The following is a 142,857-nucleotide window of genomic DNA, read 5'->3' as shown; positions in this document are numbered from 1 at the left end:
GCGTTAACACAGCCCCTGCTCCGGGCAGCCACTGCAGGATGGCCACTGGGAGCTGCTGCAGCCCACGATCCAGGAGCCAGGCACCCCCACACACACACACTCCATAGGTTGGCATCCTGGAAGCTGCCCGGCTAGCCCATGCCTTAATCCGGCCCTGCCCGGCAGAGACAAAGGAGAAGGGAGAGAGAGTGAGAGGCAGGAGGGGGAGAAGAGAAAGAGAGAGTCAGAGAGATAGGCAGAAGGTGGAGGAGAGCTGAGAGAGAGGGGGAGGCAGTAGCAGGAGGAGAGAGAGAGAAAGAGACACGGAATGAGAGACCGGAGGCTCAGGAGAGAATACCAACGTGGAGGAGAGGCCTGAAAATCCCATCTTATGATGGGCTAATTGGCTAGTCTTTAAATAGTAGACTAGGCTTACTCAAGATAAGGCAATTGTAGTCTTAACTAAAGTTAACAGGTGGCTTGGTCTACACTGAAAAGTTATATTGGCACAGCTACATCGGTCAAGGGTGTGAAAAACCATACTTCCGACCAACATACTTACACTGGCAAAACCCCCAGTGTAAACACAGCCATGCTGATGGAAAAGCGTTTCCGTCTGTCAAGGCAGGTTGCATCTGTACTAGGTAGCTATGCCAACATAGCTATGTCACTATAATCTCCATAGTGCAGACATACCCTTAAACACCAAGGTTCCCTATAGTCTTTGACTCAAAATTGTTAACTTGTGTTAAAACTGCACTGGCCTTGTCTTCTCAGGTTTTAACCTGAGTTAAGAACACACCTTTTTTTGGCAGTGGAGATGTGCCCCAAAAGTCCTAGATTTTTACCCACCCACCATCAAGCTTCCTGGAGAATCAAAAAACCCAGCAGAAAAACATGCCAAATTGACCATCAACTCCTGCTGGACTTTCTCATTGTGGGAGGCACAGCCTAGAGGCACTATATAGACCTACATCCCTAAGAGCTTGGTGGAACCCACCTTTCCAGGCACATGGTTTGTCACCTTGGGATCTTAGTGTGGATTCTTGCCATGTCCGCCATGATCTGGCATTAATCACCTTCCTGCTCAGCTGATATGAGGCCTTCCATCATACAATTCTCCCACCTTGGCAGTGGTTGAAAGGTCATGGTGCCATTTACCCCAGACCATACATTTATGATCTTCCCTCACCCAGCATGGACTTATGTAGCTCTGTTTACACATTCACAGCTTCCCTCCAGCCCCAACGCACTCAGCTAGGAATTTCACCAACGCATCGCAGGCCACCCGAAGATGGTCGGTGGAATCAACACTCATCATGGGCTAAAGGTCGTCTATTGCTGTGCAAATGCCAAAGCCAAGCCAGGTCAGTGGATAAGACATACAGGGCAAACCAAGATAGAGAAGTGGGAGAAATTTATCTGGTGAGGACCTTTAGTTGCACAGACTTTTGTCCCTCCATTACACTGCTGCTGAGGCATTGGTAGAATGAAGTGAGGAATATTCTCTCTGCAGTATTACTGGAAAAGCTATCTTCTCACTGACTCATTAACACTCACTGTTCTCGTTATGTGCTCTGTCTAATCAGAACCTAGCCTATTCTTCAAAGTGTGATTTAATGTATACATATAAGCTAGTTTCCGATTAGCTAAAATAGCTAGTTCTAAAACTTAATGGGTAAAATGTCAACTTCCTCGTAGCTTGACATAAACTGCCTTTGGCAGAAAGCCAAAAGAGTCACTGTCGCACATCCGTTTTTCGGTATTTTTCATTGCATAGGTGAGCAATTGCAAACTGTTTTAAACCAGTTCTTGCCACTGGCTGACACTTAAAGTCCTTAATAAGAGAGTAATTTTATCTTGGTTTAGGATTTTTTCTTTATATTTAGTTACTTTCTGGAATTGTGGCTGTTGGCTTTCAGACATCTTTGTTTCCACACTAGAAAAACTGGGTTGTAACAGTATCCACAGATGGGGGGGAATGTGTAATGGTCAGGATTTAAGAAAACTGAGAGCCGAAAGAACCACTTGGTCTGTGAACGACTGGTTTTTGGAACACTAGTGCTGTCTGGATCACCTTTGTGTGATGGTTTAAATAATATCTAAGCCAGATTCATTTTCTATGTGGAAAAATGGAGCAGTTAGTTTAGGCACAATGAACTGGGATAGGATTGTCTTCCAGTTGTGGGGTGGAGAGGAAATCAGGATGAGACGCAGTGCAACATTGCTAAGCCCTGATGTGCAGAAACCATGAGATTGGCTTCAAGATCATGAGACTTAAAATAATCATACCATACTTGGGGTTCTTTGGCATGGGCTTCCTCACTTCTGAGAGGTTAGGTTACCTTTGGGCTCACATTTCCGAACACTCACGAGGGCTAGAAACTTATTTTTTTTAAATGACAGCCATAATCATACGGTTTCAGGAACGGGGGTTATGCGAGGAACATCAGATAGTGCAGCCTTTGCACATTTTCGTGCAAGAGTTGGTGAAACATGCCATGTTGACTCAAGGGGAGTGACGCTGAGTGACAGCAGCAGAGTTACGTGACTATAGAAAACGAGCATCAGCACGTTGGCCAAGAATGGTCTGCAGGAAAAGTAAAGCTCATAGAAGCCGAATAGTTTGCCCTCAGATCTGTAACACCTCACTGGTTATCAACAGCATGAAGATGAACCTGAAGAAGAAAATATGCTGCTTTATCTTCCTGCGAAGGGAAGGTCATGTCATGAGTGTTCTCACCTTATTTTTTTTCTTGTTTATATTCCGTTTTTCTCAGCGCTCCCCTCAGAGACCTCTTGGCAGTGAATCCATCTCTACCGAAATGGCCAGAGGACAGTTTAGTCAATACCCTTCTACTGGGGTTGCATACAGATCTGATCTGTGTCTACGCCACACTGTACTTCTGTTATGCACCCCCCAGGAGGCGGTTTTAATGCCAGGTGAATATGTAATCATTTGGCTGGGGGGCCTTTTGTTTATCTGAAAACTAAATGAGGATCCAATGTACAATTCCTGAGCTTTGCATTGGCAATGGAGTAGTGCTTTGCAGGACTGTCCAGTGGGCAGGCGAGCGCTGTTCTGTTCCTGGCTTTGCTCCTAACCTGCTGGGTGACCTTGAGCAGGTCACTTCATCTTGACTGCTTACAGGGAGAGCTCTTTTGGGACTGCCTCTCACTGTGTATTCATACAGTGCCTAGCAAGGAAGGGCTGCTGTGTCCTACCATAAAATGTATAGAAGAACTCCAGTGGTTTGCAGCTAATAGCCGTAATGCCTGGCACAGTAGAGCCCAAAGGCCTGTACCAAGGAAGTCAGTGTGAAGTCAGTGGGCATGGCAATGAGTCCAGAGTGACGTCCTCAAGTCCTGCTACTCCATCTTTTCCAATAGTGGGCCACAGTCACCGGTGGAGTACACTATCCATAAGAACATAATATAAGAACGGCCGTACTGGGTCAGACCAAAGGTCCTTCTAGCCCAGTATCCTGTCTGCCAACAGTGGCCAGCACCAGGTGCCCCAGAGGGGGTGGACCGAAGACAATGATCAAGCGATTTGTCTCCTGCCATCCCTCTCCAGCCACTGACAAACGGAGGCCAAGGACACCATTTTATCCCCTGGCTAATAGCCTTTTATGGACCTAACCTCCATGAAATTATCTAGCTTCTCTTTAAACTCCACCTGCCTTTCCACCTGTCTCCACACTCGCGCCTCCATTTCTCTAGCCAGCCGGCCAGCAAAACTACTTGTAGCACAAGGTGCTACTCGGGGGATAGGAGCCTGGCCTCGAACACCCAGCAAGACTCCGTAATGCACCACTGAATGGCCCAGAACTTCAGCTTGTTCCTCCACCAGCCCCCCCGTTGGGAAGCAACGAAACCAGTGTGATGCTGCTTAGTGGGCAGGGGAATTGATCTGTTTGCCCAACAGATCAGCAGCACAGAGAATAAGGCCAGGCCTTCCCTGCACCCGGGTGTGCGAAGGCATCTCCCAGCCCCCAGCCAATATCTGTCCATTGACTTGGAATGGACATGGGATCTGGCCTTAGGGTCCCATCTGGAGGAGGCTGAGCGGTGCAGAGAGCCCTGGAGTCAACAGAAGAATGCCAGCCCAGGAATAATTCCAGCCCACTTAATTAGTCTCATTAGCCCCAGCGCTACAATTGGCGGGTGCTTTTTTCCTCTCCCTTCTTTTTCTGTTATAAATTCTGGGTACCCGGGTTTTTTTCCACGTCAGCTCATCGGAAGAAGAGGGGCTTGCCCGCAAAAGCTCATGATGCCATTTATATTTCTGTTACCTGTAAAGTGCCACAGGGCTACTCGTGGTTTTTAATCCAGGGACTCTGTCGTTTGGACTAGTGTAAAATGACAGGCATCTAAACGTACCCTCCGTGCCAAACTGCAGCAGAATTCCTTACAACCTGCCTCCCAGCCCCAGCGTGTCAGGGGCCTGGTTTTGTTACTCGTTGTTGTAGGCTAGACTCCCCACAGCCCAGCAGCCTGCTGCAGGTTTCTGCCGGGGGATGAGTGCTGGGGGGTTCGCTCGTTTGCATGCTCTCTCGCGTTCTCTCTTATGTAACATTTCTATTTAAGTACCAGTTTCAAGGTTGCTTTAAAGTCAAGCCGGGAAGGAGATCATGTGACAGCGTCTTCCCTGCGTCCCCAAATCTGTTCTGCCTTGCAGGCAGCAGACTGCGGCTGCAGGAAAGGCAGAACCCACGTTCGCTTAGCCCGGGGTTATGATTTACATTGTGATGTGATGCCATCAGGATTAGCTCCCTGGAAGACCCTGGGATAAAGCAGCTACCTAGACAGAGAGCAGTGAAGTGATCCACAGGGTGGGGAGTCTGTAATCTTGTGGTGGATTCCCAGGAGTGATTCCGCCTGCTGAAATAATGCCCCGCGCTTGCCCCCAGCAGCAGGGCCGAGAGGCAAGGAACACTCGCCAGAAACTCCTGCTCTCCAGGAGGACACAAACTGCTTCCCAAACCACAGGGCACATTCATTCCCTGTGCAGTAGTTACCAGAAAGGTGTCGGGGGAACCTCTCCCCTGACATGGACACAGCTCCCATCCATGTGTTTGGCGGGACAGCAGTGGAGTGGCTAGAGCCGCCGTTAGCCACAGAGCGGAGGAGAGACCCCTCTGGCTGCAATCTCCATGCTGAGCCAGCGCACTCCTCGCGGGAGCTCGACTGGCTGCAGGCACCGGCTCCGTCGCTGCTTCGTCCCAGCCAATTCTGTACTTCTGGGTGCTGCTTAGTTTCAGAAAGCAGCATGTTCGGGAGCTGTTCCTCTCCCCACCCTGAGAGCCCGGCAGGTTTGGCATCAGGCCCATACGCAGTAAAGTCTGGACTACCCCAAACTCCTCTCAGAGGGCGCGTCTTGCCGGGAAAGCTGCTCCCAGCTGCAGGAGAAAGGGCAGAAATATCTGCCTCTGCCCCTCCATGTGTCTGCACTGAGCTCGGCTTCCACGCAGGCCCGGCATGTACGAGCATGGGCCTGTTCCTAAGGAAGCCCTGCTAGCTTCAATGGGAGCAGAATCAGGCCCTCGTGTTCCCGAGCTGGCGAGATGCTGCTTTGCTGAATGACTGAACGGCCCAAATTGCAGAGAGCTGGATCCCAAAGAGACTCTGCCCTCCGTGGCTTGCAGAGAGCAAGAGAGAAATCGCGTCCCTTTCATTTGACAAACAAGCAAACTGAGGGCCAGCTGCTGTTCCCAGTAACGCTGTTTGGCAGCACATCAGGAGCTCTGGGAGTTCTGCCTGAGCAAGGACTGAATGACCAGGCCCAGAGTTTCTAAAGCCTTTGGCCTGGATATCAAAGGTATTTAGGTGCCTCCCTCCCGAAGTAGGCTTCTGAGATCTGTTGCCATGAAGGCACTCGATGAGCCCGCCAGACAGGGTCGGGATGAATTATGCATGAGGTTTACAACAACAACAACAATTCTCCCAAGGAAGGCTGCGCTGAACACATTCGCTAACACTGCAAACCTAAACCCCATCTGAACAGCTACACGCAGCCTAGAGGACTTGCTACCAGCTGCCCCCATCCTTTAGAAGCAAAACAGTGGGGGAATAAATTATCAGACAGAGAGAGAAAACATGTCCTGTCCCAGTTCTAGTGATGATGGAAGGGTAAATAAAGAAGGCCTTGAAGGATAACGGTACAGAAGTCACAGCTAAAGACTTCGCTGTAGACGCACTCCTCCACCAAAACAGTGCATTAATTATTGGCACGGTAATACCTCGCAGCATTGGGTTAGGACTCTACCTAGATCAGGTGAGTCTGCCTTGGACTCAGAGGTGTGATTGCAGATTGGGCAGCCATATCCCTACTCGCTTTAATCAAGCATGCTAAAAATAGCAGTGAAACCTCAGGCTAGGTCTATACTAGGCCTAGAAGGTCGGGTTAAGATACACAGCTCTAATCACGTAAAATACATGTCTAGAGATGGCTTACCTGCCATCTTTACAGAGGGAAGCTGACAGGAGCAAACATTCCCATCGGCTTACTGCCAGGAGTACCGGCACCAGTCAGAGCTGCCCTCAGTGTTTGATTTAGTGGGTCTCAACTAGACCCACTGAATCAAAAGCCAGAAGATCAATCTCCAGTGTGGCAAGTGGAGATGTGGCCTCAGTACCTTGGGCTTCCACACATCCAGCAATGTGAGTTCCTGCCCAGGGGCCCCAGGAAGGCATGCCCAGCCCTGTGCTCCATCCCGGGTCACTACAGCCTCACTGCCGTTTTCAGCCAAGCGGGCTGGATTAAAGCTAGAGTCCTAGATTCCAAGGCCGGAAGGGGCCATTGTGAGCATCTAGTCTGACCTCCTATGTGACGTAGACCAGAGACCTGCCCCCAAATAAAGCCCAGAGTGGCTCTGTGAGATGCACATCCCATTGCCAGGGAGAGAGCGTCGCCAGCACGCCTGGTAAATTGTTCCAGTGGTTAGTGACCCTCCCTGGTAGGTGTGAGCCCTATTTCCAATTTGAATCTGACTAGCTTCAGCATCCAGGCACTGAGTTGTGTTCTACTTTCCTCTGCTAGACGGAAGAGCCCATTATTCAGGGGAGCTTAGCCAAAGCGTGGGGCAGGGACTGCATTCCCCTGGAGCTCCTGGAGGGCTGGGCCCATGCTGTGCACAACAGGCCACAGTCCGTCTCAGCTGTGCCCCCTTGGTGCCAATCCACTGGCAGAGAGGGGCTGAGCAAACCTGGTGCACTAGATAATACTCTGCAGGAAGGTGCGCCTGTTGTAAGGGGTATGGCCATGAAAAAGGGGGTGTGGCCAGAGCTCCTCTGTGCTTTAACAACCCCCAGCTGCCAGAGCCATGGCCAGCTGGGTACAGAATGGTTTGGCATATGCTGGACTCAGAATTCAGGTATAACCCCCTTTTGCTGGGTCCTGCCCTGAGCACAGCTCAGCAAGGATGGGGCATCTTAGTTCACATGTCTCTGTGCCAGATTCTGCATCTGCAATGTCCTATGGAGGCTCACAGGCCAGCTTCCCAATGGCCACCAATGAACATGGCTCCTTTAGCTTCAGAAGAACTGTGCTCATTTATACAGCCCTGTGTGATGCCACATTTATATCCATCTGTATCCAAAAATGAGCCAATAGAAAGCAGCTCTCCGGGAATTAGCAGCAATGATTAAAGGTCTAGAAAACGTGACCTCTGAGAGAAGATTATTTAGCATGGAGAAGAGAACATGAGAAGAGACATCGTGGTTTGCGAGCACCTAAAGGTTGGTACAAAGAGGAGGCAGAAAAATTGTTCTAGTTAATCTCTGATGATAGGGTAAGAAGCAATGGGCTTACATTGCAGCAAGGGTGGTTTATGTTGGACATTAGGGAAAATTTCCTACCTGTCAGGGTGGTTACACACTGGAATAAATTGCCTAGGGGGGTTGTGGAATCTCCATCAGTGGAGATATTTAAGAGTAAGTTAGACAGACACTTGTCAAGGATGATCTAGATGGTGCTTGGTCCTGCCTTGAGTGCAGAGAATGGGACTAGCTGGCCTACATTTCTTTGTATCTGAGACCTACAATAGTGTTGAAGAGACAATAATACTGTACAATCTCATTTTAGTGTGTAGACGTATCGTCTTACTCTTCCGGATGTTTGACAAACAGAAACAAGTGATCCACTTGTTTTACTGCTTCTTAACGCCCTCTCCTTAGTGAGCGGGCCATTAGCAGATCTTGTACTTCCACAACAGACCACGTCATCAACTCTTTCAGACTCTTCGCCATCAATCACACAACCACTGGTGTTGGCAGCACTCGCTTCTGTCTCCATGATCTTGGTCTCCCGTGTATTAACACGCAGTCCCACATCAGCAGCTGCCTTGTTTATGTTCTCTTCGTTCCATCCAAGCTGCTAGCCAGTCTGAATGTATCATTGGCAAAAACCTAACTCTTGCTGCTTATCCCTTGCCTACACACTACCAGTATCCTTAGCAGCAGCTGTCGCCCCTCTCATCGGAAAGTCTCTGATGATGCGTAAGTCAAGTGGGGATAACATGACATCTTGCCTTGTGCCAATAACAACTGTAAACCATTCCCTGGCGCTTCTTTCCATGCTGCCCGCTCAGGGGAATCAGTGTGGGATATGAGTGAATTTGGAGCTTGGGACGAGCTTCCCCAAATACACTTACAATGTGTTCTCTTGTGATATTTGTCGGCATTCCCAGGACAGAGCTGACAATGGCTTTCTGCACCCCGATTGCGACTGATTATGTACATCAATCCAGGGGAGGACACAGGAACACTTTCAGTTGTGTTAGCTCCCTAACCCTTTCCACCCTCACTGGCAGATGTGGGGCCAGGAGCCGAGAGCAAAGACTATGTTCCCTCTAATCTTTTCCATCTATATGTGGATTTTTTCCCCATCTATGTGCAGAATACATTTTTATGTGCACTACCAGATGAAACTCAAACCTAACTGTGGGCACTCTGCTACTCAGCTGGGTGGCATTTGAATCTCTTGTGAATGGCCGCACAAGTGCGCAGCTTGCAGGGGACACTGGCTGGGACCCAAGTGCACCGACATGGGGAGGCTGGCTAAACCTGAGGGTGCTTCACACCCCCACACACCTACCTGCCATGCCTAGGTATTTCATGGCACAAACACTGGGCTGCAGACAGGCATGGCTTCCCTGTGAGCGCAGTGTGACCGCAGCATGCACTACTGCCCCGGAAAGCATTTACAGGCTGCTTTTCCACCTCTAGGATGAACTCTCACCCTAGACTCGCAGGCAGGTGTGTGCCATAAAATAACGTCATGCCCAGGGCCTGTGGTTTCCACAAAAGAATTACCTTGCTATGCCCATGTCTCATTAAAGATAGTCTCCTAATTCGTTTCCATAGAGACACATTACTCAAATTGTGGTTCTTTTTTAAGCATCTTAATCTTTCAATCTGTTCCGTTGTTTGCTCGTGGAATTAATGGTACATTTGCTAGCACTATCTGTTCCTCTGATGCGGGCCCCATCCAGGTCTGGGGCCCATTGCCCTGGCTGTGAACTGACAATGGCTACTCTACTTCATGCAAATACAGTACAGGCCAGTTAAACTCTTCCCTGTGTAAATGTTACACTCTTTATACCCCGGGACCGGGGGCCGCTCTTCCCCTGAGACCCGTGTGTGGTCAGGATCAGGATCAGGATCATGGCCATTCTGATTGGACAGGTTGTTGCACCCACGTAGTGCTGACACATGAAGTAAGGCCTCAAACTAGAGCTGGTCAAGACTCTTTGCATGAAACACGTTTCCTTCAGAGCGCAGTCTGCTAACACCCGAATTGGTCCTGGTGACACCACGGTTTAGACTAAATTCTCAAGTCCAGGATGTACTCTCCGGTCAAAACCAGAGCGAGAGAGGAAAAAAACCCTGCCCCCGTTAGCAGAGCACAAACCATTGGGCTATCGCCGGGGGAGTCTGCACTCACTGTTCCCACACAAATATTCCAAAGAGTTCAGTTTCATTCCCATGCAGAATGGAAGCAGATTTTGATACCTGAACTCATTTTCCAGCCAGCCAGCCCCACCCAGAATCTGTCTGCTAGAGCCCACGCCGCTAATTCCTTCCTCCCCATCCACCTGAAGGTCTTGAGCCAAGCTCCGTCCTTAGAAATCAGTCCCGTCTGCTTCCCAGCTCCCTCTCACACTGGAGATGGGAGGTGAAACAAAGTCCCTTCTGCCCTTTGCTCTCAAACAGCAACATTTTCCCAATCCAAAGGAGGAAACGCTTCTTACTCCAGCTTGACGTTCCATCTTCATCGTCCTCCACACCGCATAGGCTGTCAGATTGGGGATGGGACTGCTCTACTTTGTCCTGGAAAGTCTCATCTCCGTACCTCTCTGTCTCCCGTAGCTCCTCCGGTTCAGTCACTCCCCCCTTGGGAGTCTGCATTCAGTCTGTGCGGCTTGCATGAAATGCACAGTACGCCGCTAGCCCACAAGCAGGCCACCCTATCTACTGCATTCAGGACAGTACACTAGATATCCCCCATTCTGCTGCTCGACTCCTGCCTTGCGGGGGGGAGGGGAGAGGGAAGGTTTTTTTGGGTGGTTTTTTTTGCCTAAATGTAGAGAATGTTTGTTAGGTGGACCTGCCTTTCATGCTCACACTGCCTCACAAAACTCCCCTTTTTGCAGCTCCTGTGCACTAGGTCCTCTGGTCACTTGCAAGCTGACTTTTTAATCCCCTGTTCCCCCTACGTTAGCCCTGTCCCCTTGACAAAGGACTAAGGGTCAACAGAGGACAGGCTAGAGTTTTCAGCCTTGCTTAGTCTCAGCACAATAGACCCTTATAAACTTCAAAGACACAGCAGGGCCCTCTTTTTATTGATGGCCTTCCCCCAACATTTAAATGCCTCTTTCTGGACAGGAAAGGGATTGGATCCACCAACCAGGGCCCAAACCCTGACTCAGATTTCAGGGCCCCTCACATCATTTTATTAGCATTGCCACAGGGTTGCCAGTTGTCATGATTGTGTTGTGAGTCTTGGGACATTTGGTGGTAGTTTGAAAGTCCGGGCTCCTGGAGTGAGAATCTCAACTTTCATTGGCAAGAGGGGAAAGGACAGTTTCTAGACCATGTGGTTGTGGCGAGAAGCTGGAAAACTTGAGCCCTGAAGGCTGAGAACCCACATTTATTTTCTAAAACCTCATGATTTTGTGGAGGGCTGCTGCATGGCTTTTGGACTGCTGGGACTTCGCTATGTATTTTTCTTGCGGGAGCATGTCGTTAAAGGGGTTTCACGGCATCAAGCCCCAAGTGTGAGAGGGTTGTGATGCCCCCTCGTAGCCAGTGTTCAGTGGATAAGGCTGCTGACTCAGAACTTTGATTGGGTGCCAGGAGAAAGAATCAGGACAGGACTAGGGCGAGGTGGCCAAATGCTCCATGTAACCGCAGCGTCAGGCAGGTCAGGCAGTGATGTAGTGAATGTGTGGGTTTCCCAAGGCAGAAACCTGCATTGCAAAATGTTTGTGCCACATTTACCCTAGACAGGTAGAGATCCTGCTGCCGGCAGGCAGGCCCTTCCGGGGAAGCGTGGCTCAGCGTGGACATGAGCTGCCTCCAGCTGATCCTACCTAGCTGGGGAGCAGGGCCCCTCAGGTAACAGCTGGGCCCAGCTGAGGGCTTGGTTGCACTCTGGGTCTGGCTCTGATGGAAGCAGGCAGCAGGGTTGAAGGAGGCTGGGACAGACCAGCCCATGGGCAGACAGTCTTGGGGGCAGACTAGTTAGGAGCCGGACTAAGGGAAGAGACCCAAGGGAGGAGGTGTCTAGGGTGCCCCTTTGCTGGCGAGAGGCTCCACCTCCAGGCCTCGCTACTGCCCCATACTGCCCAGCCCACTCGTGGGCGGTACAGACTCCATTGTGACTTTAACAGAAACAACATGCACATCACTAACCACCCAAGTGGTGCTTCCTGGACATGTCAATCCTAACGCGCTGCATGCGGTGAAGCAAGGTGGCTAACTACACAGAGATTCCATGTGAGTACAAGGAAGGCGGCATCAGAGTCAGAAATAGTTACAAGAAAAACCAGGATAAAACCCAGCTGGTGCCTCGCATAACATGGGAAGCAATAAACCTCCCTGCAGCAGGGATCTGTTGAAGGGGTCAGGGGTTTATTATACTCAAGCAAGAATGAGGCCGGCCAGTTCACACCCATAGGATTTACCCGGGGCCAGGGCCGCACTGCCCATCTCTGCAGAACTGCAAAATGAAAGCCCCCGGCAGAAACCTTACAGCCTGCTCAGCTACACCCCCTTGGCCTGTCTTGGGAACTAACTTCCAATTCCAGTTTCTGCTCCAGGAGCACTTGCGTTTTCAAAGCCGCTGCAGCACCAGCAGCCAGGTGAAATCAGAGTTCTGACACCAGTCCATCGGCAGTTACTGCGGTGGGAGGCCAAAGCCCTGCAGCTTTATTGGCTTGGGATAGCCTGCTACGTACAGGAGGCAAATGCTCTTTGCTTTCCAAGGCACAGAATACTTGCTACAGATGCACGATGAACAGAGTCACTGGAATAAAACAGCATTGAACCTTACGTAAAATCCAGGCCCTATATTACTCCAGTTTGCAACAGCGTTACACTATGTGGAGGGAACCCATTAGACTGTAAAGAGAAAACCCCATTAGTCAATTACACCTGAGTGCAGTCTTTGCAACTGGCAAACAGTCCTGCCCCAGTATGTGGATTTTTCTGGTAGGATAGTTTTCAAATGGATGCAAACCCCAGAGCAGACTTTTCCCTGGTCAATTAACTAGATCATGCTTTCTCTCATTCCCCTACCCAGGAAGATTCACCCCATTTTATTTTATTGCCTCAACTCCCAGCTCCTTGATCCTAACTCTTAATAAAACACTGCACTTCCCTCTAGTGACCAAATTCTTCATTGCATCTCTGGATTAACTGAAGATGGGTTCTTCAGGCATTTTGCTGTCCTGCAGCTCAGGCGAGTATGTGGGAAGGGGGTGCAAACACACCCTCGCAATGTGCCCCTCCAAGTAAGCGCAAGGCAGGATCAGCGCATCGCCCCAGCCTCCCTCCTGGGTGCTCTGGCCACCTGGGGGAAGGTAGGGGCTGATACCCTGTCCCAGGAGCAAGGATGGGGCTAGGTCATGGAGGTGGGGCAGCCACCAGCCCCTCCCAAAGCTTGTACCCCTCCCCGCCCACACACAGAGAAATTCCTGTGTACCAGCCTGAGCTCATCCGACAAGAAGAGGCTCAAGGTATCTAGCAGGTTTAAGATGTTATTGTTTATAAGGAGACAGGTGCTTCTAGTCTCTGAGTGACAGAATGGCTGCTTCACTCTGAATCCACAGGATTAGTGCTCCCGCACGCACATGCACAAACAACAAAGACAGCTGTTTCATCAGCTGCAGCTGTGGTGCTTTGGCACAGTGCTATCTTGTGGTCACTTGTGAACACAACTCTTAGATTTTCTTTACCCTGCGAATTCAGTGGCACGTACACAAAGGGCTTGTCTACACTGGCAAGTTACTGGGTGGCAACTTTCTCACTCATGGGTATGAAAAAACACCCCCCACCCCAGCACAGCACCAGGGTGGGCAGCGCTAAAGCTACTCACCTCATCAAGGTGCTTTTCCTAGAGCAGCGGGAGCACTTTACCAGTGCTTCTGCCACAACCACGCTGTCGCATTCAAGCACTGATGTGGCTGCACTTTAATCTCAGAAGAAAGCCTAAGAGTTTGATATTTGCCACATAGCCTAGCTTCATGGGATTGATGACTGAGCCAAATGTACCCGAACGTGAAGTTTCTTCCTAATCTGCTCGGGTTCACGGTGACGTTTGGCCGGAAGCGTTAGGGTTTATAGCCCCTCCAGGTTTTTCGGGGTGGGGGGAATTGTTTCTCAGTCCTTACAACTTCAGGCTGGGTATTTTCATCCCTATGAATCAATAGTCTTTTCTGCAGCTTACTCGGCTCTTGGCCTGGGCGGGATGTTGTGGCGGAGTTCCACAGACTGTCCCTGCTTTGCCTAAAAAAGGCCGGCCTTTTATCCACTTTATATTTGCCACCTTTCAATCTCATTGCCCGTCCCCTTGGCTTTGTGTTGCTAGAGAGGCAACTAGGGATGCTCAGTCAGCCTGTTCTGTGCTATTTTCTCTTTCCTAGACTTGGGTCATGGCCCCTTATTCACCTCCTCCCTACCACCAACAGCACCAGTCCCTCCACTTCCTCTTCCTCTGAAAGTCTGCCCAGGGTTCGGAACACTCTTGTGGCCCATCTCTGAAGCCCCAACCTCCTCCAGCGTGCTCTTTTTCCAGAAAAGTGTGGCCAGACAGGAGCAAACAGTTCTCTCAGACATGGCACCTGGCCACCCCAAAGCCCTCCGCGAATGGCTGGCTTCAGGAGCATGCAAAGGAGGTCAAAAGGGATTGCTCATTGGTAATTTAAAGAATTAGTGACAAAACAGTTGGCTGAGAGAAAGAAACGACAAGACTAGTTTTCCTGTGGAACTCGCTGCTGTAGGATGTTGGTACAGCCCAGAGCTCTAATCAGAGGGGTTAGAAAGATTTTTCTCCTTCTTGGCCGGGTGTACCATTCCTGCCATCACAGGACTTTTTGCCCCTTCTTTAGAAACAACTGGTGCAGCATGTTGTCAGAGATACTGGATACTGAACAAGATGGACTCCACGTCTGGTCCAGGCTGGCAAATCCATTTTTCTTAAATAATAGCCACTTCACACTAGTTCTCCGCTTTGCTGCTGCATTCAGCTACCACTCCAGCTAGCCTGGCAACAATCAGTGCACTAAGGAAGCCATAAACTTGGCTGGAAATATGCCACCCAGCTGGCGACTCCCACTGAAAAGGACAAGCGTCCTTTTGAGCGTCTGCCTTCTTCTGCGACGTGACAGTTCACCATGCTGGAAAGTGCTGGGCCAGGTTTTCTACATTACACATGCAGCGTTATCCTGTGTATGTGAACTACGCAGTGTAACCCTGCAAACAAGCTGCCTGAGTGTACATGTGACTAACCGCAAATTCCCGCGTGCCCAGGGGTGCACCGAAATGGATCTCCACCCAAAGAGTACAATGCACAGAGCAGTGTCTCATTAGGGTGCCTTCAGTGGGAGGAGCTTGTTTTGTGGGCAGGGCTTGACCCCTGATTTACGTGCATAAATTACATGCATGCAAAGCATTGGGCAAACCTAACTTTGAGAATCTGGCTCATTCGGGCAGCAGGAAAACAGCTAGGGAGCGGGAATGGAAACAACTGGGCAGCATGAAGATGAGTTAACATCAGGAAGTTTTCTTAAAGGAACAGTTAAAGACCTTTTCTCGCCCTCATCCTTTGTTCATCCTTCTTGAAAGCTCAGCTTTGATGCGGTTTCTTCCCCTCGTTTGTTTCAGTTCCTCCATTCCCTCTGGCTGAAAAAAATGACAACTAAGTAATAATTGCTCATTTAAATATGGTGAATCGCTTCTCCTCGCTGCATAGTAAATAGGCAGGACTCGAGAAAATATGTCCTTTGTCTGGCAAAGGAAGCATAGGGCACGGAGCTAAAATGACTCACGGTGTCAAAGGGAAATTAAACCTACCACAGTGATCTTAATCTTACTGCAGCAGCGACGCTGGCGGCACCCAGCACAAAGAGAACTCCAGCTCTCAACTGCTGCATTGCCAGGCTCATAGGGACACAGAAAGGCAGCTCGGGGTCCGGTCTGCTGCCTGTGCGCCATGGCACGGTTTTGTTTTCATAGCTCCGGTCCTTCCAAGGAGACAGATCGTGGCATAGACCATGCACCCACGCAAGGCAGTGAATCTTCCTGTGCACCTCTGCAAGGACACCCAACCGAAGTTTGGAGAAGGCCTGGCTTCTCATTGGTTAACCCGTCAGAAAGGGATCCTAGAAGCTCCAGTCAGCACTACTGACCAGGCCGTGAAAAGTCCAGCTGACACTTCAGCAAAGCTAAGGCAAGCCCCTGCCTGCTCTGGTCCCATGCAGCTCCTGGAAACGGCCGGCATTTCCCTTTGGCTCCTTGCAAGAGGCACAGCCACGAGGGCTCTTGCATGCTGCCCCTACCCCAAGGGCCAACTCTGTAGCTCCCATTGGCTGGGAACCATGGCCAATGGGAGCTGCATTGCCAGTGCCTGTGGATGGGTCAGCACATAGAGCGGCCTGGCCGTGCCTCTGCCAAAGAGGGAAATGCTGGCTGGTTCCAGGAACCTCCTGAGGCAAGTGCTGCCTGGAGCTCACACCCCTCTCTCCCTCCTGCACCCCAACCCTCTGCCCTGCCCTAAGCCTCCTCGCACAGCCAAACTCCCAGAGTCCTTATTCCAAATCCCCTCCCTCATCCCAGCCTGGAGCTGCTGTCCACACCCTGAACCCCTCAATTCTGGTCCCACTCCAGAGCCTGCACTTACAGCTTGGAGCCTATACCCCCTCCCGCAGCCTACTGCCATTTGGAGAGCAGCGTCAGCAGTAATTTACGGCTGAAATTCCTGTGGCCTGTGACTGACCTCCATCCTCCGGAGCTAGAATGTAATCAAGGAGGAACTGGGTTTTAAGGAGTGTCTATGTTAGGGTTGCCCGAGACAGCTTCTTGTGGCAGTCCTCCCCCAGAATTGCAATCTAAAGCCAGATCTTCTGGTGAATGGAAGTGCTACTCAGCCCAAAATATTTTTAAACTATCCTAGAGATAGGTCTGAACTATGCCTCCTGGCATCCCTAGACTACAACTCTTCCAGCCCAACACATCTATGCAGGGCCATCTTTACCTATGTGCGGGTGGGTAGGGCACCTGAAAATTTGGGGCACCACTGGGTCTTAATGTCCACCCACTGACCACTTGCTATCCCTGTTCTGTGGCTCTGCTTCCTCCAGAAAAGTTTCTAGACAAAGCCTGCTAGAGTGACCGTAAAATCTCAAGAATAATGTGCACTTTTTTTCCAGGTTATTTAGCGTCAAAGTCAGGGAGCGCATTATCCATGGGAGCTATATTTTAAAGTTTTATTTTGGCAGAAGTTGACGAGCCGGGGAACTCCTCCTCACTTCCGCACAGAAACTTTCCCACTGCAGCATGGTGTGGGGGCCGCTGCTCCGCCAAGCTCCTGGACAAGGCAAGGAGCCAGCGGTGTCACCAGGCTGCAGCACCCTGGCTCGCTGCCTGCCCAGTGCTCCTTCAGGCTACACCCAGGGGTCCCTGCGGCAGGCGCGAGCTCGGTGCGGCACACGGGCAGCTGTCCGAGGGGGCGGCGGGCAGGTTTCAAACTCCGCCTCCAGCTCCCCAGGCTGCGTGTGTGTTTCCTGGGTGAGCCTGCAGGTGGGAGCAGTGCATCCCTCCCTCCCGCTCTCCTGCAGCCCGGGGCCGCCTCTGGGAAGGAGAGGCCGGGCTTGGTGCTGGCAGGTCGGCTCCTGGCCTTTTTAAAGAAAAATGTCTGAGGTAAGCTCAATGTACAATGGGGTGCATATTATATATAGGAGTTCAGTTTTTTTCATTATGCTAAGATTCAAAAGTCAGGGTGCACATTATACATCGGTGCGCATTATACTCGAGATTTTACGGTATTAGCCAAACAGTGACAGAGCCGTGCAAGTGGTAATGAAACCATTTCACAGGCATTTGCCAACCCCTGGTCTATCCTGTCAGTTTCTGAATTTCCTGTGCCAGTCGACAGGACCTGAGTTAAAAATTTGCTTTGAAAATATTTCACTAGAGCGCTGTATATTTCACATCTCTAAAAAATCATCCGTCTGCCCTGCCGCCTGCTGTCAAGCACAGGGGCACCGGTTTAACAGTACTGGGTAGGGCCCCATAAATCCTAAGGATGGCCCTGCATCAACGACAGGCAGTTACAAAACAAGACGTGCAGCCCTGCAGTAATGAGCCACTCGGCAGACACGGAAGCAGCATTCCAACCCAGCACAAGCAGCAAGCGGAAACCAGTGACGCGCACTTTCCCTAAGCAGGGAATCATTTCTAGCTTTCCAGACTGGTTAGTGGTTTCAAGGCAATTTCATGTACTTTGAGAACAGAAATACTCTTCTTCGTTTTTTTCACAACAATTTAAGCGACTTCAATAGGAAGAGAGTGATATAAAAGAACCACTGGCTTCAGTCAGTAATTTAAACTGCATTAATGCGACAAGGGAGATTAAGTAATTATCCCGTTAGCCTTAAAAACAGATATTTAAAGAGTATTATTTATGGCTTTAAATAGGTATTTATTTTTAATCACCACTAAGCCCCACGTTGATTTCTGTTTGAAAGCATTTCTGATTTCACTTTCTTCCAGCTCATTCACAGGCTAGTGACAGGAGAGCAAAGAGAGACATGACCAGATGGTCCACGTGGCTGCATCGGTATCTAGTCCAGGTAGGATTCCCCCAGCCTGGGCTATTACTCATGTCGGTGGTCTTAAACCACACTCTTTCCCAGCTGCCAATGTAGCACGGCAAAGGGCCTGGATGTGCTTGCCCCGTGCTAATCCCTGGGTGTGATTTCAGCCGCATGCAGCTGGAATAATTTAGAGCCGCTGTTGCATGGCTCTAACGTAACATCAGGGGAAGTTGCGCTGTGCAGAGACAATGTTGGGATGGGGAGCCAGTGTTAAGCCAGCTTTGCATACACATGCACCGGGGAGAACTTCAGTGCTGGGCACATGGCCAGCATGAGGCTCCTGTGTTGCTTCAGCTCTCAAAAAAGGGCTTACCTGGGGCATCCGTGATGCCTGAGGATGTCAGCACCCAGGAATCATAGAATCATAGAATAATAGGACTGGAAGGGACCTCGAGAGGTCATCGAGGAGGTGCCGCTCTGCAGATTTTAGGTGCCTAAATACCTTTACCAATCTAGTCCTAAGTGTCTTCTGAAAATGGGCCACTGAGCACTTTGGAAAATGTTACCCCTAAGTGTACAGCCAGGAGTTTGCTTATATTATAAACGGGCAGGATGACAGGCCCATATGCAGGAATTTCTGGGGGAGGGGGGTGCAAGCTGTGGGAGGGGCTGGTGGCTGCCCTGCTCCCCAGCCCTGCTCCCCAGCCCCGCCACCACAGCCCAGCCCCATCCTGCTCACAGCCTCTCTCTTGTGGGAGGAAGCGGGGAATCAGCCCCAGGCTTCCCCCAGCCAGCCAACCAGAGCACTGCCTCTACTTTCCCAGACCTGCTGGAATCGGCCTCATGGTGGACCATGAAAACCATGGGGGGGGTCACACCCTTCACGCACCCCCCTGCCTACAGCCCGGTGAATAAGACAACAAAAGGCTCGTCATTAAGGATTGTTAGGTGATCCCAAAAGCATCCCCAGGCACTCCCGTTCAAAGAAAGGAATAGGTGCTCTATTTTGAGACTGGAGAGCGGTAAACATGGTGTCCCCCAAGGGTGTGCATTGGGGTCTGTCATGATCTACAAAAAAGGGGTAAACAGTAAGGCGGTAAAGTTTGCAGGTGATATAAAATTACTCAAGATAATTAAGTCCAAAACAGACTGCAAAGAGTTACAGAGGGGACCTCAGAAGCTGGCAGCACAACAGCAGATGAAATTCAATGTTAAACAAAATTTCATGCATGTGGGAAAATATAATCCCAACAGTATATACAAAATGATGGCGTGTAAATTAGTTACCTCTCAAGAAAGAGATCTTGGAGAAATTTGCATTGAGAATCCTTCTCATTGTGCCTGTATCATCCGGACTCTCCAACTTCAAAAAACTTAAAAATTATCCCTAGTGATCAATGGGACAGATGCAATTGCATAGTGTTCCTGTCCTTAACGTGCATCAAAACAACAGCAGGGAACTAGATGTATAGACGATTGCTGATGGTTTCATCCAGAAAGCTACAGTGAAATGTGACGCCTTTAAACGGGGATGTTAGGGAAAACAGCTTGTTGCAATTATTTTAATACATTGTAATTCGTAACAGTGTAAATTATGGAGTTAATAACAATTGAATCATTATTCTAATAGTAAAGATATCAAATATAGACACAGTCAATAACTAGAATATGAAAGAAATGTATAAATATGCTACAAATAGCCTTTCCCCAAAGTGGCAGTGTGCTGCCTCCAAAAAATCCCTCTTCAAAAGCACCCACTGGCAAAAACAAAAGTCAGTGCCTGTGAAAACAGCCACCTCACCATGCGATCTGACTGTCCGAAATGCAACAGCCCTTATGTCTACCTGAAGCAACACTGCCTCTAGGTTCCACGTTTGACAATAGGCCAGATAGACTTCAATGGCATCAGTGACATAAACACAAGCATAGAGAAACTATTGCAAATATTAGATGCCAGTTCTCTGCACAGACAGTGCTTTCTAGCCAAGAACCTCAAAACACTTTGCAAATGTAACCTGCACTCACACCCTGTGTCTGTGTGAGCCCCCCTAGGGCATGTCTACACTAGGCAATTATTTTGAAATAGTTATTTTGGGAGTCATTATTTCAAAAAAGCCTGTCCACACTACAAGGAAACTTCAAAATTAGTCCAGTCAGGCTCCCTTAATGTGGACGCATTACCTTGTCTTAGAGCCCCAGGAAACCCTGGGGAGTAATTCCTCTGAATGACTCTGGGGAGTAGCTATTTCAAAATAGCAGCACTGGTACATTCACACTACTATTCAGAAATAAACATTATTCCTCAAGGAAAGCAGGAGCTATTATTTCTAAATAACCAGCCCCTTTTTTGAAATTACGGGCTTGGAACTGTGGATGCTCCAGTTGTTGTTTTGAAATAAGGGGAGTTATTTTGCTTCCTCTGCTTTTTCTTGGCTCCCAACAGCAGTGGTTAAGGTTTCACATCCAAAGGTTCCACATTAAAACCCTGTGGAGGAGCCAAAAAGGGGGGTCATGACACAAAGGCGTATTAATTAATCCTCAGGGCCCCACCATAAATACTAGTCTCCCCATTTTACAGCTGGCAAGTCACTAGCACAGCATCACACAAACGCACAGCAGAGCAAGCACCCGGGTCCTGCTCTCCAGCCCCGACTTGCAGCTTGTGTTTGAATAATCCTGCTAGTTCTGTTTCTCATCCACTGCTCTCTCCACTTGCTCTTCAAGCTTGGCGCTTTGCAGAGCTAGTCCTGGAAATGGCTCTCGGGAGCTATTTGTACAAAACCCTTTATTTCCTTTGCAATGTTTTGAAATTTTCCCTCTTTCTCTTTTGATTCTGCCCTTTAAAGGCATTCATTAAATAGCATGAGTAGACTCCCCGGCTCCTTTGTTGGCAGGCTAAATGAAAATGTTCCCTCTCTTCCCAATGATCCTCGTCAGCACAAAATGTCTCTGTGCACTAGCTGCAGCTCCAGCTCTGTCAGCCGGCTTTGATCAGAACCAGGTTCAGAAGGGGCTGGGTTTAAAATAAAATCAAGAGAACTGGAAGTCCAGGGAGAGATGTGCAATGGGGATGAAAGTCGCCTCTTTCTTCTGTTCACCAATTCTGTGCGCCCTGCATGTGGCCCGAGGTCCCTTCTTTTCCAACCAGCACGCCCCACTATGCAGCTGGCTTTAATGGAGCTGGGACGATTTAGATCAGCTGACGTTCTGCTGTTGGTTCATCAAGGTTCCATGGAACACAGCAAAGGTGGCCAAAGAGGAAAGAGTCTGGCCTGGATTTTCAGAAGTGACTGGCCCGTTCAGATGCTGCAGTTCTCCGGGGCCCGACTCAGAACGTTGCAAAGGGAGCCAATGTTCAGAAAGAACTGAGCACCTGCCATCCTAAAAGCAGCCACCTTGGAGGTGTTTCAAGGTGGGCACTGTAGACTCAAGGTACTTGCTTCAGGGACAATGGGTCGCCAACCCTCTTTCAGGGGATTGAGCCAAGCAGCCCAACCTGCCATCTAGTGGCCTGCTGACAGCTGCGAGAATAGCAGATGAACTCCAGTGGAGGACTCTAGTCATGCAATCTGATTGGTAGAACCCCATGGGCCCTGATTGGCCCCCAGCTTCTATTTAACCCAAGCACAGGAACAGGAAGTTGTCCATGCAACTGGACTTCTCTTGTGTTGCTCCTGCCTCAAACTCTGTCCTCCTGGTACCAGACCAAGCCTGACTCCAGATTTTGCCACGAGGTCAGATCACCCACATCCTGGTCCTGGCAACTTGAAATCGATGGTCACGTTTGAAATCTTCAGCTGATTCTCTTGCTTCTGGGTAAATCAGAAGTAGCTCAGAGGAGTTACGCCAATGCAATGAACATTGGAATCTGCCCTTTTAGGTGTGGAATAACAGAGTCAGAGCTAGGAAGCCTCGATGGGACTGTTGTGATCATCTAGCCTGACCTATGCCACAACACTTTGATTTCACCCAGCTAGACCTGCTTCCAGCACCTACCTTCTGGTGGAGCTAGAGCAGATCTTCAAGAGAGGTGTCCAGTCCTGATCTGAAGACTTCCAGTCCTGGGGAATCCACTGTATCCCAAGGGTTCCTCCAGTGGTTAATTATCCTCAGTGCGAAAAATCTGCACCGTGTTGATAAAGTGCAATTACTTTTGATCATTTCCAGGTCACTATTAATGCTGGATCTGCACATGGCTATGTAAAAATGACACACCTGTTGGTGCATAGCAGCCCTGTGACCCCGGGTTATCAGGTACTCAAAGTATGAGATGGTTTTGAGGGTCACCATCTGGGTGTCCTTGGGCCCTCCTTCCATGCAGCAGTTGGGGAGAGGATGTTGGTCTCTGCATGAAGAAAAACTCCCTCCAATTGCTCCAAAGTGTATTTTTTCTCAATCTTTTATAGCTAACTTAAATGAAGCATAAAAATCATAGTGACTCCTACTGGGTCACCAATTCTCCTAGCTTCAGCAAATTACTCATTAGCTCTTATCAGCAAAGCATGTCTAATATTCCTTGTCATCATGTAACCCTTTTGCCAGCGAGAGTTGGCAACAACAAGGGACAGGTTCAGTATCTAGGGGCTCCTTTTCAACAACACAACACAGCACCGGCTTGAGCCTCCACCCAGTGACCTGGGAAATTCACACCTCACCCTTGGCTGCCACTGGGAGGCAATACTTCCCCGCACACACTAAGCACAGAGACCGAGTGTAGCAAAAAACTTAATAAAAAGAGGGAAGGAACTTGCCATTCATTTGGGAAAACACCACAAACAGGGTTCATACACATAAACCATCAGCAAAAGAGCCGAACCAAGTAGGTTGGGCAGTGACCTTTTCTTCTCAGGTTCATAAGTCTAACCCAAAAGTCCCTTTCTAGTGTTAGTAAATAGTAAGGAAAAAACATGCATCAAGCTATTTAGAGACTCTGGAACACACAGGAGAAAATGAGGGCAAGGACAAAGGAGATAAAAATAAGATGGAAGAGTGGGAAAGTGTGCTCATTCTAAAGTCCAAATCTGATTGCCTCTATGGGGCACCAGTAATCCAACTCAGATATCAGCTAGCTGCATTACGTTTCCAGGAAATATTTTGTTTCCAGCTTAAATTACCCAGTAAGGAGGCTGTAAACTGGAAGATAAAATCGTAAGTTGGGTTTGGTGTGTTTTCTTAAAGCCCCAAACCCTGGAGTCATGTGATTAGATGGAAATTTCAGCTTTCTTTTGAAAAATATAGTCTAGCACTCACAATTGCAGAAAAGACTTTGAATATATAACACGAGCACTCCAGGATGTCTCAAAAAAACCCAAATGGGAATGAAAAAGAACCTAAGTGTTTGGGAGCAAATTCTCCATTTAGTGTTGCAAGCAAATTTGATTCTCTTGCTTTTGGCTGTGGGAAATCTCTTGTAATACATTTCTGCAGCTTTGCTGCTCCAGTTTATTAAAGAGGATCAGTAATTCCTGGCAACAAAAGAGCAGCCTTTGTTACATAAAGAAAGAACAACATTAACAGTTATGAAATGCCCATGCAGCCTGAATTCTGCCTCTGTCAGCATTATGGCACAGTCTTTATGACATGATTACAAACTAGTTTTTTCAGAGGACGCCTGCCTCCTGCAGCGATAACGTCTCTGGTGAGGATTTCCTGCTCTGGAACAGTGCAATCTGGCAGAGTGGAGGAAGAAAGGATGGAGACACACCGTGTGCTTCTAAGAAAGAGATCCTAGGTTAGGGCTACTCAACTCTGGAAGCCCCGGGGACTCACAGCACATGCCAAGGGCCGCAACTTAAGTGAGGTCGAATAGTCGTGCAAATCTAAATGCAAATATATGCAACTAGTTTCTTTCATACAAAGATGAAGGCAAGACTATACAACACGCAGGCCCCATTTAAGTCAGTTCTGCAGATATTAATAACATGCAATCGTTACCCGATTTCCACCCGTATGACAGCACTTTCAATGAGCAGTGACAGTCCAGGAATTGAACTACTAAAACGCATCTCAACAGAAGACCATTCTATTGACTGGTCGTTGTGGAGCGTGTTCCCAGTGGAGGCCATGTTCAAAGGATCCTACCCATGAGCCCCGCGTAAAACCAAACTGCACTGAGGGCTGCAAACAAACAGGCAGCGGGCTGCATGTTCAGTAGCCCTGTCCTCGGTGAATGCCACCAAGTTCCCCCCACACAACACATGATCCTGTCCCAGGGAGCAGACCACTAGGAATTCATGGAGCTTCATTCTCACTTACACTTCAGCCACTTAACATCTCTCTGGTAGTCCCAGTGAGGCCAGACAGGAATTCATCCTCATGTAAGGTCGCTGCCCAAAGAGGAGTGGGGGTGTCGAAGGGCAGTGGTCACCAACCAGTCGATCAGAATCTTGGAGCCTCTGACAGGGGATCCTCACTGGTTTGGCCAAGAGGCTGTGAAGTGCTACCACTTCAGCTGCCCTTCCCCACACTGCTGCACACCTCCTGCCCTTTGCCAGGAACTTCCTGCTGGCTGTGTAAGGCAGGGGAGAGGGGTGCTGATGTCAAGATGCCCCCTCTTCCACCCTGTGTCCTATCCCCACAGAGCAGAAAGGGGGCACAATAGAACTTGGGATGGAGTTTGCTGGCTGTTTTTGGGACGGGATGGGCCTGCCTTAGCCCCACTGCACCACCCAGGAGCCACCTGAGGTAAGCAGGGCCCAACTGGAGCCCACATCCCAAACCCCTACCTCAGTCATGAATCCCTCCTGCACCCCAAGCCTCTGCCCTAGCCCCATGGACCCTTCCCAGAGCCTGCATCTAGAATCCCCTCCTGCACCTCAACTGCCTGCCCCAAGCCCCCTCACACTCCAAATCCCGTAACCCAAGACCAGATCCTGCACCCCAGCCCTCTGTCCCAGCCACGTTTGTTGCTACCAGACCATTTGTTGTTTTTTAAGTTTCTCCTGTACAGACTCACGTGGCTACCCCCTGAAGCTGTTTAACGAAAGTAAGTATTACCTGAGAGGTGTTGCTTGTGAGTGGAAGGAGGTTAGCCCCATATAATATCAGAATTAGATGGAAAAACTTCAACAACAACAACAAATAGTCTTGCATTGCCTCAGAGACAAACAAAACATGTTGATGGCATCATGAGCTTTTGTGGGCACAACCCATTTCATGAAAGCTCATGATACCATCGACATGTTTTGTTTGTCTTTAAGGTGCTGCAGGACTATTTGTTGTTTTTTAAGTTTTTCCAGTTACAGAATAACTCAGCTACCCCTCTGCAGAATTAGATGGGTTGGATCTGTTGGTATTTCATTGAAAATATCAGAAATCAGAATCACAGCAGGCTTTCAATGCTCTGGATTTATAGTGCTCCCATTCCATTTCAAAACACAATGGCGTGTAATGGTTGTCATAGTAAATTCCCATCACAATTGATATTTGCAAATCCTTGAGAATGAGGATTCAGAAGCTGAAAGATTGTATGCGGGTTTGGAGAGGGCATTTTTAATAGCTTCCCTTTCCCCCGCCCCACTGAGTTATATAAGTTCTTTTTTGTAAGCTGATCCTTCTGATTTACCATGGTGGCTTAAATAACTATACTGAATGCACTATAAGCTGTGATCTGTAAACAATTCTGCCAGCAGATTTCAGTCTCTAGAGGCTTCCAACTTTCTGCAAGATAATTTGCTTCTCTCCTGCTCTATACAACCCTGAGGAAAGACACTAGACATTTCTAGTACTTCTTGAGCATGCAATAAAACTTTCATGCATTGTTCACTCAAAGACTAGTCAAAAATAGCAAATAATGGTTCCCTTTCAGTAGCAGTCAAGAATTACTATCCTTCACAATAGACTGGCAAAGGAGAAGTAAAGATGAATACTTAATCTTGAGAGAAAATACAGACCAGCTGCTCAGCTGATGTAAATTGGCACAGATGTCAATGGAGCGACGATGCTTTGTGCTCGTTGAATAACGACCCACCGCCCCTTGTGGTGTTAAGCTACGTGTATTTGCTGGAAGCATTTGGAAATCTCCCCGGTTTGAGGCCAGGCCATTCCAAAGTGGGAGCCAGCTTCCCAAGGAGCGCTCCGAACAGGAGGCGAGTTTCTGCCACGCAGCGGCTGATAAGAGCTGCACTCAGCAAGTCATTTGCGGTGCATGGCAACGACGATAGTTTTTATAGGGCCTACAAAATCCAGGAATGATGTGACGTGTTCCTGAGTGCCGTCTACTGGCAGGATGTCTATGAGCTGGTTACATATGTACAGACATCACTCTTTTTAGGGAGCACTTCTTACAGTTCAGATTGGCACATGCAATTTGATTGGCTAATGGAGCAAATATGGAGCCAGATAGTGCTGGGCTTTTACGTGGGTGCCCGGGAAGTGGAAGAGCGACCATATATCCCTCACCACTTGCATTCCCCTGCCAAGACCATTTCCAGCCATGCGTCAGGCATTCGGAAAGTCAGTCTAGACCGCTAGCTCTCAGCAATGGTGGGGCCAGCGTAGGCCAGCTGCGATGCAGAAGTTAGCCTTGCAAAGGTCTGATCCAGTAAGGTGCTCTGGATTTCCAGGATTTCATGGTGCTGACCAAAACTCTTCTTCTGCTGACAGCCAGGATTAAACACCCACCTGCTTGAAAAGGGGAGCAGAGCGAGGCCGACGCTGAGCACTTCCACAATGCCCCCGTCACCAGCAGAGGGCTCGTGCGTGCCAATGCATTGTGCTGGGTGCTTCTGCAAATCTGCGACTTACTTAGGGACCGAAACGTGAACTTAGGAGCCTCACTCTCAGACTAAAAATGGCAGTTGCTATTTAGCATCCCGGGGGCCTTGGTTAATCTTCTGGTAGGGTTAGATCCTGCTATGGCTATCTGCTGCTGCTTAGCCTGAATTAACAGAACACGACCCCTCTCTGTGGGGTTTTCTGGAGCGGTCTTTCCATGCTCACACTTCCACTCTTCCCTGCATCAACTTGCATTGCAGCCTGGAACTGTGTCTCACCAGGAGACTCCCGCAAGTGGTGAGTGTGAGACATTTCTCTGGTTTTTTTGTTCCACCTATCCACAATCTGGTGCCTCCTCACATACACACTCCTGATCTTCAGCCTGCTCGTCCCTGGCTTCTTGCCTTCATGCTCTGACCGTTTGGGTCTTGCTTCTTCTGCTTCAGAGCTACAGCTGCTTCCAGAAACTGCTCCTTCCCTAATCCTGAGTCACCCAGCTGGAAGGACCAGTGAAAAGGCAGCCCCTAGGGTCAGCCAACCACTGTTAGCTATCAACTCTACTAGGCCTCCTAAGGTCGTGTTAGTTCATTACCACATCGGTACCTTTTTCATGGTCGACTTGATGGCTCATGCCAAAGAACCATGTCAGCATGGGCCAGTCAGTTTCTGCCAGGACAGCACCCCCGAGAGAACCTTGATTTAATACTGGGGAGGCTCCTCTTTGGGTCTTGCTAGTATACAACATGCTTAAGCACTCTCTGCACTGAGTGTAAGTATTTTAATTTTCTCCCACTAGACTTTAGGGGATCCCTTTTTACTGCCTTCCTCGCTTTTGAAATCAACCATAGTATACCACTTGAAAGTCTCTCTATGTGGCTTCCTTACATAAGTCACCCACTCAGAAAAAAGGCCCACAGGGCTTACCTAGCAAACCAACATGAGTTGTGAATACCAAAGTCAAATCGCTAGCTGAAGAAATTCACAAACCTTTCCTAGTAAATGAGACGGCCTCATTACCTTTCCACACACAGTTCATGAACGAGGGGCAAACAAGGTGAATTTTGTTAAATAAATTATTCATTGCAAATTATTTATTCGTCCCTGGGAGCTGGGACTCAAGCAGAGAGAGCCAGCAGGCAAATGTCAAAGTACTTTAGGAAGGAAGACAACTCCCTCTGTAGCACTGAGTGAATAATTCACAGTGAATAATACAGAAGATGGATCTAGCTTCTTTCTCCTGTTCCATTGAATTTAGGAATGGGGATTCTGCCAGTTCCACTCCTGTAGTACATTTCTACGGCTTGGCCGAAAGTTTCAGGGGAAAGGTCTTTGCATCAGAAAACAAGGCTTCATTGGAAACAAAGTTTTTTATTTCATTTTTCACATTTCAAATTGAACAATTGGGGATGGTAAGAAGTAAGTCTCTCCTCCCCCCCAAAAATGTTTTGAAATACTGGTGGCATCCTCCCACAGTTTCTCCTGCCTTTTATCTGCCTGGCAACAGGGGATGCTGTGAAGTAGTCAGAAAGTGTGAAAAGGAGGGGACAGGGACTTTTGGAGCAAAAACTATTTGGGTGGGAATTTTTTCTATGAAATTTCTCGCAGGGGGGAAAAAGACCTGTTTTCTATCTGCTCTCCTTAGTCTGCAAGCTCTCCGCTTGATTTGAAGGGACTAATTTACAGAGAGGCTTCAATTCAGGCAAACCTCTCTGTCCACTCCAGCAATCCGGCAGATGCTTCGGTTTAAGCACATATTCGAGTTTCACTGAACTCCATGAAACTGAAGCACACACGTGTAAGTGCTTTCCCGAATCAGTGGGGGATGGTCTATATTTCTAAATAATTGCACTGAAAGGTTCTAGGGCCAGATGTGTAATTAGACTGGGAAAGGAAGGTTGGTCTTGTGGCTTAGACATTAGCATGCGGCTCAGCTCCTGGCTCTCCCGCAGACTTCTTGTTTGACTTTAGGCACGATGCTTAGGGCTAAGGTTTTAAAAGTAACTAGTGATTTTGGGTGTCCACTTTGACAGTTTAAAGAGACCTGCTTTCCAGAGTCTAGGGGTGCTCAAAACTTTCTGAGAATCAAGTACCTTTAAGATGTGTCAGCATGGGTGCCCCAACCTCTTATACTCAACATCACTAGATGCTTTGGAAATGCAGACCTCCTCTCCTCTGGGCCTCAGTTTCCCAAAGTGTTCAAACCCACGCTGGCGCTTCTTTGAGGTCTGTATGTGCAGAACCTTTCCCGTCTCTGCTAATAGAAAAGCCAGGAAGGAAGCTAGATCTCTGCAAGACAAGAAAAAGTTCTTGGGATGCAAAAGCTGAGGCTTAATGGCCCCTCACAATCACGGAACGTGCATTTAAAGAAGGGAACGGTACATCTGCTTGCCTTCTCTTTTCCCCACGCCAGAAGCCTAGAGTTGCCTATAGTTAAACACAATTTTTCACAGAAGCACTGGCCCACAGAGTTAAGGCTGAGTTGAATTGTATAAATAACCTAGGAGTTCACATTGGTAGCAAGTAAAGCTGGTGCAAATTCATGCTTTCCTACTGATTGGCTGTAACTATTGAATGGCAAAACCCAGCACACCAAGTTCGAAAAGGCTGCAGTTGGTCCAAATGTGATCAGAGAAGTTACCATGGGCCTGGATATAGTGACTCCCTAAATGGAAATTCACCTGACCAATGCCCCTCTCCGAATAGCGCTCATTGGCCAGAAGTGAATGTGCAGAGCTGAGATGGCAGGGCCAGCAGTCCTGCTGCTCTTAAATCCGCTGTAGCGCCGTGGAAGTCGGTTGTGCTGGCCCTTCGCTTAAGTCAGATGCTCTGCCGAAGTTTATCCTGGGGGTTCTAATCAGAGATGGGTGCTAAATGGTTTTCCCAGCTTGCCAAAATGTGGGAGGTTTCCCATTCCGCACTGGGCACACACCTGGGACATGCTGCGTGAACCCCAGAGCTGGGCCATACATGGAGGGTGAGAGATGTAGGTCCAAGCCTCGCCCCTGCTATTCTCTGGGAAGTGCCCACCCATCAGCCTGTTGACCGTGCAGGAGCGCAATGCTCGCAGCTCTCTGAAGGCGAGAATTTCAGTCCCACACTCCAAGAGGCTGCTGCCCTGAAGGACCGAACATCTCTCGGCTGAAAAACAAGGGCTAGAGCCTTGCAGCTGGGCCCCCGGAACCGCCAGTGCGGCTGGGCCTGAGTTCCATGCAGAGCGTTGCTGCATTCCCCTACCTAGGCCAGAAGCAGGGTTCAAATGCTCCCAAGTGTACCAGGTGTCTGCTGGTGACTCGGCCCCAACCCCTCCCGCGTGGTGTCCGTGTGTTGCATACGGAAGCAAAACCGTCTGTGCACGGAGACAACGTTCAGGATCTCTCAGGCCTACGGACGCCCTATCTCGCTATTTGGAGCAGAAACCTGAACCTTCCCACCGGCAGACTTGGGGCAGCTACAGGTCCCTGGACTAAGGCACCGGGAGGCAAACCCCAGCAAGTTTTCATCTAGCTCGCGTGGGTAACATCTGCCGGGAAGAGTTTGTAGGAGAACGTGTTCCTCGCACAGCTGTTGGCGAGGAGCCCCCTCAAGCACACGGGATGGCACAGGAGAAAGCCCAGCGGCAGGTGTTGGAAAATGGAATCAGAGGGTGATGGGGGCTTGGCATCATGTCTGATCAGCAGCTGGAGCTGACCTCTGGATGGTGAATGGGATGAGAGGAAGGGTGGGGTGACTGGGAACGGCCTGGAAAGTGCAGACAAGTAGCTCCTGTCGGCCTCTCTCCTGGGGCTCCCCTTCCTCTGTTGCGAAGAGAGGCGCATCCGGGGTCAAATGGTATAAGCAGGACAGGAGTGCGTTGGTGGAGGCTGGGAAGAAGGACACTGCAGCAAGTGACAGATGACATACAGAGTACAGGAGCAGCATTTTAGCTACATGGCTGGAGAGGAGAGGTCCTGTCTCGGCTGTTCTGCAGACGGAATTGGAAGGCCTTAGACACAGCTTGGCTAGAGAACCTACAGAGCCGACTAGGCCCACGCTGGGACTTGCACGTGTTTCACCGAGAAATAAGCAGCAGCTGCCACCGCTAATTATGTGACTAACGGTCGCTCTGCCCAGCCAGAAAACACTGAACCGTATTGAGGCAGCAGTAAGCACCGGCCTCCGGCCACTTTCCCCAAAGAGGTTTGCAAAGCAGCCACGATTTACGGCTTTGGCTGCGTCAGTACCAGCAGCTGCTGCTTTAGCATCCTGTCACGTGCTAGGGATTCTAAATACGGCTGGGCATGAATGAGTAGAGCCATTTCCTGCATACGTGCCCTGTTCACATCCTCTGGCCACACCCCCACACTAGCTCTTTTTTGGGTGTCTTTGCCCCGCTGCCACATGATCACCAGGGCTCACGGCCAAGCCCATTTCGCAAAGCTTGACCGGGGGGAGGAGGGGCTAGGGAAGGGCTGAGTGACTGGTTAGTGTGGCTTTGAATGCACCGTTTGCTATATCAGTGTTTTCAAAGCATCTCAAGAGAAATGGGTGGGTCAAATGTATAAGCCGAAAGGGGAAAAAACCAACAACATGCGACTCCTGCAAGTCACGGATGGTATCCTTGCTGGATATTAGGAAATAACCCCTGTAGATTCCACTAGTGGCCATCGGGGGTCAGTGCTGTTCCACAGAAATAGGTACCGGTGCATTAGTCTGGCTGGAAATAAGGTGATTTAAGGGCTGGCAGCTCATGGGGGTGGTCTGGAATATTAAGGCACAAGCAGATGCATGTGCAGCTAGCAGAACTGGAGCATTTTTAATGGTGGCCCCATTGCATTCAGTGCTATACAAAGGAAACACTCTGGTAACGATCCCTGCCCCAAGCAGCTTACAGTCTAATAAACAAGACGGACACCGAGAAGTGACTTATCTGTCTAGAGCCAGAAATAGCACCTAGGGGCTGAGCTCTAGCCCAATGTCCTAGTCACTACTGGACCACATGGCTGCAAGGACTGTAGCTTTACACAAGTGCCTTCTATTGCTAGTTCGCTCTCCCGCGGCTCGAGACAAGCCGTCACTCTGCACGCTTCCTGGTTTTCTTGGGTCTTCTCATGCAGGCCATAGTGGTGTTCGACCACCTCTTGGAGACTTCCCGTAAACAAAATATGGTACCTCCAGAGTCCGCCGCTTTCCCAGATGTTTCCACACAACACACAATCTTGTCCCATCCCCTCCACAAACGCCCTGCAACTTCTCCCAGGGGCTGTGGGAGGCTGAGTTCAGAAAAGACAGACAACGCTTTGTTCCTTTTTAAACTGAGTATCAGTTTCAGGCAGATCTTCAAAACCCAAACCAAGACAAAACTTTCATTTTGGATTTTTAGTTAAAAAAAAGATAAATGGCCATTTGTAATTAAAAAGCCATTGCCACGGCAATAACGTTGGGCTTTTCATCAGCTCCAGTGCAGAGATTTAATTTTGCCACCTCTGAGTTGGTTATGAATCATCAACCCCTCCATCTCAGCTCGCAGCAGACTTTCCTGTAGAACATGGCTGGCGTTTAACTGGATCCACTGCGGCTGTACCAACTGTGCTAGGGATGTGAAAGACCCAGGAGATTATGGAGCCTGGTGCAGGCAGGAGCAGGAGTCACCCTCCACTCCCCCCCCCCCCCCCCCACACACACACACTATGGCAGTCTGTTTCAGAGAGGCCCAGCATCCTGGTCTGGTCTGGCCCCACTGCCCTCTCCTGCACCCTGCTTCTACGTGGCAGCAGGAAGTAGGGCGCTCCGCTTCCTGCCGACGCAGAGAAGCAGGGTGCAGCAGATTAGGAGGGCGGTGGGATGGGGTGGAGCAGGCTGCCGGCCCACTCTGGATCCCTGCCACCGCAGTGAGTGCAGGAAGGGAGGGTAACCCTAGGCCCCAGAATGGGGGTGTTGCCATAGGCCCTGCACCTGGGACAATGGAGGAGATTGACCCCAGACCTTGCATCCCCCTAGGGACAGCTCTGTCTGTAGATGTCAGAGGCTTTCTGTTAACTCACCACTGTCTGCCTTGGCCCCCTTCAATCTGGGCACAGAATTCTCTCTATGACAGCTGGAGCTGTCTGTCCATTTTCACCATCCAATTCAACGTGAACATACTCACCAGCTTCTAAGCCTGGCAGTTCTGTGACATCTGTTGCAAAAGCATTCCTAAGCTATTTTAGCCTATGATCTGATTGGGCTACTCCCTTTGTGTCTGACCAGGCTGGAAATAGGTTATTTTCCAAGGTTGGAACAGTAGGGAATCCATACATAATAGCCTGCTACCTTCCATGGCGTTTCCCATTCCAATCCACAACACTGGATTCTTTTGAATGAAAAAAATAAAACTAGTTTGTTTACAGACAAAGAGAGATGTTGAGTAGAAGTGATGAAGCATTAAGGTCAGAAACAGTTACAAGAAAAATAAAAATAAAAACACTAAGTTTAACGAGCTAGACTTGAAAAAAATTAAAAAGCAGCAAATAGTTCTGCAGCACCTTAGAAACTAATAAAATATGTTGATGGTATCATGAGCTTTCGTGGGCACAACCCACTTCTTCTTCAAGGTGGAATCCTTTTACATGTGTTCCCCAGTAACACGGCTGACCACACTCACAGGCAGGGGTCTGTTCCCAAAGTCCAAATGCTGTTTCTCTCATTGGTGAAAAGGGAGACATGGGAGAATCTGGGATGTTTTTGCCCCTCACTTTTATAGTTCACTCCCTATTTGAGATGCATTGGCCTGTAGGCTACCCCTTAAAACAAAGTTTATTCAAATGGTAGAAACTTCAACCTGGCATCTACTTGTGAAAGAGGCTGCATACTCTTTGCTCATGTGCTTATTTTTCTCCTCTCCTGACTTCCCCTTCCCACTGTCTGGGGACTCTGTTCAATGTAGTCATTCAACATGTCCTATTCAACATATTCATAAATGATCTGGAGAAAGGGGTAAAGAGTCACCCCCTTATTTACCTGCAGAACAAATGCACCGGTGGTGATGGAGGTGGGCTCCCTGCTATGGAGATCTGGCCTTTACAGGACTGACCAGTAACTCATTTTCTGTGGGTCAGTGACTTTCAGCCACTATGGACCCAAAGCCGGTCAGTAACCCGAAAGGCAACTCTGCTGTCTTTCCAATCACGAATCCCGAGTCCTGAAAATTAACCCATTCTAAGAGATATGGAGAGCCCAGGCTGGATTTTGGCGAATAGCTACTACAACAGTGCAGTGACTCATTGTGGGGTTGGAATCTTTTCCAAGTGAGTAAGACGGGCTCATGCTAGGAAAATCAAACAGCCTTTGCGTGAGATTCACCAGATGAGATGATTCAAGCCCTAAATGATGGCTTCCAAAAGTAGATAGAGGCTACTTGCAGGGCTGGCGCACTATACAGATGAGGAACTCCTTTGCAATCAAACCCAGTCAGACCCAGTGCTAAATAGGAATGTGACTGCAGCCAAGATGCTATGGCCCAGGCTGCCAGACTCAGCTGCTCTGGGGCTCTGCTTGCTGCTCTGCTGTCCTGGGGCCACCGAAGCTCATCTGCTCTAGGCCCCCTGGAGCTCCATGACAGGCCGCCAGCGCTCCACAGCCCCACGGCTGCCCCACAGTGCCAGGACTCCGCTGCCCTGAGCAGGGACCCTCTGGTCCAGGAGCCCTCTGGTCCAGCAACATCCATGGTCCTGCCAGACCATGGATGTTGCCGGACCAGAGAGGTTCAGCCTGTATTAAATTGCAGCTGTTCCTATCGCATGGAGGTCGCAGCAACAAGTGCTGAAACGCTTTGGGCTGGCGACAAAAGGGAGCGGTCTCAGAACAAAGCTGCCTTCTGTCTGTTTTCAGCAAGCCACCCCCTCGTGGAGCTCAACAAACAGGTTTTCAGGAGCTTTGTGACACTCGGCCCTGCTGCTAGTGAGAAACCAGGCCCTGGTATGTGACTGGTTGGCCTGAGCTGTTCCTGAGATTGAGTTTTGTAGGATTCCTTCCATACCTGAGATGTCTATCTCAGAACTCCAAAGGGAGAAGGCTGTGCCAGTGAATGGCCAGTGATTTTCACTTTTCAATAGCTCCCACTTACCTTTGGCAAGGACGTGCCATATGGGTTGGAGGATGATGGTCTTTCTCCCCATAGCTCAGCAGGCTGTTAGTCCAGATCTCTAAAACCAGCCCAATTTAGCCACTCAGCTCCTGGGAGCACATGGCAGGGTATTCCTATCCCCTCGCCTCACTTCCCTCCCCCAGAAATATCATCCCAAGCCCGGCCCATGCCAGAACACTGCTCTTTGGCCAGGCGTTTGGGTACTAACTAGATGGGGAATTCTGCTGGCTAGGTTTTCCGCCTAGGCCCTCGGATTACGGAATGCTTGCTGTCTACGCATGTGAGAACTTTTTTTTCTAAATACTATTACACTCCTTTTTCCCAAGAGACTCTAGGGAGGGCACATTATGAATGAGGGGGAGAGAAATAAGAGGAGGAAACTCATTCGCTGGACAAAGAGAGGGGGACTCAGCCTCTGGTGCCTCTGTTGTTTCTCCTGTTTAATCACGCGACTCTCAAGTCCCATGCGGGAACAGCAAGAGTGTTTCTACTGAGTTCACTGGTACCCAGATCCGGCCCCAGCTTTATCAGAAGGTTTCTCTTGTGACTATGTGCTGATGCTCACATGGGGCTAATCCAAGCCCCAGCCAGCAGAGCAGCAATTTAAATGTGAGTTTTAACTTTCCAGAACCCCTGCTGCAATACAGATCTCTCTGCTTGGAAGCAAGGCAGACCAGAACCTGCGGGTCCATCAATATGCATCGCCCTCAGAGGCGAGCTGTTAAGAGCACATTCCTTGTAACTCGTTTTTCTCGTCTGTGATGCTAACCTTGCTCCTCTGTCGTTCTCCCACTCTGGCCCCTCGACAGCCCATTTATTTCCATCCTGGAGGCTGCATTTTAACCCCTTCAAAGCCAGAAATCCGACCCGCTATGTCCGGTTCTTTGGCGACATTGCCACCACTTTTCGTTTTCGTGGCATCATTTGCGGTGCAAGTCACAAAAAAATGCAGCTGTTTTAGCTGCCAAGAAAAAACATCTTTCCTCATTCATAAGGGCCCGCTGCCTCTTTTCCTTTGACAAACACATCCAGACTGTGTCTACACTGGTGCGATCTGGCGCAAAAGCAGCCACTCTTGCGCAAAAACTTGCTGCCTATCTACACTGGACGCGTGTGCTTGAACAAGTAAACTGACGTTCTAATGTATAAAATCAGGGCTTCCTTTGCGAGAACTCTGACGCTTCTACTCAGGAAGAAGCCCTTTTGTGCAAGAGCTCTTCCACAAGAGGCCAATGTAGACAGGCAACATGAATTTCTTGTGCAAGTAAACCCTATGGTTAAAATGTCCATCAGAGCTTTCGTGCGCAAGAGAGCATCTACACTGGCATGGATGCTCTTGCGCAAAAGCACATCTCTTGCACAAAGGCACATGCCAGTGTAGACGCTCTCTTCTGGAAGAGTTTTTGCACAAGAACTCTTCCGCAAAAGAGTTTTTGCGTGAGAACGCGCCAGTGTAGACGGAGCCTCACAGTAAGACCTTTTAAAGCACTTAGTCTGCAGCCAAGACGGTGACAAAAAAGGCTCAGGAATTGTTATTGATAAGTTTAGTAAACTCCAAGCTGAGAGTCGCTCGCACCGTATGACAATTTGCTTAAATGACTTTGACACTTACCTCTGTCAGCTTCATTTGGGACTGTCAATGTGGAATACATTTTAATAGAGGAAAAAACCCCAAGTGTATCCAAGCACTGCTCACATTCTTTGTTCTTAATCTGACTGCTCTGCGGGGTTTAGCCATGCCCGGCTTTATACCCAGTGCAACCCTATTTTTGCCTTGTGTTGGCCTCAAAGAGTTGAAGAAATGCTAGGAGTTTTTGGCCTCAGAATAAATACTTAAAAAACCTCAACGGCTGACAGGGCCAATCAGCCTGGCTAACAAGCATGTGTGTCAAATTGAGAAATTGCCTCAGGTTACATCATGAATAAGATCATTTGGCTAGTGTAACCCAGTAGCTAGCACTCTAGCCTAGGATGGGGCAGGGGAGACTGAAGTTCTGTTCCCAGCTTTGCCGCTGACCTTGACCAAGTTGTTGCCCTGTGCCTCAGTTTCCCCATTGGTAAAATAGAATGACACAAGCCTCCTTTGTAAAGCCTCCTTTGGCTCAAGCCCATAGCAGCCCCCTGTTAACGTGTATACCCAATTATATTTATCAGAGAGATGCATGCTGCTGCTTTACTGCACGAGTTGCCTCATGCCAGAAAGAGGGACTGGCATCTGCGTGGCCAATTTGAAAAGCTTTAAGCCCTACCTGAACCTGTAAGATACCTAGAGCAAGGATGGGCAAATTCCAGCCCCGGGGCCAGATCTGGCCTGCGAGGGTTAGCCGCTGGCAGCCCCCACACCACTGTATTTACTTGCGCCTCCACAGGTCTGGGGGAATCTCTGTTCCTAGCCAAGGGGAGCTGCGATTGCCCAAATCTGCAGAGGTGCAGGTAAATATAACGGCAGCAGCCTGCAGGACTAACCCTTCCATTTTACTGCTCATCCTGGCAGAGGAGTTCCTGAGAAAACTGAGTTCAGGAAGGATTCAGAAGGCTTACACAGCCTGAGCTGGAATGCCGATGTCTTTGCTTTATTAAAAAAAAACATCACTTGTTTATCAAAAAAATATTGCTTTTGAACACAGCATATCTCTGTCTTCAAGACAGACAGTATCTTGCAGCGTGGCTGTTTCTCTGATGCTAGATAAAGGCAAGCAGGAATGAGAAATATGTGGGTAGAGATAAGTGCTTAGCCCAATGAAATTAATGCCAGTGGCAAAGCTCTCAGTGAGCATGTGACTGCACGCAGCAGTCATGAGGTCTGACCAGCCCTGTCCAATCAGGAAATTCATGGTATTAGATACACTTGCAAGTGATCCTTTATACTTTAGAGCATGGGTTCCCAAACTGGGGGCGGCATGAAGAAATTCGGGGGGGGGGGGGAGCGCGAGACGACGCAGCCCCCCTCCCATCTTCCCCACCCCTAATGTTTTGCTGCTATTTTTGTTTTTCAGCCCCAGTCATTTCTTTTCTTTTTTCTTTTTTTTCTGAACAAGTTTTGCTGCTATTAGGGGAGGGGTGGAGGAGGGTTTCTCAAACACCAAAAAGGGGGTGTGATGCAGAAAGTTTGAGAACCCTGCTTTAGAGCCTGCAGAACAGTAAGAATTCTTGTAATTTTCAGTGCAACCATGGAAACTTTAACTGGACCTCAGCCAATTCCAGATTCAGGCCTGGTGCAGGGAAGGAAGGTAATATACAGCCACTGCTGCCCCCCACCCCTCTATAACCAGTGCTGGATGCTGTTCTGCTACAGCAGAGGGCCTAGGTGAGGTCTTACTGCTCATCCAGCCACCACAGATTCCTGACCAAAACAAAGAGCGCCAGAGGGATGTTTTGTGGGAAGGTGGAGCTGATCCCTGCGCATCTCATGATTCTGAGTTCTCCCACAGCTGCTGGGAGCAGCGTCATGATGTAAGTGGCTTTGAAATCTCTGCGTGGTAAGGAACATCAAAGCAGCATAGCTTCCGGCCACTCCCCCTGCAGCAGCAGGCCACTGGGTTCCTAGCAGGGCAGAACAGGAGCAGTCTAATGATTTGCTCTTTGTTTGTTCCTCAACAGAGCAGCTCAGTGGATGAGATGAAGCCCCCATTCTCACATCATCTCTCAGGAGACACTGCGCGGCAGCCTGCCTGACCCCTTCTGCCACACTGCTAGCCTCCCCCAAATCATGCAAAATGGACCCAGAGCTAACTGAACCGCCCCAGCTTAAACACACAAAAAGAGCCCTAAGAGTTCAGTTCCAGGGCCTTTGTCGGGCTTCCCTTGACTTGCTGTCTCCTTGGGGCTCGTGATCTGGGGACTAGATCACTGCTAGTTTGTCTCCTCGCTGTGGTTCCTCTGCCCTTGTGCGCCACTGTAGCCCCTCCGGGGCTGATGGGGGGTGTGCACATCCCTGATCCAACAAGGCACTGAAACACATGGTTAACTTGCAGCAGGTACTTACATCCCATTGAAATCAGTGGGGCTAATGCATGTTACTGCTTTGCTGCATATGAGCCGAATAATGGCTACGCCACAGCCCCGCTCATTCTCCTGCATATTGTTTTATTTTCACAACAGCTTGAGAAAAGGCTGGGGGGTGGTCCCAGTGCTGCATTCTAACCGCCACACTTTCTTCTTCTCCGGGCCTGCATCACTCCCTAAACATTACCGAATGAGAGCCTGTCAGAAAGAAAGTCCAGATGCTTCCGCCTCATGTGTCCATAAAGTGTTATCAGCACTGTGTGTACAAAGGAGGAATGTACTTCTGCGGAATTGCTAACTTGACTGTGTGGCAGTTTCAGTCCAGAGTAAATCATTTCATCCCTGTTACACTCCCAAATTCTTTAACCCTACAGGGCCCAACCCTGCAGCATTTCAACAGGCTCCACTCCCATTGAAGGCATCAGGCCAGAGAATGGTGCAGTCTTCCGGAGCTTTTGTGTTCTGGCGTTTGCAGGATTCGTCTGCCGCTGGTTCAAAAGAGGCAGATAAGAGAAGAACACACGTCTTCCATTGCTTTCTTTGCTCACCTCGTTTCCAGAGCCCCAACCTGGGTTAGCTCCACAGGCATTAACAGTGGACGGCTTTGTTTTCTTCCCCAGTGGAGATCCCATTTTGTCCCACTGTTGTTTTCAGTTAGTTAAATTTATAACAACACCTATAATCCTGTGTTGGGTGTATGGGGGGGAGAGGGAAGGGAGGATTAACTGTTATCTATTACAGTAGCATAATTGCTCCTCCAGCAGCCTTACAGAGGAAACACCTAATGTTCTCTTCTATAGTTCGGGAAGGATTTTCTCTAGGAAAAAAAATCTAGAATTTACCTGTCACACCCCTCCCTCAAAAGTGACAAAATGTAGGGGGTGGACCCCAAAATGAAACAAAGCAGGGCTCTGTACAAGGAGCAGGTGATCCAGGAGCCCCGAGATTCTCTAGATGACCGTTCCCTCCTGAAACAATTGGGTTACCCTGATTGTCACTGTGTAATCTGCCCTGAGCGAGGGGCGGAGCTGCAGAGAGAGCAGGTGGCACTCTGGGGTGTGCTTCCAGCACAGGTCGGCGTACACACTAGCCCTGATTGGCAGCATGGGCGGTGGCTAATGCTTGCTCTCCCTTAGGCTCAGCAGCTGGCCCATGCCACTGCGCCTGCCCTGCTATTTGTAGGCACGAGCCGTACTCGAGCCAGCGCACATATGTCCACCCAGGCCGGGAATTGCATCTCGCAGCTGCTGTGTAGACAGACCCGCATTAATCGTTCCTTTCCTCGGCCCCCCTCTCTAGCACCAAGAGGCCTGTATCCTACACCTGATCTCTACCAAAAGCCAATTACTTCCTCGCTCCGCCATGCAGCCCAGCCCAGTTGTGCTGGCCTGGCTGGGGCGCTAGAGAGGGGCTGAGCCAAGGCTATGCCTTTCCCCCCTGCCCAGCTGCCTGCGCAGAACGGGGAGGAGCTGCCCTACAGAATCTGCTGTCGTCTTTGCACTGGGACCCACTAGGTGGGTTTTCCCTTCTTTGTCCTCTTGGCATTTTCTTCCTGGGACCCCGGGAAGCTCTGATATTTCACCAGGCCAGGAGCCCACTGGGCGCTGAGAGAGATTTTCTCTTTTCCCGGTGGAATGACCCCTTCCGTGCACAAAACATTCCTCCTCAGTGGGCCTGTAGTCCCTGTCTGAGCTGATTTTACAGTCCGCCATGAGTGGCCAGCTACTGACAGCATCCTGAGAGCGACAACCTGCCCTCCCGCACAGACCATTGGTATTAAAAGCACAAGGTGTCCTTGGGACACTGCAGAAATGGGGTTTTCTTAATGAACCTCCCACTGTCTCTTACTGGAAAAGCAGCAGGCATTGCACAGCGATAGGATGCTGGGCTGCTCAGCACGCAGACAATGCGGTTGATAAAGCCTTCTGCTTTTAACCCTCCCGTCTCGAATCCCGCTCGGCTTGCTGGTGGTTATCACGTGTCTCTTCACTGGCCTATGGGAACCGAACTTGTGGCCACGGCCACGTGCACCCCACATGTCCCTTAAACAGCAACACTGATCTAACCGTGGCCTGTGTGATGCTAAGGGAACAAAAACAGAAAAGCATGCACCTAGTGTGTTTACTGAGCACTGCTAGTGGTACCTAGACCACAGCAACAGTTAAGCTCAAGAGACCTCTACAGCAAGGGCTGGGAGCCAGCTGGTTTTTAGCTCAGAGGATAGAGGCTCCTATGCTCTGCTTTAGAGGTCCCAGGTTCAAATCTGCCCGGTGGTGGTTACACAACCACCCAGCTCTTAGACACAGGACTGACCGCTGCTGAGATAGGTAGATCTATGAGATAGGTAGATCTATAAAGATGCGCTGTGCCTCCAACATTTGTAGGCACTTGTCTTTGCATGCAAGGCAGGGGGTGCTGTGTACACAGGTAGCAAAGTGTGTGACTACCCAGTCCAGACGGAGCCTGGGGCAGATGCATGTAACTGTGCCCGCCAGGGAAGTTGTGCAGAAGCATTTTTTTTCATGCCTGTTTGGAACCTAGTTTGACCATTTTGTCAGTGTAAACCTGAGCACACTGAGAAAGAGACTCAGTCCGTGCCCAGTGCCCTGTGAGTGTCCTTTCCTTGATTTTGCTTTGTTTGGATCTCTGCACAGTCATTCTTCTGACCCAGAGAACAATCGGAGGCCTTCCCCAGGTGAGCTCAGGCTAATCTGGCACCTCTCCAAGGATCAAGAGCTGCATTTCTGGAAGACTTACAGGGCAGTGGACTGTAACATTTAAGCAAACATTCAAAGCGGCTGAATGAATTTACATTGGGGCAGTACACTTAGAGTGACGCAAAGTTCCTGTAGGAGATACATCATTGGAATAGCAGGAATTGCAGTCCCCATTAAGTCAGATGAACTCTCAGTGACCTTCGGAGAGTTAATGTCTTAACTCTGAGCCAGAGTGGGAAAGTATTTTGGTAAATTAGAGATAACGGCTTTATTTGTTCCTCTAAGGTTCTGCTGGACAACCTTCACTTCTGGAATCCTAACGTTACTAGACAGATTACATCATCATCCTAACTGCACTGTAAAAGCAATTTTTTTTTACCAAAAATCCACATATTTTAATAACAGTTTGTTATGAGTCTGGGTCTAAATGCAGCTCTAAGTCCATTACAAGCAAAAAGCATTTTTAAATGATATAAACTTCAAAATTCACGTGTGCATGTACATGTGATGGGAGAAAAATAACAAGGGTCCTGTACTTGTAGAATAGTGATAGAAATGTAGCCGTGTTAGTCTGGGGTAGTTGAAGCAAAATGCAGGACAATGTAGCACTTTAAAGACTAACAAGATGGTTTATTAGATGATGAGCTTTCGTGGGCCAGACCCACTTCCTCAGATCAAATAGTGGAAGAAAGTAAGTGACTTACAAGTCTGGGTGTCACAAATCCTCTGTCCTTACCAAATTGCTAAAAAGGAGGGTAATCCCGGATAGATCCAGATAGCAAAAGGGGTTGTGTTAGAGGATAAACTGAGAACCACGAAACCTCCCGCAAACATACGTACTATGAGGAGGGGTGCTGGGGGTGTTCCCATATTCCCTGGCTTGAAGTGGTTTCCATCACATACAGGGTTTCCAGTTTCATAGAATCATAGAGCTGGAAGAGACCTCAGGAGTCATCAAGTCCAGCCCCCTGCTCAAAGCAGGACCAACCCCAACTAAATCATCCCAGCCAGGGCTTTGTCAAGCCGAGACTTAAAAACCTCTAGGGATGGAGATTCCACCCTCTCCCTGGGTAACCTGTTCCAGTGCTTCCCCACCCTCCCAGGGAAATAGTTTTTCCTAATATCCAACCTAGACCTCTCCCACTGTAACTTGAGACCATTGCTCCTTGTTCTGCCATCGGTCACTACTGAGAACAGCCTCTCTCCATCTTCTTTGGAACCTCCCTTCAGGAACGAGGTGTACCGGTAGTTCGGATTAGAGAGCCTAATCCGAACTACCTACTCCGTGACGCGTGTAGCCGTGGGCCCGGAGTCCGAACTACCGGGGCTTTAAAAATGACGGCGCCCGGCAAGATGCAAATGAAGCCCAGGATATTTAAATCCCGGGCTTCATTTGCAACTTTGGTTGCCTACATTAACCACGCTAGTTCGAACTAGGGTGGTAATGTAGACATACCCTCAGCCTCTCCTCATAGGTCATGCGCTCCGGCCCCCTAATAATTTTGGTTGCCCACCGCTGGACCCTCTCCAGTGCGTCCACATCCTTTCTATAGTGGGGGGCCCAGAACTGGACACTATTCCAAATGTGGCCCCACCAGAGCCAAATAAAGGGGAATAATCACTTCTGTGATCTGCTGGCAATGCTCCTTCTAATGTGCCCTAATATGTCATTAGCCTTCTTGGCTACAAGGGCGTCCTGTTGACTCATATCCAGCTTCTCAGCCAGTGGAATCCCCAGGTCCTTTTCTGCAGAACTGCTACTTAGCCATTCAGTCTCCAGCCTGTAACAATGCTTGGGATTCTTCTGCCCAGTTTGAGTCAATAGCTTCCTGTCCCCAAATCATCATCTTACAAATCAGAATCTTTTCTCTCTTTGGGTCAGGGACTGAACTGGTAGGTGCAGTTTTACAATGGCTGTTCTGCTTTGGGCCAAACCAGCTTTCAGACATCTTGGACCCCCATTGAAATAGATGGGATTTTCACCATTGACTTCCACAGAAACAGGATTTCACTCAGTTCCCCATTGCCTGGTTTTTTGGATTTTGTTTTGAGAAACATATTTAAGGATGCTGATATGTCCATTTTTAATATACACAATAGGTTATGATCTGCCATCTTAATCTACATAGTTAGGTGTGAATTAGGAGGCATGGTTCCCACGGGGATGAAATTCACTGGGCAGAGCGCCCATTCATGTACATTTAAAACCTCTTTTTTTAAAGGGCTTTAGGATTTAAATGGTGCACAGTATGCAGCACTCATTGCCTTACTTAACTTTTTATAATATGTAATTGTTCTTATAGGAGCAATGATTCTGTCTGGGTTTTATGAAAATAATTATAAATAACTAACAAGTGAACAAAAGTCAACTTTCTCTGTAGCACTTCTTGTGCATCCAGATCCTTGCTGGAGAAGGGGAACAGGATTTGTGGTGTTGGAGCAAATAATGACACTAGTAAATCTGGGACCGTCCCTGGCCTGATACATTGATACCTCAAAGGAAGAAGATTGAAACGTAATCAGCACAATTCCAACTCTCATCCAGGTGCGTAGTGAGAGACAATGGCTTCTTATTTATTAGCCTAGGCCACAAGCATTTGCCATGATAACAGCTGGAAGGACACCTGGGCTACGTCTAGACTGGCATGATTTTCCGGAAATGCTTTTAACGGAAAAGTTTTCTGTTAAAAGCATTTTCGGAAAAGCGCGTCTAGATTGGCACAGACGCTTTTCCACAAAAGCACTTTTTGCGGAAAAGCATCCATGGCCAATCTAGATGCGCTTTGGCACAAAAAAGCCCCGATCGCCATTTTCGCGATTGGGGCTTTTTTGCGCAAAACAAATCTCAGCTGTCTACACTGGCCCTTTTGCGCAAAAGTTTTACGCAAAAGGGACTTTTGCCCGAACAGGAGCAGCATAGTATTTCCACAAAAAGCACTGATTTCTTACAGTAGGAAGTCAGTGCTTTTGCGGAAATTCAAGCAGCCAGTGTAGACAGCTGGCAAGTTTTTCCGGAAAAGCGGCTGATTTTCTGGAAAAACTTGCCAGTCTAGACACAGCCCTGTAGTTCACATAAGTCCCGGTTATTTCTTATTTGCCACAAGAAAGGAAATCTCTGAGCTCTCCATGGAGGGAATGAGATGTTGAGATAGTCAGATAGTTGAACACTCTATGACCAGAACTGAATCCAGGTTGCCAATGGCCTAGCATAGGTTGCTCCAGTTGAAGACACGTTGAGCCAAGCTAGGCCATGTTGGTATGAATATAATCCAGTGGAGACAGAGAGATTGGTATGTGAACTTGATATTAGTGGATTTTAGAGAAGCCAATGTGCATGACAGCTTGACCTATGCTCAGGAGTATTTGGAAGAAGGCTTATCAAAGCCCAGGGATAGCTAAAGGACTGACAATCCACCACCCATCCAAGGAGTGTTAGCACACATACGGCATTGCAGGGTTGTCCAGTTTGGAAGAGGAAACAACAGCTCAAACAATGGTACCAAAAATACCCACTAGCATCCTTGTGACCCTCCAGCAATTTGAATCCCTTCTAATGAAGGGAAAGAGGAAGCCCTTCCTTATGATCTCACTGTCCAGTCACCTTCTGACACTGGTGACTGCATTGACTTAGACTGGGGTGCATGGAGGAGCTCTTTAAAAAAAAAGTTACTAGCAAGTCAGCAGTACTGGAGCTGGGGCCTGTGGATAACTCCATCGTAGTCTAGGACCTAAGGCCTGGGGGCCAGATCCAGCCCCCAGCTTGCCTGGATCCGGCCCCCAAGGCTTGTGGCTCCCCCCCTTACCCAGAATCAAGGAGCCAGCGCTGGCGCTCCAGCTCTGTGCCCCCCCCCCCAGCCTCTCCTCACAGGGCTGGGGCGCCAGCTCCCCACGGTGGGGGGCAGGGGGAGCCCAGAGGCTTGTGGGCCAGAGTCAGGCAAGCGGGGTCTGGATCCGGCCCGTGGCGCCCCCATCGCTCCGCGCGCAGCCCCGACACCCCCAGCCCCCCTGCCCAGCCCAGAGCCGCGCCCCCCCCCCCGGCTCTCCTAGCCCCCCAGCTGGAGGGGGAGGCGCGCCGCGGGGGAAGGGGCGGGCGAGCCCCCGGCGGGGGGCGGAGCTCGGGCTCCGGGATGGATCCAGGTGCCGCGCTGCAGCTGGCTCCGGAGCGCGGGCGGCGGCGCGGGATGGGGACCACGGCGCCGGCCCGGGGGCAGCCGGGCGCCGGAGGCCCGCACGTGAGTGAGAGCCGGCAGCCGGGGCGGGGGGCGGGGGCGCCCGGGGCCGGGCCGCGTCCGACTCGCTTCCCCCCCCGAGCCCGGCGGGCCCGGGCCGGCTGCAGACAAAGAAGCCGCGGCGAGCTCGCTTTCCGCGCGGCCCCCCGACCGGCCTGGGCTGCGGGGCTTCGTGCCGGCCGCGGGCTCAGCTGAGTGCATCCCAATCGCTGGGAGGCTGGAAACTTGTGGCCGGTTTTGTCACCCGCCCGTTCAGCCGGCCACTGGGCAAGCGGCGAGCCCCGCGGTGCTGGGACGTGAGCCGGCCTTCGGGGGGCACCTCTCGGGCTGTCAGGGTGAGAATACCAGGGGCGGCAGCGCTGGCCCTGTGCCCCAGGGACAGGCCGGGAACGGGAGCGCTGGGTGAAGGATGAGCCCTTCCCGGTGGCTTCCAGTGGGGCAGGATTCCCCTGGCTCCTATCAGACTTCATGTGTCACCATGGACCCGTCACTGGGCTTTCCGGTACCTCGTTGCTATTTTTTCCGTTGGTCAGGGGGCGCGGGCGATATTGGCCATGAAGAACAAGTCATTTTCTTCCAAGCGTTTCCATGTGCAAGTGCAAAGAAGAAGTCTTTCTATACAGCCTCTATTCCCATCTGTTCTAGCCAATAGCCAGACGCTGGGACATCTGGCAAGCTTCCTAAAGCTGACATTTCAGTTCTTACCCAGTGATTTCCCCTCTCCCCCGCTACTCCTTGGGTGGAAAAGATTTCAGAGGATGCTTCTCCGATGGTAGGACTTGGAAGGAAGGAGACTCGGATTCCAAGCATGCTCTTAATACTATTAGGCTACGTCTACACTGGCAGCTTCTTGCGGAAGAACAGCTGTTCTTCCGCAAATACTTGCTGGGTGTCTACACTGCATGAGCATTCTTCCAGAAGTAAATTTACAGCACAGCCTTGTAAAACAGGGCTTCTTCCAGAAGAGTTATTCCTCTCCCCACGAGGAATAAACCCTCTTGCGCAAGAGCTCTTCCACAAGAGGTCAATGTAGACAGGCAACATGAATTTCTTGTGCAAGAAGCCCCTATGGCTATAAGGGCCATTAGAGCTTTCTTGTAGATGAGTGTCCACACTGCCATGGATGCTCTTGTGCAAAAGCACATGGCAGTGTAGACGTTCTCTTGTGGAAGAGTTTTTGCACAAGAACTCTTCCACAAACTCTTTCCACAAAAAAAGAGTTCTTGTGCAAGAAGCTGCCAGTATAGACGTAGCCTTAGTAATAATTGTAATTGTTTATGGGAGTGCCTGAGGCTAGGTGCTGTACAATAGTAAACGGGCCCTGCCTGGAAAGTTTACAGTCAAATTCAACCAGACAGCCTGGATAGCTAGGGGCAGACACTCAAGAGGGGATGTTAACGTCATTGTTTAATTGAGGGAGAGCCATTGGGAGGGGATCAGTTAAATGGGAAGGGATGTGGGAGACAGGGCAGGGAGAAGAAGGTAAGAGGGGCAGGTGTGAAGGGAAGCCGAGTTAGAGACTGTGAAGGAAGGGGAAGGAGAGAGTTGGAGCAAATAGCCAGTCGGAAGCCCTAGGCTGTTCAGGACTCTAGGAGTTGCTGCTGAGCCCGCAGTGGGCAGGAGATGCTAGCACCAGCTCTGCCTCTGTAATACCCAGCTACCCCTGTGAGTCACACCTGAACTGTTCTCTTCTTCTGACATGACACTGACATGCCCACTCTGTGTGCTGAGAGCGACATTCCCGCCATCTGCCTAGAGCCTAGGGGCCCAGATCCCTCAGCTGGTGTAAAGTGGAATAGTTCCCATAGCATCAGTGGGGCTACACCGCTTTACATTAGCTGAGGCCCTGGCCCTATGTGTTCAGGATCTGCATGGGGAGGCCAGCCTGGCCAGGTGCGACCTGAGCTCTTGCATACACTAATTTGATTTAGATATTATATGTCATCCTCTGGCTAGTGCTTGGAGCAATATTTAGGTCCTCCCCTGGGGGAAGGCTGGATCCATCATGTCTTTTCATTTGCAAAAAGGACAACTCAGCCTTTCAGGCCTGGTGCAGGGAGGAACCCAAGGATTTCCCAGCCCTCCAGGAGAAACAAATGCCATCACTTGAAACATGGCCCATGATCTAACATAAGAAAACCCCTGTGTCTATGGCACAGGGTCCCACAGCAAAGCTCGTGCAGCTGTAGATTTCTACTCTATCGCCGAAGGATCAGCACTTACCATAGGGGACACAGTAAGTCGGATGGGGACATGCCCGCTAAAGAGCTGCCCTTGTAATAATTGTTTAAGATCTAAACAAAAGCCACTCTTCCTTTTCAACAACACAACAGACAGGCCTGTTTAACTTGACACAGGCCTTGATGCAAAGGGCTTCAGCATGGTATCTGTTACAAAGGGCTTCGTTTGGTGACAGGACTTGGCCGGTCAGAGCCCTAGCACCTCTAGGCCTGCTGCAGCAGCTGTGAATGGGAAAAAAATGGTTTGAACTATGGTATCTCGTTCGTTACAAATTAAGCACCATGGGCATGGTGTAGCTAACCAGCTAAGTGATCATGCAAAGGGATCTACCAATGTTTTCAGGGTTGGAAAGGGAAATGAAATTGGTTTCCTTCTTAAACAATACTTCGTCAGATGCATGTAGTGGAAATTCCAGAGGCAGGTATAAATATTTATACCTGCCTCTGGAATTTCCACCACATGCATGTGACAAAGTGGGTCTTTGCCCAGGAAAGCTTATGCTCCAATGAATCTGTTAATCTATAAGGTGCCACAGGCCTCCTCGTCACTTTTGCAGATCCAGACTAACACGGCTATCCCTCTGATTCTTAAGCAATGTCATTCTGCAATAATAAACACTGGTGGTGTGTTATGAGGACATTGTTCAGATAGGGGATAAAACACAGCCTACCCTACCAGTGCACTGAGGACCCACTCCAGTCCCCACTGATTTCAATCAGAGCAGGACTGTACTCTACTAGCCAGATTGTGGCAGTACATTCCTGGCCCTTGGTAGAAGCAATCTGAACCCAGCCTGCCCCACAGGGAGTTAGCTCCAAGTTGTACTCGAGAGAGACACAATGTCTCCTCTAGAGCTCTCTGCACTGTGTAGGGGGTGCTTCCCACTGGGCCGAGCCACACAACATGTACTGCTCTTTGCAATCATTGTAGATTGTCTAAGAAGCATATGGACTCAAAAGAGACACATGGGCATAATGAAGCTTTTTGTGGTTTTGTGCATTGTGCTTTAAAAAAGAGGGTGTGTTCTATACCAGTGTTTCTCAACCTTTTTTTTTTATAAAGTACCCCTTTAAAAATAGATAAGTACCCCCAGTACTTACTGTTTTCAGACACACACAATTTTTTTCTACCATTGCAACACATTTGTTTAAACAACATAATCGGAGCCAGGTGGACAATGCAATTTTGGGGTGTAAAAAGTACAAAAATAATAAAGCGCTGTAAAACTTAAAACAAAAAATTCAGTTTTCTCCAAATTTCAGTTGTGTTGACGTGTCCCCTCTCCGCGCCCCCCCCCCCCAACTTCTCTCGAGAATCCCTAAGGGTACTCGTACCACTGGCTGAGAAACACTGCTCTATACCAATCAAAAAGATTCATGCATGTGTGGCATCATTTTGTTAATTGGCATGTTTGGAGCAAATCCTACATCCACAGTACAACTGGCAATATAGTTGCTGAGCTGCAGAAAGAAAATGAATACTCATAACTTTTAAAAAAGAAATGGAGCGAAGTGGACTCCTAATCATGCTCTATCGACTGTGAATATGTAATAAGCAGTGTTTGTTTTAAAATCTTCAGTAAGGAAATACGTTACCTTTAAAACTGGTTTCTAATTGGTCTTATTGCCCACTGATAGTGCCAGGAGGTCCCAAGTCCATTGTGCCAGCTGCTGCACAAACCGAGAAGCTCTTATCCTATTGAGGGGAATGGCCAATGTCCCAATGACTTCAGTGCAGCCAGGATGTCATCACTCTGAGAAACAGACCCTGCCCTCAAGAACTTATACGATGTAAACCAGGGGTGGGGCAAAAGGGCCTCTATGGGCTGGATTCAGACCCCCAAGCAGGTTGATCCGGCCCATGTAGGCCCTGCTGCTCCCCCGCCCCCAGGCTAATTAGGTTCTGGGGGCCAGGGCCAACTCTAGGTTTTTTGCTACCCCAAGCAAAAAAATCCCCCCTCCCCCCAAAAAAAGAAAAACCACTGGGAAAAAAAATCTGTTGAAGGAAAAAAAAGGGGGGGGGAGACCAAAGCTGTTGAGCAAAAAAGACTCCAAGACTTAAGCCAAAAATAAAATAAAATAAAACAGCATTAAAACAGCATGTCCCCTTTAAGAGTGAGTGTAGGGATAGGAACAGGGGAGAGGTTGAGCACTAAGACCAGGGGAGACATTGCTTCCCCTTGGTCTTTTGGCCGGCAGCCATTTTGTGCCAGAAGCCTCGCGGAACCAGGTAAGCCTGGGGGCTAGGCTCGGGGAGGAGGCCGGGCACTGAGTGTTTGTAGGGTTGCCAGGTACCCGGCATTTTCGCCTCCTGGCCGGGGAAAAAACCAGAAAATACCGGACATCTCAGGTGTCCTGTATTCTCTGAATTTTTTTTACTGGACAGTAGGCAAAAATACCAGACTGTCCCTGTGCTTACCTGAAATGCCGCCCCTGGCAAAGTGCCACCCCAAGCACCTGCCTGATTTGCTGGTGCCTAGAGCCGGCCCTGCTGGGAGCAAGGGAGCGCATGAAACTTCCTCCCACCTGGCAAGGAGCATGCGACACTTCGACGTGCTATGTGATCCTCGCAGGGCAGGAGGAGACATCACGCGCTCCACTGCCCTCAAGCCCTGATTTGCCTAGGGCCGGGAGGCACGCGTGAAGTTTCCTCCGCCCTACCCCCTGCCCTGCGAGGACCGTGCGGCACTTCAAAGTGCCATACGCTCACGCAAGGCTGGGGCAGGGCGAAGGAAGCTTCACGCAGCTCCCTTGCCCTGATTGGCCTGGGGGCAGAGGGAACGCGTGAAGTCTCCTCCCGCCCTGTGAGGAGCACGTGGCACTTTGAAGGTCCTTGTGCTCCTTGCAGGGCAGGGGTAGGGTGGGAGGAGGATTCGTACGCTCCCCCACCCCCAGGCCAATCAGTGCCTGGGAGCGGGGGAGCTGCGTGAAGCTTCCTTTGTCCTGCTCCGGCCCTGCGAGGAGCCCGCAGTGCTTCAAAGTGCCACGTGCTCCTTGCAGGGCGGGAGGAGGCTTCCTGGGCTCCCCCTGCCCCCAGGCCCTGATGGGGGAAGCATGCCAAGCCTCTCCAGGGAATGGGTGGATTTTTTTGAAGTGGCCCCCAGGCAAAAACTATTGCCGACCCTTGGTGTAAGCAGACACAGTAGACAAAGAGTGGTTGGGGGAAACTGAGGCAAAGAGAAGGAAAGTGACTTGCCTAAGGTGGGCTCGTGGTAGAGTGAAAAATAGGACACCAGTTTCCTGAGGCCCAATCCAGTGCTCCATCCACTAGATAGGTCAGTTCCAAGAGGCAGTCAATCATTCACCAGGGTCCTTGGATATGGGTTAAAATGTGAAATATAAAGGGGGCAGCAAGAGGCAGTGTGATGCAAGTTCATGAAGAGAAATGCTGAATTGCCCACAAGATAATGTCTCCTTTGTGACTATCTGATGATGTAAACTGGAAAAAAAAAGTCATAAAGAACTATCAGTAGATGATCATTTTCCGTTCTTCCCAGCCCCAAGCAAATAAATGCAGTAATATCTGTCCACATGGCCTACTTTATTTAACAGAGAGCATTTCCTGCCAGAAACATCATCAGCCTCCGTTGTTTTGTTGATATCGAGAAATGTATCATTACTGTTTCGTACGGCAGCTGGGCCTCAGCTGCCCACAATGTCAGATTCCTGCCTGGTTGGCAGCATGCTCAGAAGAGAACACTATGGCCACTAGCATCAGAGAAGATAAATAAAATTCCACAGAAAAAGGCTCTGATGTGGATTTAAGGTCTGTGATGGCTCCTATTGTTTTCAACATCAAGTAAGATTCATTTTTTGAAAAAAGGGTTCTTGTCCTTCTATTTATAAACTTCACTGGGAATATACACATGCTTAAGTGATTTACTGGATTGGCTGGATTGTTTCTTAAACTGTGTTCCCTGGCACACCGGTGTGCCGCAAGGCAGTCGGAGGTGTGCTGCGGAGAACAACAGAATTGAAAATGGCCGCCCTTAAAGGGGCAGGTGACTTTTTTTGACTCCATAACTTTCCCCCCACCTTTTTTTCCTTAATTACTTCTCTCCCCCCCCCCCCCCCGACCTTTTTTTTTCTCTCAACAAAAAATCCATGGTGTTCCTCCTAAAAAAAATTGTTTGGTGTTCCTCGGTCTTAAAAAGTTTAAGAAAGACTGAAGTAAACAATGAAAAGGTGGGCATTGGGATAAAACAAAAAGGATATTATTTATTTATCTGTGCCTAAGATCTCTAATCATGGACATTACACGCACAGAACAGAAACAGTGACATTTCACAGAATCATAATATACTAGAACTGGAAGGGACCTCAAGAGGTCACAAGTCCAGTCCCCTGCCCTTATAACTGCTTCTTATTAATTCATATTAGACACAACTTTTCTTTTTCATTCTCCTTTTATGGCAGAGCAGAACTTTGAACTCAGTGGAACAATCACATCCATAAAGCTACTCAGATGCTTAAGTTTTGGCCAGCTCAAGTCCTTGGGATACAAATAGCTCTTTATAAATCATACTGTAGTGTTTTAATGTGTTCTGAGTGAATTTGATGTTTAAAAGTTCTGCAGACTTTCCCCGTGTTTGCCTATGATCTGGGGCAGAAATTCCATGCATCCTGCGATGGCTGAAATCTGTGGCACCAATAGATGGAAGATTGGGCCCACTGACTATTGTCTTGCTGCTTTAAAAAAATCATACAACTTTCTGCATTTTTAACATGTTGTTTTAACCCAAGTCCAAGGAGCCTGGGTGAGGCCACAGAGTGGTTAAACAGACAGTGTTACTCATTTTGGGAGGCAGTCTGCGTGGTGTAGCAGAATGCTCGTTTCTTTCAGTTGCTGGCACTTGAACGAAAAATACTTCAGTGTTTCAGTTCTCTTTCCATGTTTGAAAGCGCTAAGGACACCTAGTTTCACAGTTTCTCCTGCATTATCAGGTTCCCCTGTTGTGTGACATGCAGCAGCACCCTTGTCTGTAATCTGTTTAAAACAAAACAGAACTGACTAGATCCCAAACGGCTCAGTATTGAAAGCAGCACTCCTTCAAACGGCAGCCGATTCAGCATGAGGTAGAATGAATCACTTCTTTACGGAAATAACATGAAACCCGGCTACTGAGCTCAAGAATTAGAGGTGGGGGGAACACCCTGCTTGGATGTGAGCTGTACCCAAATCTGGAAGTTTGCTCAGGTTTATATTCATACAAAAGTCATCTGAAAAAAGCGGGCTTGGGTGATGGCCGCTGCCTTGAAATGACAGCCAGTCTGCCCAGCTCACTCGCAATGCCTAGCACACATCTCCCAGTCCCTCCCTCCTACTCTGCTTTCCCTGACCTTAGCACGCATGTTCCCACCCACTCCATTCCAAGAACCCGATGAACCCGCTTAGACAGAGTAAGTAGGGGCTACACTGGGACTCCAGACAGAGGTTCTGTTCTCAGCTCTTTTGCAAATCACTTCACATCAGTGCTTCCCTCCATCAGTTGTACATCGGGTGTATTTAGCCTGTCATTTTGGAGGGTGTTGACTGTCTCCCTTCACGTAAAGCCCTTAGCACAATGGGGCTATGAACCCAGTTAGGGCGTCTGGGTGACACGAGAGGGCCCAATTCAGGAAAACATGCAAGTATATGTGTATAGTGGTTTTTGGGGGGTTTTTTTCCTATTTTTTTATCAGCCTGCCCACTGACCCCGAGGGGGAAACACTCCTCCTTGAAGGTTGGTGGGCAGAACCGGACCTGAATGACTCACCTGGGAGGAAGCCAGGGGGTGGGGCCAGGGATGGAAAAGACCTGCCTGCAAGGCCAGTCGGGGCCCAGCCAGCAAGGGAGCCAGAAGCCTTCTCAGCCCAACCCAGTGAGGAACCAGAGCCAGGGGAAGCTGACGACTGGCCTGGGCCACTGGGCCCACTCCTGGAGAACTGGGCTACAAACTGTTTACTGCTGCAACCCTGCCCTGCACTAGGGCTGGGCCGTAGACTGCTAGGCTGCATCTAGACTGGCATGATTTTGCGCAAAAGCATCCGTGGCCAGACTAGACGCGATTTTGCGCAAGAAAGCCCCAATCGCCATTTTAGCCATCGGGGCTTTTTTGCGCAAAACAGTTCTTCCCTGTCTACACTGGCCCTCTTGCGCAAGTATTCTTTTGCTTTTGCGCAAAATCTTGCCAGTCTAGATGCACCCCTAGTGTGGCAGCCCTGCTCTGAACCGGGGCTCAGACTTAGCCTGCGTGTAGTGGGTTGGGGTGGCCACCCACTGGCCCTGAGGGGGACACCTCTCCTACCTTGGGGTGTGCCCCACCAGACTACAATGTGTATGTTCATCTTTGTTCAGCAAAACACAGGCTTTGCTGAACAGAGAGCACTGTAAGTACACACTTATGTGCTTTAAGAATGACATCTTTGTGTTGGATCCCACCACTGAGCAGAAAGGGTTTGATCTTCCCTGGAGACTGTGGTGTGTCCTAAACCAGCTTAGGACTGGTCAGGGCAGATGTGGTTATCTACTGAGTAAGTGAATGTGTTGCCATCTCCACTGTGTGATAGTCCGCAAACTATACATCACATTGTTGCGGAATGCCCCACATGAAAATTCACTGGCTCATTGGAGGATATCCACAATCTAACCAGCGCTGCTGTTCGCTGGTTGGAGAGCTTGAATGTCCAACTTTGATAAAGAAATATAGCGTTGAACACGATATTCAAAAGAGGAGGAGGAATAACATCTGAAACTGGTGCAACAATACCAATTATGATTCTCTTAGCTGGTAGATACTGAGGTCTGATATCTGGAATTCAGTAAAGACGATTATCCTACCTCTACTGCATGGACACGGTCTCTGTCTGTTGGCAGCGGGCAGGGAGGAGGGGGAAAAATTAGTGCCAGGAATCCAGGTTACATCACAGGGTTTGTGCAATGTTTCAGGATGCAATCATCTCAAGCACATCACTGTCTGAGCGTTGAGAACAGAGCTCCTGTTTGGCTTTTGTCCACTGCCCATATGCTTTGAGTAAGGACAAACAGGTTCATTCATTCCCCTGTGGCAATGACTAAAGGTTTATTTTGTGCACATTTATTCTCTGTGCTGCATAAATCATAGGTTGAACAATGCAACCAAGTAGGACGTTTTGCTAAGTCAATTGCAGGCTGACGTTCTTGTGGGAGCTTACCTTGGTTTGTTGGCTGTACCATTGAGCAAGGGTTGTGAATTTTTACTCATATTTACCAAGTTCATTGAAGCAAATGAAAATGGCGGCTCTTCATTACAGAGGAAATTCACAGTGACTGTGCCCGAGGGATAAGACTTTCAAAGGGGACTAGTGATTTGGCTACCCAGCTTCAGAAACCTAGCACGGGCCTGATTCTTGGAGAGTGCTGAGCGGCTGCCGTTTAAAGTTCAAACAGGGCACAGCAGAAAAGCGGCAGCCAAACATTGCTAGTTGCTTTTAAAAACCTTATCCTGAATGTTCACTTCTCTGTAGGCAGGTCGTTCTCAGTTTCAGTATAAATACACATTATGCAAATGAAGAGTTATACAGAGAAACGTGAAGTAGCTCCAGTACAAGCTGACAAATGGCTACTCCTGTGCTCTTTCCACAGGCAAACAAATGGAGCCTCAGAGCCCCACAGTGCAAATAAATGGTATAGAATCATAGAACTGGAAGAGATCTTGAGAGGTGAACGAGTCCAGTCCCCTGCCCTCACAGCAGGACCAAGCACCATCCCTGACAGATTTGTCCCAGATCCCTAAATGGCCCCCTCAAGGGCTGAATTCACAACCCTGGGATTAGCAGGCCAATGCTCAAACCACTGAGCTATCCCACCCCTATGTTAAGATCACTTTTGTAATAGTGTACTTAGCTAGTCCGATTGTCTCCATAGCCATGCATTAGAGTGACTATTATTCTGGTAACACTGTAACTGACCCTACTGCAGGGAGCCACTGCAAGAGGGGTGGTGTATTTCCTTCCCTCATCCATGAGTGTTTGGTAGGTGCTGAGTGCACCATGTGCTCCCCCGCACGAGAGCGGGTGTGGTGGTGGTGGTGGGGGTTAACATATTCCTAGAGGTTTCATCCCACGATATAATCTTTAATTCCTGGAAACTCCATGATAATCCTGGAGAGACTGGGAGGCACATGCCATTGTAGATGCTCCACCTTAAACGCTGGCTCTCAGTGGGTGCCCGCCCTCATGCCCAGAAGCTGACGTTTAGCAAAGGAGGCTTTTCTGGGGTTGTTGGAAATAAATCCTGAAACTTCCCCAGGCATCACTCCTTTGCACTGCAAACAAAAAATGATCCCACCCGTAACAGGCCCCAGCCCCTTAGAGCTCTCCAGTCCAAGAAAAAGGTGGGTATCTGCCAGCCAGCCCCATGGTAGGGAGGCTCCATCCAGGCCACCCCTTGCCCTGGCAATCGTGCGCCAGCCTGCGGCTCCCGTTGGCAGGATCTAGTCCTTTAATCCAGAATCTGTAGCCTCACTCAGACCCAGCTTTACCGCTCTCTGTTGGTAGGCCACTAGGCTCTCCACCTGCTGCACTTAACACTGGCCCCCTTGCCAGCAAAGTGTTGCGTGCCAGGTTGGTTCTCAGCCCTTCAGTCCCAGGTCCTGTCTGTCTCTGTCACTGCTGCACCCTCTGGTGCCAAATCACCCTAACGTCCCTTTCCCAGACTGGCGCAATTACAGTCCCTCTGCTAACTGGAGTTGTATGGGCAGGGGGTGAATGCTGTGCCTGGGGGACGGAGCCATTCACAAAGAAGGTAGCTGAATGTAGGTTAAGCAGAACAAGTGCCACTTGATTAAGCTCTGTGATGAGCTTTGCCACCTCTGAGATACGAATCAACAGGACAGCCAAGATGATCCAGAGTCCCTAAAACTGGGCAGCCGGTTGTGTACACTGAGCATTCATGCAGAGCTCCCAGGATGGCGACCTCAAAGGGATGTTCCTGGGATGACATGGAAAGATGGCAGCTCCACCTCTGGACTGCCTTGTCCATGTGGCTGAATGGCTGCCAAGCTAACACCCCCAGGTTCCCTGTTCCACTCCATGTCCTGTCAATATTATTGATAAACTAGGCAAATATAACTTAGATAGGGCCACGATAGGGTGGGTGCATAATTGGCTGGATAACCATAGTCAGAGAGTTGTTGTTAACGGTGCTAAATCCTGCTGGAAAGGGATAACAAGTGGAGTTCCGCAAGGGTCTGTTTTGGGACCCGTACTGTTCAATATCTTCATCAATGATGTAGATATTGGGATAGAGAGTACGCTTATTAAGTTTGCAGATGATACCAAACTGGGTGGAGTTGCAACTTCTTTGGAGGATAGGGACATAATTCAAAATGACCTTAGCAAGTTAGAGAAATGGTCAGAGGTAAACAGGATGAAGTTTAATAAAGAGAAATGCAAAGTGCTCCACTTAGGAAGGAACAATCAGTTCCATACATACAAGATGGGAAGCGACTGTCTAGGAAGGAGCATGGTGGAAAGGGATCTAGGGGTCATAGTGGACCACAAGTTGAATATGAGTCAACAGTGTGATGCTGTTGCAAAAAAAGCAAATATGATTCTAGGTTGTATCAACAGGTGTGTTGTAAGCAAAACTCGTGAAGTCATTCTGCCGCTCTACTCTGCACTAGTTAGGCCTCAGCTGGAGTACTGTGTCCAGTTCTGGGCGCCACATTTCAAGAAAGATGTGGAGAAATTGGAAAGGGTACAGAGAAGAGCGGCAAGAATGATTAAAGGTCTAGAGAACATGACCTATGAAGCCAGGCTTCATGAACTGGCCTTGTGTAGTTTGGAAAAAAGAAGATTAAGGGGGGACATGATAGCGGTTTTCAAATATCTAAAAGGGTGTCACAAGGAGGAAGGAGAAAATTTGTTCCTCTTGGTTTCTGAGGACAGGACAAGGAGTAATGGGCTTAAAGTGCAGCAAGGGAGGTTTAGATTGGACATTAGGAAAAAATTCCTAACTGTCAGGGTGGTCAAATATTGGAATAAATTGCCAAGGGAGGTGGTGGAATCTCCCTCTCTGGAGATATTTAAGAACAGGTTAGATAGACATCTGTCAGGGATGGTGTAGACGGAGCTTGGTCCTGCCTTGAGGGCGGGGGGCTGGACTCGATGACCTCTCGAGGTCCCTTCCAGTCCTATGATTCTATGATAATAACAGTCCCTCCAGAGAACACTGGCCCTCTGACTCCAGTTCCACTGATCGTGGTACAAGCAGGTTCACTGTGATACTTTTCACGTGATTTTCTGCTAGGGGTTGTGTTAACAAGGTCAGAGAGAGAGAGAGAGAATTCAGTGCAAAAAAAAACGGCTAGGAAAGCTAGCACTTGGTGGACAGGAGCACTCTGCAGGAGAAATGAGCCAGTTCCTTTTATCAGTCATAATGATGTTTTGGGTATTAAACGTATTGAATGACACAAAAATACTATAGTGGTGCTGGCTCTTCAATGCACCGATTGTATTCTTTTCTGAGTACCTTAGTAAACCTCTTGAGTCTGTCTCTCCTATTTTGTGGGCTCTTGATATTTTCTGCTTCACTACCCACAACGTCCATGGGTTACCTGGAGAATGGATCTGCAGTAAATTAAAGAGGACTGCCTCTTCTGTAATAGCAAAACGCCTCTGGGCGACTGGGCCATGCTGAACAAGAACTGGAGACAAGCAGCATGTAAGGGTACAGCTAGATGGCGAGGATCTATCAGATACTTTTGTCGGAAGAGACTTTTCTGAAATTTGGCCCATCTAGACTGGGCCAAATTTCAGAAAAAGCCCCTCTTTTGAAAGCCCCCTTCTTCCTCGTGGGAGGAGGACTACAGGGGCTTCTGAAAGAGGGCGTTTGCTCTTCCACAAAAAAAAGTGGAAAAGCAGACATGTTCCCTGGACACGGCGGAGTTTTTTCGGGATACCTCTGGTATTCCGAAAACCCTCCAGTCTAGCCATACCCTAAATAAGTCCCTGCCTCCTGCATTCTCTTATTCCTCGTCCACAATTTGTCCCTCTTCCTACAACCCCACAGTGGAGCTGCAAGAGTTACTATAGCTTGGCATAGCTACAAGCAGGGGGGACAAGTCCAACTGTCCCATGCCATTTCTGAGGCCACAATCCTGCAGGGAGTCCTGGGACGGCACCACTGCAGTCAACAGGACTCGGGTCAGGAACAGGAGTTCATCTTCACAGAACTCATTGCAGATTGGGAATGACCAGACACTGCTAAAGCAGGGTAGAGTAGACAGTGTTGCCTCTGTCATTCCAAATGCTCCGTGGTAATAGCAGGGGTCAGCAAGGGCCTGCTCTCAAATGGTGCAGAGATGTGGAGAGAGCTCTCTTAGCCACTGTGACCGAAGTAAGAGAGGATACCTTATGCCGTGGGGGGAGAGGCGCCAGAGGGCAAGTGTGTTCGTTCTTATAGGACTCTTTCCTCTTTCTGTTTTAATACAGATTGAGCTGTGGTCTTCTGGAAACATTTTCATTTAATACCTCTGTAGACAATAGATTAAAAGACTAAGGATACTGCGAATATAAAGCCCTGCAAATCCGCAGATATCTGTGGACTATTTTTGCAGAGTGTGGATTGGATGCAGATACAAATGTTGTAACCATGCAGGGCCCTATATGCAAAGGATCATTAATCCCCAACCCTCTAACATCCCGATTTGCTTTGTTTTCTTGTGCAGCCATGAGAAACATTTAAAATATATCTTTTTTAAAAAAGGCTAATTAATTCTGAAAGATAGTTCAGTCTTTGCAAAGTATTTCATTCCATTGAATGCTTTTCACATACTGTTGTAGAACTAGCCAGGACCAAAGAAGTGTGCAAAGAGTGCTAATGTATAGCGACATTTTTAAACATGTCCACCAAGTTTTAAGCAGTGTGCACAAGATACAGAAATAGTCACTGATGCGCAAAAAATTATGGAAACAGCTGACTTCAGTCCAAGGTGCCTCCCAGCTGCTGATTCTACCTCTGCTCAGCATTTCAAGTTATGATGCTCACTGTTGTAATGGCAATCTGAGAAGAAGGAATACTGCAATTACGTACAAGTCTCTAGTGCTTTGAGGGGCCATGACTCTCCATTGTCACACAATCCATTGGGGGGGACTTACTGTAAGTCATCTACAACATTCTTTTACTTTCCACAAAAGGTCAGTCACGTGAGACATAAGAATCTATCTCAAGGCAAAATCTGCAGTCATTATTCAGGACTGACTCAGGCAAAACTCCCTTAAACAAGATCTTTATCTATGGGAAAGTAAACACTTACAATCTGTCCCATTAAGCCTTTATGTTCACAGGTGCTATAAAGTGCACCTGGGAAAGGCCATGCTTTTTTCTACAATTCCAAATAAAAGATAAGAACACGCCAGTTCACATGCTTTCCAGTTACACATGCATTGATCTCCTTCTAATCTAGATACACCAAACAGCAGGAGGAGACATTAGTGTTAATACACCTGTGATGGAAAGAGACAAAAGCGGAGGGACAGAGACTCTCCATTTGCTGTATAGATGAACACACGTGACATTTCACTTCAGAAAATACCACCGAATGCAAGTCCCAGATGCCTACACATTAGATAGGATTGATATTGTTAGGACCAAATGATTCACATGAGAGCAGACTCTCTGTTCACCTATCAAGTGCAGTTGCTAGTGTAACCACCACCAGGTGGATTTGAACCTGGGACCCTCTGGAGGCTTAGTATAGGAGCCTCTACCCTCTGAGCTAAAAACCAGCTGGCTCCCACCCCATGCTGTAGAGGTCTGTTGATCTTAACTGTTGCTGTGGTCTAGGTACAGAAAACGGATGCAAATTAGACACATCGCAATTGCAAATGAAGCAGAGATTTAAATCCCCCCCACTTCATTTGCATAAACATGGCTGCCGCTTTTTTCCGGCTCGGGGCTTTGCTGGAAAAAAGCGCCAGTCTAGACGTGGATCTTTCGGAAAATAAAGCCTTTTCCGAAAGGTCCCTTATTCCTTCTTTTAAGAGGAATAAGGGATCTTTTGGAAAAGGCTTTATTTTCCGAAAGATCCCCGTCTAGACTGGCACTTTTTTCCCGCAAAGCTCCGAGCCGGAAAAAAGCAGCAGCCATGTTTATGCAAATGAAGCGGGGGGGATTTTAATCCCTGCGTCATTTGCAATTGCGATGTGTCTAATTTGCATCCCTTTTACTGAAAAGAGATGCAGTCTGGACACAGCCTAGCGCTATGTCTACACTGGCGAGTTATTGCACAAAAAGGGCCATTCTTCTGCTGAGTGTCCACACTGCTCACCTGCTCTTGCACAAGATTTACAGTACCACGTGGTAAGAGAGGGCTTCTTGCACAAGAACTATGCTCTTTTCTAACAGGTGTAAGCTCTCTTGCGCAGGAGCTCTTCCAAAAGAGGGCAGTGTAGATGCGCAGCAGGGGTTTCTTGCACAAAAAGCCCTATGGGCTAAAATAGCCATCAGAGCTTTCTTGCGCAAGAGAGCGTTCACACTGTCATGGATGCTCTTGCGCAAAAGCACATCTCGCACATGGCAGTGTGGATGTGTTCTTGTGCAAGAGTTCTTGCACAAGAACCCTTGCGCAAGATGTTCTTTCACAAGAACCCGCTAGTGTAGACATAGTCTAGGTGTGTGGGTTACACTAGCCTTTGGTAAAGGCCAACACATGATCTATCAATGGAAGATACATAATCATAAATAAGAATATTAGTCACCTGCACATTATTTATACATGCAACACAGCATCAGAGAAATTTTCATAAAGGTTGTCCCCAAAGCAGAAATTTACAGGATATCTATTATACTAATTTTTATTACAGTTCTGACCCGGAAACTCAAAACCAATGCCCCATTTTTCTAGAAACTACAAACATAGAAGAAACAGTCACCGCCCCCGCCTACTTTATAATCTAAGAAAACAAGGTAGCTGAAGGAAATATTATTTTCACTTTACAAATGAGTAATCGAGGCATAGAAAGATTAAGGACCTGATTCTGCAATTTTCTTCATCGGGCAATGGAGGCTCCTTAAAGTCCATCAGATTTAAACAAATGCTTCAGTGTTTTGCTAACTTGGTGCCCAAAGTTACGCAAGAAATTTGTGGCAGAAACAAAAATTGAACGCTGATTTCTTGAGGGCCAGTCCAGTGCCTTAATTACATGCTGCTCAGCTCAAGCTTTTCCTCCAAGTGCCTACAGCCCCTTCCACTCATTCCTAATTCCGAGACCTTTCTTTTATGCTGGACCTTATGTTTAGGGCAGCCTTCCAGTTAGTATTTGTCAAGCACCCTTCCTCTCCTCCTCCCGACTGACTTGGGTTCACGGAGTTTGGGCTGTAAAGCTAGAAACTGCAGTGTGGACATTGGGTTTGGGCTAGCGTTTGTGCTGCAATTTTTTAACACTGAAGCCCGAGCCATAGTCAGCTGACTTGGGCCGGCCATGGCTGTGTCATGGGTCTTTTATTGCGGTATAGACTTTAGACCTTAGTCCATCCCATGCTTTTCAGCACACTGGACTGGCTACATTCTCCAGTATAGGTATGCCCTTAAATTCCAAGCAGTTTCCATGAAGCATTCTTGCTCTGCTGAGTACGTTCCTGTGTGTACTGATCTGCATTGTAACAGCTAGTTCTTCTTCAAGAGAGATGTCCCTGTGGGTGCTCCCCATTAAGTTAGTGCGCTGCCGCCAAGCCTCAGAGAAGAGATTTTGTAGCAGTGTCCCTGGGGCCGCGCACATCAGCAGCCGCGTGCTGTAAGGTTGCAGGCATCACTCATGCGCGAGCCCCCCTTCCCACGCCTCAGTTCCTTCTCTGCCGCCTCCAGCTACAGCCGGACTCAGCAGTGTCGGTATCCCGATATCGGATGGTCACTCACAATGTGTCTGCTGTCTCGGAGAGCAGCATAATGCTCAGAAATGCCCTCATTGTGCAAAGCTCAAATTGTGGGCACAGAAAGACAGAGACTTCTGGCTTCAGTTTTATTTATTGGAAAACTTGCTTAGACCAGCCTCTGGTCCAGGTCAGCACCCTGAGGAACTTAAGCAGCGGGGATCCAGAAAGCCAGAGCCCCCACAAAAAGCGAGCCTCCTCAGTATCTCAAGAGGCTACTGCACCGAAGCAGCCGTCTCCCTCATGGCCGGTGCTCATAGCAGTGCCAGCACTGCACCACAGCACTTCTGATGCCGCTGGCGTCTTTGGAGCCCCCCACGGAGACGAACAGTGCGCACGCGCTAAATCACGCTCTGAGGCAACAGGCTTCAAGTTGCCTGCCTCATTAGCTGCAGCACCATCCGGCAATGATACAATCTTGCCGACACAGCATGAGAGCGTGGCACCAATCACGTTAACAGGCGCCTTAGCTGCCACTACAGAGGTGCCTGATGCGGCACAACTGTCCTCGGCGCCAAGGCATGATTCTGTGCCTCCCACTACGACACCGACAGCACCTGTTGGGCATTACACTCAACACAGAGACTTATTAGTCTCATCCACTTTTAACACCATTTTTACAAGCGGAGTGCTCTCTGCTGTGTTCACATCACAGAGATCACTCTCAGGGAAAAAATTCATCTGAATCGGATGATGACTTCCCTAGGGGTTTTTTTTTCCACCAGAGAATTCTCCTTACACAGCTCAGAGTATTTACTCTTCCAGATTTAGAAAATACCTTCATATCATGGCAATCCCTGGGTACCTCCACCTGTGCTTTACCCCTACTGCTAATACTAGTATAAATGGCAATATTATCATAAACACCAGCAAGGCCAGAAAAGAGACACAGTGCAATATTCTCCCTCCAAACAAGCAGGGGACCCATTCACACAGGAGGCAGTACCCACTCCTGACCCAAATAACCTCCTTCCAGTGGAGGGAGGGGCTCTGGCCCCAGCTTCAATGACTTCATACCACACTGCAGATTTCCATGACCTTTTTAAATGTGGAACTGCAGAATTAAACATTCCTCTCAGCATGAGCTAACAGACAAACTGCACTCAGTACCACTATCATAAATACCATTGCCAATTAATCCAGCAATAATGCAACTGGCAAAGATGGTGTGGCAAACTCCGGCATCAAGCTCTTCGATGGCTAAGAGAACTGCTAAGAAATATTATGTCCCACCCAAGGGATCTGAATTTCCTTTTCTCACCCACCACCAAATTCCCTCGTGGTGGAAAGGAACAACAATACCAATCTACTCCATTGGACTGCGATAGCAAGAGGCTCTATGCATTCTGGCGCAAGAGATATACTTTACAATTTCGCATTTCAAATTGTGCAGTTTTACTGAGCAAATATGATTACAGAAATCACACAATTGCAAAATCAGCATTACAGGCCACCTTAGATGCTGCTGACACAGTGGTAGTAATGAGTAGGGCATCATGGTTTATCTCCACTCCATTCCCCAGGGAGATTCAATCTACAATAGAAGATCTGTCTTTCGACGGCCAGAAGTTGCTTGCAGCTAACACCAACGAAATTCTCCACTCTGTGAAAGATTCCAGTGATGCTTTGGCCTTTGGGGATCCACAACCAAGTACCTAGAAGAAGGCAATATAGGTTTCAGCCCTACCCAAGACCTCAATACCCCCCATTTGCACAACACTACCATAGATAAGACCAGTAGCAACAGAACAAATTCAGAGGCAGAAACCAACTACGATACCCTTCCTCTACCAACTCCCAACAGCCACAGCAGTCCAACAAGCAAACTTGATCATCAGATCAAGAGCCTGGAGAGTCTCTCACCTATTCCAATGCCATTGATGCAAGCAAAATCTTCCAGTATCAATTGTTGCCCTTCTTCAACAACTGGCAATGTATAACCTATGATAGGTGGCTCCTGCAGATAATTGGAAAATGCTGCACTTTGCACAGAGGCCGTAGCACTTTGGAACTGGTGCCTGAAATACAACACAATTATCATCACAGTGCATCTTTCAGATGCCCTGAATACAACAGCTGATGCACTGAGCAGAGCCCTCCTGGTCCAACACGTGTGGCAAATAAGCCCGCACATATTGATGGACATCTTCTGCCTGTGGAGTCACCCTACCATACACCTGTTTGCCACACAGTCCAATAGCCAATGCCCCCTATTCTGCTCCAGGGTGGGAATAGGCAGGGGATCAATGGGAGATGCCTTCCTCATCACATGGGACATCTCACCTATTCTACGCGTTTCCTCTGATACCCCCATTGAACAGAGTAGTTCACAAGACAAGGAGAGACAGGGCTCATCTCATACTTACAGCACTAGCATGGCCACGACAGCCATGGTTTTTCCCTGCCTCGTGGTGATGTCCTGCGCCCCACCGATCCACTTGCCTTGCGTGAGGGATCTCCTTCTTCACCCAGGCTCCCACGACAGCCATCCGAACCTCCACTCACTACAACAGAAGGCATGGCTCCTGGCTGGTTCTCTGACCTAGAGCTAACCTGCTCACAGCAAGTACGAATGGTCCTTCTACACATCAGGGTGCAGAGCACCTGCAATACTTACCTTCAGAAATGGAAAAGATTCTCAATGTGGTATGCTCATCACAAGCTGGCGGTTTCAATATCCTCCTTACCTACCATCCTCCACTATCTTCTGCACCTTAAATAAGCGGTCCTCACAATAAGCTCCATTGAAGTTCACCTTGCGGCTATTACTACATCTACTTTAGAGTGGGACAACTTGTCCATATTTGCTCATCCACTCACTAAGAGGTTCTTAAAGGGCCTGCAGGCACTTTATCCAGATATCAGTCCACCAATGCAACCAGGAGACCTGCATTTAGTATTGAATGCTCTAACTCATGGGTTTCCAAACTGGGGGGGCGTGAAGAAATTCCTGGGGGGGCACGAGGCTCCTCCCCTGGTTAATCCCCCTCGCTAAGTTTTTCTGATATTTTTGTTTTTCGGCCCCGGTCAGTTCCTTTTTTTTTGCTCAACAAGTTTTGCTGCTCTTTGGGGGCGGGGGAGGGGGTCGTGAGGGTTTCTCAAAAATCGAAAAGGGGGCATGATGCCGAAAAGTTTGGGAACCACTGCTCTAACTTGACCGCCTGTTGAACTAATGGCAACCACCTCATTATTACACTTGCCCATGAAAACTCTTTTTCCTCGTAGCTATTACCTCAGCCAGATGGCTAGGAGAGATCGCAGCCCAAATGGCGGATCCCCCGTTCACAACCTTTTTTAAAGACAAGGTCACATTACGTATCCATCCCAAATTCCTCCCCAAAGTATGCTCATCCTTCCACATCAACCAGAAAATACACTTTCCACCTTCTTCCCCCAACCACACACCACCTCTTTTGTGATGCAAATGCATACTCTTTACCTGCGCAGAGCGCTCTCTCTTTTTACCTGCAGCGAACAAGACCGTTCCGAGCATCCCCTCCAGACTATTTGTTTCAATAGCAAACCGCAGTAAGGGCTGGGCTGTCTCATCACAGAGACTCTCCCACTGCATCTCGGATTGCATCAAGCTTTGCTGCACACAGTCAGACGTGCTGCCTCCAGAGAGCATAAGGGCACACTCAACCAGAGCCCTGGCTACCTCGACAGCATTCCTCCATAAAGTACCCCTAAGAGACACCCGTGCAGTTGCCACGTGGTCCTCTGACCACGTTTGCAAAGCAGCACACACTTATGCAGGGACTTTTTTTTCCTACCCTGAAACTGGCTAAGGCAGTTCTTTCCACCGCTTTTCTGCCAGATCCAAAGTCCCTACCTCCCTAAAGGGAAATTGCTTTGTAGTCACTTAATGTGGAGCACCCATGGGGACATCTCTCTCTCGCAAAGAGGTTACTTAGCTCAATAGTAACTGACATTCTTCGAGATGAGTGCCCCATGGGTGCTCCACAACCCTCCCTTTCTCCCCCCTACTTTGGGATCCTGGCCTTCTCAAGCTATCGATTTAGGGTAGAGAAGGAACTGGGGGACGGGGGGAAGGCTCACACATGTGCAATGCCTGCAGCCTAACAGCACACAGCTGCTGGTGTGCGCGGCCCCAGGGACACTGCTACGAAATCTCCTCTCTGAGGCAGTGCACCGACCTAATGTGGAGCACCCATGGAGACATTAATCTCGAAGAACCTCAGTTACTATTGAGGTAAGTAACCTCCTCTTATTCAGCCTGGAAACTGACAACTATTTGGGGCGCTATTTAGTCTGTACATTTTGCCAATTCAATAGCCATGTGAAATTAGAATAAGGTATCCATAATTATTATTAACAGCCCTACAATTCCAGCCCCTTCCTACACTGAGATCTTTAATACAGTTCCTGTTCTTTTACCTGAGAAAGGTAAGACAGGACTATGCAATATTAGAACCTCTGGAATAGAGTCACGCTGGATACCTCTAGAATGGTTCATAACTGTCGTGTTCGTAACTGTGAACAAAAGTAAACATTATGGTTATTTTCAAAAGTTTACAAGTAAGCATTGACTTAATACGGCTTTGTGACTTTACTATGCAGAAGAAAAATGGCACTTTTAGCTACCTTCATTTAAATATTACAAATACAAAAACAGTTATTTTACCTTGACAATTTTTTTTTTCAAAACTGTCTTTTTTTTAGTAGTTTATGTACTGTACTGTATTTGATTTTGGCTCTGCCGCTGCCTGCTTGCATACTTCCAATTCCACACAAAGTGTTCATTGTAGTAAAATGAGGCCCTGAAACATAAGCCGGTGTGTCACAGGACGGGTGTGAGGCCTGAAGCCAGGGCACAGTGGTCAAGACTTTGCTCATCCAAAGCAAAGTGATGCTGTGAGCTAGAGATGGGCCCTGCTCACCCAACCTGGCACAACGTTAACAGTGTAAAATGTGAAATGGCACCTGGGGTCCCTGCTGCTGGCTGTGGGCCTGGGGTTCTGGCTGTCGACCCCGCAAGCTGGGGGCTCTGCTGTCAGCCCCGTGCCCTGGCTGCTGCATGCCAGAGCTTTGCTCCCGGCCTCACTTGGGGAGCGGGACGGGGGGAGACTGTAATGCGGAAATGAAAGCACCCCCCACTCTTAATTCCCACGCCGCTGGGCTGGCTGGATCCGCCTCTCCCAACAGGGAGGATTTCTCTCAGCCCTGAGGCTTGCTGGGCCTGGGAGAGGAACCGGGGTGCAGGCTGCTGGTGCTGCGACCTCCCAGCCCCATGGCAGGGCCTGGGCAGCTGGGAGCCAGGACTCCAGCAGCAAAGGGGTGTGTGTGTGGGGGGGGGGGTGTGACCACTGCCCCCCCCCGGCAGAGAGATGGGGGGTGCCCCCTGGACTGGGCAGTGGCTGAAGGGCGGGCAGGGGGAGGAGCTAGGAAGAGTTCTCCCCTCCCCTCCCGCAGTGAAAGGAGGGGTCGCGTGCCTAGCGGGGGTGGGCGGAGCCAAGCGCCTTCTCGCGCGCGGGGGGGGGGCTGTGCTCGCTGACGAGCCGATTCCCCCCCGCGCGGGTCGATGGTTCGGCGCTAGCTGCGCGCGTGGCCCGAGCCGGTGCCCAGCGCATCCATCGCGGCCGGAGCGGAGCCGGCGGAGGTGAGGCGCGCGCGCGCGCAGGCGGGAGGGGCTGGGCTCGGCTCGTTCCCGCTCGCGCCGCGGGGCTCTGATACCCCCTCCCACTGCGCCTCATGCCGCGGGGGGGCGGACACGTAGCTCGGGGGAGGTGCCCGGGGAATTACCCCGCCCCGCGTGGGATGGGGGAGGGGCTTAGCCCGCCCCTGCGCGGGGGTGTGTGCGAGGAATGGGCCCCGCACGGGGAGGGGGGGTAACGGTGTCGTCCCCCAGCGTGCGGGGGGGGGGGGGAAGAGCAGAGGCTGCTGCTCTCGCGCCCCGCCTCAGGCCGGCGGTTCCACTTCCAGGCCCCGCGGGCGCGCGTGCAGCGGGCACGAAACGAGCCCGGGGGGGCGGGGCAGCGGCGCCCGGGCCACGCGACTGCAGCGCGCGCCCAGCTGCGGCCGTTGAGCGTTCCGAGGGCATCTCCCCCCTCAGCCCCCCGCCCCCGCCGGAAAGAGACGCGCTTCCTTGTGCCCCGCCCCCCCCCCCCCGAGGGGCTTTCCCCTCATGGGTGCTGCGCCGCCCCCTGCAGTGCGAAGCGAGGGGAGAGCAGCCCCTCCCGCTCCTTGCCTACATCTCGACCGGCCTCTCGCCACCCTCAGAGGCGGCTCCCGTCTGGCCGTGCGCCTCAGCTGCCCCTGCGACGGGTCCGCCCGAGGGCCTGTGCGCACAGACAAGCGGGACACGGGACACGGGGGGGGGGGTCACTTCCTAGAACTGCACCAACAGCCGCCCCCAGGAAGGTTTGTACCGATGGGAGGATGTGGGGTAAGAGAATCGCACTCCTGACTGAAAGAGACACGGGCTTAAAAACCAACCCCAGCCTGTTCTGACCAGTCCTAATGGTGTTTCATTGGTGAATCCAAACATGGGACTCGCCTTGCACTCAAAACTAAACATAATGCCACGCTGGGGTTTTGAAACTTACTAACGCTAAATATAACCCAAACAAAAGACAGGACTGTGCAGCACTTCAAAGACTAACAAGATGGTTTATTAGATGATGAACTTTCGTGGGCCAGACCCACTTCCTCAGATCCTCACTTCCTTAGGAACCTTTTTGATCTGAGGAAGTGGGTCTGGCCCAGGGAAAGCTCATCATCTAAGAAACCATCTTGTTAGTCTTTAAAGTGCTACATAGTTTTTTGTTTCAGCTACACCAGACTAACACGGCTACATTTCTATCACTATTAAATATAACCCAAACACTCTTCTATAGTATGAATTACATACATTTCTAGCCAACTCAGCACGGGTGTCATATAAATCTGTCTTTCATCTCCACTGACACTTTATAAACTATTTTTAAGGGACCATTGTTATAGCAGGAAGTAAATAAGATGAAAATGCATTGCTATGCAGATGTTCAATCTGTCTACTTATTTTTCAACAGCTCTGTAATTATTGTGTGTATCAAGAGATGATTTGATTTCTGACATTCTCAGGCTAAATTATTTTCTCATTTGGACGGTTGACTTTATCTGGTTCCTCCCAGTTGAATGGCCTTAGGAACTTAACATTTGAGCTTTTTGCAGAAGGGCCTGGAAAGACGGAATACTTAACTGAAGCAATACTAAACAGGGCTAGGAGTAGAAAGCACCATCAGCATCTGCAAGACCAAGTCCTAAGTGAATGAAAGTGATGAAAATGAATGTATAATGAATCACCAAATGTTCTTTGTTCCCTTATTTTGTTGACTAGTTGAGTTTGTAAAATGGCAACTCATTACAGTTTTGCTATTAAATATTTGTGAAGAGGTTGAGAGTAGGGATGTAAGCGACTAATCAACTAGTCCAGTGTTTCTCAACCAGTGGTATGAGTACCCTCAGGTACTCAAGAGAAGTCTGGGAGGGTATGTCAACACAATTGAAATTTGGCGAAAACTGAATTTTTGTTTTAAGTTTTACAGCGCTTTATTTTTGTACTTTTTACACCCAAAAATTCCATCACCCACCCGGGTAGGATTAAATTGTGTAAACAAATGTGTTGCAATGGTAGAAAAAAAAATTGTAATTTTTTTTTTGAGAGAGAAAAAGGGGTACTTTATTTTAAAAAAAAAGTGGAGAAACACTGAACTAGTCGACTGTCCAATAAGCAAAAGCTTATCGGACAGTTGACACGCTAGCTGGCTAGTTGCTCCCCCATCCTGCCCACACTGCCTCTATCACCAAGATGCAGCAAGAGAGTTAAGAAGAGGCAGTGCTGGGGGGAGCCAGCTTAAAAGCCGGTTCCCTCGAGCTTTGTAGGAAGGGGCAGGGGTGCAGCAGCGGCGTTCCAACTGTGAAATGTACGAGAGTCCCCACAGGTGCTCTTGTACGTTTCAAAGCTGAAGCGCCACAAAGGCTACGTCTACACTGGCCCCTTTTCCGAAAGGGGCATGCTAATTTTAAACTTCAGAATAGGGAAATCCGCGGGGGATTTAAATAAAGATGTCCGCCACTTTTTTCCGGCTTGTAGATAAGCCGGAAAAAAGTGTCTAGACTGGCCCGATCCTCCGGAATAAAGCCCTATTCCGGAGGATCTCTTATTCCTACTTTGAAGTAGGATTTCCCTATTCTGAAGTTTGAAGTTTAGCATGCCCCTTTTGGAAAAGGGGCCAGTGTAGACGTAGCCAAAGAGTTGGGGCTCTTGTACATTTCAAAGTGGAAGCACCTGCATGGAGTCCAGGGTCAGTGGGGGACTCCTCACTGGCCCTGGGCTCCCCACAGCATTTCAGTCTTTGAAATGTAGTAGTCCTTATCGATTAATCGAATAGTCAACAGAAATCCCATTGACTATTCAATTAATTAATAGAAATTTAACATCCCAAGTTGGGAGATGCTGCTTTTTTCTTATACCAAATAGCGTGAAACAATATCTAACCATTACAAACTGCTCGATTCCTCTCAGTGGAGCAGCATTTCATCAGAAACCTAATGATGATTTAGTATTGGATCTACTTCATTGCTGATCACTTTTGCATAAAGATCTTGTTGATGTGTTTATCACAATCTAAGACAGCCTCCTTCAATTCTGTGGTTGCTAAAATACCCTGCTATTTCTTCTTCATTTTCTCTTGACACTTCTATGATGCAGTTATGTATTGTCAATAGAAATATCTGCAGCACATTTAAACTGTGGGGAAAGCAAAAATTAAAGTGAATTAAGTATCATGATTTATAAAAGGGACTAAAGGTCAGGGCCATAGCAAGGGTGAGGCGAGTGAGGTACTTCCCCCTCAGCTATACATCCGAGGTCACAAAAAAGACAGCTACTACGCTGTCTTCACTCGTGCCTCACACCACGTCAGCACCCCTGCCCATGCCGAGAATGGTCTTGCCTAAGGCGCCAAATTAGCTAGTTACGATGCTGTTAAAGGTTGAACCTATTTTGTCCAGGACTCCATGGTCCGGAAACATCTGTGGTACAGTAGGGGTCCACGGATGTTGCTGGGCTAGAGAGGTTGCCAGAGGCTGGGCACAGTTGGTCTGGCAAGGCAAGCTGGCAGCCCGCAGGGAGCCCAGCCAGCAGCCCAGCAGCTGCAGGGCCAGTGGCCTGGAACGGAGCCCCAACCAATGGAGCTCATACCATGGCGGCCAACAGGGCCAGTGACCATGTGCAGGGTTCAGCCTGGGGAGCCCTGTAGTGGGGTCTGGAAGCCTGGGTCGCAACCCCGCCAGTGTGCCAGGGCAGTGGAGCTTGGGAGGCAGTCTGGGGATAGAAGGTGAGCCCTGGAAGCCTGACCTCCCCATATCCAGCAAACTCCCTTGTTTGGGACCACTCAGGTTCTGAGATTGTTGGACCAGGGAGGTCCAGCCTGTACTTTGCTGTGTCTATTTGTATTTCCTTCCAGTTTTAAAAAGGGGGAATATTTAATAATGGAGTTTCACAAACTTTCCACTCAGCTGCAGAACTTAAGTTCAGTTTGCTACATGTTCAGTGGCCTTTTGGAAGACTAGACAATACTTGTGTGATGAGAGGAGAGAACTAGAGGGCATAGAGAGGCTGAAGAAGGGTTAAGACTGAGGCCATGAAATAGGAGGGGAAGGGGACTCTGGAACAAGGGAATGGACTAGGGAGAAATCTTATGTTGGTGATGAGCAGGGCTCAACAAATACACTCACCCGTGGAGAGTAGATTTTACCAGCTGGCGAGTGCAGGGGCGGACTGGCCCGGTGGGCTGTTGTGACGGGCTTGCTGACGCCCGCACTACGGGCAGCGCGGCCCCATCTGATCTGCCAGCCGGTGGAGGAGCAGAGCGCCGTTGGGAAGGGGGAAGTACAGTGATTCTTGCCACCGGGCTGCCTACATGCTGCTCTGGCATGAGGAGGCGGGGCGCGAGCCAGAGGGTGGGATGCCGGCAGACGCCAGGACTCTGGCGTGACTAGGCCCACCGATTTTTAAAGGGCCACAGCAGCTCGGCTCTGGCCGTGTGTCCCTGGGAGCTGGCTGTGGCGCATGGCATGGCCAGGCCCCACCCCGCCCGCTCCAGTCCTACCACGGCCCCAGCCCCCTCACCAGCGAGAGACCGTTCCCTGTCGACCACCCTGCTCGCTGCGCCCACCCCGTGCCCCTTTGTCTCTACGCTGCCTGTTCCCCACGCCACCCCTACGCCCCGCACCCTGCTCCCCTGCACCCTGGATCCCCTGCTCTCCCTCTTCTCTGCGACTCTCTGGCTCTGCGCCACCCTTGCACCCCGCACCCTGCTACCCCCGATCCCTGCCCCCCCAGCTCTGTGCTGCCCGTTCCCTGCACTGACCCTAGACTCCGATCCCTCTGCCCCTCCTGTTCCCCGTGTCCCATTCCCCATGCCTCCACCGCACCCCACACCCTGCTCCCCCTGATCCCTAAGGCTCTGTGCCTCCCGTTCCCCGCGCCACCCCTGTACCACTCCACTGTTCCCTGTACCCCTCTGGCTCTGTGCTGTCCCTGCACCCTGCTCCCCCTGTGGGTTGGGAGTGAGGGGTGCTAGTCCATAGAGAGGGGCTGGACAGGGCAGAGAAAAGGCTGCTGTGACCCAGCAGTGAGTGAAAGGGGGAGTTCACTTGAAGCGCCTTTGCCTTTATGGAAAAAAATGAATGAAAATGCTATTTGCTATTTATAGGGCTAAAATGCCAGGACAAAAACGAAAACAAAAAAAAAACCCTTTGCAAAATGCAGATGTGTAAAAGACAACAAAAAAAGGGGGCAGCCAAAAAATGTTTTGCTTGGGGCACCAAAAAACCTAGAGCTGTCCCTGGAGAAGGGGCTGGGCTGTGGGGAGGGGAGGGCAAAAATATGGGGAAGGGGCTTGTGCTGAGGGGACGGGAGGGGAAGGGAGGGGGGGAGGAGGTCAGGAGAAGAAGAAGAAAGGGGAAGGCACCAAGGGACAGGGGTGCAGGAGAGACAAATCCCAGGGGGCCAAGTGCAGACAATGAGGAAAAGGGCAGGAGGGGAGGTGTCAGTGGGAGGGGGGAACAGGGTGATGCTGGGAGAGGAGAGGGTAAGAGCACTGGGGGCTAGAGAGGAGAGGCGGAGGTGCTGGGAGAAAGCTTGAAAGAAGGGGTGGGCATGAGGAAGGTGGGGATGGAGCAAGTCATGTGTGAGGGCATGGGCATGAGGGGAACGGGGTGAGGGGGTGGGTATCAGGGAAAAAGAGGGCAAAGGGGGCAGGGGCAGTGAGGGAAGGGGGAGGCACCAAGAGAGTGCAGGTGTCAGGGGATTCTGGGGGTGAAGCAGAAGGGCAGACACCTGCAGGGGAGGGACCAGCACCAGAGGAGAGAGGCAGGGCAGGTGTGTAGAGGGAGGTGTTAGGAGAGGGGATGAGGAGGGGTAGCTCACATGATCAGAGTGGGGCTACTGGAGAAGTGGGCACAGGGGGGAGAGAGGGGCTGGTGGAGGGGGTCAGGTCTCAGGAAGGCTGAGGGCAGTGAGAAGGGCAGGAGTCAGGACAGCAGAGGAGGGTGAGGGGTTGGGGGGCAGCAGGCACCAGGGGAGCTGATGGAGCAAGGGGAGGAGACATGGCAGCAGAGGGAAAAGGTAGAGGTTTAAGATATTTATTAATAACTTGGGTGATATTTATTAATAACTTATTAGTAATTATTGTTCTTATTCTTATTAGGAATTTATGCCATTAAAAACACTTTTTTGGGGAGGGGAGGGTGGCGAGTCCCTTTTTTGTCTGGCGAGTAAGGTTTTCCATATTTTGTCGAGGCCAGGTGATGAGTGTTCTTAGTTGCTGTAGCAGGATTACTAAACTCATCAGCTGTAGAAGGTAGAATTAATGTCCAGCTGAGAAGATAATAGGCTACTGCTGCTTTAGGAATGGTGGAAATGTCTGTAACTGTAAATGGCCATTTTAGTATTGCTTTGCCTGCTCAAAACTTGGGGCAAACTTTCCCATCCCCTCCACTTGGGCTCATCCAATTTACCCTGGAATCCTGCCATTATCAGCTTTTTCAGAGTATAGCTCCAGCAGTAAACTCAGTATTAGCATCCGTTGTAGAGAGGTAAGCACGGGGCCGGGAGTACCAGATGCCAGTTAAGACATTAAAGGCAAAGGCAAGCCATTGTAATGTAATGTAATTTGTCCTGCAGAGTTCTGGAGGCTACCCCCTTATTTGTTTAAGTATTATGCTGTTTTAGCTGAGGAGTTAGAAACCAGTTTGTGCAGTGATTCAAGAGTTAAACATGATTTACTGTTTCTTTTCTTTTTTATTTTAAGAGAGGGTGGTTTGCTATTAGTCAGTGGTAGGTAGCACTGCTTCTTAAAGGTTAATATTTAATCCTCTTTTACATTCCCTGCAGTTTGTATCGAGGAGGCGAAAGGTGGGTGGTATTAGCCAATGAAAGAAAGGATAGCTTTTTATATATATATTAATATTTAATTCTTTCTTACTTTCACTGCAGTTTGCATAAAGGAAAGTGAAAGGTAAGGTTCTAATTGTATACAAGAGAAAATAGATTTGTCATGCTGGAAACATTAATTTCATGGTTAGCAGAGCTTCTGTTTTGAGGTTCAGTTAATCAGATCAGTCTCATACCCAATAACTAGTTTGAACTCTTGAGTTTACAAAGCGCTGAAGTGCCTAAAGGAAACCAGTTCCTGACTGATAGTATCTTGGACCCTGTGTAGCCTACATGTCGTGTGGTTTTTCAGAGGGAATGGGTGCAATTGCTCTACAAAATCTCAGTTTGAGAAATGTTTTTGAGCTTCCCTGTTGTGTTTTGCTTTAGCTTAAAGGGATTGATTTAAAAAGAAATCCTAGATTTTTGTAGCCTGGTGTGTTTAAGCTTTTTCCATTACCCTTTTAATAAAAGGAACTGATTAGATTGCCAAGTAAATAATATAATGTCCCATAGACTAGAGGGAGGGGTGGTCAGTCTGGGAGAAGGGCTGTTGCTTGTGCCCAGAGAGCAGACATATTCAGTTAGGCAGAAGCAAAATGCAGGACAATGTAGCACTTTAAAGACTAACAAGATGGTTTATTAGATGATGAGCTTTCGTGGGCCAGACCCACTTCCTCAGATCAAAAAGTGGTCTCTCAAAGTTAGCATGAACCTCTGGTGTTGTGAGATTAAAGGCTCAGTCCTGCCCAGGAACTCATGGTTTGGCTCTTGAAAGGGCCGTTCCTAGGGGTAATAGGTATGAGACAAACCATAGTAACCCTAAATGTTGCTTGTAAGAACAGTAACTTCAGAAGCTTCTGAACAGAGGAGTGGCTTTTAAATTGCCAGGTTTGCTTTTAAAATACAGCAAACGTTATTCCACTGAATTGCATGACAGTTGATTTAAATAATCTTTTGTCTGATTGATTTCCAAAGGTGATCTAAAAATATCTGATCCAAAAAGAGAATGTATTCAGACTCTTGCTGGGTTACGTTACTGTACCCTTGATACATTTTGAGTTGTAAAGTGGTGTGCATTGGTAGTAGACTACGTGACCACATTTAGGGTATGTCTACACTACCACCCTAGTTCGACCTAGGGTGGCTAATATAGGGAACCGGAGTTGCAAATGAAGCCCGGGATTTGAATTTCCCGGGCTTCATTTGCATATTGCCCGGCGCCGCCATTTTTAAACGTCCGCTAGTTCGGACTCCGTGCCCGCGGCTACACGCGGCAAGAACTAGGTAGTTCGGTGGAACGAGGTGTACCGGTAGTACGGAATAGGAAGCCTAATCCGAACTACCTAGTTCTTGCCGCGTGTAGCCGCGGGCACGGAGTCCGAACTAGCGGACATTTAAAAATGGCGGCGCCCGGCAATATGCAAATGAAGCCCGGGAAATTCAAATCCCGGGCTTCATTTGCAACTCCGGTTGCCTACATTAACCACCCTAGTTCGAACTAGGGTGGTAGTGTAGACATACTGTTTGAGAGCCTCTGCTGCTATTACTGAAAGGTAAAGGCTTCATTCAGAATTTTAAGAAATGAATTGTCAGGGTTGGGTCACCTCAGGACTCAAGTTAACAGAAGTGGGATTTGCTACGGAGCAATGAGGAAAAGAGGTCTGGAATGCCTCGGGAAGGGCTGTATCCGTCTCATAATTGAAGGAAGTATTACCTAATATGTTACTATGAAGCCATAAAAGTGGAGTCACTTTCATAGGAGGATATACCTTTCTTGTTCAAGTATTCATTAACAGGAGACTGAAACAGTGTAAAGTCTCTGGGGAGGGGGGAGGATATTTACTGTGCAGTGTGTACACTGTGAAACTCAGGACACAGATCACTGTTGTGATGTAATGTAAATAGGATGAACTTTGCAATGTTTGTTCTGCAGCTCACCTGCCTGGAATTGATAAGTGACCTTTTCAAAGAGAGACTAAGGGTGCATTGATGGGGGCAGAAAATATTCAGGGCCTGATTCCACATCCCTTTAACTCCACATTAACTTTTCAGAGCCTTGGTAAGCATTTAATTTAAATGTACATGCCTATCACATGTTGATGCCTTTAAAGCACTCATGACTTAGGCACATGCACATTTCTTGTGGTCGCTTTCTACTTTCGTGACTTCTATCATTGTGCCTTCATTTTTCTCCTCCTCTGTGATTCACCTTTGCAACAAATTGTGAGTTGGCATCTTTCTTAGCCCCTGTTCTACAGTCATTCACTTAAGGTTTCCAGTCTCAGGACTGCTCAGCCTTTACCTCTCCCCAGTCCGCAGAGATCACTCCTGTTTCCTTTATATTCAAATTGGGGTAACAAGAGTCTTCAGTGGATTTGACTAACACACTGAACTTTCCCCCAGCAGGCCCAGCACCTGTAAAAGGGTGAGGGATCTTACAAACTTGTGTAGGAGCCTGGAAACTCTCAGATTTCCCTTGCCAAGTTTTCTGTGCTTGGGTTTCTCATGGAATGAGAAGGATGTTCAGTCCCCAAACCTAACAGAGCCCCAAGATCTGACTTATACACTGTCTTTGGAGCCTTCATCCCTCTCCTGTTCACTCCTTCTGTGGAGACTGCAGAGCTCCAATGGAGAACAAAAGGGGAATACTTGTCACCTTTTGCTCACTCTCCTAAATCTTTGAAAACCCTGTATGGAGATCAAGTTCTGCAGACTCCCATAGGATGGGGAGTAAGAGTTTCTTTGCCCCTGTCCAGAAGTTCACTGTTTTCATCCCCTTTGCTAAAAATGGATGATCCTAGGCCTGAGTGTTCTAGTATCAAATTTTCTGGAATCTTTCTGAGGCTATTTCTGTATTGCAGTTTAAAATGTGAGCAAGAATAATACTTAGAAGATTTCGGATATTTGAAGATCTCTGAACTGAACTACAATAAGTGGTCTGATACTTAACTGATCTTTTTCTGCTTTGAAGGAGAGGTTCAGTATCGGAAAATTAGTGGTACAAAAACTTGTTTTGTGAAGCTTGTCATTTAAACTCATAAAATACTTCATTGAAATGCTATACCAATATAAGGAATAATCTGATAATTCTTTTTTTACTTTGTCTTGTTCATGAAGCTTGAACATCTGTTTAAAAAAATGGGTATAAAATAGGTTAATTACACACATCCTGTGTTTGCGTGTGTGTGTTAGAGGAAATAGGAGTAAACTGAGTATCTAATAGTAGCTGAAGATCGATAAGACTTATGATGTTTTAGAGCCTGATTCTGATGTGAATCTGGTTTTACACTGGTGCAATTGCATTGGGTGCAACAGAATTACTCCTAGCTTACATCAGTGCAAGTGAGATCACAATCAGCATCATATTTACACGTTTGATTTAGTGGCAAACAGCTACTCACTTCCATAATGTTTCCACGTTGCTGGTAAAGGAGTTGATGCCTAATACTCAGGAGCTACTTTGTCCTGGTGGTCATACAGTGTCTTTGAAAGGTAGCCCTGTGTATCTCCCAGTAGACCTCTTCATTATGGGATTTTAGGGTCTTGTGGTCATCCAGGAAGATAGTATTAATTTTATACTCAAAAGTATTTTGCAGGCTTTTCATTACAGTTGGATCTCACAATGTGTTTATATCATTCTCTCCATTTTAGTCAGGTAAATGAAGGCTTCAAATATATTAACCTAAATTTTTTCCCAGGTGTCCACAATTTTGGATGCCTCAAGTTTTGAATGCTCAACTTGAAACTTTTGGGGCCTAATATTCAACAGAATTGTGTGTCGTGCTCCCATGTCAAGTCAGGAGAGCGCCACATACTTGAAAACCAGACTTCACATCACTCAACTTAAGCATTTGAAATTAGTGGATATATTTGAAAGTTTAGGCCTTTCCCAAGATTACACAGGAAGTCCGTGTCAGACATAGAAATAGAACCCAGGAGTCCTGAAATTCAGCTCCTTGCTTTGAACACCAAACAACCGTTTCCTTTGTGAAAGCATGCATGCACATATCAGGGATGCAAAATCCTGTTTAATTGGCTGCCTGCAGTGTGCCTGCACTGGGCCTACCACAGACAGGTAAGCCTCACCTGCAAAGTGTGCGGCTTACCGATTAACCATTCACATCTCTAGCACATGTGCACACATTCAATCAGAGATTATACCTGTAACTGAAAGCATGTTTTTTCCCCCAGAAAAGTACTGGTTCTCTTCATGGTAATCTTTTGATCAGTTTGCATATGTCTAAATTTCCACACTGGGGTAGCATAGAATTCTGCTGCATGTCTTTCATCACTTACATATGCAGTTTTATAGCTGTACAGAAAAATATGAATCCTTGCTTTCTGTTGTTTCAGGAACTGTATTTCAAGAATCTTTCAAAACAAAAACAAATCATGGAGAAGAATGGGAACAACCGGAAACTTCGGGTGTGTGTTGCTACCTGCAACCGAGCTGATTATTCAAAATTAGCTCCTATCATGTTTGGCATTAAGTCAGAACCACAGTTCTTCGAGCTTGATGTAGTGGTGCTTGGCTCCCATCTGATTGATGACTATGGGTAAGGTGGAAACTTGCATGTCTGCCATGTTCCTTGTCAAGTTGAGATCCGATATAAAGAATGGTATGTTAGTCATCTCTTAGTGAAGCAGGTTTGGATATTTGGACACTCATATGTTCAGCCAAGTATTGTTTCAGATCTGATTAATTAAATGGTGTTATCCATTAAAGGGGAACATGTCCTTGTTTGGTTGCTCATTCCTCTTTCAAATTATTATTGTGTAACAATACCAAACTTAGTACTTATTTAGCGCCTCCCTGAGTATCTGAATGCTTTGACCAGGCTTTTCAAAGGGGACTGAAAGTCACTAGGAATTGACCCAGCTCTCTCAGGTTACATCTACACTAGAGCACTTATAGCAATGTAGTTGTATCATTGCACTACTTGTGGTAGTGACATGCTAAGCCCGCAGGAGAGAGTTATCCCATTGGCTTAAGTCCTGCCTTCACTGGAGGTGGGAGAACTTCTCTTGCTGACATAGTGCTGTCCATGCTGACAGTGTAACTTATGTGGCTTATTCACACCCTTGAGTGATAGAATGTATACCAGAACAACCTGTTGTGTAGATAAGGTCATAGGCTTCTATGGAAATCCCAGCCGGAATAGACACAAATGAATTGTCTTCCTGGAAATGATTGCCCTTCTATACTCACCAGTCCTAAATCCCATTTTTTAAAGTAATTTAGACATCCTGGATGCTAAATTCCAGTGACTTTCAATTAGACATAGGCTTCCAGGTGCCTCAGCCACATTTGGAACAAAAAGGACTTTGGCTCCCAAAATGCAGGACAATGTAGCACTTTAAAGACTAACAAGATGGTTTATTAGATGATGAGCTTTCGTGGGCCAGACCCACTTGAACGGCCGTACTGGGTCAGACCAACGGTCCATCTAGCCCAGTATCCTGTCTGCCGACAGTGGCCAGCACCAGGTGCCCCAGAGGGGGTGGACTGAAGACAATGATCAAGCGATTTGTCTCCTGCCATCCCTCTCCAGCCACTGACAAACGGAGGCCAAGGACACCATTTTATCCCCTGGCTAATAGCCTTTTATGGACCTAACCTCCATGAAATTATCTAGCTTCTCTTTAAACTCTATTATAGTCCTAGCCTTCACAGCCTCCTCTGGCAAGGAGTTCCACAGGTTGACTACACGCTGCGTGAAGAAGAACTTTCTTTTATTAGTCTGTTAGAAATCAATTATATTGTCTGAGAGAGATAATTTTGCCAAAGAGCACACCTCTGTTTTCAGTGGGAATCCCGTGTTCTTGTATTCATCTTGTGGCAGGCAGGGTTAATCCTATACACTGGGCAGGTGACTCTTTGGTATCAATGGCGCTTGATAGCACACTTACACTTAGGATTATTTCTGGCCCCCTAGGATATATGGTTTGCACAACTGCTTAGGAAGGTTTCTTCCGAATAAAGACAAGCTTGTAGATGGAAATACTAAAAGCTAGGGTTGTTGAATGATTAATATGATTTTTTTTTTTTTAAAAAAAGACAACAATCATAGTTATCACGCTGTTAATAACAGAATGCCAGTTTATTTTATTACAAATATTTTGGATGTTTCTCTATATTTTCAAACTTACTGATTTCAGTTACAACACAGAATACAAGTGCTCACTTTAAAGTACTATTTCTGGGTATAAATATTTGCACTGTAGAAAAAAATACACAAAAATGGCATTTTTCAATTCACCTCATACAAATACTGTAGTGAAATCTCTTTATCATGAAAGCGCAACGTACACACGTCAGTTTTTTTTTTACACAACTGCATTCAAAAATGAAAACAATGTAAAACTTTAAAGCCTGAGTAAAAGAGCCATATGACCGTTGAACACGTCTGGCACGATATATGCCTTGCAATACAGGCTACAGCAGTGCCATGGGAACCTGTTCTCACTTTCAGGGCACATTGTAAATAAAAAGCAGGCAGCATAACATCCTGTAAATGTAAACAAACGTGTTTTCTCAGAGATGTGCTGAACAAGACGGCAGACGGAGTGGATGAATTGAAAATACTATTTCTTTATTTTTTTTCTACATACTCCCAGGAATAGCAGTGGGCTTGTTTACACTCCCTTGGAAATCAGCAATGAGAGCCCTGCCTTTGATTTCTATGGGAGGAGTATTGAGCCTGCTGACTCTTGTGACTGATGCAGCAGCCAGTTAACAGCAGGCTGTGCCTGCAGAGTAAGTCTCTGATGGATTCCCCTTCATAGGGTCACCATTTCACACTTCTCAAGGGTGTAGAGGCACTTTGGGCATGGAGTTGTGAGAGAGACAGCAGCTGCCACCATTGCTGCTGCTGATTGCTAGGCACTAGTGAGCAAGGCATTCAGAGTCTGGTCCAAAGCTGGTGAATGAGGGTGCAGTGGGGAGCAGAGAGTAGGCGCACGCAGCCGGGAACATAATGCAGCTGAAACGATTAAAAGTGAGGAAATGTTTTGTTGGAATAGTATCAGCCTTGAACACATCCTGTGGGAGGTCACTGGCCAAGATTTCTCCTGCATGCAGTATAGTAAGAAGGGCTGGGGGTTGTAAGATTGGCTCCCTCTGTCCCTTCTCTGGGGCTCCACAGAAGAATGCTTTCTGCCTTTCCTAACTCTGAGGCTGAGCATGTGACTGTTGCTCTGCCCTCACGCTTGCCAGCCACGATTTTTAACTTGCAACATGCAAGTGGATAAGTGGATTTGCCGAGTGTTAAATCTGACAAACTCCTCCCTGGAAGTTTACTCCGTTCCACTATGGAGAGAGGAATGGATCAGTTCTCTTAAGGAAAAGAATTAGAACCCTTTGAGCATCTCTCATTGTAGCCAGAGAGCCTGATGCATTTATAAGGTCAGGTATAATGAATATGGCATGTAAATGCATCATGATACACTGCGCATGAGCAGCTGTCTTTTTTCCTATTATCCTGCCTCTTGTCCTTCACCCCGGTTATAGATGACAAGTGTGTTTGTGACTCCAGCATATCAGAAATATGACAGCTTTCCATGGTGGGTGTAAGCTGCTATTAGTTCATGTCATCTCAGCAACATAAAATGAACCCTCCCTGTGTGGCATTGCTGTGTCTCTTGTAGCTGTCTTCATTTGTTCCTGGACTCAGAAAAGGAACAGTTAGTTTTAATATAATTCATCACCTACTCTAGAGGACTGAGGAGCTACTTGGCAGTAAATTGGAATTACTGTATTGACAGTAGTGGCTCTTCAGTTGCACAGCAGTGGGGGAAAAACAAGGGGAAAATGCAAACAGCTGTATAGCTGGCTGGGCAATATTTGGGGGAGGGGGAGGGTACTCCAAAAATTTGGTAAGTGGCTAAGGGCTGCACTCTTCCATGCTATTAATGGAGCAGGGTCAGGGTCTGGGATTGAGGTTGAGTGCAGAAAGGAGCTCAGAGTAGGGGATTGGGGTGCAGGAGCGGGTGTGAGGTCTGGGAGGGAGTTTGAGTGGAGGAGAGGGTTATGGCCTGGGACAAGGGATGGGTATGCAAGAGAGGGTGCAGGGTCTGGGAGGTGGTATGGGTGCAGGCGAGGATTCTGACCTGGAGGAGAGGTCTGGCTCTGGGAGGAAGTTGTGACTTGGGGCTGGGGATGAGGGTGCAGGAGCAGGGGGTTCAGAGGTCTGGGAGGGAGGGAGAGGATGGGGTGCCAGGTACAGGCTCTGGCTGAGAGGCATTTACCTTTGGTGGATCCTGGTCAGCGGCTCACAGGGCACCCTGTCTGCTGTGCCCTGCCCAGCTGTGTGGACCATGTGTGTCTCTTCACACCATGCTCCCCTTTGGGGGAGGGAGGCTTCTCATACTGCCCCCATCCCTAGCATAATCTCACAGTTTCCATTGCCGGAGTGGGAATGGGGGCTGCACACGGCCTTTCTCCCCACAGGGACATGTGGCGCGCAGAGAACAAATGGCTCCCAGAGCTGGCTGCTTTGAGTGGCGTGCGGGGGCGTGGCAGGCAGGGAGCCTGCCCAATACTCCCCTGGGCTGTGGGATGGTGGTGGGCTAGGTTCAGTGCTTTGGCAAGCCAGGTCCAGCCTGAGGGCTCTATTTTGCCCACCTCTGCCCTGGTGTGTGCATACAATACTCAGGTTTGCATCCTAGCTGATGCTTGGTAGCTCTCTGAAAGCCTTTCATGTGTAATTTAAACTACAGAGATATGATTGGGAAGTCTCCTAACTAAACTTACTTTCAAGCTCCCCCATTATCAGACTCTACTCTGTGGAAGAAGCTCAACATTTTTCTCTGCTGCTCAGCCTGTATAACAATTTGGTACAAGTATATTAGAAAAAAGACTTTGGCAGAGTTGTACTAACTAAATATCTGGTGGCGATTAAAATATGTTATGCAGTTTGAAATAAATAGCTTATGGTTAAGGAGTCTTTGCTTTTTCTGGGCCTATGGTATTACACAGGCTTTAAAATATGTGAAGTCTAGTAAGAATATTAAAAAATAGATTCCTAGAAGTCCCATATGCTTATAGCCTTTGTGTGACTCCTTTTCTCCCTTCATTCCCTTATTTAAACTTTGTTTTTATATGGCTATAGAGACACTATTTAAAAATATGGTTTCTTTGTGCTGAAAACCCAGCCTGAATTTGGATTACTTGTTTTTTATAATCTGCAAGGTGCTACTTTGATGGCAAGCTGTCAAAAGCAGGTCAGTGCTTTCAAACTAGGCTTCTGAAAGTTAGGGACCTAAATCAAAATGGCCTGGTTTTCAGAGGTGCTAAGCAGCCACAATTCTCACTTAAGTCAGCGGAAGCTATATATGCTCAAGTACATTGCAAATCAGGCCCATCAATTCAGATGCCCAAGCATAGCACCAAGTACTACCTTAGGCACCCTAGTTGGTAAATGTTGGTCTCAGTGAACAAGGATCATTACCAATTTGAAAGGTGTCTCCCACAAAGCGAGAGAATGTAGCTGCATCCTCAAAGTTAGTTCACAGGGAAACCGGTGATGAAATACTTCTGTGATGTATCTTACAACAGCAGAATCAGTGTGAAAGCAAGTGGCATTGCAGCTTGAGCATTTCTTTTCTTTCACTTCTCTCTCCAGTAATACCTACCGTATGATCGAACAAGATGACTTTGACATTCACACGAGGTTGCACACCATAGTGAGAGGTGAAGACGAGGCAGCCATGGTGGAGTCAGTAGGCCTCGCGTTAGTAAAGCTACCGGATGTCCTCAACCGTCTGAAACCTGACATAATGATTGTTCATGGGGACAGATTTGATGCTCTGGCACTGGCCACATCTGCAGCCTTGATGAATATTCGGATTCTTCATATTGAAGGCGGGGAAGTCAGTGGGACCATAGATGATTCAATCAGACATGCCATAACCAAACTGGCTCATTTCCATGTGTGTTGCACAAGAAGTGCAGAGCAGCATTTGATAGCTATGTGCGAGGATCATGATCGCATCCTGCTGGCTGGCTGTCCCTCATATGACAAGCTTCTCTCCTCCAAAAATAAAGACTACATGAGTATTATACGTATGTGGCTAGGTGTGTATTGCATTTTGTTCAAAGTTCATCTGATTTCTATAATAAGCTGACATGAGTTTTTGTTGGTGCTCCCATGAAGATGAGAGAGGATCTTAGCATGCTTTGACAAGTGAAATTCTGTCCTCCAGTTCCTACTACAGAAGTATATGCAGACCCAGTAAACACAGACATGAAGCTGAAAACCTTGGTATCATGGTCTTCAGTAGAATGCTGTTGCAGAATTGTTCCATGTCTTTTTCCCTTGCTCTTTTGAAAGAAAAATACCATGTGCTCTGCCTTTCACACTTAAGGAAAATGTGCATATTATTTTGAGAACAAAAGCTCTTGGTGATATTCCAAATGGAGGAAAAACAATGTCAAGCCTTCAGATCTTCTATCTCAATAGTCTGTTTCCAGGGTAAGGTTAATAAAAGGGCCAGTTAGTGTGAAGCCTGGAAGACCGAGAAATAGGGACACCAGCTTCACATATTATATTTAACAGAATTACATCCCATCAATATCCCATCACATTTTGACTGTCTTGGTTTCTTTAAGAAACTCCTTCATTTCTACAGTTTCCATTCTTCTATTTGTAACCAGGAGAAAGTAACCCTACGTGACAAAGTGTGGTCAGAAATTGTCTTTAGCATCTGACACTCTACTGCTGAGTCAAAAAGCAGGAGTCAAATTTGCTGAGCTCTTTGTTACAAAATAAATTGGAACTCAGAGCTATTCCTTTGATACACAGAGGTTCAGAATCTTGTTCATATTCTTTACAACCAGACATCTGGGAGCAGGTCTGACCTAATTTTCTTAGAGATTATGCATGGAGCTAATTTGCAGAAAATCAAGGGAATTTACATGATGTCTCCTACACAGTTCAATACAATTGCATGATGTATTTCAGAAATGTGTGTTTGCATGTCATCCATTTACTTTCAGATCATTCCATATAAATCAGCAAATCTTGTTGGTGTTTGACAGGAAAATTCTTCAGATCCTGTCAGTCAGGAGCTATGTTTTTTGATAGTTCAATAGTTTAATAAATTTTTATAAGCGAGTGAAGTATTTATAGTAGCTACTCTCTCATCCCTTAAGTAAATGGTGACAAATCTGTCCCTGGAGGTCCAGAAGACTGTCAGAAAACCTAAGTAGACTAATGGATTGAGAGGAATACATGGTCACAATGAAAATCTGTCAGCTCTGCCTGCTTTCTGTTGTATCACAGCCTAAAGGTCAAAATTCTGCTCTCATTTACAGTGGTATAAAGCTAGAATAATTGAATTGGCTTCACCTCAGCTTTATGCTTTTGTAACCAGGAGCCTCAGGCTGTGCTCAGCATACTCTTATAAAGTTTTAGGACCCAATACTGCAGTTGGCTCTGTGCTGGGGCCTTAGACAATAGCAGTAAACTTCAAATTCATCTTCTTCAGTTACTCCCTAGTGATCTCTTATGGTATTGGAACTCTTGCTACAAACCAGATTGGCTGTCTAAAACTTTATGGGGATTTTATTTCAATGGCTTCAGAATCATCCTCCTACCACCAGCCTACTAATAAAACAGTCTCTTTTGGGTTTCCTTTAAACAGGAGAAGATGTAAAACCAAGAGATTATATAGTTGCTCTTCAGCATCCTGTGACCACAGATATTAAACATTCCATCAAGATGTTTGAACTAACTCTGGATGCGCTCATGTCCTTTAACAAAAGGACGCTAGTTCTGTTCCCAAATATTGATGCAGGTGAGTAAAACAGGGTTTTCATAAGTGGTTTGGAGTGTTTTTTTTTTTTTAAAGACCGGGGAAGAATTACCCTCTAGATTTTCAGAACTCCCTGTGAAGTCACTTTACCCTCTGTCTCACTCAAGTTATGTCTCCACTGCAACACTATTTCAAAATAACTTGCGCTATTCCAAAATAGCTTAGTCCGTGTCTACACAGCAGGCAGTTATTTCAAAATAATGTCAACATGCTGTCAAACTGGAGGACTTCTTATTCCGACTCCTGTAACCCTCGTTGTACGAGGAATACGGGAAGTGGGAGGAAGAGTGCTCTATTTCGAAATCAGTGCTGTGTAGACACTCCCTATTTCAAAATAAGCTATTTCAAAATAAGATACGCATTTGGCGTAGCTTATTTTGAGTTAAGCCCTGTAGTGTAGGTGCACCCTCATAGACCTCTTAATCCATCTGCATCCATCCTTGTTCATTTCAGCCCTCCCATCTAGTTTCCTCTTCCTTCTCTGCATCTTCACTTGTGCTACCTCATCTACCCACATAGAGGTAGCTTAGGGTACGTTTACACAACAGCGTTATTTCAGAATGACTGACGTTATTTCTAAATAGTGTGTATCTGCAATACAAGCCTTTATTTCGAAATAAAGTCGAGCTGGAGGATTTTTTACTCTGACTCATGGTAACTCTCATTTCACAAGTGTCAACTCACAGGGGCAGGACCCAAGAGGGTTGTGGATTCGCTTCAAGACAGAGTTGATTAGGGATAATTGCTTTTAGTAATCTCACTACATCACTACTATTACAGGCTTAATACTGCCAGATGGTTACACAGCTACTGCAAAGTAATACGCCAATAAGCACAGGCAGTGCAATGCATAAAAGAGCAACAGGCACTTGGAAATGCTTACGTCCCTTCAGGTCTGAGGGGAGTCCCGTTCCGGTCACCTCACAGCAGGCCATAGTGGATGTGGCTCCAGTAGGGGGACCCAGGGCACCCTTTGAGGTCTAGGTTCCTGGTGAGACTCTCAGGGGGGTGGAACTCCCAGTGATGTTACACTTCAGCTGTTTTACTGAGTGTGCATGAGTTGACCCGGTGCCACTCTAAACGTTTCCATGGGACTGAGAACCGAGGTCATGTTATTTAACCTATACTCTCAGCTAGCAAGCATAGGGAATTGGGTCTGATGAAGGCTGTCTGATAAAGAATACCTGGTGTTTTCACCAGCAGGGCTCATGGCTGGCCTAGAGGAATACAAATTTAACCCCTGCACGCCTCCATATGGCTTTTTATATGACAACAAGGAGTAAGGGATGTTGAAGGAAGAGGCCAAAAGCCGAATTAAGCTATTTCAACTTAAGCTATGCAATTGATGTAACTGAAGTTGCATAGCTTAATTTGACTTCAGCTCTGTTGTGTAGACATGCCTTTAGTGATGTCGCTATCCTCTTTGAACTCACTGGAACCGTGTGTTGATTGCAGGATCACCTTCACCCTTCAATCATCTGAGGAAGATAAAGGGAAAGTATTACAGTTTTGGGGGGACAGATAAGTTATTCTGCTCACCCGCTGGCTCTAAAATGTTTAAGTGCTTTCCCCATTGGATCTCAGACACTCAATTGTAACACTATGCTCATTGACACAGCTGGGAAGAGGCCTGTCTGAATAGGTGAGGTGGGTGAGCAAAGAGAGATTAGGAATTTGTACACAGAGCTGGTGGGGGCAGTCGTAAGAGTATCAGCCTTACTACTTTCACAGTGTGTCTGTGTTAGCCCCAGAGGCATAAAACTGTATACAGTTACCCTTCTGTAACCAGAGTGAAAATTCAATTGTTGTTTAGCATGTTCTCAAGTGTTGGCTTTTTCTATAGGAAGCAAAGAGATGGTTCGAGTGATGAGGAAGAAGGGCATTGAGCATCATCCCAATTTTCGAGCAGTGAAGCATGTTCCGTTTGAGCAGTTCATCCAGTTAGTGGCACATGCTGGCTGTGTGATTGGTAACAGCAGCTGTGGTGTTCGAGAAGTGGGAGCATTTGGCACCCCTGTCATCAATCTGGGGACCCGTCAGATAGGAAGAGAAACAGGTATGTGTTTGCTGCTAAGTTCTCTAAATGAACTTCCTGGGTGTCGGGCCCGGTTATGTGACACTGTCACTACAGAAGGTAAAGTCAGAGTTTAACAGGCTTGTCCATTTTATTTTTAATGGACATTATCAGAGGAGGGCAGTTTTGACCTACCTTAATTGCTTCATTGATCTGTGCCTTCTGTTTCAATGCTTTTTAGGGAAAGGGGTTTATCTATAGTCTAGTTAAAATAAATATATGTAGTGGCTACCACCAGCAAAAAATAAACCATGGTACGTGTTTTCTTTATGGGTGCAAGTACATGTGAGGCATAAAACTATCTGTTCTGGTATCATCTTGCAATTTAAATATATATACACACACATCACAACCAGGTATAAAAAGCAAATATGTAGCTTTTCTTCACAATCATACAGGTGCCTTAGGTATGATGTAAATATCAGTTTACTTTCCTGATCTCTGTGTTCTTATATATGGAATCACACTGTAGTTAATAAGAATTCTGTTCACTAAGTGCTTGAGAGGTAGGCTATTATACCATGACAGTTTTGCTCTTGACCTCAGTGGGAGCAGGACCTAACAGAGCAATGTTAGCATAGCATAACACCAGCATATAAGAGGATGATACATACAGAAGTAGGGGCACTATGTTGCACATAGGTTGTGTTCCTGTTGAGTAGGTGTTAGGCTTTAATCCTTTTTACCAGGACACAAAAGTAATTGCTTGTTCATTTCAAACTCTGTTCCCTGATCTCAGACCGCTTCTCCCCTCTCCCCCGCCGAACACACATTTTTTATCAAATAGCTGGCATGCACAAGAATCATATTGCATTTTTGATGATTTAGGTGAAAATGTTCTTCATGTGCGTGATGCTGATACACAGGACAAAATACTACAAGCTTTGCATCTCCAGTTTGGAAAACAGTATCCTTGGTAAGTACCTAGATCCACGCACTGCACTGCAGGGGACAAGAGAAGAGTCCCTTAGTTAAAATCAGAGTGGAAAATAGACTTCACTATATTTGTTCTAAGGTAACTCACCACTCTAGGAAGAAATAATCATCTTGGATCTCTTACTACATAAAAAGGAAAGCAGTCTGTGAATCTCAGAATTATTGTACAATGTTGGGAGATTGCGCCAAAGCTTTGCTGTATGAGTGCCAATGACTTGATGTTTAGGGTTCAGTATGAGCATATAGAATTTTTTTAGAAAATGCTATAGCCTCATGGAACATGGTTAAATGAGAGCTGAGAGCAAAGAGTGATGGTAATTCCACACTTCTGCTATCTGTAGCTGGACAGCCCTGAATCCACTCCAGAGCATTAAAGCATCTAACCCGTTCTGTAGCATTCACAGAGATTTTAAATGCATTATTGTCATGGCTGATAATGTGTTAATATTGTGGCCTTTTTTATCCGTGCTTTACAGAATCACTATTTTATTTGCTCTAGAATGGTTGCTTTTTATGTTACAGCTCAAAAATATATGGGGATGGTAATGCTGTTCCAAGAATTCTGAAGTTCCTCAAATCTATTGACCTCAAAGAGCCACTACAGAAGAAGTTCTGCTTCCCTCCTGTAAAGGAGAGCATCTCACAAGATATTGACCATATTCTAGAAACCCAGAGTGCCTTGGCTGTGGATCTAGGCGGAACAAATCTCCGGGTAGCAATAGTCAGTATGAAGGTATGTATTAAGGCATGGGACAGTACTTGTCTGTAGCACCAGTGTATCCTATGGGAATAGCCTTGCACTGGGGATAGTGCAATGCAGAAGCAGATCCTAGATGTGCTGTGCTCCTTTATGCCAGGGCTGCCAGCTGTGACCCCGCTTCCTCCTCCTGTCTTTGGTGAGCCATTCTCTGGCAGGGGAATAGGCAGGAAACGGTTCCTGAACACAGACTGCAGCTGAGCTTGTGCCTTTAGATAGACCCATTTCCCTTGCTCTTCACACCAACCCCAAGTATGTCCTTGTAATGGACATGCGGACTATGTGAAGAGAGGAGAACTTGATGATGAACCGAGGTAGAAATGGGTGGCTTATGCTGTGTAGTGAGGAGTTTTTCACCTTTGTCACCAGTGGAAAAACAGCTAGGCCAAAAGTTGTTACTTTCTAATGGCTGTCGGCCCAACTGCAGGTGATGGCTATCAAATGCGGAACAGCAACTGAGAACAGGAGCCCAGCACTCAAAATAGTCATCAGAATAGAAAGTATATTGGTGCCCCTGCTGGGGTTCTCGGAGCGACCCAAGACTGCATGAGCCTGGAGACTAAACTACCTCTTTCTCTGGTACAAGTGATCACCCTAGAAGGGGTTAAGGCCCGTTGTGGGGAAACGGGCATCATCAGTTTATGCTGTAGATGTTCTGTGAAGAAAAGACTTCAGTGCCTGGGGCTGGGGCTGTCAGCCCATCATCTTTCCCTAGCAAAGAGCTCATGCAAAATAGAACACTTTTCTTTGGCCTTACAGCTATCTCCTTTAACTAACCTTTCCCAGAGTGGATGGTATACATGTTGGACTGGCATAAAGAACTAGCCAGGGAAGCATAAATAGGCCTCTCAGTTGTTCCCCAGGAACTTAGCATTAATTAGAAAAAATGTCCAGCTGTTCTGTTGTGAAGAAAATCTTGAAAATATGACCTAGGCATAACTGATGAAGAGATGTTTGCAAAAAGTCTGAAATGAGATCAGAGGTGTTAACTACCTCATTTACTTGATAGGGTACAAGTTCAGTGCCAATAATGATACTTAAAATTTGGTCACCATTGTTAACAACTTCACCACTCCGAGCATCTAAAACCTGAAAGACAGTGTTATAATATGAAGAGCTACATAATCTACTCTGATCTACTGTAAGGGGATGTCTATGCTAAAGAGACCACATTAGCATAGGTAGGTCCCTGCAGCTATAGCTGCATAACCCAGTATTATGGATGCAGCCTATGATGTCTGAAGGAGTTTTTCCCCATTAGTGTGGGAACACCACCTTCCTGAACGATGGCAGCTACCTCAACTTCTCCATCGACAGCACGTTTACCCTGGGGTTAGATTGGCATGGCTGCTGTGCTGAGAAGTGTAAGGTTGGTTAGTTTTTTTCCACACATCTGGCAGATGTAGCTATGATACTCTAGCCCCAAATGCACTCTCAAGCCAGGTCTACACTAGACTGGAAGGTTGGCTTACAGTACGCAACTCCAGCTATGTAGAATATGGTTGACTTACCTTAAACTGAGCGTGGTGCCGTCCTCACTGTTGGAGGCCAATGGGAGCAAACACTTCTGTTGGCTTCCCTTACTCCTCATGACTGTGAAGATTACAGATGCTGGCTAGAGCTGCCCTCAGCATTTGATTTAGTGGGTCTATACTAGATCTGCTTAACTGAATGCCAGAAGATGGACCTCTGGAGCGCAGATCCACTGGTAAGTATAGATGTGGTCTAAATGTAGACCAGGCCTGCATAACTTCTTGTTTTTGAGTAGTAATAGAGAGGTATCCGTGTTAGTCTGATCTTGCTAAAACAAAAGGAAAAAAACTACAAAACATCGATAACCTCCCTGATAACACCATCCTTGCCACCATAGATGTAGAAGCTCTCTACACCAGTATTCCACATGAAGATGGATTACAAGCGATTAGAAACACTATCCCAGTGGATACCGCAGCCAGTCTCACCCACAATTATTTCCAATTGGGGACAACTTACACCTCCAGATCAGTGGCACAGCCATGGATACTCGCATGACTCCACAGTACACTAACATCTTTATGGCTGACTTACAACAACGTTTCCTCAGATCCCATCCCCGTTTACCCCTCCTTTACTTACGCTACATTGATGACATCTTTATGATCTGGACCCATGGCCAAGAGACACTGAACACATTCCACAGAGACTTTAACAACCTACACCCCACCATCAATTTCAGCCTGGACCATTCAACACAAGAGATCCGTTTCCTGGACACCACAGTACAAATCACTAATGGAAAATTAAATACCACTCTACAGAAAATTCACTGGCTGCTACACTTACCTGCATGCCTTCAGCTTCCATCCAGGACACACCATACAATCCATCATCTATAGTCAAGCTCTTAGGTACAACCGCATCTGTTCTAATCCCACTGACAGAGACCAGAAACTTCAAGATCTCTACCAAGCATTTGTAAAACAAAGCCCGAACAAAGAGATTACCTCTAAAAACTGTCTCTATTTACTTCTCATATTTGTTCCTAAATAAACCAAAAACTGTAGGAGGAAACTGAGTGTAGATGAAAAGAAAAGAAAATGATATAATTGATATGATGGTGATATTTGAGTGAGAACTTGTACTTAAATGTTAGGAAATTCCCCAAGCTGAAATTGCATTAGTAACATTGTCGGTCACATGTTATATATGCAGCATTGTCTATTCCTTTTCCTCTTGTTAAATGTGAACTGCCATATAATTTGTTACCGGAAGAGAGACAGGATGTGCTTTGTGGTAGAGATAAAATCACCAGGGCATACCTTCACGGTAGAGATGTTTGCTCACTTCTTAGTGTTTGATTTTACAAGCTTGACATTGCATTAGCAGTAGTTTTCCTCTGCACACATCCATAATGAATGTTTCATTGTTTTATGACTGGTAGGTTATAAAAACACTCCTTTTCCATCCCCTGCATAAACAGAGGTCAGATTACATTACTGCAAAAATGTGTTAGACTGAAATTCAGAGTCAGCATTGCTATATTAGAAACAATGTTTATAACAGTCTCAGTGGGGTTGCCGTGTTAGTCTGTAACTTTAAAAACGAGTAGTCCTGTGGCACTGTCACATTATTGGATTCTAAAGATCACTGTTGCACCTATGGGGGGTGGGTGTTTGCCCCAAAAGTCTATACAAAGGGGGCCATGTGAGGTGTCACATGAAAGCTTATGTTCTACTGATTCTGTATATGCTATTCATGTACTTGTATAATATCTGTGTGTGGAGTTATAAATATGTACTCTGTGTTGATGCTGGAAAATTCTCTGTCTGAGACAGAGCAATAGGCAAAGAATATTCAGCCAGTGGCTATGCTAATTAGCAAGGAGACAGTGAATCTCTAGGTGCCAATACACACCTCAGGAATGTGACTGATACCTGCAAACCAGCCAGGGCAGAATGACTGCCAGCATGTGAAACAGAAATACTTTGCTTGACCATGTGACCTGCTCTGGCCAGGAAGATGCCAAGAGAGGTATATAAGTGCCATGTGGCACCCTCCATCTTGTCTTCAGTTCGGCTCCTGATCCCAGATGCACTCTTTGCAGGGAACAATGAGCCGGGAAGAGATTCGATGCATGTAATGTATTCTCCTTAAAAACCTTACTCTCATGCTTTTCTTTCTTTTAGTAATAAACTTTTAGATTTTAGATTCTAAAGGATTGGCTCAGCGTGGTCTTGTGGGTAAAGATCCAGAGTGTAAATTGACTGGGACCTGTGGCTGGTTTCTTGGGACTGGAAGAACCCATTCAGGGCAGGTGAGATTGGGTTCTAAAACCCCTCACCTGTGTGCAGGCCCGGGGCTGATCGGGGCACAGGAAGAGCTGGGGTTTCAGAGGGGTTTTGCTCTTGAGGCTTCTGGCTGGCCTGATTGGCAGCTGAAGCACTCGTTGTGACTGGTTTGTGACCTGTTTGGAAGGTCTCCAGTCTGGTGCTGTAAGGAGCCCCGAGTTATGAGCAATTCGCCCTGAGCGGACACCCTCAGCTGTGCCCAGACCTGGCCCGGTCCACCACAGGAGCCTTAGGGTATGTCTAAACTACATCCTTCTTTCAAAAGAGGAATGTAAATTAGACATATCAAAATTACAAATGAAGCCGGGATTTGAATTTTCTGGGTTTCATTTGCATAATTGCGTGTCAGTGTTTTTTAAAAAAACGCTATTTCGAAAGTGAAACTGCGGTCTAGATGCAGTTCTTTTGAAAAGTCTTTTTCGAAAGATCGTGTAAACCTCCTTTTTTAAATTCAAATCCCGGCTTCACTTGCAATTTCGATATGTCTAATTTACATCCCTCTTTAGAAAGAGGGATGTAAGTCTAGATATAGCCTTAGACGTGAACAAAAATATGTATAGTGTCATGAGCTTTTGTGGGCAAAACCCATTTCATCAGATAAGATGGAGAGGAATAATAGAAACCTGGTGTTTTATAACAGGAAAAAAAGGGACAAAAAAGGTTACATGTCAATCGTAGGATCTTAAATTCTCTTATTTTGAAAAGATCAATTTCCGCATTTGAATTCCAAACATGTCTGCCTCTAGGTCTCTTTTTGCCAGTTAAACAGCAATATTTATGATGCCACGCAAACTTATGTTTAATTATATCCCCAAAAAGACTTCCTTGTTAACCCAGCCACTCATCATGGAGCTGTCTGATTGGTTCCTTCATTCCTTCAGTACTGAGATTGTGTGAAACCTTCAGCGTACCACATTATGGTTTGCTGCAGCTATGACAACTTGAAGCATATTCTGTTGACCGGATCAAGTGCCCTTGTCTTAGATGCATGTTTTATAGCAGCTTGTAGGGGTTGATTGCAGAAACCAGTCTAGGGCCCCAAATGAATGCCAGGGGCCTGCCCATCCAGAAGAACATTGTTGGGTCAGGGCCTAAGATGTGCATCTCTTTCCGCCCCCTCCCCCCCCCCCCCCCCGCCTTCACCTCCATTGGAGATAAAGATGTGGTCATTTGCAAATATAAAACTGTTTTTAAAGCTGATGGGATGGTAATTTAAACAGAAGAGAAAACATTTGTTTTGCAGGGAATTATATAAGTGGACAGACTTGACTGTTTTTCCCTCTTAGGGTGAAATAGTGAAGAAATATACCCAGCTCAATCCTAAAACCTATGAGGACAGAATAGAATTGATCCTCAAGATGTGTATGGAGGCTGCATCAGAAGCTGTACATCTGAACTGCAGAATTTTGGGAGTTGGTAAGTTAATGGGTATTCTTCCAAAACTTTAACTACTAAATAAGATTTTCAGTTGTGTTAATTTAAAAATGCTTTTCAAAGTTGATCCTTGTCATTTTTACAGCTTTTATTTTGACAGTTTTATTCTATTTAGTGAGTATGATAACAGACTCTTTTTAAATGAATATGCAAATGAGGAGTTGAAAGCACTGACTATAGTCAGATCTCTGTCTCAATACGAACTGTGAAAGCTATTCACAAAGCTATGCCAATACATCTCTGTCCCAGCCTACAACAGTTATGTATAGTTTAGAGATGGAAGCAACTAGTTGACCATCCAATAAGCAAAAGCTTATTGGATAGTCATCTAGTCCCTTGACTAGTTGCTTCCTTCTCTCTTGCTGCCTTTTAGGCAGCAAGGGGAGGGGAGGGACAGCAGGAGCCGGTACTGGGGGGGAGCTGACTTAAAAGCCAGTTCTCCCCTGCAACGTCTTCGTGGGGGCATGGGAGGCCGGAGGTAGCGGGGACCGGGTGCAAGCCAGGAATCATCTAATTCCCGGCTCGCAGCCAGTCCCAGACGCTGTGTCTCTCCTTTTAAAAAAAGTCAGAAGCACAGCAGGACGACCTGGCATGAGCTGGGAATCAGCTGTCCCGGCTCATGCTGGTGTCCCCTGCTGCGCTTTAGCCTTTTTAATGTATTAAGAGCCTGTGTGGGGGGACCCAGCGCGAGCCAGGACAGCTGACTCATGCTGGCCTTCCCTCCTCCCCTGCTGCGCACCAGCCTTTTAAAAGGTGGAGCTGCAGTGGGGTTAGGTCCTGGCCTGGAATAAATTGATAAGTTGGCTTATCAACCAATTTGTCTAGTTGATGAAAATTCATCAACTAGTTGATCAAACTAAATTTAACATCCCTCGTATAGTTTTTCCAGTGTTGGCCATTTCATAAGAAGAACTTGCTAATTTTCTGTGTAGCTTGATTCTAGGGCCATGATTCTGACCAGCACTACCTGGCTGATGTTGCTGAGGAGATACAGTCCTGAGAGTGGTGGATGACAAAGGTGGTTTTTTAAGCTGCCTTGATGCTGGGGCCCAGCCCCAGAATTTGGAAAGCATAAGTTAGAGCAGCCCTTGAAGCTGCCAGGGAGACAGACACTTCCTATAGCTGTCTGTGGCAAATAACTTGGGTGTCTGCCAAGCCCCTTGACTCACCAGAATCCCATAAAGAAGCCAAAACAGTCCAGAAGTGATGCTTATGTCTGCAGAGCTGGAAGGCAAGATAGTTTTACATTTGCTATTTCACTGTAGCAGGAATCCATTTAAAATTGTTTTGTTTATACTGTAACCGGTCCCAGCTTCATTCTGCTTAATCTGCTGCATATTTTAGAGAGTTTGTGCATCTCTGTCTGTGTGTTTGACCGTGAACTCCAAAACAGTAAGAGCTAGGACAATCAAATTTGGTAGGCAGCTTCCTCTTATCATAACGTAAAACGAGGTCAGCGTTTGGTTGTGCCAGGACAGTGGGGTGTGCCTGGAATGCGATAGTTTCACATCAAGCAGAGAAGGGGTGTGATAGGAGGAACAGTTATACTCACGAATGACCACAGGAGGCAGCCCTAGATCTGGGGCGCAGCCTTTGGCAAGCAGCACAACCCCCATCACTCTGACCTGCACAGGGAAGCAGTTGCTGTCCCTGGGCCTCGGTGCCACATAGCCCCCGCCACTCCAGACCAGCCCTTGGTGCGAAACCAGTGGATCCCTTGCCCTGCTCTCCTTCCGCTCCTGGGGAGAAGCTGGCAGGTGGCCTGTGCAGCACCCCTTCCATCCCGGGTTGGCCCTGGACCTGGCCAGTGCTGGCTAAGTCTTCTAGTGACTAACTGAAAGCTTTATGCAACATTTATTTTAGTGGACAGGGTTCTGTTTGGCCAAGATGGAGTGCAGCTCTAATATTCTGGATAAAGGGCAAGTTTTGACCTAAATCCAAAATTCTGATGTAGATTGAATGATAGAAAAATGTTATTGTCAACTTGTACAAGTGCAGACCCTGGTTAGCCCACTTGTGCCTTTATTTACCTCTTGTACCCCCTTGGGGGCGGAGGGTTGAGAGTCCAACTCGTGCCAAGTCTCCTTGTATTAGTCCTCTCTATTGCATTCCACTCCATGGGCCAGCCGGACCCAAATGTGACCAGGGTTTCTCGCACCGCCTCCGACAGCAGGGAGAGGGGGGTCTGGGCCCGCCCTCACTCACGGACCCCAGCCCAGAGCCCTAAGGACGTGGACCTGTTTAGGTTCAGTCCGGCTGGCGGACTATAATGCCCTGCCCTGGGCTGCTTCCTCTCCCCTTACCTGGTCCGCTGACCAGTCAGCGCCGGGACGTCTGCCTCGCCCCGTCCCTTCAGGGTCTCGCTTGTGGTGCCTTGGGGATTCCCCGGGAGGTGCGACCCCATGGTGCCTCCACCCCTTTTCCAGTCTCGCTCCCCACTTGCCACGAACGCCGGCTCCTTCTGAATCCTGCCGCCCTGGCATTGTGTCATGCCAGAGCACCTCCCCTCCCAGCTGTCTTGCGGCACGAGAGCACGCCGCATGTGCTCCGTCCGTGCTCCGCCCCCACCCTTGCTTGGCCGGGGTTGGGGGGTTTAAAATGCGGCGTGGCGGCATTCCGCCTGGCATGGCACGTGAGCACACTGCGCCTACTCTCCCCGTGTCCCACCGTGCCCCGTACATGGCTGGTGCCGGGGGACTTGAAATATGGGGCTGCGGCACCCCGTCACACAACTCTTGAAAATTCTTATTTGTCTTAGTGAGCTTGAAAAAACTTCAGTGTAGAGTACATGAAAGCAAAAGAAGCAATTATACACGTATTATCCAGGTCCCTGAACTGAAGGATTACAAAAAGGCAATTTATAAATTCTTTATTGCAAGTTGAGAGAACTTTTTAAAGAAAATGTTACCTTAAATTAGTATACTACTGTATTAAGTAACAGAATCTTTTTGAATGTTAGTAAACAAAAAGTTTAGCTTGGAAATTAGGAAAAACTTCCTACTTATCAGGGTGTTTAAACACTGGAACAAATTGCCTAGGGAGGTTGTGGAATCTCCATCACTGAAGATATTTAAGAGTAGGTTGGATAGATGCCTATCAGGGATGATCTAGATGGTGCTTGGTCCTGCTGTGAGGGCAGCGGACTGGACTTGGTGACCTCTCGAGATCCCTTCCAATTCTAGCGTTCTGTGATTCGATGAGGAATTTACTTCAATATAAAACAATTGTGAGGAGTCACCATACTTAAGAAAATAAAATACTATTTTTCTACACCTGACACAATTTAAAAAAAAAAGATGTATTTTGTAACTCAGTTCAGGACTTTGTTCCAGTCATCAAGTTCACATGAACCTTAAAGTAACCTTGAAGCTGTTGTATTCTTAATGATTTTTGTTGTTTTGTAACTCTTAGAATAAAATTGGAAATAAAAAACATTGAAATCAATTAATAGATATGATGTAAAGTCAAAAGAATTAAAGAACACCTGCAAGGATGTTTTCTGGAATGCTGTGACATCCATTTAAAGGAATGGCAAAGGGGTGTTCAGGTGATTTTTCAGACTCGTGCATATACTTCTGAGTTCACCTCTGCTATTCAAGTAATAATACATTCCACCCACAGCAGTAAGCTATAGAGCAATGCCTCTTCTGTTTCTGCTATTGCAAAGTGGTTTCAAAGTTCTTATTTGGTCTTATCTTATAACCTGCAAGGTATAAATAATATCAGTCACTTAAAAAGTAAATTAATGGTGGGCTAGTTCCTGCACTGTTACAGCTGTATATTCTTCACTGAACTTGGCTCAGTGGCGTAGATGGTAACAGAGCAGATTTTGGAAATATTTGCAATATTGGGAAAACAGGACTTACCTGACAAGTATGCTTCAGTGCATTGATGGTAGATGTGATATCAGCACAATGTATGCTAGGCCATCATGCCAAGTTGGTTGTTTATCTGCAAACATGCAAAATGGTAATTTGTTTAAATGCCCAAAAGCAAATTGTGACTTTTTTTCAGAACATATTTGTGAATCGTCTTTCTGGCAGACATTGTGCGCCAAAATCTGTGCTGACTCACTCCCCATGCACCGGGCATTCATGTGCCTGTAAGTCACTGTAGAATTTACCCCGTTATCTAGAACTCCTTACTTGATACTTAAATAGTGCAGCGCAAAAGATCACACATTGAGACTGTCCAAGATGCAGAAACAGTGACTGAGGTTGGTGAAGTGACGTTAGGGATGAATTTTGGCCCAGGAGGACAAACAGACCTGGTGTGAACAGGTCTGATGTATCTAGAAGTCTCCTGGCCAAATTCAGCAATGACTTTAATAGTAGCAAACTTCAGACACTGAGTGCAAGGTGGTCAGAAATTGGGTACAAGTGACCAAATAGTTCAGTTTGCACTGATAGAACATTCAGTGGGTGTGCAAGAGATGTGTAACTTACATACTGAAAGGGAGGAAAGATATTGGAAAAATTCTTTCAAGATAAAAGGGTTAATTTCTCCAGTTCTGTGCCCCTTGTCACTCTCTGCAAGGATGTGTATAGTATGTCCGATGCTAGCAGATCAGAGTGGTACATACAGTCCCCTATGGGATCCCACTTGATATGTCTTTCTACTTTGATTGAGAGCCACTCATGATTACTTCCTGGGAATCGTTTTCCAACCACTTATGCAGCTGTCTTACAGTAACTCTATGTAGGTTGCATGCCCCTAGGTTGTTTGAGTAGGTCATGCACAACAGTATTATACAGGTTTTTTTATATATGTCTCAGGAGAGGTTCAGAACACCCCTAAAATAAGAAATTGAATTTTTGCCTGCTAATGATAGCTGGGACAGTGAGCGGATTGACAAGGGTGCTTCAATTCTGTTACATCATTTATGGCATGAAAAGAGAACTATGTTGCAAGTGAGGCTTAGGAGAGTTTTCTTTAGAGTATGCAATCTAGCAAAATAAGCGTCCTTTTCCGCCCCAGGAGAAAATAAATTATAGTTCCAGAGTTATGTAGCCTTACCCTTGGTTTTTCTCTCTCCTGTGTTTTGGCACTCAGGTATTTCTACAGGTGGACGGGTGAATCCCCGAGAAGGAATCGTGCTTCATTCCACAAAACTCATTCAGGAGTGGAGCTCTGTTGATCTGAGAACTCCGATATCTGATGCTCTGCACTTGCCAGTCTGGGTGGACAATGATGGCAACTGTGCTGCTCTGGCAGAGAGGAAGTTTGGGCATGGAAAAGGAGTGGAAAATTTTGTAACGCTAATCACTGGTACAGGTAAGTGTGAACACAGAAATCAAAGCGCTGAATTCCTGCTGTTTTTGTCATTAGTGGGATCTGTCCTACAGTTCCAGCACTGTAATTTAGTTCCCTTCCAGCTGCAGAAAATGTTGCTCAGATCGGGAGCCTGATGTAGTGGCTAAACGAGTTCAGCTTGACACATCGTCCTAGTAGCAGGTTGTGATACGTTGCAGGGTAGCACTTTGACAATGGATATGATGCACTTTTTTTATTTAAAATATCTGGACCATTTACACTGACGTTAATCACCTCAACTGAAGAATCCTCACTTGTTTAAAAACAAACCAACTCTCCTCCCCCCCCCCTTCCTTGATTGGGTCTGCTAACTTGGTCTACTAATGCTACCGCTTGGGCTCAAGCTCACTGGATAGGAGGGACTGGACCAGAACAGCCCACTGTGGGAGCTCCAGAATCACAGAGCATTCTAATGCCTGTGCCAAGACCCACATGGGTGCTCACACAGTAACGTTGCTGGTGGAAGGGAGGTGCTTAAGGGGATGTATTCTGGGAGGGTTCCAGGGCTTTGGCATTCATATCCTCTCCCCCAGGCCCAGCATCTAAAGCTCATCTATTTTCCCTAGGCCTTTGCAAAGGGGAATAGGATGGGAAAGTCGTTAGAGGACAGGATGATTGACTGCTTGAGTTGCCTCACTCACTGTTGGTGGGCTCTCTTTTGTAAGAGTTAGTTCTTCTTCGAGTGGTGTCCCCATAGGTGCTCCACTCTAGGTGTCGGGCTTGTCCCGCGCTGCAGATTGGAGAGTCGTCAGCAGTAGTCCAGCTAGACCGCACATGCGAAGCAGGCGTCGCGTGCTATTCACGCTGACTCTGAGCACGCACGGTCCGGCTCCCGCCAGTTCCTCCTAACCATCTACGGCTGCAGACGCAGATCAACTCCTCTCCTGTATTCTGACAGAAAAGTTTTTAGTGTTAGTTGTTTTAGTTATTATAGTTCAGTAGTCATGGTTACACTAGTTATAGTTCTTTAAAAAAAAAAAAATTGTTAAAATTCTCCTCATACTTAAGTTCTGCGTAGTCGCACCTCAAAACGACAATATGCCCGGCTTCAAGAAATGTGCTACATGCCAAGACGCGATGCCCGCTTCGGACAGGCATTCACGATGTATCAAGTATTTAAGCAAGGGTCATATCCTTCAAAAATGCCACCGCTGTGCCAAACTCACAGCGCAAGCCAAATGAGACTGTGAAATGCGGCTCAAAATGCTTCTGTTTAATAAGGCCTTATAACCTGCCGAGCCTGACGCCTCACGGCCCCCGGACGCTCTGGCAATAGACAAGCATTGGGCCACTCTGAGCGTGCCTAAAAGAAGATCTTCCTCACCCCGCCATTCTCCAGCCAGGCGGACCAGTATGGGGGAAAATCCAGGCACTCAAGGCCTCTCCTATCACATTGATAGGCACAAAGCTGCCCGCAGCACATCAGTGCCAAGTTCTGCCCTTTCAGGGAAACCAGTGCAGATAGCCCCGTCGGCACCTAGAGCAGAATTGGTACCAGCAGCAGCACCGAGAAGGTCCTCTATGTCGCACTGAGAATGTACATGGCACCGATGGTGAAGTCGGCACCGGTGGCAAAGCCGGTATCGACATCAGTCCTGGTGCCTGATGTGCCGGCACCGACACAGTAAACCACAGCGAGCATGGCACCCCAGATGAGGCAGTCTTTCCCGATGACTGTTCACCCACCGACAATGCCTGCCAATTTCAAGACCTATTCAAGCGCATGGCGGAATCTCAAGGGCTGTGTCTAGATTGCATCTCTTTTCCGTAAAAGGGATGCAAATTAGACACATCGCAATTGCAAATGAAGCGGGGATTTAAATCTTCCCCGCTTCATTTGCATAAACATGGCTGCCGCTTTTTTCCGGCTCGGGGCTTTGCCGGCAAAAAGCGCCAATCTAGACGGGGATCTTTCAGAAAATAAAGCCTTTTCCGAAAGATCCCTTATTCCTCTTAAAATCAGGAATAAGGGATCTTTCAGAAAAGGCTTTAGTTTCTGAAAGATCCCCGTCTAGACTGGCGCTTTTTGCCGGCAAAGTCCCGAGCCGGAAAAAAGCGGCAGCCATGTTTATGCAAATGAAGCGGGGAAGATTTAAATCCGCGCTTCATTTGCAATTGCGATGTCTAATTTGCATCCCTTTTACGGAAAAGGGATGTAATCTAGACACAGCCAAGAGGTACAGCTGACCCAAGTCCAGCAAAAACAGCACAGGCTCCTTAAAAACTTAGTCATCACAAAAATCAAAGGTGGCATTACCTCTGGATGACGCGATACTTGAGGTAGCTGATGAGATATGGCAGACACCTGCCCCCTCCCCGTCCCTATTCAGGGATCCTTCGCACGAGCCTCTCTTAAAAACAGAGGTTCTCCACCTACTTGCGATCGGCGCTGTAGAGAGGGTGCCCAAACAGTTCCTGGGCAAGGGATTCTATTCCTGTTATTTCCTTACCCAGAAAAAGTCAGGAGGGTGGAGACCAATATTGGACCTCTGACGACTCAATCGATACCTTTGAAAGCACAGGTTCAGGATGGTGACACTGGCTTCCATCATTCCAGCACTCAATACAAGGGATTGGTTTGTGTCCCTCGACTTACAGGATGCCTACTTTCCCATGACCATACATCCGGCTTACAAATGTTTCTTCAGGTTCCTGGTAGGTGACGAACATTTTCAATACAGAGTTCTTCCTTTCGGCCTTTCATCAGCACCCAGAGTTTTCTCAAAGACGTTGGCGGTAGTGGCCATGTATCTCAGCTGACAAGATATTATAATATTTCCGTATCTGGACAATTGCCTAATCAAGCCTACTCTGGAGGAGGCATCACAAGTGATCAACATCACACAAGCGCTATTCAATGCTCTTCGGCTCATAATCAGTCTTGCAAACTCTTCCACGACTTCACAACAATCCCTCGAGTTCATCGGAGCACAACTGGATTCTACCATGGCCAGGGCTTACCTGCCCCTATCAATATTCCGGGTAATTCAAGAATTTGTACAGACACTTTCCACGAGCCCCAAGACCTCGATACATACCTGCCTGAGACTTATGGGTCATGTGGCTGCCACCGTGTATATGGTGCAGCATGCAAGGCTACACCTCAGATGCCTCCAGCATTGGTTAGCTTTGATTTATCGACCAGGCAATCACGATCTTCACAGAACGGTGTCCGTCCCTCCTATGGTACAGAAATCCCTAACATGGTGGAGTACCCTCACAAACATGCTCGCTGGCGTTCCTTTCCATTGTCCACACACCACGGTACAGATCACAACAGACTCATCCTTGCTGGGCTGGGGAGCCCACCTTGGAGATTACCAAATTCAAGGCCGATGGTCCGCTCAGGAGTCCCTCCAACACATCAATTTCCTTGAGCTGAGAGCAATAGTCAGTACCTGCAAGCATTTCCTATCCAATATCCAAGGCCACTCTATTCAAATTCTCTCGAACAACATGATGGCAGTATACTACATCAACTGCCAGGGCGGTGCCCATTCACGATCCCTTTGCGCAGAGGTGGCACATTTATGGAACTGGTATCCATCACAATATCTCCATCATTGTCTTTGCCCAGCAGGTATGTCACAATGTCATTGCCGATACTCTCAGCAGGCACCTGATCCATCAACACGAGTGGCAGTTGAATTCGGAGGTAAAACGACACATCTTCTGAAGATGGGGGTATCCCGCCATAGATCTATTTGCAATGTACCACAATACGAAGTGCCCCTCTTACTGTTCCAGAGTGGCATTGTACCAAAATCTCTGAGAGATTCCTTCCTGATTGACTGGAGTCATCAACTGCTGTTCGCTTTTCCTCCGATTCCACTGATTCCCAAAGACTTGGAGAAAATGGCCAGAGACAATGCCAAAGTCATTCTCATAGCCCCCTTCTGGCCCCGCCAGACATGGCTCCCATTCCTCCTCCGGATGTCCATATGTTCTCCGTACCACTTACCATACCGACACGACCTCCTGACACAGCAGCAAGGAAGAATCGTACACCCACAGATCCACTGCCTGCATAGTAGAAGGGATTCCACACATATTACTTACCTGTACAAATGGCATCGTTTCCAATCCTGGTGCTATGACAACAACCTCGATCCCAATTCTCTTTCCATCCAGCATATCCTCGATTATGCCTTACAATTACAAAGATCAGGTTTAATGCATTCCTCTATCCAAGTCCACCTTGCAGTGATCTCTGCCTTTCGACTTCTGATAAAGGGTTACTCACTATTCTCCCATCCAATGACCAAGAGATTCTTAAAGGGACTCGCAAACTTATACCCCCCCGTACAGGGAACCTGCAGATGTGTGGGACTTGGAGTTAGTTTTAGATGCTCTAACCTGTCCCCCCTTCGAGTCAATGGTGCCATCTGATCTGCCTACACTCACTATGAAGATCACCTTCCTCCTGGCTATTACCTCTGTACGCAGGGTGGGTGAACTTGCTGCTTTCTCAGCAACACCGCCATATACACTTTTCAACAACCAGGGAGTGATACTATGTCCTCATCCCAGCTTCCTCCCCAAGGTGAATTCGGAGTTTCACGTTAACGAGCCCATCGTACTCCCAACCTTTTACCCTAAATGGCACTTGGCTCTCCATGAGTCTCACCTACACACCCTGGATGTTCGCTGGGCTCTCGCGTTTTACTTGGACAGAACACGAGCTTTCTGTAAATCCCAACGTTTGCTACTATCCACCGCCAAGCGTTCCAAAGGCCAACCTCTGACCGCATAGTGCATTTTGAAAATGGTCATCCAAATTCACATTCGCGAAACATTACGCTGTCAATACTTCCATTCGTGACTCGGCAGTCACCTCCACAGTCTTGGCCATGGCAAAGAGGTCATAACTCCGATACCCGCCTCCATAGACTAGACTACTGCTCTGAAGTCACCTAGAGTGGAGCACCCATGGGGGCACCACTTGAAGAAGAAGAAGAAGAAGTAGTTACTCACCTTGTGCAGTAACAATAGTTCTTCGAGATGTGTCCCCCCCATGGGTGCTCCACGACCTGCCCTCCTCCCCGCTTTGGAGTCTCTTCTTGTGTTTTTCAGATATTCTCTGCTTAGGGGGAACTGGTGGGAGCCGGACCGCACATGCTCAGAGTCGGCACGAACGGCGCGCGACACCTGCTGCGCATGCGCGGTCCGGCTGGACTACTGCTGACGATTCTCCGATCTGTGGCGCGGGACGAGCCCGACACTTAGAGTGGAGCACCCACCGGGACACACATCTCAAAGAATCATTGTTACTACACAAGGTGAGTAACTTCTTCAGGAGCTCCTAGACTCTAGCAGCCTTATTTAGTTCAGTGTACTTATCCATATCTAAAGATGACTCAATTCAGAAAAGAAGTTGAGTCTGAAACTGAGTTATAAGCACAGAGATATGAACGATCTGGCATTTTAGACTTTGCTTTCTTTTTGACTTGCTTTTCCCACTTCTTCCGTACTGTACTAAGACATGAGTAGCTAGCACTTCTCCATGGGAAGTGTATATGCTTGACTAGGATGTCTCCACCAGTGTAGACTAGATCTGAAAAGATATAATCTGGACTGATCTTGAGCTAAGGAATCTGACTTCACATATCCAATATCACCACCACTGCATTGTGACACCCAGGCCTGCCCACTGCCATCAGAAGTATGGAGGGAAGAGTGCTAATAAATAGGAAACAATAGTGTATATGCAAAGCACAATTTTATACTAGATCTAGGCTAAGCATTCGAGATGCACCAGCTTTGCAGGATGTGGCTGACTGACTTGGTTTACTTTTACTGTTTACAAGACTTGATAAGATTTTTCAGAGAAAAGTGTTTAAGGGGGAATTAGGTATTTTGTTTCATGTATAAAGAACGTAGGACTGCTGTGACAGGAGCTGTGAACTCGCAGACTGAGACATGATTTCTACAGGTGCTTCTCCGTGACCCTCTTTGGCTGGATATCTCCTGAATAGATTATACCACAAAGGGACCAATTAACTGTAGGATCCTACCAAATTCATAGCTATGAAAAATGGATCAAGGACTCTTGACTCTGGTCCTCTCCACCCACCCCACCCCCGAAAATCTGGTCTTTTTGTGTGCTTCTACCCTGCTCAAAATTGGGGTCTGATCCAAAAGGGAGCTGCGGGGTGCGTATTAAGATATTGCCACCCTTACTTCTGTCTGCCTTGGGAGCTGGGCACCCCGTTCTGAAGGCGATGCCTCCCAGTGGCAGCACAGCCAGGTGGCATTACTATGCCAGGCCATCCTTTCTTCTGTGCTGCTGTTGGTGGCAGCTCCGCTTTCAGAAGCGGACTCCCAGCTGGCAGCTGCCCCTCTGCAACTGCTCATCCTACGATAACCTTGCGGATCCCTCTCCCTCCGCTCCCCTCCCACACACTACTCATTTTTTGGGTCAGGATCCCTACAATTATAACACTGGAATTTCAGATTTAAATAGCTGAAATCGTGACATTGACCATTTTTCAAATCCTATGACCATGAAAGTGACTAAAATGGACCGTGAATTTGGTAGGGCCCTACCTATGCATGTTGCCATCCAGGGGCAAAGGAGCCTTATGCATTTGCTTGCACCACGTGCATTAAGCAGAGAAGAGATTTGTAATGACTACTCCTTTACTTGGGCCTAATGCATGTATCTGTGCATCACTGTAAGTGTCCTGCTGAATCTAGGCCATTATGTGACTGTTCTTTTACTGTCAGAAGTTTGTATACGCTTACAGGAATTGGAGGTGGAATCATTCATCAGCATGAATTGGTCCATGGAAGTTCCTTCTGTGCTGCTGAACTTGGACACATTGTGGTGTCGTTAGAAGGACCAGAATGTCTGTGTGGGAGCCATGGGTGTATAGAAGCATATGCCTCTGGAATAGCCCTACAGAGGGAAGCTAAAAAACTACATGATGGTGTGTGTGTGTATTTATTTATTTATTTTACCATTTTAAAAAATGTAATTGCTCAGTCTTCTATAATACTACTTGGGCACGCAAAGAGCTTCTAGCCTGAAATGCTGGGCATGCCACTGGGGCCACCATTTGTAACAAGCATTCTGAAGGCACATCAGCAATGGTGAAATTGGATCACAGGTTTAATATGTGTGACACCTCCATAGAGAGAGAGCATATGGGGGTGGGTTTTTTGAAAGTGCTGCACTGGTCCTAATTCTGCTCCCACTGAAGTCAGATCCTAGCTTTACTTCAGATTTCATTCAAATGTATTTTCCCTAGTTTCAGGGTTGGTAACCGCCCCCCCCCCAATTTGTGCTTACAGCACTGAGAGCATTACAGCAATATTGTGATACTTGTAAAGGCAACTTACATGTGAGCTTTGGAAGACTGCATTTCTCTCGGCTAAAGCATCTTTGTACAGCTTGGATTTTGGACTACCTCAGTGACAGGTTATTTCTACTCCTGCAGATTACTTAATCTTCTTGCTAGCCACTTGGCTGTTTTGGCTGTGTCCTGTTGGTGAACTCAGCTGTTTGTTCCTGGTGGAATTGGAACCTTTCATCAACAGCTCCCTAGACTTGAATGAAATGTGGACAGTTTCTGCCCTTAATTATGTTTCGCATCTATATTTGGAGTGACTGATTGTTAGCGCAAACCAGTGTGCTATCATAATGGAGCTGTTGTCATTTAGGCCCTAGATACATGAATAACTAAGCACCTGACTAGCTGTGTTGATCTTAGTGGCACCACTCCCGTGTATGTTTGCAGAATCCAATTAAGTTTCTAAATAAGGTCTCTCTTTTTGAAAGCTGTCCCTTCCCTTTTACATGTGAATAACGTAGATGCACACACCCTGTTACATTGTTATCCTAATTGCAGGGTTGTGATTAATGTTTCCCTCTTGGCGTTCTCTTCCCCCCCAAGCAGAGGAGCTGTTGTTAGTGGGAGGAATGTCCATAAAGATGGAAGAGACCATTAGTGCCGTGCATCTGATTCAGGCAGCTAAACTTGGCAATGCGAAGGCTGAGAGCATTCTCAGAACAGGTAAGAACATAGACCGAGATGGGAAGTCCTCTTAACGGCGAGGGGAAAATTCTCAGAGCTCTAAAATTCACCAGGAGGCCAAATCCGCAATGAGGCTCTGCTGCTCTCTGCAGAACTATGCTTACTCTCACTTAAGTGAGGGATCTGGCCCTGTAGGCTTGACAGTGATGTACAGAAGTGGTAGCAGTGATTAGTGGTGGGGAGGAAGGGGGGGTTGTGAAGAGACTGGCTAATGATCAATGTTCCCTCTAATCTTTTCCATTTGTCGGTGGAATACATTTTATTATGTGCACTGAGGCATGTGCAAATGTGCACTACCAGTAAAAACAAAACCTAGCATTGTGTAGCAGCTGCACAAGCACTCGGTTTACAGGGAACACTGCTAGTGATCCTCTGCAACAAACTGTATTCTGGGACTTAGAGATTTGGTTAAACAGACAGATAACAGATTGCCTGGTCATGGGGCCCTTTGCTGTTTCTTTTGGGATTTCTGGGGTAGCGCTGGCTTGACACTGAAAGGTCAGGTTCTTCCGTAATGGTATGGGAAATTATGGGACGCTTCACTGATAGGCCAACAGATGTATGTGCTAGGCAACCAGAATGAAACAGTTTCTGTGAAGCATTGTTCCTATTTATGCAATACTTTACCATGCACAACTCTGAGACTTCAACACAAGAATTAACCAGTTTCTTTATGCGTAACCAGTATAATAGAAACAAGGGCGGTAGAATAGCATTTTCCTTCCTTTGTTCTCCCAAGTGTAGTGATGTGGGTTGACTTACCTCTCTCAGGTATAACGTTCTTGGCTCTAAATAATTAAATGTTTCATTTGCTCCGACAAGAAAAGAGGCTGGTGAGCACGAGAGTCCCAGCTAGCTGTCTTAGTATTGCGCGCTCTTAAGCAAGACTACGTTCTGTGGCAATCGCAGTGTTCCTATCACGCCTGCCATGTGGAATGAAGAGCTTTCCTGACCACAGTATTAATTCCTCTTGGGGGAATCTGCACCAGCCAGGCTCAGAATTCTGCACACACTAGTTTGAAGTGCTACCAGCTTGTCAGTAAATAAATGTGGAGGCTCCAGCGTGGCAGTGGGAAACACAGGCCACTGGCTGCACAGAGATGGGAGTTGCCCTGCAGGGCCCCCCCCCCCCACCTTCTTGAGATGTAGCCTTTGGAGGTGACTGCACCTGGCAGTGCATGGGCCAGGCAGGCCTGCCACAGAAACATCCCGGGGCCCTGCCCTTCTGTGCCTGGCATACCAGGATCCTAGGGTGGGGGATCCAGGTATGGGGTGAGAGGGTTTTCTGTGGGGCAATCTGAATGCACAGGGACTCGTTGGGGTGTCCTGGTGCAGGAGCAGTGGGGTGCGGCAGTGGGATCCAGGTGAAGGTAGCTGGGGCTCAGCAGAGGGGGAGGCTTATTTGGCAGGGTCTGGGGGTGAGAGACTTCAGGGGTGGGGCAGAGTTGGGTCCTAGATGAGTGGAGTTTGGTCCAGGTGCACCCGGTAGGACTCAGGATAGTGGGGCCCTGGTTGCAGGGAGCTGGTCAGGGTGGAGATCTGGTGCAGGGGTGCATGGCTCATGGAGGGGATGATGCTTCTTTGAGAGATCTGGATATGGGGGGTGTATCCAAAGCACCAAAGTTGGGGTGGAACAGGAAGCAGCTCCCCAGACAGTGACCCCTCCCACTGTGGCTGAGAAGCGATGGGGTTGGGAAGCGATGCTGAGGGTGTGGAGCTTCCTGCAGCCTGGGAAGTTTTCTGGGAGTGGATCCTTGCAAGGAGAGAGGAGTTGAGAGTGGGCCCATGTAGGTGCCACTGGCTGGGGTGTCCTTAGCCCTGCCCCAGCTTCCACTCCCTTTCCCGCAGTAATTTACATCTCCAGTGGCTGCTCCGGGCACCCAAAATGACGTGCCTGCATTACCGGGGAGGGGCACAGGACCAGTCCTGCAGGTTCCCTTTGCTTCCCTGTCTGAAAGTCCTTTTTCTGCTGGGACACAAAGACAAGTGTGGGGGGCATGAATTCTGTCTGCATGCAATGGTGCAAACTGCTCCTAGGAGTAATTAATGTGTTTAGAGACACTAGGTCAGACCCTGATGCTCACGTGCTTCTGTGATGCTGCCTTTTTGCTGTAATGTCTTTCCTTTGTCTTTGCAGCTGGAACAGCGCTAGGCCTTGGCGTGGTGAACATCCTGCATACCATGAACCCCTCTCTGGTGATCCTTTCTGGTGTCCTGGCAGGCCATTACGTTAACATTGTCAAAGATGTGATCAGTCGGCAGGCTATGTTCTCTGTTCAGACAGTGGACGTGGTTGTCTCAAATCTGGCGGATCCTGCTCTGCTTGGCGCTGCGAGCCTAGTGCTAGATTACAGTACACGCCGAATATACTAGGTACCCGGGGAAGTTACAGAAATGGACAGTCTGGCTGTATAACTGTTCTGGGTGGGGGGGATACTGTGCCCAAAGTATTTCCTGCTGACCCTCCGCGTTACCTTCTGTGGTAAAGCAGGCTGGTGTTTTTGGTAGCTAGTTACTACTTCGGTATTTCCTCTTCATGTTTTTGATACATTTAGCTCAGTTCAGATGAAGTAATGTGCGTTGTCGTTGTTTTGTTCGCCTCTGTAGCTTGGGAGTGCAGGTGTTGCTTAAGTGATGCTAGAAAGACTTCTCCATGCCCACATTCCAGTGATCTCCCAGGATATGTTTAGGCAACACTGGGGGCCCCTTGTCCTGGCTTATAACTATGTGAAACGAGAAACGCCTGCAGACAAGCACTGGTCTGGTCTGACTCGGCTTTCACGTTCCTTGCCATCATGTACAAGCAGATGTGCTGCAGTCCTAACCTCTCGTCCCAGTGGGTGGAAACAACAGAGACTGGCTGCCGTGGCTGTCTTCTGAGAGAGCGAGCTGCTCTGGGAGAAAGACTTGGTCGTTATTTATTTGTAGAGTTGGTGCCTAGAGGTCCCATCAAGGAGTGGGGCCCTGTTGTGCAAAAGGGAAAGACTGTCCCTGTCCATATCAACTTACAAAAAGCAACAGGTGGCCACTGGGTAGGGATGTAAGCAAAAGCTAATCGGCTAGTCAACTAGTCCCTGGGCTAGTTGCCTCCCCCACCCCTTGCTACCTCTATCAGAGGCAGCAAGGGAGGGGAGCAGGAGCCCGTTAGCTGGCGTAAAAGTTAGTTCCCCTCAGCGCTGTCTCTGCGAGAGGGTGGGGGTGGGGGGCCTGCCAACTCTTCATAAATTTAAAAATCAGAAGGGCGGGGGTGGGGGCAGCAGCAGCAGCCCAGGACCTGAATCAGCTGTCCTGGCTCATGCCACGTCCCGCCTACTGTGCTCCAGCCTCTTATAGAAGAATACATTTAAAAGAACTGCAGTGGAGTTAGCTTCCAGGGCCGTGAGCTAACCCTGCTGTGGCTCCCCCGCTTATCAACTAGTCGATGGCAAATCCACCGACTAGTTGATTAAATGAAATGTAACATCCCTGCCACTGAGGAATGTGGGAACAAAGTTGCAGGGTGTCCTCTTTGCCCCCTCAGCTAGTGCTCCGGGCAGTCCCCAGCAGGGAGGACTTTGCATGTTACCTGTTCCACTAATTTGAAGATAGGTGGGGGGAGGATTTTGGTTTCTCGGGTTCCTGACCTGCCACTGCACAAGTCTGTCTCATGTTAGCATGCTGGGATTATTCACGCCTCCCTTGGCTGGGCTGCAGCAGAGCAACAGCCTTGGGCAAGCAGCCATCAACAAAGTCCAGCTGGTATGGAACATTGCAGCACGTCTCCTTGGAAACCTCGACGCCCACAAGCACCTGAGACAGGCCCTCCACTCCCTCAACTGCCCTCCCAGGGGCAAATGTTCCAGGGCATGGTCCTTGTCTTTAAGGGCCTCAGGGCCCTGAGCCCAGGTATGGAAAGAGTGCCTGAAGTGCTCGTCTGCAGACCACTGTTGGTAGCTGCGCTTCTCTGCCCTAGTGAAACTTTCCCCCTGAAGTTCCCGCTTATCTGAGCAGGGGAGACAGGCCCAGCCCAGCCCTTGAGAAGACTCCACCTGCTGCTCCAGAGGCTTTTCTTTGACCTTGTCCGGTATATCTCTGGGAGTGTGCTAGTGTGAAACCTCCAGACCAAAAGGTCCTTCTGCCCAGAGAGGAGAGCTGTGACAGGTGTTCAGCCTGTCCCTTACGGCATTGCTAGAAGGTGATCGACTGGCTCCTTGTGCCAGGGAAAGCTCTTGGCTCCCTGAGGGGCTGTGCCCTGTGATGAGGATAATCTCCCTTTCCAATTTACTCCTGAGTGAATATCCTGCATCCTCCATGTCATCTTCAGCCACCAAAACTGCCTGCCAAGGGACAGGAGCCCCCTCCAGCCCTGGCTGCAGGCATAAAGGATTGACCAGCCCAGCTCTGCACCCTACAGAAAGTTTCTTACCTTGGACAAGGGCTTCTCTTAGCTCAGGAAAACATGCCACTGCTGCGCTAGGCGAGGTCTGAGGAACATCTCTCAATGACACCAGACCAGGGAGAGGACAGAGCTGGGACGAGACAGTCAAATGCGCAAGAGGAAATCCCATGCCTGAGGCTGGTTGGACTTCCCCACCTGGGAAGGACTGTAAGTGGGGGAGAGGGGCTGTCAGCCTTGCAGGGGTGGCGCGGTGGCCTGTTGTGCAGAAACTGCACCTGTGTGCTGGGAAGTAGCAGTTAGTGGTCCTGCTGCTTGTAGTGTTACCTGACTGCGCATATGCTGCTTGATATTGTGCCCATGGTTGGTAAAAAGCCCTTCCCTTCCCCATATAGCCCACTGCGAGCCTGTTGGTGCCATGCCCTGACTGGGCTGGGTGGCAGTCCAGATGCCATAATGCTTTGGGTGCAGAACAGCCCCAGCCCAAGGGCTTTTTGGTGAATTGGGTTCCCCTGCAGTGGTTCCTGCTCTAGCATATAATGAAACAGTTTGGCCGCTGAATACACTTTCAGGTTAGTGCCATATCTGCATTGCAGCCACTTAGAGGGCAGGATTGCACATGGATTAAAAACAACACACAAGCTCACAGTCCAGGTCAAATAATCTGGGGCTATATTTTATCTGTGGTCCAAGCTCTGACCTGAGCACATGTGTCACGTTTGACTAGTGCACATGCTACACCCTTACAATAGAAGCCAATTTGTATTGACTACATATTGTCATAGACTACATGCAGCTGCTTGGGAAAATCCTTGACCAGTAATGTTACCAAACTTCTCCCTTCCTTTTTTAGATTAGCGCCAGTTACATAATAGGCTCAGGCACTGAGGAAACCTTGAAGGCAAGTAAGGTCCTATATCCATTTATACCTGTTTAAAACAGGTAAGCCAGTTGTAAGTATTGATTGGTAATGAGAATCTAATTTATGTTCTGACAAGTGGTGAAAGCAGGCATCGGGCCTTGCAGAGTCTGATTAATGTAGAAGTTTGGTTGAAAACTGGTTTAGGTCAGTTTGCTCAGTAGGAGCAAGCAATTGTATTTACTCAGACACCATTTCTCTCCCTGCTGCTTATTGGGATTACACTTGAGTTCTGGTACTTAAGCCCTTAGTTGTTGTCTGGCTACTTCACTCACTGTAATGCTGCATGAACTGGCACAGTGCCAGAGCTGTGCTTTGTAAATGACAAACTACTGGGATATTTAACATGCCATTTTAAGAAACATATGGCCTGTGCAGCCTTTAATTATATTGTAGTAGGCTTCTACCATTAGAGTAATGGTATATGGTTTTTAAAAATGCTTAATAAATTGAGATTAAGCATTAAGTGTAATCATGACATGTCTGTTTCCCCCAAACCTCCCTTTGACAACAGAGCTGGTTGAACATCCCTGTACTCATCTAGTGCCAGCATGCCTTCTAGCTGGTCTAGGAAGCAGTGGAAAGAACCCACCTTAAATGTAGCTCAGTTTCCTGGTGTATAAGTGATTACTATCTCCCTCCATCGTTGCAGAGAGAGTAGGTAAGTGTATATACTTACTGTGAACAACAGCTTCCCCTTATCTGCATAAGGAGCAACTGAAAATACTAGAAGAACTTAAATAGTCTTGTAGCACCTTAAAGACTAACAACAAAACATGCAGATGGTGGCATGAGCTTTTGTGGGTACAACCCACCTTCCATGAAAGCTCAAATCATCTAAATGCCTTTAGCCTATCACTACTTGCAAGGTTACCCCTCACTCCCATTCCTCTGCTGGGCTTGTGCCACCTCTTGCAGGCACAAGCCCAGCAGCCTGTGCCATTGCTGACAAGCAGTTGTGCCTGGGAAAACAAACAGGGGCCTTCATTATATTAAGAATAGCAGATTGTCTGTGGGCAGCACAGTTCCATCCCTGTTCCTTCCCCCAGCTGGTGTGCTAGTTAGCTAAGACCGCTCAGCTGGAGCTGTGGCCCTAGATCCGTTCCAGTAGTGGTTGGAAGCAGGCACTTACCTGCTTGAGATTAGCTTTAAAGGTTGTGCAGTCACAGCTCTGTCACTGCCAGATGGCACACAGAGTAGTCTATTGCCTCACTGTAATTCCACACACTAGGCAAGACCAGTGTTTTAGACCTTTAGTTGGAGAAGTTACTCAACTGCCTATATAACCTGGATTGAGGATTTCCCCTTTAGAAGGGAAGTGGGGATGCTACTTTGGCCATGAAAGAGGGGACACACTCAATTGTTTAACAGACCTTTAATATCAGTACAGTTGAAAGTGATCTCTCAGTGCACAGAGTATAGAGAGACTACAATTCTGGAGGTTTTCCTCCCATCAGGACAGAGGAAGGAAACATGGAGGAAGAACATGCAATCACAAACAATGATCAACTCTAGATACTTCATGAGGTTTGGTCCAAAAAACACATTTAAACATAATTAATCCAATTACTGCAAACACAGCTTCTCTGAGTAAGGTTAAGATATTGCATTTGTAGTGTTTCCATTGTGCTTTTCCTTCAGCGAACCAGTGGAGCCTGCTTGAGTGAAATAAGGACTGAGCGCATGCGGGACACATCTTTCGCCTGCTTACTAGACTTGGGATTAAAGTCACAGAGCCGAGCCACACGTTCCCACTCCGTGCCTGGGGAAGTTTCTTCCACATCATTCACAAAAGCTTCTTCAGCTGCCCTAGAAGCAATGCAGTACTACATGTTAGTGTCCCATCTGCACATCCCCTGGAAGCCACCCCTTTCCCTCCATAGAATAGGGTTTAGTTGACATCTCATAGGAAAATGTCACCTGACAGCTGCTTGAGAACCTTAAGGCTTTTAAGCTCCCCTACCCCAAACCTCAGAAACAGGTTGCCAGACTATGCACAAGCAGTGCAGAAAATTGCTGTGTAAAATGTTGGAATACAGGTGTTTGGTTTAAGAGTAGTTAATCTTTGCCTAAGTACGCACACAAGAGTTTAAGGCACTCTGACGTAGGCATTTCATTTAAGCAATGCCTTGGTAAATTTGCTATAGTTTGGATGTGTGCCAACTGGAAGTTTACCATCTCAAAGCGCAAGTTTTACGAGAAATCACTTCCATTTGGTTTACAAGCAGTCCAAGGTGTGTAGGCCATCGTAAAACTGTGTGCTGATGGTTCCCAGTGGTGTAGAGAAGCAGCGCGGATCAAAGAGGAATTGAAGTCATAGCTCCCATGCTTGCATCTGCTATAGACTTACAAGGTGTATTTTGGCAGAGGGGAGGATTAAACGCAGTTCAGCTAAAAGGATAACAGCTCCCTTTCTCGCCAATCAAGTTTTCAACCATAAGCACCAGTGTTATCCTTTTGGCATCCCCATGCTGCAAGCAGCATTGCTCCAAGGCACATGTAACCCTGTGATGCCTAGAGTAAGCATATAGTGGGTCCCTGGTAGCCACATAAGGGCAAAAGCAGTAAGCGTTTTGAGAGAATCAAACCAAATCCATCTACTCCAACAAGCAGTACAGAGAAAGCAATGACTGATCATCCTATGGAAGGGAAGGGGCAGCACTGGGCACAGGGATGGTTTGGGTACAAACACCACTGAAGACAAGGGTCACAACACTGCTACTTCATGTGACAAGACACTTAAGGGGGGCAGTGAAGATTTTTACTTAACTGTTCTAGGCTGTAGCAAGGATGGTTTATGTTTGTGCTTAAAGGTGAAGACAAGAAAAGAAACAAGGAGAGAAAGTTTAAGTCAGATATAGAAAATGAAAATGAGCTTAATGCAGATGATAAGCTAGCTGGACATGCACTAGTGGCTCAGTCTACAGTCAGGAAACATGCTGCCAGTTTTAGTCTGCAGCCATTACATGGCACATTGCCTTTTACATTGGCTACATGGAGACTGGTACAGGACACAAGTATTTTAATTCCACATGTTTCAGTGGAAACTTTAAGAGACTTCAGAACAAGATCAAACACCACCTGTAAATCCAGCATTTCACAAGTTGAGGCTTACATCCACCTACAGTTAGGCATCAATTCCACATTGGAACTTCAATCTTAATTCACTTGGACAAAACCAGCCTACTGTTAAAAAGGTGCTTTAGTATCTGAAATGGTCATCTCTTAAGTCTATAAATGTAAGGGAAGAAATTAAAGCACATGAAAGCCACATTGTAATCCTTAAACCCAGCAGAGAAGATACACCATCATTCCTTTGGGCCTGGAGGCCAGAGCTTAGTAGAAAAACAACAAGACTGAAAGGTCAAAGGTTTACTTCTCTGCCTTCACAGCATTGTTCTCCAGTGTTTTCCCTGTCTGGTTTTGTATGTTGTACATAATGGGGCTTCTGCCCCAATGAATCTGGGCAATCCTGGATTCCTCCCCACCACGGCCTACTTTCGCACAGCAGGGTGCAGAGTTAAGTGCTGAATAACCGGTCTGAGTCAAAGGTGCTGAACTTGACAAGTTCTTGTCAACAACAGGAGCTGTAAGCACTCAGCACCTACAACACTCAAGCTAAACCCTTTTCGATTTCCTTCAAATCAAGCCTTCCAGCCTCACGGGTTAGTTCATAGGAGAGTAACACTTTCCTATTTACCATCTTGTCTAGAGGTGGCTAGGGCCAGAGGCAGCATCTGGGTGAGAGGTTTGTTATCTTCATGCTCATAAGTCACCTTAGTGGGCAACCAACAGGCCAATTAGCTTGAATAGAGTTTAGTTTTGCTGTAGTTTAGCTTGAGTATTATGCTTTACCAGCAGTGTATTACTGGTGGCATGCATGCTGCATAGGTTAGCACAAGCAACATCTGGTACATCTCAGGTGACCCTCTACAGATCAAGGTGACTCTTCAGTACTGCAGCTCAAATACCTTCAAGTACAGTACTGCAAGAACTGCTCTATACACTGCAGCAAAGGCTGAGGGGTGGACTCCAAATACTCAGTTTAATGTAGTCAGGACATAATGTTAACGGTCTCTAAAGGACAATGAAGAGGGTCAAAGACAGATAATTAGTACTTAGGCAACATACACATAACCAATCACGTCAGCGAAGGGTTGTTTGTAGAAAGCTTCATCTGCCACCCTAGGCAGTAAGTAGTCCAAGAGGAAGGCAAGCACGCAGGGGAAAAGAGAAGGATGAGAAGCAGAGAATAGAGCAGAAGACAGGTTAGTAAAAACAAGAGAACTGTACTGAACCATATACTAACTACTGATTCACTCTGATATTCAAGTCAATACTTTCTAGCTCCACATAACCAAGATTCTGTATCAAGCCTTCCCCAATGGAGGAAGAACTTGACAAAGATACCTAGCTTGCATCTTTAGACTTTGAACTAGTTCGGGAATCGGATCATCAGGATGGACTGATTTAAACTGCTGATTTTATTGAGATTCATATCAGCGAGGAGGAAACCTCAATTTACGTGAATTTTAATTGTTTTTTATTTGTACTTTAGTTATTTTCATAGAAATGTAGGGCTGGAAGCTATCTTGAGGGTTCATCTAGTCCAGGTCTCTCCAGTGAGGAAAGACCAAGTAAGCCTGGACCATCCCTGACGGAGGTATTAAGAACAGAGTTAACATCCAATGATGGGGATTCCCTTGGAAGCCAATTCCAATACCCAACTACCCTTATAGTTCAAAAGCTTTTCCTAATAGCTACTTTGTCCTACCTTTGCAAGACAAGGAGAACTGACCACCATCCTTTTTCTAGCAGTACTTAAATACATTAAGAACTGTTAGTAGGTCTGTTTAAGACTAAACAAGTCTGTTTTTTTGGCCTGCCCTCAGAAGTCAGACTCTAAAGCCTTCTCTTTTGTTGGTCCTGTTGATTCCCAAAGGTTGATTCTCATTGGTTAGTGGCAATTTAAACATTTTGCTCATTAGACACAGCTTTTACACTAGATTTGTGGCTTGCCAAAGTGCATCTTTAACTTAGTAAATAAAAATCAGATGCCTTTTAAAATTAACTTCACTTGATGTGTGAAGCTCTTAATTAAAAAAAGATTACCCACCAAAATTGCATTTTTTAGAATAAAGCTACTTTAAATTCTCACACACATTTGCATGTCAAACTCGTTTATTAAACAGAGGTGGGCTTTTCAGAATTAGTGAACCAATTTCCAGTCACTATGCCTTTGAGATTTTAGAGCTAGTAGATCTTGCATCTAGTTTTTATTCAGAGATTGGAAGATGAAAGGGGGAAGTTAAGACACTGAAATGGTGTCTTAACTGAATGAACTAGTCCCTGCACTGAACGAAGAATAAACTGAAATGAAAGCACATTCTCTCTGCACCTGTAAGAAAGCAGATGTAGCCACTCTGTAGTTCAGTGTGTATATCCACCATATTGGAGGCCCGTTCAGGATCACTGAAAGTTACTCCTGTAAGACTTCCAGGTGACAAAGAACAGCTATCCCAAGGACCGTAAAGATGGTCAATCTCATCCATTTGAGCCAGTGCTTTCCAAATTTACCATTGCCACAATGGAAGAGGTATGAACACCCTTCCTAACCTCATCCCCTACTTACAATGAGTTCACAACGCCTGAACTCCAGGGCTGAGCTAAAATGACGGGCTTTGATAACAGTATGAGCTTTCCTATAGGTCCATCTAGAAATGGGTTACTCCTCATTCAAGTGAAGTTTCAAAGCTACTCACTTTCTCCTACTGAGATAGGAGTAAGGGAGCATGAGTTTGGCAGTAAAATCCCTCAAGCCTCCATCTGATCCATACAAAAATACTACTCTTCCCTACCCCACTGGCACTTCAGCTCCTCTTCCACCTCAAAGGACCAGGCCCACCTCTCCTGCTCCCAAAGGTTAGGCGAGGGAGAGATACTGACCCCTCCCAATGAAGGTGTTGCCCAAGGAAACAGTTTAAAGAGACTAAGTGGACCACTTGACAAGTACAGTGTTCAAGTCCCTGTACTTCCCACAAGTTTTACCATCTAGTTGACAAGCCATTCTGACTGGTATCAAGTGCTCAAGAATAAGCCTATTTCTAGATAGAATTTTTAAAGTTTAAGACCACAGCAATGCCTATATAGCATTGTTCAGCAGCTGAGAGGGGGATATGGATCAGCATTCACATCTCACTCCTGTCAGTACTTGGCTAGATCATTAGGCTGGGCCAATAGACCAAATTCAGTGATGAATCCTGGTCATGTGATCTAAGACACAATACACATACATCAAGAAGTAGTGGCTGAGAACACTAGGAGAAACAGATGTTAAGAATTACTGGCCAGGTTCACAGCAAGTCAGGACAAGGGATGTTAACATAGTTGTCTGGATTAACCGATAAACTTGGGCTTATTGGTTATTTGTTTAAACAATTACGTGCACTCCCCCCTTGCTGCATCTGTATCAGGGAGATGGCAAAGAGACAGGAGCTAGCTCCCACAGGGAGCCAGCTTCACAGAACTGCCTCTCCTGCTCCCATCCCCACGACAGTGGGGAGAGAGAGAGAGAAGAGGCAGGATGCCAGCACAACCTGTCCTGTGCTGTTGCCTCTAATACAGAGGCAGTGGCAGGGGGTTCCCCAGGAGTGGGGCCTGGAGTGCATACTGGCTGCCAGCCCCATCCCTGGGGACCAACAAATCATCATGTAATTAAGATTTGGTGCAGCTATTGTTTAATCATGTAACTAAGATCCCTAGTCAGGACCAGGGCAGAACAAGACTCCACTCCCTGCTCCAACCAGTAGAGCATGGGGACAGTCAGATTTCAGGACAAGTCAGCCACACCACCATGCATCCTGTCATTAGATAGTTTTCATGGAAGATGTTAAATTGAGAAGAAATCAATTGTCTCCCCACCCAGTTGTCAAGAACAAGATTTATGGTTGGAATTTTTAACCTATCCTGTGGGGGTACTGAGGTATTGAGTTTACTGGGGGTAAGACAAGATCAAAAGTATGTTCTTACCAGCTAGGCTGAGCAGGCCATTCAGCACAAATAACCAGAAACGGTAAGACCTTTTGTGTTCAGTGCTTGCTCTAACTACACTGAGTCACTAGGCCAAGTCACATCCTAACCATAAGCCCTCGACAAGATTATGAAGAAACCCACTTACACCGGTTGATCTCTTATTGAACATCTAAGACAGTTTCACAGGAAATCCAAATGCACAAGTGTCTGGCAGTGGCTGTAGACCAGCGTACTGAATGTGAATGCACGTGATGCCAACAGTACGCTAGTCATGTTTTTAATTCCTTCCATAAACCTCTGCCATTCTGAAGAACTACAGGAAATCCTTACCTGTTGTTGGCTTTTGTTTTCTGTAGCTGTTCGTCTTGTCTTGCATACCATTCTTCCAACTCCTTTATCGCCTTCTCTTTCCACTCTGCTTCCTGCTTTAGAGAGTTAGCATCTGAAGATTAAGAGACAGTGACAGGTCTTGTGAACAGTCGTTGGGCTCTTCCCATGTCTGAGACTTCAAGCAGGAACCTTCCCCTCCCCATATCACAATTACAACAGTGCACAAGTTAAGTGGTACCATTACTCCTCTCTAGTCTGATCAGCTGGGTCAAAGATGTTAGGCATCTGCCTTGACATCTCCAGATCACAGAACCCAAGGCAGGAGAACCATCAGCTAACGCTTTGTGTGCCAGCATACACAGCTACTTCAAAAGCCAACTCATCCAGGTTCAGATAGGAAATGCATCAGCCAGCCATTTTTGGACATAAGTAATGCAGTTACCTTGCCTAATGCATTTCTCTAACTTCTCAGCTGTACCAGCACCAGAATGGTACTTTTTGGGCATCAGTGAATCAGAACATTAAGTTTGTGGGACCTGGAGTTTAGGGGAACAAGTTCAGGTAACATGCTGGAGACTCTTATCTACTGAAGAGAGCAATTACAATAGGTCACTAATACTCGTCACTTCCCTATCTTGGGATACTGCCTGCCAGCAAGGCGGCCAGCAACCAAGGCACAGGAGGGAGTGCCAATCAGCAAGTGGTGTTCCCCTCTCTCTGTGCTGCTACAGCACTCTTTATAGTCAGATACCTCATTAATGCCCAGGGAAGCCAGTTGTGGGGGCCTAGTATTCACCCATGACCTAAAGAGGCTCTCACTTTTGTTTCAGACCAATTCCAGCTACTCCCAGTGGGTAGTACAGAAGAGGTAGTCACATTATCACACTGTGAAGGCAAGGATCACGCCAACACTATGTGAATACAGGAGAGCTACTGGAGTACCAAAGCATGAGAATGTGTTAAGTGGGAAATTGGCCAGATTGACCTGCTTGTAGACTGGTTGGTGTCTAGGTGACAACATTCAGTGCTTGGACATAATTCAGGCCACTAAGAATTGTTGTTTAAATAGTCTTAAACCAACAACTAAGATCTTTTGGTAATGAATGGCTCTAGTGCTCTATTAGACTAGGCACACAAGCTAAGCTCTAGTTAGAGCTTGCACATTATAATTGCACATTGACTGGCACTAAATTCACTGCCATTTCTTGCTGGCAAAACGGAAGTCGTGTTTGTTTCAATGTGAGTCATAAGGAAAACACGAGGCGGGTCACTCAGACTTGTTTGCTTCAGTTGAACTCATTACAAAATGTGATAGACTAGGAAGAGTGGTCCATGCATCACTAGCCTGCATAAAAATCACTTACACCATACCTCTAAATAGAGGAGAGATCTTGGTCTGCCCACTGCTGCCTGGCAGGGCTGAAGTCTTGAAGCAGTTCCTACTGTCACCCCAGAGGTTCTGGCACATGCAGTGCTGAAACTCCTTTCAGAAAGAGGCAGAGCACAGAAGCACCCTTTGCTCTGCATTCTCTTTTTATCAGGGCTTGCTCCATAACAGGTTTGAGGCAGAGGGCTGCTATTGTGCACAAGACAGCCTTCAAGTCTCCAGGCTCCAATATGAACAACTCTATTGGTTAAGGAACAATTTTGTAGTGGCTCTAAGCAACTGAAAGATTCCCCCCGCTTCATCCCAAATAGCACCAAGCCAAGCCAGCTCCCCATTATAAGAAAGCCTAGGTGGGTCTGTTAGTCAACAAGAACTGGGTTAAAAAGGAAGAAAAAAAAGTCAGTCAAGGCAAAGTCAAACATTCCCCTCCGGTAGGAGTCTGTTCACATTCCACCTTCTCTCTGCAAAGAGACCAAAACCTCAGGCGTTTCCTTACCAAGCACTTCTAGGCGTTCCTTTTGCTCCTCTCTCCATTTACGAATACTCTCTGGTTCTGACTGCAGTCGATCCACATGTGAAATAGCGGCATAGCAGTCTGTTGGCCCATTGCTCTCCTTAACCAAACAGAACAATTTGAAAGTCAACGGCATGAACACCATTTTCAGTACTCAAAACGGTAGTGTAATGTCACCCAAGTACAGCCGCCTCAAATGCTAAGAGGACATGCCAGCAACATACGCTTCTAGTGGATTATGAACCAGGGTAACTAGCAGGAGCCGTTTACAGCAGGATTAGTGGTTTACTAGAGAAAGCAATTATAAGCTCACACTTGGGGAAAGCTGTACAGTCAGTCACAGAATTATGGTGGACAAGGATCTATTGAGAGCTTTTATAAAATGGAGTTAGACCAGGTTGGATTGGACAGAAGGGGATTAAAGAAAAAAGCATTGAAGTTTCATTGGCTACTTTTCAGATGTCAAAGCCCTGAAAATACCATTCGTCTTCTACACTCAGGTGTTGTCCATTGCATACAAGCAGGAAAATATTCCTTCCAGGGGCATGAGTGATAGTGCTTAGTTTTAATTCCAGGAGCTCTCACTTTAGCCACAAGAAAGAGTCCAGAGATCAGTTCTATATTCGCTTCAGAGCCTCAAGCAACATTGCAAAATGAACTGTTAGCCAACCTAGTCTATATCCACAGTGAACAGTTACCCAGGTAACCAATAAGCAACAGTTTACAGTCCCAGTTAGTTGCAACAATCCCTCCCCTTCCACCCACATGCTCTGCATTTACAGCTCAGACTGGCAGGCTGGCTGAGTACCAGCCTGTTGGTCTGAGTTTTAAATGAAGAGCATGCAGGGGAGCTGTTTGCCACCCCGCACTGCTGCCTCTGATACAGAGGCAGCAGCATGAGTTGGCAGGTGGGACCCGGTTAATGTGAGAAGCCCGGATGCAACGGGGACAGAGGCTGCTGCTGCCCATGTCAGAGATGGTAGTGTGGGATGGCAGTGGTCTCCCTGGAATGGGGCCTTGAGCACACTAGCTGCTAGGCCTGACCCCTGGGGAGCACTGAGTAACTGTAACTACTAAGAATTTTAGTGGTTACATAGTTAAACAAATTTTCAACATCCCTAATTTAGATGGCAGAACTGAAGTGGCTTGACCAAAGGCCAGCCACTCATCGGAACAGGCTCATCTAAGGACTCATTTGGCCCCATGAAGCAACAGCATCATCAACAATTAACATTTGAAGTTAACCACAAGGGCAATTTTAGGTCACAATTAAGTTCCAGTATACTCCAAACAGTCTTCTCACACCTGTAAGAGCCCTGTAAGAGCTGTTTGTGGAGTGGTTTAGCCAGTCTTTGCACTACCATCCCTATTTAGAAGAGTCTTAGCCAAAATTTGTTTCTGCTTTGCCACTTGATAGAGCAGTATCTATTACAGGTCTTTCATGCTTGATTGCAAGCTTTGACCAGTGTTCTGAACCACTAGCCAAATAATCCAAGCTATTTTAAAAACATAGAAAACACAACAAGTTTGGTCCTAATAATGCAGGAAGCATAGGAAACAGATTGGGTCTTTAGGCTATATAAAAAAGTTTAAATTTAAGTTACAATTACTTACTGTGAAAAAGAGACCAAAACAAGTGTTATCCCTAGATTTAGAAGGACTGGATTTTTCAGTATTGATAAACAGAATATATACAAACATTTCCACTGATAAAAGATTTACTTTATCGGGCAAAGAAGATAGATATTATTTAATTAAACTAAGTTGTTTTGCCAAGTGTTTTAATGGTGATAAAGCTTTAACTTTGAATCTCAACATCTGTCATTAAATAACTGTCTGATGTCCCCTGCAAGTCCTTACAACTGAAAGTTTGTATACAAAGTATATACTTAAACACGTGTTGTTACGAAACACTGAATTCTGCCAAACTTAATTCTCCTCTGCTCTTTCAAGAACCCCACAGAATCTGTAGCTCATACCCAGATAACAAGTTTAATCCAGATCAGCACTGACTAAGGGAAGCAGAGCATCTCTAGCAATGCAGAGCCAGCCTTAACATGGGTCCAAAGTACATGGTGCTCTTCCCAGAAGAAGGCATGTTACCGATTACAATATTATGTCAACATGGATTGTTTGTCACTGGCCTTTCACCTGAAGATGGATTGTACTTTAATTGCCAGTAAACTATGGAATTGCGGACTATTACAAGATTACACTGATGAGGGTTCCCCCCACCCTTTCGTTAATAAATTAGGAGATTCCGTTTAGTAAGGCGGCAAGCAGTGGGGAACACTTATTTAGACTAAGAAAGATATTTTAAGCTACAAGTAATCCCACTATGAAAAGGCTAAAACCAGTTTGAGAAGCAGCTTAAGAAGTATTCTAATTCCACCCAACAGGTTTTTGCTGTTCAAGATAGATAACCTTTCAATTTACCTGGTAAAGTTCACCATTCATCACCCCATCAACAGCATCTGTAAGGTAATGAAGACTGAAGGTTAGATAGATTTTGGGGTAAAATTCAAATGCCTAAACCTTAATATGATTAGGCTCATTGATTATTACATTTGCAGACAATACAAATTACACAAGATAGTTAAATCCAAAATGGACTATGAGAAGTTACAAAAGGGATCTCACAAAACTAAGTGAATGGGCAACAAAATGCCAGATAAATTCAGTGTTGATAAATACAAAGTAATGCACATAGCAAAATGTACTCTAATACATACAAAATTAGCTATGGCCACACAAGATTCTGGAGTCACTGGACAGTTTTCTGAAAATACCTGCTCCAATGTGCAGCAGTCAAAGAAGTTAGGAATGGGATTGAGAAGACAAAAAATGGTATGCCTCTATATAAATTCATGGCACACCTACACCTTTAATGCTGTGAGCAGTTCTTGTAGCCTCATCTCCAAAGCTATTAGAATAGGAAAAGGTATTAAGGATAACAAAAATGGTAAGAGACCAAGGAAACTGGAACCATTTACTTTAGGAGAAAAAAGACAATTGAGGGAGACTGACATCTATAAAATCATGACAAGTGTGAAGCGGTTTTATCCCTTCACAACACAAATCAGAGTCTATTCAATGGAATTAACAGGTAGCAGGTTTAAGTACTTGCTTTTGCTTATGTTAAGTACTTCATGAAACACAGCCTGTGGAACTCTGGCAGAGGATTACAACAAATATTTCGTGGAGGATAGATCCATCAATGGCTATTAGCCAAAGATGGTCAGGGTCATAACCCCATACTCTGAATGTTCCTACACTGCTCTCTGCTGGGTCCTGGGACTGGATAACAGAAGATGAATCAGCCAATAAAATTGCCCTTTCCATTCCCTTATAAGCATCTTGCACTAGTGGGCGACAGCAGGCAGGGCTAGAGGGACAATTGATGAGAGTCAGTGTGGCCATTCTTATCATACAGAATATAAGGCAGGTAAAGAGTCGCTTAATGTTTTGCTATAGTGTTGCTAAGATGCATGCACAGCGATAAGGCCATCCCTATTGTGCAAGTTTTGCAAGGAATTTCTGTTCAGTAGCAACCATTCCATGAGCATGCCATACTGTGCACTGAGCAAGGCAGGGGTCCTGGGGAATGAGATTACATTAGGGAGCCAAACCTGCAGTTACACAGTCTCAGCCTTTTAGCATTGGGCATGCAGAAGTTCAACTCCAGATTTAAAGTTGTTTGTGCAGAGTAGTTTAGATGTCATTGTATATATGACCTTTACAGGCCACTACAGTACCTAGATACTAGGGGTAGGAGCATACCAAGTGCATCTGTTGAAAACCTGATGTTCATGTGTAATTACACCACTGCCAAAACCCATCGTCTCTGCAGATGAATTTAAGGTAATTCACACCATGATATTGCTGACAAGGACTATAACTAGGGTTGCCAGGTGTCCTGCACTGTCCCGGACAATCTGGTATTTTTGCCTCCTGTCCAGTAAAAAAAAAATTGAGAAAATACCGGACACCTAAAATGTCCAGTTATTTTCTGATCCCCCCCCCCCCCCCGAGGCAAAAATACCTTTGCATTTTGAGATTGTACTTGTGCCCAGATGTTGTAAATAGCAGGAGAACAGGCTAAAGCAATTCTTAGCATTAGAAAACCGTAAAGACAGAAGAAAGCAGTGAAGATGGTGGTAAGGGCCTGCCTCTTTCTTATAGCTTCTCTTTGCTTTATATTAACAGAATGTTAACCATTGCAGTCTAGACCTCAGACCAGGCTTATGTTTTAGGCCCTCATCTTACTACACTGGTGGTAAGCTAGTCTGTTCTTTGAACGCCACACAATCACAACTGGAATACAAAAAGCAGGACACTGAGCCCATCTCATGTGCAACTAGAAGTTCTTCTTCTGTACATGGTACCAATATTCACCACAAGCCAACACAAAAGCACTAACATAGAAGCTGTACGAGAAGCCAACCATTCTCTTATTGCACATTTATTCAGGCAGAGTGTTTGCATAATTCAGTATCAGCAGTCTGGAATAACTGTCTGCTTGCCAGCCTTGGGCCCTGTACAAGTAATGCTGAGCTGTTTAGCAGACTGCCTATGCGTTGGAAGCCTGAAGAATTTCTCTTCCTTAGGAGGACTTAAATATACCCTGCCTGTGAGTGAGTTTTTCCAGCAGCCAAGTAAAACGTCAAAGCCACTCAATGGCTTTGGAGCCAGTGGCAGCTTTATTCAGACTCAGGGAGCTGCCTACGTCAATGCATCCTGAAGTCCCCCTGATAATCCTGTTCCAGAATGCTGGCAATTCTGTGGAGCATGGGCATTAAGGGTCTCAGTACTATAGCTTGGAGAGGCAAGGAGCTGCAGGGAGAGGCAATCTGAGACATATGCAATGCATGTGAGATTTAACAAATGAACCCCAAGCTGAGTAAAATGTAGCAGATTCTGGTGGCAGAAGACAGCGAGAAGGCCTGAAGAAAACATTTGCAGCTCTGACATGCATCAGTTCCAAGGGAGAGCAAGAACTTCCTTAGGATCTCCTACTATGTGGTTCTGGTGAGGGGAGAAGAGGGGAATGAGTTAAAAACGCTGAAGAAATTTCCTCTGGAATGTGCAGAGGTCAGCAGCATAAGCTAAGAAGGAGAGAGACCAAGGCCAGATGGAAAGAGCAAAAGCAAAGCAATGCAAGGTCACTGTCTGATCTCCCAGCAGGGACTTTGGGTAGCTCTCATCTGATTTGTAGCCTTAATTTAAGTATACACCCATGGGCAAGTTTAAAAAGCCAGAGGCTCTTATCTAGGGCATCATATAGCAACGGCAGGCCCAACTGGTATCCAAGAAAATATCTTTGATCTAACAGTTCAGTGTAATACTAAAGAGACATGTTAAAAAGGATTCTGCTCCGTTAAAAAATGAACAAAAGAGTCACACTGTTGGTATGAAAATCCACACCAGTTATGGCCATAACTCCTCAAATCAGCCATTTGGCTTTATGCCCCACACAAAATTAGTATTTAATCCAATTACTTTCACACAAAAAATCTCAGTTCACTTAATTTAGCCCATGCCTGACTACACAGGATGGTTTTCCACAGCACTGGCCAATGTGTCAAACATGGTACTCCAGAGCTCTGCACATACAGCTCAGATTCTGCATTTTCCCAACTTTTGTTCCATCAGTCCCCATTGCAGCTGCACAGAATTCTCCTTTCCTTGAGGGTTTCCTTTTGAATACCAGTTCTATTGCCCACTTTAATTTCTGCATCCTTCAACAAAGCCATGTCTCTATTAAACTAAGTGCTCCCCTTCATGACACAGGAAACCCCACAGTGATTCTGTGGCTTGGTCTGGCAAGGGGATGAAGTTCCTTTCATAGGAAAGCTGCTAAAGGAGGTCTCCCCAGATTCAGTGAGAGAAAGGTACTACAGCCACTCACTGCCCTTTTACAAAGCAGACAGGTATTAACTATATCATGTTGTCCTAGTCATCTTTCAGGACTTACTCCTAGTTTAGGAAACTAGCTTTGCAGGGATCATGACAGTACAGGGAGGAACACAGTGGGACATGAAGTGGTTCTGCAGGTGCCCAGGGCTTCTAACATTTTCACAAGATTTGCATAGATCAAGATTTCTACGAGTTTAGGGATTTGAAACCCCACCTGTACTGGAGCAGCCTACTCAGATAGGAAGACCAGGTAGCAACTTCAAGTTTCATGTTCTTTAACCCTATTTTTCCTGGGGCCAGGTCTACACTAACGGGGAAAGTCAAATCAAGACACGCAACTCCAGCAATTAATGTTAATTATGTAGCTGGATAAACATATCTTGATTCAAGTTTCCCCACAGCAGAAGGCCAACAGGAGCAAGTGTCTTGTTGACTTCCCTTACTCCTTGCAGGAACAGAAGTACCAGCCACCAATGGAAACGCCCTCCAAATTCAATTTAGCATGTTTTAACTACACCCACACAAAAAAACCACCACACACACACACCCACCCCGAAGCTCTAGAAGATCCCCTATCCAAATTTCACAGCTGACTACCATCTGGCAGGAGCAGTTCATGTGCATCCTCAAAACCACCCACCCCCCAAAGAATTTGGAAATTGAAGACACTTGTTTAAATAGCTTAACACTAGGCATGAATAGAGCAAGAGTTTAAAGAACCTGTGAAAAATGAAAGCTGAAGTGTCTTGTCCTTAATCAACATCATCTAAGAAGTCATTACTAAGGATGTAAGTGACTAGTCACTTAAGTCAGTTCCCCCCCAACACCGTCTCTGCCAGGGGGCAGAGGAGCAGCAGGACCAGGCACAAGCTGGGAAACAAGTTGATTAAACTAAATGTAACATCCCTAGTCACACACATGGAAACGTGGTATTAATTGGCAGAATTTAAGCAACTGTGTTAGGAATACAAGACCTACCACAGCCTGCTAAGACATTCTAATGACAACATCTCATTTCCCCTTTGAGTTGTATTAGTTTGATTGTGAAACTTAACACTATTGATAGTACTAGAAATCCTCTAGAGGGCTCTATAGTCAGCTGATGCACCTAATGTTACAGTCTTCTTTGCAGTCATGCTCTGACTGTTTATTAAATGGTTGGCTCTCAGTTTGTCCAGCAATTCACACTTCTATCCTCACTAGATACTTCAAAGCAAGGGGTTGACAGCTCAAAGAACAGACAATGAACAGTAACTTTTGAGATTGGCCTTTCTAGCTTGCCAATTTAAAAAACATTAACATGACTGAACTTTCCTTCCTTGAAGATTGTACTAGTTCCAACACAAGTTTACTCAAGTGTGATGGACATTAAACACACCCAATGCCCTGTAAGCCTGCAGGCACTGGAAGTTTGAGAGAGGTATTCTAGACAGTCAACTCAGCAAATACATTTGGGTGCAATATTCTCAGGGTAACCAACTCTTCGCATTAATTCCTCTCACCAATATGACAAACCTCTAGTTTATTAGGTCTTCCCCCTCCCCACAGCCTGCTGCTACACATAACCACAAGCAGAGGGTCTAACCAAGTAGATTCTAGATCCTGCTCTCCCCCAGAGTAGTAAGTTGCCCTTCAGCACTCATTAACTCTTATCAGGTTTGCAATAAAATGCCCCTTTCAGAGGGCAGCTAGAAGTTTACTGCTCCCTCTTCTGCAAGAGGTTTGTAAAGGCCATGGAGCATTATATATTACACACAGACTCCAACAGTGGTATTCTAACTACAGTGTGCACAACTGCAAAAGATTGGAGATCAGAAAACCCCAGCTTAAAACATTTGTAGAAGCAGCTGCAAACCAAAAGAATCTGTCAAGTGGATATTGCCTTCTTCAGCCCCTTGAAAGCTAGATCAGAATTGCACCTCCCATACAGGAACTGCCTTGCAGGCTGAAGATAAACATATAAATTACTGCCTAAATTAAACCAATTTCAAGCCACACCAGGATGCAGCACTCCCAGGAGTCATATCACACTACACAAACAGCAACGGGGTGGGCAGACTCCCTGTTAAAACTGGGAAAGTGACTGGACAGAAAGTTAGCAGCCAAAGTGCCCAAAGCCTTCTTTAGCTGCCCCTCACATCCACAGCAGGGCATACCAGTAACTGCAAGTAGCCAGGAAATCAGGCAGTTACTGCAGTTCTGCTGCCAGTGCCCAAATGGCTAAGAGTGAATCCTTTTGTTAACAGGAAAAGGGTTATGTTCCTAGGGCAGAGACAGTCAAAAGCAGGGCCCAACACTCAGTTGGCCCAGCTGTGGGAACAACTGGTAGATGCTGAGATCTGGGGAACTAGGGAGAGTGGTGGGTATGAAGAAATTCCACACAAAGAAATATAGTGACAGGCCTGTGCCTAAGGAGACACTGAAGTTTTATATTCCCATTTTGACACTTGACCCATGACTTGAGAAATCTTGGGAGTTAGAGCCCTGCCAATTTGCAGATATCCACAGGTATTCACATTAGGATGTAACAGAATAACCTTTTAAACAGCTAGCCTGGGCTTATCCATTACCGTTAGCAGTTACATGCAGACTCCTTGCTTTGTTCCTCTATTAGAGGCAGCAAGGCAAGGTGGCAGCCGGCTCCTGGGGCCACAGGCAGGAGCCAGTATCAAATCAGAACCAGCTAAAAGGCCAGCTTCCAGCACACACCGGCTCTCAGGGAGCGCCCCGCACAGCAGGCTTTGCAGTGTAACACCTATACTGAAGGACCTACAGCACAGCCGGCTCCCCAGGAGTAGAGCCAGCCAGTTCTGCTCCTGGGGAGCTGTCTGCACTATGGGCTCTACAGAATAAGTTTTATACTCCAGAGCCTGCTGCGTGTACCCACCAAGATTTCAGCAATTACAAGGTTACGCCTTTAACTGCTTAACATCCCTAATCCGCAAGCACAGATACGGATGTATTCGTATAGCCACAAGTATATTCATATATCATTTGATATACAAATACAAGTTGTGTCCATGCAGGGATTCACCTGTAATATTCCACCTTCCATCAGTTTTGTTTTTAACCGAGCAAGACTGAACACAGCACAGAAGTGGAATTTCCCCCGCCCCCCCTCCACATGGCCAAGCAGGCAGCTGAATGCTGCTATTTTTTATTTAGAAAGCACACTTACAAGCTGCTCTAGCATTCCCTTTCACAAACACCCAAGCTGAAAATGACTTCAGTGCATAATTTCATTTCTTACATTGTAGCTGGTTATTTCCAATGGAGGTACCTATAATCTGGTTTCATGATACTGTATAAAGTCAGACTTTACTCTGGTAACAGTGTCTTACATACATACAATACCAAATTGGATGAGTTGTATGTAAATACGGTGGTTCAAAGGTTAAAGTTAAAAAAAGTAAATCCACAAATCCCCTGCTACTAGCTTAAGTATGAACAGTACAAAAAGCAGTTGGCTATTTACATCTATTGTGTACTGTGCAAAAAGAAAATAATCACATCTCACCAATAAGAAAGAGTTGGACAGCTGTCCTGATGCACTTGGTTGCAACCTTTATAGTCAAAGGTGGAAAGAAAGATTTGAGCAACCTCACCTCCAGGAGATGCAGGTCAATAGAACAGTCCAAATTCTTGGAGCCATCAGCAGCACAAACTAGAAGTGAACCTCCTAACTGTACTGGATTTTGGGGAAGAATACCCATTAAATTTAGTTCAACTGGAACCAAATCTGATCTTCCCAATTAAAATATGAACAGTTCAATTTTATACACCTCTTTTCTGCTCATTTGTTCTAGAATCTATTAGAAACAGAATTGTCTTTTCTCGATGGATGCCAGAAGTGCAAATGTGTCATTTAAAAAAAGAGAAGCTTACTAAAAAATTAGCTTTTCTTGGTAAGCCAAATTAGTGTTGGGAGATTCAGCAGGGTTCTTTGTATTAAAGAAGGAGGAATCTTAACAGTGGGATGGCCAAATTATGTATGTTTAGATCAGTTTATTTCAGAAATGCTCTGCTAAAGACAGAGCAACTGTACAGAACATAAAGCTTTCGATAGAGGAAATCACTTTCAGAGAAAAGAGTCTTTTTAAAGAGTTACTTAGGCTCTTAAGAAGTTGTATGCTATCTGGAGATGCTCATTCTAAGACAATAATATCTATGTCTTGGGAGAGGAAATAAACAAGGCCAAACATCGGAGCTCAGGAAGTTACTCTCATGTAGACAAACATCCCTAATAAAGTATAACAACTTTATACACCAGTTTTATGCTCCATTATGAGCACTGAAAGGACTGTACCCAAGGCTAGCTAAGTAGCCGCCTTTACTGGGACAATGCTCATCTGGAAGTTTCATGCTGTTCCAGTCCATCTAGTCATTCCAGCTGTACTGTACTCTGAAGACACAGTGCTGTCAAAGTGTGCAGTCAAGGGACTATACCCTTCCTGTGCGAAGGGGAGGTGAAGGGGGGGCAGGTGAAGGGGGGGGGGGAGAAGAGAGAAGAGGAGAAAAGAAGAAAACTAAAAAAAGCCTCTCTGCATGGCTTAGAAGCTGGAGATTTACTAGATCTAAATTTGATTGCTCTTTTTAAAAATGGATGTCATTATTCAGCTTAAACTATGGAAGCCAGTAGGCAATCAAGCAAAGCAAGGGTACCCATAAAGTTGTAGTGGAGAAAACTAGACAAAAATCTGGGTGAAGTAGGATGTTAGTCCAATAAAATATATTACTTCACACACCGTGCCTCTAAGATCCCAGGACTAATCCAGCTACAACTAAACTGTACCCATACATGGAACAGCATATATATGCGCAATGCAGGTAATTTTGACAAATTTTAGCTTGCCAAGCAATACAGAGAGCACCTTTCTTGAAGAAAAAAGTAGCTTGTTTAAGCAAAGGCAATTTTTATAAGTTAGAAAGAGCAGTTGCTATTGAGTGTTGAGCACTTATGAAAATCTGGCCACTTAATTTTGGTGCATAAGCTCAACATCAGGTTCTGTTTATCTGAAAAAAAAGACGTAGAGGAGTCTGATTGGAAGTAATACAGTATAGTATAGCAGATCAGTCAAGCGAAGCTCTTTGGAATTTGACAGCCTCTTTGGCTGTCTACACATTAGCAAGATTTTGCGCAAAAGCAGGAGCTTTTGTGCAAAATCTTGCTGCCTGTCTATACCGGCCGCGAGTATTTGCGCAAGAACACTGATGTTGTGATGTACAAGATCAGTGCTTCTTGCGCAAATACGCTGATGCTCCCACTCAGGGATAAGTCCTCTTGCGCAAGTGGCCAGTGTAGACAGGTAACATCAATTTCTTGCGCAAGAAAGCTCCGATGGCCATTTTAGCCATCGGGCTTTCTTGCGCAAGAGAACGTCTACACTGGCACGGATACTTCTGTACAAAAGGAAATCTCTTGCGCAAAGGCACATGCCAGTATAGACGCTCTCTTGTGCAAATACTTTTAACAGAAAAACTCTTGCGTTAAAAGTATTTGCACAAAATCATGCCAGTGTAGACAAAACCTTTCATGATGGTGTCTTTAGCATTTAGACTTATGTTTAATTTATGTAGTCTTCAGTCATTTTCTTAGTAACCTTTATTTTCCACATTTGGCTCAAAAGCTCTCAAACCTTTTTAATTAAAGGCTAGGTCTACACTAGCATGATTTTGTGCAAATACTTTTAACGCAAGAGTTTTGCCGTTAAAAGTATTTGCACAAGAGAGCGTCTACGCTGGCATGTGCCTTTGCGCAAGAGATGTGCTTTTGCACACAAGCATCCGTGCCAGTGTAGACGCTCTCTTGTGCAAGAAATTGATGTTACCTGTCTACACTGGCCTCTTTCGCAAGAACAGTTGCGCAAGAGGGCTTATCCCTGAGCGGGAGCATCAGAGTATTTGCGCAAGAAGCACTAATTTTATACATTAGAATGTCAGTGTTCTTGCGCAAGTACTCGCGGCCAGTGTAGACAGGCGGCAAGATTTTGCGCAAAAGCAACTGCTTTTGCACAAAATCTTGCCAATGTAGACACAGCCAAAATGTTCAACTAAACCTGGAGGCTACAACTCCAGTATTGGAAGTAATAGTGGAGTCTGTGCTTGTATCAAAGCTTCCTCCCTTGAAAGAATTAGTTTATCAACATAATCCAGCTAGTCTCAGAGTTCCAATAGCTATTATGCATCGGTCTATTTTTGTCTCAAATCTTGACTAGTTCAGAGCAGTGAAAGATGAACTGATAAGCATTACCCTAAATGGATAATGCTTACTGGCTCCCGTTAACTGGTAAACAGTGGGGGCTGGAGCAGCTCCCTACTTCCTGTGGGAAGCTCCATTCTTGCAGGGGGTCTGCCCCAGAGAGTGATTGCTCTCATACAGAGCAGTCCCTATTTGCTGGGAGTCCCTCCAACTGGGCTGGTGTTGTCCTCACTTACTCAGTTAACTGGTTAACCATTAGGCCAACCGAATGTTTAACTGGTTAATGGATCAACTGGAATTTTCTCTCTCTCGTTCATAGTAAAGCAAAAAAAGTCACAAAATTAAAACTGAAGTGTTAAATACAAGACAGAACCATTCTGTTTTAGGCAGTAATATTTTGGTTTTTGACTCTAAACAGACTAACAACAGTTCCTTCAAACCAATCACAAAGAGACAGGGAAGGTGCTGTTACTAAGCAATGTCTATAACACTGAAGAATTTGTTTTGCAAAATAAGTGTAAGATACTCTTTAAAAATTAAGCAGAATTGACATTTTGAACTTAAAGCAATATTAATACAAGCAAACCCAGAAATTCTGTAGCTTAAAGCAAGTTTACTTGGAAGGGATTTAGCAATTGCAGGTACTACGCTCCGCACACGCAGGGGAATGGTCCTACGCGGAGGCGGGAGGCTCCAGCAGTGCAGGGCTAGCCCGAGAAGGGCCCCAGGCCAGCTCGTTCGCCGCAGGACGGTTCTGCCCGCAACACGCTGCTGGCACGAGACGGCGGGTCGCGTTGTGTCGCCGCTCGCGGGCGGCGCGAGGCGTTCACCGGCCTGGGGGGCAGCCCGGAGGAGTTACCCCGCCCCCCACGACCGGCCACGCCGCTGGGGAGACGAGGCAGGAGCCGGGGACGCGAGCGGCCCGCCCACAAACCCAAGCGCCGCTGGGTCAGGTCCCGACGGGCCGCGTCGCCCTCGGGCCCCCCGCCCCGCGCAGCTGGAGGCACCTACCCGCCGCCGGGCTGCCGTGTCCCGCCGGCACCTCGCCGGTCTCCAGGATGCTGTAGCCCTCGTCGTTCTCGATGCCCGCGATCTCGCTCTCCTGCTGGGCCAGGAAGGCGGCAGCCGGGTCCTCCTCGGCGCCGCCCAGCGCCCCGTTCCCCACGCCGGGGCCCTCCCCCGCCGGCGGCTGGGCGAGCGGCGCGCCGAACAGATCGAACTCGGCCATGGCAGCAACGGACAAGGAGCGCGACGGGCAACGGCCGGGGCGCGAGGAAGAACAACTTCCGGTCCGCGGCCCACACTTCCCCTTCGCTCCCCGGAAATCCAACGCGGGGCAGGCCTCGGCGTGGACTGAAGGAGCGACTCACCAATGAGCTGAGAGCATAGAGGGAACACTCAGCCAATCAGCGACAGGTAGGGCGGGGATAACAATCCCGCACGTGACTCAAGCAACTGTCTCAGAGGGTGAGGCTGGGACGTGAGTGCAACTTGGACCAATCAGCGTTCCCCGCTCAATTCCATTACCCCCCCGCCTCTCAGGCTAGGCGTGGGTGGGTGACTCAGCCCAGGATCCCCAGCCTTGTTACACCCAAGTTCGCTTAAGGGCAGCCCAAGGCCGCCCCCCTTCCGCGAAGCCCTGCCCCCTCCCTCTCTTTGGAAGGGAGACTGAAGCGCAGGAAGTGGAGAGGGACAGGACTAGGGCAGGGGTGTAGGAGGTGCTGGCTCTGGGAGGGGCTCAGGGGTGCAGGAGGCGCTGGCTCTAGGAGAGGCTCGGGTATCTGGGAGGGGGACAGGTGCAGGCTCTGGGAGGGGCTCAGGATGGGTGCAGGCTTTGGGAGGGGTCAGGGCTACGGCTAAGGTGCAGGAGGTGCTGGCAATAGGGGTACATCTATACTTGGACCCTAGTTCAAACTAGGGATGCAAATGTAGGCAACCGAAATTGCTAATGGAGCAGGGGTTTAAATATCCCGCACTTCATTAGCATGATCTCGCCGGCACGTTACTCCGCTCAATGGCTGTTCCTAAAGTGAAAGTGTGCGCTGGGACGCGTTAGTCCGAACCAAATCCTTTGGTTTGAACTAATGTTACTCATTTTTTGAGGTGTGCACTTTCACTTTCGGAACAGCTGTTAAGCGGAGTAATGCGCCAGCGAGATCATGCTAATGAAGCGCGGGATATTTAAATCCCCACTTCATTAGCAATTTCGGTCGCCTGCATTTTCATCCCTAGTTCAAAATAGGGCGCAAGTGTAGACGTATGGGATGGGCTCAGAGGTGCAGGAGGGGTGCTGGATCTGGCAGGGGGTCAGGGCTAGGGCAGAGGCACGGGAGGGGTGCTAAGTCTGTTAGGGGAACAGGGCTAGGTTCAGGTTACAGGAAGAGGTGCTGGCTCTGGGAGGGGCCTGAGAGTTGTGCCCCAGGCTTCTACAGGGCAGCATTACCACCAGTGGCTCTGGATCAGTTACACACCAAGACCCAGGCATATTCCCTGCCTTTCCCAACCCCAAGCTAGAGCCAGGGCAGGTACAGTCCTTTGCTTTGGATAGACATTAGTATCAGCTGAGCTGTAGGGCTATGGTCCCAAGAAACACTGTGGCCAACGGAGACAAGCATGGTGTGACACTCCCAGGAGCCAGTGTAACCCACACACCTTCTGGCTCTTAGCTCATGTGGTAAAGGCTCACGCATTAAGCTCCAGCAGTCCCAGGTTTGATTCTGCCTGTTGGCATTACACTAGCACCCTGCACTGTCAGCTCTGTATGGCTTATTGCTCCCAGTTCTGCCCCCAACAGGGCTGTATGACAGCCTGGCTTTTGGAAGGGCTGGTACAGTATGGCTGCACAGCTGGGAGGAGCTACCAGTGCAGGGCACTGGCTATGTGGAGAAGCAGCACTGTGCTTCTCTCCATTGGCGCAGTGACTCCTGGGTACAAAACCCTGGGGATTTTTGCATACTGATGTCTCCCCATTCCCCCAGCCCACTGCTCCTTCCTGCAAGGACCACCCTCTCCCGTCAGCTCGCATTAGCCAGTTTCATGTTCCCAGGAAAGGGAGCTGCGCTGAGCGTGTGTAGGCCTTGCAGGAAAGAGCTGTGCGCCACAACACCTAACCCCTTCCCATCCCGCCACACAAATGGGGTAAAGCTGGCATTCCTGGGACTTAGCTGGCTGCAAACAAGGATCCTGCCAATTGCGACTGACAGGGAAACTCCTCCGTATTGACCAGTTGATCGCGGTCAGTCAGTTGGTGACCACTGGGTTATGAGGTGGCCTGGGGTCACATAGTGTCTGAGCTGTGCGCTACAGCATAAGGGAACGGTGTATGCTGCTTGTGTGCACTGCACAATTGCCTTGTGTGTGCATGTTGTCCAATGTATAGAGATTGTCTATATATAGTGTGAGATAGTGAAAGCAGAGTGCATGTGCATATTTGCACAGAGCACATGCCTGGTTTGCACTCTGCTTGCATGTATCTGTTAAGCTGTGCTTCAGAGACAGAAGCGTTGGAGGGCTGGTGCACCAGCTGTGTTTCAGATGCTGTTTCAGATTCTGTGTGTAGGGGTGGCCAACCTCAGCTGAAACAAAACAGGGGAAGTAAGATGCCTCCCTTGTGAGTGTGTTAAAACAAGACTAGTATTTTATTATGTCATTCACATACCAGCAAAATGTCATCACCCGCCCAAAGGAAGTGCACATTTGCCACTCCCTCCTGCTTTAGATGTGTTTTTCTAGGAAATAAGTTGGCATGTAGGGCAGAAGAGTTTTTCCCAGAAGTGTAATAAAAGAGTATTATGCATTCTGGTGCCTTCACTACGTGTTTTGTCGGAAGAGGCAATGCAAATGAAGTGCTGATTAGCATTTTGTCATGCTTCATTTGCATAATCTATTCCAATCTGTTTTTGTGCAAGAGGGTTTTGCACAAAAATATGTAGTATGGACATGTCCGTTTTGCGCAAACCCCCCTTTTTGCACAAGATCCTTATGCTTCTCCCATGCAAAAACAGATTGGAATAGATTATGCAAATAAAGCGTGACAAAAATGCTAATCAGCGCTTCATTTGCATTGCCTCTTCCGACAAAACACATAGTGTAGACATAGCTAGAGACACCAAAGCAATATGCTGAATTTGTTAAAGGTTTTGCAATTCAACTTCAGCATGAAGTCAGAGAATGGATGCTTTCATTTTAAAAAATAGTGCTGTGAAGACAACAAAGTAAAAATCTGATGAAGTGGGTCTTTTCCCACAAAAGCTTATGCTCCAATAAATCTTTTAGTCTATAAGGTGCCATAGGACTCCTCGTCACTTTTACAGTAAAAATAGTAATTATTTTATTGTAGAGCACTTTTCATCCGTAGAACTCCAAGCACTATGCAAAGGAAGTAGCAAAATTCAGTGGGATGTATTGGTCTTCTAACTGTCCCAACAATGCAGTTCTCACTTCACAAGTCCATTCTTTTAAGTCTCAGAGGGGCAGTCATGTCAGTCTATAACTCATTTGCCATTCTTTTAAGGCCTCTCATCCACCGTTTTGTGGATTCCCAATGCCTTCCTTTAATCAGCTACAGTGACACAAGGCCTGTTCAGGGTTTTTCTCTCTTTCTCCTGCTGTGTTGTGTCTCTGAGAAAAGCTGCTAGCCACTACAGTATATTTCTTTGGAAATGATTGCATTATCACAATATAATTTCAACTGAGAAGTCAAGATCAGCAAAAGAAATATCTTAAGATTCTGATTCTTGCAAATGTCTCTACAAAGACTAGAGAAGATGGGACTATATAACAAATAGAATTGTCTCTAAATAAGTTTTGCATAGCTTTCATATTTAGAACACAGGATAATTGCTACATCAGAATGCCTAAAATTCATCCCTGGTTTAAAAATTGATGCACTATGAGGGGGTGATGAAGAATTTCCTCCATGAATGATTTGATGTGGCCCAGGTTTGAAGAATGTAAATGGAAACATCTCCAATTCAGGTACACCTTCAAATATTTTTTGCATCATCCTAACAAACAGCTCTGCTTTTTTCTGCCCTGAAGATATCCCAAAGGTAAGTGTTTTGGGAGGTGCACCCAATCTCCACTGCTGAAAGTTGTTTTTACTGTTTGGGGCCTCTTCTTACATCCAAAGTGCTCCATATATAATTTTACACATAGGTAAAGCTTCGTACAGGGAGGTTAAATGAGTAACTCTTAATGATATAAATAGTAATTGAGCAACAATATTGTTCAGGGAGCTCTGAGAATGTGGGATTTGCAAACATGTGCCCACTATCACTAGAAAGACACTATCAATGAAGTCTTTATTTAGTGTTTCTGAAGGCTATTTCAGAAATGATTCATTTAATAGAGTATGTCTTTTTGGACTACTGTAGGGATTTTAAAACCAACCCTTGCAAGCGGCCTAAAATTCTTCAGGTAAATGAGACAGGAATCCTATAAGTGGCATTTATCTAGAAAATGAGTGGCAGTAGCAGAACTTTAATGTACAAGAGCTGGAGTGGTACAGAAATCATAAACTGATGGAAGTTAACATTAAGTATCTGTAGGTGACTGGGGGTCTGATTCAAAGCCCATTTAAGTCAATGGAAAGATTCACATGGACTTCCATGGATTATAGCTCATACTCCTACTCATCTTTCTTAAGATCTTACAACTAATTTGCATATATTCCTCAGCTTGGATGGAACCATTTGATACATACACTAGAAGAGATGAGACTCTTGTCTATAACAGATTTTTATATACTTTTTACTAAAGCAAAGATACAATGCAATATTAACAGACTACAGCATATAGTCTTTATTACTTACTTGGAATCAAGTTAATATTCAATGGTTCTAAAGGAACTAGATTCTCTGAGTATGCTAAAAAGGGTGACTGCATTTCTAAATATCTGTCCTTTTTTGGCACTTCTCTTATGTCCTTGCTGTGAAAGCTTCTCCATTACACAGACATTCCACATTTTACGTACCATAATTCCTTTATATCCGTTTCTTTCCACTCAGTTCTGCTCCAGCACAAGTGGACTGGATATGATTCACCTTTTCAGATAGATGTGTCATCTTGACAGTTAACTGAATGTAGATGAGCGAAATGGAGAAAAGTGTGGGTCTTAAAACTCTAGCGTTACTCTTCTCTGTTTCTTGAGTCACGGTGCCCTACAGTATGCTAACCACTTTCCAAAGATAAAAAGCACAGTTCCTACTTAAAAGAACTCACATGGATGGAAGGTAGAAAAAGAAGTCTAACATACAAATAAATAAAGGAACTTTATGATCATAAGCAACGTTTTGATTGTAACTAAGTGATCCAGGGTGGAGGTATAATTCTTTTTGTCATAGATATGTAGA

The 142,857-nt window shown here is 47.1% G+C and overlaps 3 protein-coding genes across 13 annotated transcripts; 1 reads left to right on the top strand and 2 right to left on the bottom strand.

Moving 5' to 3' along the window:
• Positions 1 to 45,925: 45,925 nt before the first annotated feature.
• GNE (glucosamine (UDP-N-acetyl)-2-epimerase/N-acetylmannosamine kinase) lies at positions 45,926 to 115,592 on the top strand. 8 transcript variants are annotated; one of them, XM_075931265.2, is made up of 12 exons: positions 45,927 to 46,066; positions 79,995 to 80,197; positions 85,265 to 85,716; positions 87,285 to 87,437; positions 89,299 to 89,511; positions 90,358 to 90,445; positions 90,988 to 91,198; positions 96,336 to 96,465; positions 101,536 to 101,757; positions 108,543 to 108,725; positions 109,695 to 109,811; positions 111,970 to 115,592. In XM_075931265.2, the coding sequence occupies exons 1-12, from the start codon at positions 45,962 to 45,964 to the stop codon at positions 112,203 to 112,205; spliced, it is 2,313 nt and encodes a 770-aa protein (XP_075787380.2). In that variant the 5' UTR covers positions 45,927 to 45,961; the 3' UTR covers positions 112,206 to 115,592. The 8 variants fall into 8 exon arrangements, with proteins under 8 accessions (XP_075787384.2, XP_075787383.2, XP_075787385.2 ...); XM_075931264.2 differs by having other exon boundaries at positions 109,692 to 109,811; XM_075931266.2 differs by lacking the exon at positions 45,927 to 46,066 and adding an exon at positions 68,655 to 68,816 and having other exon boundaries at positions 109,692 to 109,811.
• On the bottom strand, positions 64,496 to 68,462 carry LOC149524108 (uncharacterized). 2 transcript variants are annotated; one of them, XM_089779149.1, is made up of 4 exons: positions 67,595 to 68,462; positions 65,563 to 65,700; positions 65,060 to 65,214; positions 64,496 to 64,851 (listed from the first exon to the last, which is right to left on the bottom strand). In XM_089779149.1, exons 2-4 carry the CDS (start codon positions 65,586 to 65,588, stop codon positions 64,691 to 64,693), a joined length of 342 nt encoding a protein of 113 aa, XP_089635275.1. In that variant the 5' UTR covers positions 65,589 to 65,700; positions 67,595 to 68,462; the 3' UTR covers positions 64,496 to 64,690. The 2 variants fall into 2 exon arrangements, with proteins under 2 accessions (XP_089635275.1, XP_089635276.1); XM_089779150.1 differs by lacking the exon at positions 67,595 to 68,462 and having other exon boundaries at positions 65,563 to 65,871.
• Positions 115,593 to 116,485: 893 nt separating the features above from the next.
• On the bottom strand, positions 116,486 to 137,841 carry CLTA (clathrin light chain A). Of its 3 annotated transcripts, XM_075931279.2 has the most exons (7): positions 137,516 to 137,841; positions 126,826 to 126,863; positions 124,372 to 124,489; positions 122,489 to 122,600; positions 119,258 to 119,311; positions 117,897 to 117,932; positions 116,486 to 116,935 (listed from the first exon to the last, which is right to left on the bottom strand). In XM_075931279.2, exons 1-7 carry the CDS (start codon positions 137,730 to 137,732, stop codon positions 116,764 to 116,766), a joined length of 747 nt encoding a protein of 248 aa, XP_075787394.1. In that variant the 5' UTR covers positions 137,733 to 137,841; the 3' UTR covers positions 116,486 to 116,763. The 3 variants fall into 3 exon arrangements, with proteins under 3 accessions (XP_075787394.1, XP_075787392.1, XP_075787393.1); XM_075931277.2 differs by lacking the exon at positions 119,258 to 119,311 and having other exon boundaries at positions 137,516 to 137,840; XM_075931278.2 differs by lacking the exons at positions 117,897 to 117,932; positions 119,258 to 119,311 and having other exon boundaries at positions 137,516 to 137,834.
• Between the last annotated feature and the right edge of the window lie 5,016 nt (positions 137,842 to 142,857).

This window comes from Pelodiscus sinensis, chromosome 6 (assembly GCF_052426305.1).
Source record: "Pelodiscus sinensis isolate ZL-2025 chromosome 6, ASM5242630v1, whole genome shotgun sequence".
NCBI classification, from domain to species: domain Eukaryota; kingdom Metazoa; phylum Chordata; order Testudines; family Trionychidae; genus Pelodiscus; species Pelodiscus sinensis.
The sequence above is the reverse complement of the archived record's forward strand: the minus strand, read 5'-3'. Positions and strand labels throughout refer to the sequence as shown.

Bases quoted from the DNA above. Each gene is read 5' to 3' on its own strand.
- LOC149524108 (XM_089779149.1), bottom strand. From the start codon at position 65,588: ATGGCTGTCGTGGCCATGCTAGTGCT. The intron at 65,215-65,562 runs GTAAGTATGAGA...GTTGTATTTCAG, and splicing joins GTCGTGGCCATGCTAGTGCT to GCACCAGTTCCAAAGTGCTA. The intron at 64,852-65,059 runs GTGAGAGACTCT...GCCTTCTTCTAG, and splicing joins CATCAATGGCATTGGAATAG to GTACTTGGTTGTGGATCCCC.
- CLTA (XM_075931279.2), bottom strand. From the start codon at position 137,732: ATGGCCGAGTTCGATCTGTTCGGCGCGCCGCTCGCCCAGCCGCCGGCG. The intron at 124,490-126,825 runs GTAAATTGAAAG...TGTTTGGTTAAG, and splicing joins TGAATGGTGAACTTTACCAG to GAGAGCAATGGGCCAACAGA. The intron at 122,601-124,371 runs GTAAGGAAACGC...CTTAATCTTCAG, and splicing joins GGAACGCCTAGAAGTGCTTG to ATGCTAACTCTCTAAAGCAG.
- GNE (XM_075931264.2), top strand. From the start codon at position 45,962: ATGGATCCAGGTGCCGCGCTGCAGCTGGCTCCGGAGCGCGGGCGGCGG. The intron at 80,198-85,264 runs GTAAGGTGGAAA...TTCTCTCTCCAG, and splicing joins CATCTGATTGATGACTATGG to TAATACCTACCGTATGATCG. The intron at 108,726-109,691 runs GTGTGTGTGTGT...TTCCCCCCCAAG, and splicing joins AGCTAAAAAACTACATGATG to CAGAGGAGCTGTTGTTAGTG.